The 137,580-nt window shown below is 36.1% G+C and overlaps 8 protein-coding genes and 1 pseudogene across 9 annotated transcripts; 3 read left to right on the top strand and 6 right to left on the bottom strand.

Annotated features, from left to right (window-relative positions):
• Window positions 1–15,128: 15,128 nt before the first annotated feature.
• On the bottom strand, window positions 15,129–18,110 carry LOC132308382 (rho GDP-dissociation inhibitor 1-like). The gene is made up of 5 exons (XM_059806444.1): window positions 17,240–18,110; window positions 17,099–17,165; window positions 16,354–16,572; window positions 16,119–16,243; window positions 15,129–15,556 (listed from the first exon to the last, which is right to left on the bottom strand). Exons 1-5 carry the CDS (start codon window positions 17,483–17,485, stop codon window positions 15,482–15,484), a joined length of 732 nt encoding a protein of 243 aa, XP_059662427.1. The 5' UTR covers window positions 17,486–18,110; the 3' UTR covers window positions 15,129–15,481.
• Window positions 18,111–19,330: 1,220 nt separating this feature from the next.
• Window positions 19,331–26,214, bottom strand: LOC132309929 (sodium/hydrogen exchanger 4). The gene is made up of 14 exons (XM_059808180.1): window positions 26,074–26,214; window positions 24,694–24,812; window positions 24,501–24,598; window positions 24,303–24,362; window positions 24,121–24,167; window positions 23,830–24,024; window positions 23,214–23,260; window positions 22,989–23,055; window positions 22,045–22,145; window positions 20,909–21,010; window positions 20,233–20,377; window positions 20,080–20,142; window positions 19,847–19,930; window positions 19,331–19,606 (listed from the first exon to the last, which is right to left on the bottom strand). Exons 1-14 carry the CDS (start codon window positions 26,212–26,214, stop codon window positions 19,331–19,333), a joined length of 1,545 nt encoding a protein of 514 aa, XP_059664163.1.
• A 38,742-nt stretch (window positions 26,215–64,956) lies between these two features.
• Window positions 64,957–78,950, top strand: LOC132308381 (glycerophosphodiester phosphodiesterase GDPDL3-like). Its single transcript, XM_059806443.1, has 9 exons — window positions 64,957–65,239; window positions 67,485–67,781; window positions 69,989–70,104; window positions 70,234–70,732; window positions 73,279–73,317; window positions 73,472–73,756; window positions 76,087–76,229; window positions 77,267–77,750; window positions 78,291–78,950. The coding sequence occupies exons 1-9, from the start codon at window positions 65,134–65,136 to the stop codon at window positions 78,593–78,595; spliced, it is 2,274 nt and encodes a 757-aa protein (XP_059662426.1). The 5' UTR covers window positions 64,957–65,133; the 3' UTR covers window positions 78,596–78,950.
• Window positions 78,951–79,704: 754 nt separating this feature from the next.
• LOC132308380 (small ribosomal subunit protein eS8) lies at window positions 79,705–82,781 on the bottom strand. Its single transcript, XM_059806442.1, has 5 exons — window positions 82,657–82,781; window positions 82,495–82,567; window positions 81,425–81,758; window positions 80,290–80,459; window positions 79,705–79,992 (listed from the first exon to the last, which is right to left on the bottom strand). Exons 1-5 carry the CDS (start codon window positions 82,658–82,660, stop codon window positions 79,914–79,916), a joined length of 660 nt encoding a protein of 219 aa, XP_059662425.1. The 5' UTR covers window positions 82,661–82,781; the 3' UTR covers window positions 79,705–79,913.
• A 1,028-nt stretch (window positions 82,782–83,809) lies between these two features.
• On the top strand, window positions 83,810–87,532 carry LOC132308379 (probable cytokinin riboside 5'-monophosphate phosphoribohydrolase LOGL10). Its single transcript, XM_059806441.1, has 4 exons — window positions 83,810–84,212; window positions 86,316–86,444; window positions 86,659–86,843; window positions 86,936–87,532. The coding sequence occupies exons 1-4, from the start codon at window positions 84,012–84,014 to the stop codon at window positions 87,324–87,326; spliced, it is 906 nt and encodes a 301-aa protein (XP_059662424.1). The 5' UTR covers window positions 83,810–84,011; the 3' UTR covers window positions 87,327–87,532.
• Window positions 87,533–88,185: 653 nt separating this feature from the next.
• LOC132308378 (chloroplastic import inner membrane translocase subunit TIM22-2-like) lies at window positions 88,186–91,241 on the bottom strand (annotated as a pseudogene).
• Window positions 91,242–99,636: 8,395 nt separating this feature from the next.
• Window positions 99,637–102,639, top strand: LOC132308377 (uncharacterized). 2 transcript variants are annotated; one of them, XM_059806438.1, is made up of 2 exons: window positions 99,637–99,954; window positions 101,126–102,639. In XM_059806438.1, exon 2 carries the CDS (start codon window positions 101,147–101,149, stop codon window positions 102,416–102,418), a length of 1,272 nt encoding a protein of 423 aa, XP_059662421.1. In that variant the 5' UTR covers window positions 99,637–99,954; window positions 101,126–101,146; the 3' UTR covers window positions 102,419–102,639. The 2 variants fall into 2 exon arrangements, with proteins under 2 accessions (XP_059662421.1, XP_059662422.1); XM_059806439.1 differs by lacking the exon at window positions 99,637–99,954 and adding an exon at window positions 100,241–100,472.
• Window positions 102,640–102,957: 318 nt separating this feature from the next.
• On the bottom strand, window positions 102,958–108,589 carry LOC132308376 (protein TORNADO 1). The gene is made up of 3 exons (XM_059806437.1): window positions 106,788–108,589; window positions 105,379–106,622; window positions 102,958–104,567 (listed from the first exon to the last, which is right to left on the bottom strand). The coding sequence occupies exons 1-3, from the start codon at window positions 108,289–108,291 to the stop codon at window positions 103,182–103,184; spliced, it is 4,134 nt and encodes a 1,377-aa protein (XP_059662420.1). The 5' UTR covers window positions 108,292–108,589; the 3' UTR covers window positions 102,958–103,181.
• A 14,845-nt stretch (window positions 108,590–123,434) lies between these two features.
• LOC132308375 (heterogeneous nuclear ribonucleoprotein 1-like) lies at window positions 123,435–127,460 on the bottom strand. The gene is made up of 5 exons (XM_059806436.1): window positions 127,307–127,460; window positions 127,026–127,147; window positions 126,441–126,667; window positions 124,961–126,134; window positions 123,435–123,809 (listed from the first exon to the last, which is right to left on the bottom strand). The coding sequence occupies exons 3-5, from the start codon at window positions 126,660–126,662 to the stop codon at window positions 123,796–123,798; spliced, it is 1,410 nt and encodes a 469-aa protein (XP_059662419.1). The 5' UTR covers window positions 126,663–126,667; window positions 127,026–127,147; window positions 127,307–127,460; the 3' UTR covers window positions 123,435–123,795.
• Window positions 127,461–137,580: the final 10,120 nt, after the last annotated feature.

Below are 137,580 nucleotides of genomic sequence, written 5' to 3'. Positions count from 1 at the left end.
GGTTCATCGATCTTCTCTTTTCTTCCTTGCAGGAACACGGTGTCGTATCAGACTGAATTTCACCCTCAAAAGTTGGCGCCGTCTGTGGGAACGACGATTCCCTTGAATCAATTAATTATTCTGTTGGGTATATACGTTTGCAGTCCGGTTGGTTACCCAAGGAACACCGTCGTAGGAGTCTGGTCAAAGGGTAGAGTCGGGTGAAAACCTGGACGTCCCAAACGACCAGCCACGGCTTGTAGCGTTAGAATTGCAGGTCCAAACTCTGAGTCAAGGTATGGACCAGTTGATCCAGCAAAATGCAGCACTCTTGCAACATCTTATTCCATCGGTTCAACAAAACTTGCCACGACAAGATCTCTCAAATCCAAACGGAGGGAATGGGAATCTTGAAAAGCAAGATAATCATTCCCCCCAAAATGAAACTGAAGTGGAATAAAGCCAGGTGGGAACCCGACATAGAGAGGTGGTCCACCCATCTCTCCCACAGAGTTCCCGACCTCTTGAAAGCACAACCTTCTGTCTTAAGGAAAAGACAAAGAAAATTACCTATCTCGACCTGAAGATCGAGGATCTCAATGGGAAAATGGAAGATGTAATGCAAGCACTGAAAGGGAAAGGTCATGCCGCCGTAGATGACCTAGTACAAAGGACCAACTTGCCGTTCAGCGCCGCCGTTATGAAATGTCCACTACCTAGCAAGTTCAGGATGCTCTCGTTCGAAAGTTTCGATAGGACCAAAGATCCCCTCAATCACCTGGAAGATTTTCAAGCTCTTATGCATTTACACGTTGTGCCAGACGAAATCATGTGCCGAGTTTTTCCTACTACACTTGAGGGATCAGCAAGAGTTTGGTTCAACAAACTGAAGCCAGGAACCATCAACACCTTTGAAGAACTGAGTAAGCAGTTTGTGAGCCACTTCATTGCAGGTCAGAGGCATAGTAGGCCAGCTACCTACCTGTTTACCATGGAGCAACAAAAGGAAGAATCGATTCAGGAATACATCACCCGATTCAACGCAGAGATGTTACAGGTAGAAGAGGTGGACGACAAGGTAGCTTTGACCGCTTTCATAGGAGTAGGGATGGCAATGGGGGCGGGTTTAGGCGGGTGTACCCTCCCCCGCCCCCACAACAGTTTAAAAATCTTTCCCCCGTCCCCGCCCAAAACCACAAAAATAGGGATACTTTCCACCCTATCCCCCGTAACAATTTAATATTTTTACCCCCGCGGGTACCTGCCCCGCCCCGTTTAAGACTATAATTTATTTATTGTTGAAATAGATTTGCTCTTTTTTTTTCCCCCTCGTCTTCAATTATTCACCATTGCAAATTTCTTTTCAGTCAAATTTATTTTTTTACTTTAATTTGTTATATAGGGTACTAAATATATAGTGGGAAATATATATACTAATGAAATATGGGTACTTAAGTAATTTTCCTATCTCAACGGGGCGAGGCAGTGCGGGGCAACCTCCCTACGCCCCCGCACCAAACCCGTGCGGGTTTTTATTACATCAAACTATCTCCGCCCAAATAAGTAAAACAGTCCCCCAAAACCATCAAAAACGATGTGGGGTGGGGCGGGTAACCACGGGGGTAGGTCAAATTGCCATCCCTACATAGGAGGACTCCAAACCTCTAGATTCTTGTTCTCCTTATCAAAAGAACCTCCTACCAGCATGATAGAATTGCTGATCAGAGCGCAAAAACACATCAACACTGAAGACACCATGAGTACACGGAAGGAAGGAGAGGACAAGAAGAGGCCAGCCCTTCTCGCTTGGGATGAAATTAATACCAAATATAAGAAATCGTTCTTCAGCGATAGCACATATCATAAGAAGGACTCAGATGAGTATACCGACTAGAAATTGTCTCACAGCTGGAATTAGCCTTATCAAGTAATTCACAATAAAGACTTGGGGCATCTTAGTTAATCATTTTAAATGGAGGGTAGCTCCCTCACTTGTTATCTTGTTTGTAATAAGCCTTGAGGCAATGATGGTCTTTAATAAAATTCTTTTCAGTTGCCTTGACTCTTGGTCAATTATCTTTATACGTACAGTATCCCTGTACTATAAGGGATAGTAAATGAGTGTCCTGTATTACAAGGATCCGGGCTGAGTGAATCCCGTAATCCGTATTCCCGTACTATAAGGGATAATAAATGAGTGTCCTGTATTACAAGGACCCGGGTTGAGTGAATCCAGTAATCCGTATCCCCGTACTATAAGGGATAGTAAATGAGTGTCCTGTATTATAAGGATCCGGGCTGAGTGAATCCCGTAATCCGTATCCCCGTACTGTAAGGGATAGTAAATGAGTGTCCAGTATTACAAGGGACCCTGGCTGAATGAATCCCGTAATCCATCTCCCCGTAACATAAGGGATAATAAATGAGTGTCCTATACTACAAGGACCCGGTTGAATGAATCCCGTAATTGATATCCCCTTATAATAAGGGATAGTAAATAAAAATCTTTTACTAAAGAGGTGAGCTGAGTAAAGCTCGTAAAATTCAATTCCCTTATTAAAAGAGTGACGATCTGAGTAAAACTAGTACCCAGGGGCAGAGTACCCAAGAGTACTAAAAATAGTACCCAGGGGCAGAGCACCTCGATTACCCAAGGGTACTAAGAATAGTACACAGGGCAGAGTATCCAACGGTACCAAAAATAGAACCCAAGGGAACAGTACCCAAGGGAAGCGTACCAAAAAAAAAAAAAAAGAGTGTTACTATTCATATGAATAGTGTAATACCCCTAATTTTAAAATGCTAGTCCTGGTATTTTAGTTAATTATTTAATTGCATTTTTAATTTATTTAATTGTATAATTACTTGTTTATTTGAATTACTTGTTTTTAGTAAAATGAATTACTTGTTACTTGTTTAATTGTGTATTTAATTTACATTACTTGTTTAATTGTTTTATTAAATGGAATTATTTGATTTGTTTGCGTTAATTACATTATTGGATTTAAATTGTGTGATTGTATGTCCTTAGGTGGTTTATTATAATAATTATAGTTGTTTAATTAGGTAATTAAGTTAAATGAATTTTTAAAATACGTTCAATACTTAGGGTTCTTTGTGAAGTCACGTATATTGGGCGACATAGATTTTAAATAGGTTTTCTATGGGCCGACTAGGATTTAGTGTAAGGTTTGAATCGAACCTAGGTCTTGTGTAAACCTATGAATATAGGTATTAGGTTCTGCCTAGGGTTTTAGAACCCTATTCACGACAGTGGAGGCAGAGAAGGAACAGAGGAGGATTACCGTAGTTCCCCGGAGAAACTTAGGAAGACGACGCTGAGGTTTTGAACTGAAAACTCATAGGCAAGTTCTAATCCTAACTCTATTCCTTAGGCTTGTGTTATTTTCATTTCTAACACAATTCCAAGAATCTATAAAGATTAAAAGTGGATTTGTTTCCATGTCTCTGTTGTTTTCTTTTAACTGAACGTAGCATGGGTTGCACTGCTTGTTTATAATCTTTTAAATGTAACTCGTAAATTAATCCACATAACTAGATGTTTAATTCATGTAAACTAATATATCAAGAGTGAAATTAGTTTTTAACACTCAGAAAGTATTAACATTACACCGGTTCACATGGTTGAGTTTTTCAGAACTGTGTGTGTTCTTGAAGGGAAAACTGCTCGTTCTAACTTCTTGTTGCATAAATCTTGTTCTGATTGTTGTCAAGGAGTTACTAAGGCCTTAAACTGTTTCTGGATCACACTGAGATATAATTGTAACCAGTAGTAGCCTTAAAATTTAAGATGGATGCACCAAACGTTGCCGAAGAGGTCACAATTGGAGAAGATGAGCAGTTTAGGAGCAAAGGGCCAAAGAGACGTCTCCACGCAAGGGGGAGCCGGCTCCATCATGGTGGAAGTGGCTCCACTCAAAGGGGAGGCGGCTTCCCTTGTGGGGAGATGTCTCTTTCTTCCTCTGTTGGGTTTTTGACCTTCTGGGTTGATTCCGGATTGATTTCTGATGCTACGGGTGTGTTTAGGAGCTGTAATTGGGAGTTTTGGTTGGGATCTAGGATCAAATAAAGTATTCAGAGGGCTTGATAATGCATGATAAATCAAGTAAGGTTTGCTGTCAGAACAGTATATAATTTTTAAGTAAAAATTAACAGACTATTTCTGGACTAAGGATTTAAATTGCACAACCTTATGGGTAGCAGTTCATCTGTGAGGGAGTTATGGTTTGTTCATGTGTCTGTAGTAAATTATAAACATGTTAGATTACAGGATGATTGTATGCTTATAATGGATAAAGGGTGAAAATATACATTAAGTGTGTCATCAGTTCCTGAACAATTGTGTAGTATTATAAGGTGAGCATGTAAATCTGTATATTCTGATATGTTATCTGTAATAACCCTAATTTCAAAAGGATAATAATGGTATTTACTTTATTGTTTAAATTGCATTTTTAATTGCTGAAGTGCTTATGTGTTAATTTAATTGATTTAATTGTTATTTTAATTGACTTTTGTTTTGCTTAATTGATTATTTGATTAATTGTTTTCTTAGTTGCTTTAATTATGGATTTAATTATATTCATTAATTGATTGTTTTAATTATTGGTTTAATTATATTAGGTACAAACTTGTTTAAGTGAATTTAGTTATATTAAATTTAATTAGTGTCTAATTTAAATTAGTTTCTATCTTAACGTAACTGTAAGGAAGCTTGCACACAGATGGTTATACATTAGGGTTATAGTTCACAGCCGACATTGAATTTAACCTAGTTTTCTCTATGGGCCGAGTAAATCCAATTTGGGTTTAAGAGAGCCTAGGATTAGTGTGGCCTATAAAAACTCACCTAAGTTGTCTACCTAGGGTTTTAGAATAAACTTACGACATTGTAAGGTTGAGAGAAGTTTTGGAGACGGCTGGGAAAGAACAAAGAGCAAACAGAGGATTCGCCGGAAATTTGAGACAAACGTCGGTGTAAGGCAAGTTCTATCATTACTCTCTCCCTTAGGCTTCGTATTCTTTGCATTCCTAAATAATTCTAGGATTGATTTAATCAATAAAAACGTTATCTGTTTATGCTAAAATTTGGACTATCACATATGTGTGCTTGCTTGCAAAACCTGTTAAAACGTGTTATTTGTTTGTTTAATTCTCTGTGTAAACCTATGCATGGAATGTATTAAAGACTTAAACATGGACTGGGAAGCTACTGGGATGGAGTTACAACTTCTGGAAACCATAGCGTAGGGCAGAGAGGTTGCAGAAGGCGTCTGAAGAAGAGGGAAGATGAAGAGACGGGGCAGAGAGGGAGAGAGCCGGCGCCCATTGATGTAGAGGCTGCTCCCAAGTGTGGGAGCCGGCTCTAAGGCCTAAAAGAGGCGGCTCCACTTTCGGGAGACGTCTCCTTGCTGAGTTTTTAATTTTTTCTTCGTTTTCGGCCAGTTTTGGTTGCAGTGGTTGGTTCTCTGGGGTTTCAGTTGAGTTTAGTGCTATATGTGAGGTGTATGGATGATGCTTAGAGACAATTCTAAGACTTCAGGAGGCATGTTAATAATCTAATTATGGTTGTCACTTGAATAGTATACGTTGTAAACAAAATAACACTGTGGTTGGAGTCAGAAGAATTAATTTGCTCTCTGTGATTTGTAATCTTCTGAGACAGATAATATAATTAAAACATGTTTTATCATATATCATGATCATGTGTCTGAATTATATATGTTTTGGATGAATTGGTGTTAAGTGACTTTAAGATTTAAACAAACGTAGCACTATATTGGATTTTGTGAAAACACTACAGATCAAGCATGTCTATGTGTATACTGTAATTCTGTGTTGATGTTTTCATTATCACTGCTAGTATCAATTATCGGAGGCATGGATTTTGTTGATGTTTACCTTAACTGTCTATAATATCAACTGCTGGAGGTTGAATGCTATTAAGATTTAAACTTGGCACGATACCGTATTTTATGGAACAACCTAAACTGAGTAGGTTTATGTATATACTGTGACTATGTTAATTGATGCTTGCACTATAATTGTTAGTATCGGTGATGGATATAAAGCTGAACATATTTATGTATAAGGTAAACTGTATTTATTGATGCTTACAATATGACTGTTAGTATCAAAAATGGAGATATGGATTTAGTTGATATTTATTATAGTCGTCTATATTATCAACTGCTGGATGATTGGATAGTATACACCGGTATGGGACGGTGGTATACTAGGGACGGTTTGGTTTCAAAATACCAAAACCTACCTACTCTGGTTTAAGAATTGGATTAACTAAAAGTTAAGTCCTATTGATTGAATTGTCATGGCAACGATCAGTTGAGCGGCACTACTAGGATACAGGATGGATTTTAAATATATTGTTATGGTACCTCGATATGAGCTTGAATCTCAGGATCGACGGTTATGGAGCGTATATGCATTGGGATGCATAGCTAGATACGATGGTTGAATGTGTACCCTATTTAGGTTTAGGTGCACATGCCCACTTCGTGTGCGTTTTAGCATGTTACCTCTATTCAGGTTGAGACCGGCCTATAGTCCAGTGAGAGTCCTTTAGTGTGACTATATATATATATATATATATATATATATATTTACGGACTATTAGCTATTGTTGAATTGTTTAGGGTGTACATGCGTATGGGGCCTCTGTTTGGATTGTAATAGTATAGAACTTGGGCGTGGGCCTGACCCACTTCTATTTTTCAGGTACATGACAGTTCCAGATTTAGACGTGTTCGTGCTAAGCAGAGGTTTCTACTCACTCTACCGACGATGTAGGATTTCTCTCCATAGCTTATATCAGGATGTTCTTTTAGTTGTTTTAATTCAGTTTGGATTTTTATTAGGGGTCCACTAGAGATGGATTCCCGAGTTGTTTAATCTATTGGAGGTTTTGGATTATTGGGATTTGAGTATTTATCTTTAAATGATTTATTTTAGTTTCTTTCAGCTTTTAATATTTATTCTTATTTCATTTTGTTGTCTATGTTCATTAAAGTATTAATTGTTTGATATTCTCTCGGGTTCGGGTCTGGGCCTGATCAACCCGTGTCTTGGATTCGAGGGGTGTCACACTATCTGGGAATTAAAATTGATGTTTATATGTATGACATGTATTATCAATTATTGGATCTTGGGAAAGTACTATGTCCACTAGAACCATTGATGTTTGTATATGATGTTTTATTATAAATTGTTAGATATGTGAAATAGTTGATAACTACAGTTATTACTTGTTTTATCAACTGCTGGATGATGGATTACATGCACCGATATGGGACGGTGACATGTCTAGGTTTGGATTAGTTTCAAAATACTATATCCTACCTACACAGAATAAGGGAATGGATTTCAAAATAAATCCTACTTATGCTTAAATTAAAGAAGCTACACAAGCTGAATGACTAACTGGATTATTTGTTATATATGTTAAGTCAAAAAGCTGCACAAGCTGAATGACTAACTGGATTACTTATTATATATGTTAAGTCAAAGAAGCTACACAAGCTGAATGACTAACTGGATTCTTGATGGATAATCAGGATCGGATTTTAAATATATTTTTATGGTACTGCGATATGAACTTGAGTCTCAGAGTCGTCGGTTAGGAAGCGTATATGTAGTAGGATGTGTAGCTGGATATGAGAGGTTGAGGTGTACCCTGTTAGATCTAGGTACTCATGCCCACCTATGGGTGCGTTTTCGCATGTTGCCTTCTATTCAGGTTGAGACCCTCTCCATAGTCCAGTGAGAGTCCTGTAGTGTGAATATACATATGTACGGACTATTAGCTATTGTTGAGTTGGTTAAAATGTATATGCGTATCAAGTCTTTGCTTGGATAGTAATAGGATAAAATTTGTTTGTGGGTCTAACCCACTTCTATTTTTCAGGTGTTCGACCGTTCCAATCGTAGGCTTGATCATGCTGAGCAGAGATCATCACTCACTCTTCCGACAGCGTAGGACTTCTCTCCATGGTTTACTATGGATGTTCTTTTAGTAGTTTTCTTTTCAGTTTGGATTATTATTAGGGGTCCACTAGAGATGAATTCCCGAGTTGTATTCATGGAGGTTTTGAAAGTTGGATTTTATTAAGTTTTATCAGTTGAGGATTTTATATTAGTATTATTTTCAGTTTTTAATATTTATTCTTATTTCATTTTGTCATCTATGTTCGTTTTAAAATATTAATTGTTAGGTATTCGTTCGGGCTTGGGCCTGATCAACCCGTGTCTCGGATCCAAGCGGTATCACAAATAGTACCCGCGGGTACTGTTCCCAGGACAGGGAAAATTTTTTATTATTATTCTACTGTTCATATACCCGCGGGTATTGTTCCCAGGGCAAGGGAAAAAAAAAAAATTTATTATTCTACTGTTCAATGAACAGTACCCGCGGGCACTGTTCCCTCAGGAACAGTGCTGGGGGCAAAAAAAAAAAATATATATCTTACATTCCCAAAGCTAGACGAGCAAGTTTGGGAATGGGGGGCAACTGATAGAGAAAAATAAACCTATCTTGACCTAACGATAGAGACAACCAAGTGTTGACTAGCCGCCAGATCTTTTTGGTGATCAACGATAATATTTTATTATTAGAGGTAACGATTTCTATGAATAAGAATGATGACAAATCTTATGCAGGATAAAATTTTCATGGGGATGATAATAAATCTTATCAAGGATAAGATTTCCATGGGATAAGACCCATGGGATGAGGATGATGAAATTTCCTTATCAAGAATAAGGGAAGCGATGATAAATAGGACGACGACTCGGGAATAAGGTACGACGAAATAACTATTATTAAATTTGTGCCTTCTTTTTAGACCTTCGGTGACTAACTTGACTATCAGAGAGCTCTTGACAGGTACCACATCGGTGCCGTCAAGGTTCATCGATCTTCTCTTCTCTTCCTTATAGGAAATGATGTCGTATCGGACTGCGTGAATTTCACCCTCAACACTTATATTTATTGAAACAAATAGAAAAAATGTTGAGTGAGAGTTGGCATAATGAAAACATTTATCATCTTAAATGAGATTATTTAGAAAATATGAAGAAAAAAATTTTAAAATTAAAATAAAACTATGAACTCTGCTCCCAAGAACAAACAGGCACCCAAATTATATATATATATTTACAGACCCAGTACCTCCCTATCTCTCTATAACGGAGAACCCAAAATTGAAACAATCAGACCCCAAGGGCCACAAATCCTAACCCTCTACAGCAGTGGAAGAAGAAACAATTATATATTCAATCTAGGATAATTCCAAAAAAATGGTGTTGCGGACGGCAAAGGCCAAAAAAAAAAAAAAATGGAGTTAATCTTAAATTTTTCAAATTAATGGAATTTTGTTAAATGTTGACCTAAACAATTATCTCTTGATTTTCAAATTGCCCCTCATATGTTGTTGCGAAATGACCTAACTACCCATTCAACTTCTTCTTTCTTTCTTTTTTTCTTTTTTTTTTTTTTTTTTTTTTTTTCGGAATCTGCAACTCCATTGGATTTGTGAAGTCTAGAAAAGTTAAGAGAGAAGCATCTTTTTCCAGTAAGTGGCCTCATTTGTTCTCTCCTTGTGCTCTTTTATTTTCTCTCTCTAGAACGCATGAAACAAACTTGTATCTGATCTTTCTGGGTTTTGTTTGAGGGCAGTGTTGTGCTTATGGAGAGAAAATAAGGTTTTTTTCAGCGCTGAAAGGAGGAAGTGGTTAGAGGTTTATCGCCGAGGAGATCCGGGGGTCAGGAGTGGGTCTCCGAGTTTGGGTTTGCTGCAGAGGAAGGGGCAGTAGAGCCACGTGGCGCAACTGGAGGTATTGATTTTGAGATTGGGGAGGTTGAATGTTTGAACCCGGTGGCGGCTTTGTCGCCTTGATGGAAGTTAATCAGTCTAACACAATTATAATAAATTACAGATTAATTAATCAAATATACTTATATAATGTATAGTCTGCTTGTGTATTAAAAAGAAACACTACCAAACTAAGCAGTTATAGTCTGTATGATTCAGACTGTGTTTCAGAGAGAGAAAGCTAGCCCAAAGCAATAAACGAGCCTAAAGCCACAACCACAAAATCTTCAGATCCAGCATCAGAGCACACAGAACTAGCCTTCGTTGATGCTTCCTTGCCACCAACTTCCCTCATGCTCGAAACCGGTTGGGTCTTGATGCGCCGGTTATGGGTCTCCGTCGCTTTTAGATTTCGGTCTCAGTTGAAGCTATTGGGTAGTTGGCGGAGGATGAAGCCGGTGGCGATTTTTTGTCGCTGTTGATGGAAGCACCCGATCAATTAAATAGGATAGTTGAATCATTTTGCAACAAGGGCGGTTTGGGAATCAAAATATAATCTACAATAAATTTCTATGCCTAAGTCAACATTTGACAAAACTTCAGAAAACTTAATTTTGACTCCATCATTTCCTCAATCATCCCCGTCATTGCGCAGTCACTAATCCCATACACACATATATTCCATATATATACGTCAACAATAGCGTTATTGCCATTGCCATTGTTGTGAAAAACAAAACATACAATAGTGATCGACGTCAAACAGAGTATCCTTGTCGTTGAGATGAGGTGAATCGAAGCTCTGCTTTTTTCAATTCAATTGCGCACACACATATATATAACCACACACCAGCGCACACATAAAAAATTGAAGCTTTGTTTTTCAATTTAATTGTATATGAGCACACACACAGTAAAAATGAAAGCACTGTTTTTTCAATTTAATTGCATATGCTGGTGTGTGGTTATATATATTTGTGTGCAATTGAATTGAAAAAATATATATATATATATATATATATATATGTATATGTATATATAACCGCACACACAGACACACTTGCGCGTAATAGTATACACTGACACACACATGGAAGGAGCAGAGACGAGCATAAGGCGAGGAAAATGTACAGTTTTACTTCATCAGCCTAGACATCAGGATCATTGCCGTCAATTTGATCGTCGCCGACGGACGGTGGTGGTCGTTTGTCTATCATAAGTGAAATTTGCAAGGGTTTGACATTTTCCAAGCGCTAGATGGAGAGATTTTTGGCTGGTGAAAATAGGGTTAGGGTTATGGTTCGTTTCGATTGAGTGATTTGAAAAAAAAAAAAAAAAAGTGAGAAGAAGCAGAAGATAGTATTATATTGTGTTTTGATTGTTTAAAATGAGAGAATACAGACGATAGGCAGAGATATTCCTCCTTATTCATATCCTATCTTTCAAAAAAAATGAGAAGATAAGGATATAAATAATTGCAACGCCCTTTGCCCTGTCCAAGTATAATATTATTGCTTTTGTCTCCTCGGATCAAATACTTCACATAGGGTCACACTGGGGTTTTGGTTGGTTCACGATCATCACGACTTTAAAATGTCCAAATGATGTAAGATTCTGCACATGTAGCTGGTCCAGTATGGTAGTCTACTGGTGTCTCCTACACACGCCACACACACCCGCCCACAAGGTCGCCACAATCACCCCCTTTGGGGCCACCTGCACATGCACATGTTCACACACACCCGCCCACAAAGTTGCCACAATCACTCCCTTTTGGGTCCCAACTAGGGCTATAAGTTGGGCGGGCTAGCCCAACCCTGCCCAAACCCAACCCAAAATTTTTGAAATTTGGACACACAATTCACAAATCGGGTTTATGTTCGGGTTGAGTTTAATCAAAACCTAGATAATTCGGGTTGGGCTCGGGCTCAACCCGAACCCAACCCAAAACCCAAAATTATTATTATTAATTTTTTTTGCTCTTTTCTCTCTCCTCTCTCTCTTTTTTTCTCTTTTCTCTCTCCTCCCCGAATTTTTTTTTCTCTCTCCTCTCTCTTCTTTCTCTTTCTGCCCGAATTTTTTTTTTTTTTTTTTTTTCTCTTTTCTGTTCTTTCTCTTTCTCTGCCGCCGTCCCTCAGCCGATCCACCGCCGTTGCCGTCACTTCCAAAAATTAAAACAAAACCCATACATATAAGTTAGCAGTTGCAGAGAGAGAGGGGAGCAAGCTTGAGAGTTAAGAGACAGCGGCTGAAGCTTGCGAAAGGCGAACCCGAATTGGAACAGCCGGCGATGGAAACTGAAACATATGGGTTTTGATTTTTCGAACAATTTGAAATAATTTGAAATATATGGGTTTTGAACTTTTGATTCTTGTAGATTTTGTAGTTTGAAGTTGCAGAGAGAGAGAGAGTTGAGAATGAGACTGGACGATTGGGGAGGCTGAAATGATTTGCCCTAAATTTTTTTTGTTTTTAATAATATATATATCTATATAATATATATATTTTCGAAAAAATATATATATAAATAAATTTTAAAAACTCAACCCGTCAACCCGACCCGACCGGCTCGAAAATATTCGGGTTGGGTTTTGACTATAACCCATGTTAGGTACAATTCAGGTTCGCCCAACCTAACCCGATTCGGGTTGAGGTTGGGTTGGGAATGGGCTGGGTTGGGTTAGCCCAACTTGCAGCCCTAGTCCCAACGTCCTCATTGGCCACACTTTCAATTAGGTTAGGCTCTGATACCATTTGTAACGACTCTCACCTTATCCAGACACAATATTATCTACTTTTGACTCCCTTAGACCAAAAACTTCCCAAGGGGTCACTCATCCTGAACTACTACAGGTTAAACACACTTAACTGTGGAGTTCTGGTAGGTTCACAACAATCACGACTTTAAAACACTTTGTGTCATAGAATGGTGTTGAATCTGCATATAATATTTGCCCTATCTACACCCAGGCAATATGGGATTGTACACATGTAACTCGCCTAGTGTGGTAACCTACTGGTGCCACTTGCACACGGTCACACACACCTGCCCATAAGGTCGCCACAATGATAGTGTCTAAATGGCAGTTTCATAAGTTCAAAATTGCTCTTAACAATTAAAATGAGGAAATTATTATTCAACTCATATCCCATCTATTTAAAAGTGTATGATAGTAATTTGGTTATTATCATTTCTTTTCTTTTCTCCCCTCTATCATATCAAAACAAGAATACTATCATTTTTTTTTTTTTTTCTCTTATATATATCCAAACATGACCTTTCTCTGCTTTTATCACATAACTAATACTATCATCTCCTTTTCTTCTTTTTTTTTTCTTTTTTTATATATATCTTGTGTATCCAAACGGAGCCTTAAAGAAGAGAGAATTTGAGATTTGTAAGGATTTTGTATAGAGAGATGTGAATGAATAAAAAAGAAAATTGAGATTTACAAGGACCAACAGGCTAGTGGCCTAACGGTATCGGGCTTCTACTTTCTAAAGAGAGGTTAAGGGTTCGAACCTTGATGGGAGACATGTGTGTGTGAGTACCAATTAAGAAATATATATATATATATATATATAGACAAAAGGGCAATTCAGTCATTTAAGTGTTATGATATTTTATATTAAAAAAAATTGATAAAATAATAAAGGGCAAACTAGACTTTTGACACATTTTTAGACTCTATTTGAGTCACATATCTGACAAGGGGTAACACTGTTCAAAAATAGGCTGACTTATATATGGCCGTCAATATGACAAACAAAGGTTGTGTCATTGTAAATTACCCTATTTTTAATGTTTGTACGCTGTCCTTTTTTTTTTTTTTTTTTAAATCGTGGGTGTTCGAGCCGCTTACATGCACCTCGACTAATCCCACAAGACCCTGAAGTTAACGACCGGGTAAGCCTCCAGTGGCCCTGTGTAGACTCGAACAAGTGATCATTAGAGAGCAAACCCAAGGCTGGCCTTGCGAAGACTCGAACTAGTGACCATTAAGGAGCAAACCTAAGGCCTGATTAGCTGAGCTACCCCGCAGGGTTTTGTACACGGTCTTCTTAATTGAACTGAAATTAAAATAAATTTTTTTTCTGGTAGTTATAATTTAAATTAAATTTCGAAGCATATGTTTTCTTCATTATTACACTTAACTTAAAATAAATAAATGTTAAACAAAAAATATTAATGTCATTTTTTAAAAAAAAAAATTAGAGTTTGATTGAAAGTTGTAGGGCTTGCATGCTACTCCTAGCATTTAAAAATAAATAATAGAAAAACAAGATTGGTCCACGATTATATATATATATACATATAACCTTGTCAAGATGGAAGAAAAAAGGAGGAAAAGTCAAGTCTAACAGATATAGGTCTTGCATTTAAAATATAAGAAAATAAAATAAAAAAACCTGTCCACGATAATTAAAGGTCTGACTCGTATGATTGACTAATGGGAATACAATTGTTCAACAAACTTCTTATCTAAACATTGTGATTACATTGCACAGTCTTACAAAGTCATACAATCAAACAATTGGTTTTGCAAATAAGTAGATCATATATTAGACTTGAAGCATGTTTGTCTGTTTAATCACTCTTTTTTTGGACCACCGTGTGAATGTTAATCATTAGCAAAATTCACTCACTCTCTTTTTGGACCACCGTATGAACGTTAATCATAACAAAATTCCTTATTTAAATCCAATCAATTCATAGGTGCGCAAGGATAATCTGTATTTTTTTCTTCCAATAATAATAGTCAAATAATTAATGCGATCTCATACTTTATACCGAAAAGGAGGTTATTAAGAAGAGCTAACCATCCATTGGTTTCAAGACTTTTATGTTACTAATATATTATTTGATGTATCTTTATCCTTAATTTCTAACTTCAATCTTTAATTATTTTTTTCTTTGGGTATCCTTAGGGACCTGAAACACTTGAAAATTTTGGGTTATTGACTTCTTTGTTGAACAATCAAAACTGCTTTGTTGAACAATCAAAACCGAAGATGTGGCTAATAAGAAAAAAATGGTTTTATTTTATAATTAATTAATCGTATTGAAACATGTGTGAAGAACCTAATTAAATTCATAACATACTCAGGATTTTCAGATCTAATTTAAAATTTTAGGATCCATTCGGTTTCAAAATACTCCCAAACTGAACCGTGTGCACCCCTAATTAATGTCTAGTAAGCAACAATCTTAGTTAGCACTGTTTCAAGAAAGCCAATAATAAAAACACATCAAAGTTCAATTGCCAGAGGTCTGTCATATTTCAGTAGAACAATCTTAAATTTATTAACTATAAACAGCAAGATTGTTTTGTAAAGATCTCTACAATCACTGAACGAAACCATAATATAAACAAAACCACAATACCGAGGACGACTGTCTTCAACTGCTGGCAGCTGCCTATACAAATGGCTAACTAGCTAATTAAGGCAAAGGAGCCCCTGGTTTAAATGTCAAGACAGACAGAAGAGAGCAGAAAAAACCAAAACAAATATCACAAACAAGCCAAGCTCTATTACTAGTAACTGGTAGTCTCCAAGAAACTATCTATCTGATTTCTCTCTGCTTCGTTCCACTTGTTCACAATGCAGCTTCCAAAGAGGTAACTGAGAGAGCTATCCGAAAATTCGCGGTTTTACTTTGGCCATTGTTTCTGGATGTCAAAGGTGTAGTTGATTTCCAGGTAGCACTTGTCGTCGTCATCAATAAACTGGAATCAGGTGATCAATAAATGAGACATGTAAAAAAAACCAAATTCAGGCTACCAAAAGGGCTGATGGTTTCGGTGTTTATCTCGTCTACCTTCCAAAAAGGTCGAGGTTCAGTTGAGAGGGCCGGGTTTTCAGCGTGTAATGGGATCCCTCTACCCTTTCCAAGGACGGGCAGGCCAGCATATGCTTTTTTTATTGCTGCTCTGCCAAGCCAGCAACTTCGTGAAGCTCCAGGCTCACGAAGAATTAACGAGTGCCGCACTCACCACACCTTACTACGAGTAATAAAGGCTGACAAGCTCCTCGCACCTGCTCCCTATAAATCCAATGGAATCACTGGGGAGGGTGAGCATGGCATAGAAACCCCCTCCCAAGACACGCTGGCCAGGCCATACAGCTTTCCGTCGCCTTAATGCCCCCACTTGGGTCACAAGCCCGCGTAACAAGGCCCGGCACAAGCCGTTTCGAGCCCATGTGAATATAAAGACAAGAATTATTTTAAAATATTCCGATGTGGGAACACAAAGGCTACCATAGAAAAGAACTTGTTGATTCTTTTACCTTTGATCTTGCCGAATATGACCCTCTTGCAAAAAAACCAGATGGAGCAGTCTCTTCTGGCATCTCATGTATGTATGGCTCTGACTGAGGACTAAATGTTCCGAGCATATGCTTTGAGCTATCAACTGAAATGCACACATTAAAAGCTTTCATTAACACCGGAGTGTAATTTTGCATTAATTGAACCTTAACCCTCACTCACACACACACACACAGAAAGAGAGAGAGAGAGTACCCTTGATACCAGTTTTCCACACAGTGTTGGTGTATCTGAGGCCACAAACAATGTTATTGCTGACCTGAATGGAGAATCTGAGACTGTAGGGGATACCTTCTTTCAAAGTAAACCACAAGCCCTTGGGGTTACCAGCCTCGGGAACTGGAAGAACAAGATCAGGTCTACCAGGGGAGAGAATGGTGAGGCTCAAAATCTTCACATCTGGTTCTAGAATTTCTATCATAAACCAATTATAAAAAAGCCTTGTTATTCCATTTGTAAATTAAAACTTAAAACAAAATTAAGCACAAAAAGATTTTTACAATTTATAAACCACAATCCCTCATAAATTTTATTCTATCTGTTCCATATGTAGAAGGAATAGGATATTGAGGACTGACAAAAACTTATATTTATTGAAACAAATAGAAAAAATGTTGAGTGAGAGTTGGCATAATGAAAACATTTATCATCTTAAATGCGGTTATTTAGAAAAATATGAAGAAAAAAATTTATAAAAATTAAAATAAAAACTATGAACTCTGTTGCAGAATTTTCACCAACATTAAACAAGGCAGACCACATCGTTTTTTTACCGAAGAATTGTATAACTTGTCCCTCTCAAGAAATAAATTCTCCCAACCAATGAACAATTCAAGCAGTATAGAAACAACCAAAATTTGAATTTGTGCTTTTTTTAAAAAAAAATTAAATTGATTATTGGGTCAACATACACTATACCAACATAAACTAAGAGCAGTACCTCCAACTGAATTGACATCAACACTGCCAAGAAGCTGTTCTTTCCACCTCCTCAAGCTCTCATCATCCTGAACCAAAAACACATATATGATAAAAAATTCAAGAACAACTAAATTAAGAATCTCTTGTAAGAGAAACCAACCTTGTCTTTCTCAAGATGTTCTTTGATACTGCACTTGGGGCCCACTTGTATCCGAGTTTCTTCGTCTTCTTCCTCTCCCTCTGTCGCGTAACAAGAAGCTCCACTTGGCTGTCTACTAAGTGCCTCCCCGGAGTCGATTACATTTTCTTGGTCTGTAGATGCTTCGCTTGGTTGGGTTGAATTTTCAGTTCCTTTCTTATCATCAACAACCATTGTCACAGAACTTGAAATTTCTCCAATGGTCATAGACCCCTCTCAAGTATTCATTTGATTATAATGAAATAAGCATTGAAAATACAACTACACAACCAAAAAAAGGATAACAATGAGTGAAACAGAGACCTAACAAATGATTAGAAAGAAAAAAGAGACCTTCTGGGTGAGAGAATCCCAAGAAGGTAATGATCAAATGTTTCAAGAGAACTCAACTAAGCACTTGGAATAAACAAACATCATGAGTGAACACTGGTAAAAGGTCAAACCAATAAAAGGAAATGATTTTTTTTTTTTCTTTTGTTCGGTGAAAATGTGTGTTTGTTAGAGAGATGATTTTGTGGTCCTCCGAATATGAATGATGATGAAGGGACTTTTGGGGTTTTCATTCAAGTATGGTAATTCTAGGCCCCTGAAACTACAATTCATAGCGCAAATTTGGGCTACAAAAACGGTTTCTTGACCCTTTCTTTATAATTGTATTAAACTCTGCAATCGGATTGTTAACTCCAAAGTCCATACTCTCCAAACTGCTGGGGAATATGCATATACGTGCTACTAATAGTAAAAGTGATAAATTTTGTTTTAAAGTTACCTTAAAATTCAATAAAAGATAATAATAATAATTCAAATTTTAAAAAAAAAATTAATTAAGAAAATAATTTTTAAAAAAATTCACTCTCATATTTTCCTTACGATTACAGTATTTTTTAGATTTAATTACTATTTATCTTTTCTTGAAGTTAGTAATTTTTATCAATTTAGATTACAAAAATATATTTTTTCATTTTTTTCTTAGAATAATATTTTCTCCCTGGAAAGTTCAAGTCTTTATAGTGAACAAATGTAGGTGTGCGGTATTTGAATTATATATATATATATATATATATATATAATTGCACATATACATATTTCTACTTTTTTGTTTAAACAATTAAACTAAAAGATTATAAACTTTTAGACCCTTCTCTGATAATTCTTTTTCTATCTATTTTTTTCATTTAAAAAAGGGGGTGATTTTGAAACTTCACAAAAATTCCTTTATTCTGATTGATTTTTTAACAAAGGAAGTAACACAATTTCACTCAGAAATGGAAGTTTAAAATAAAATTTTGCGACAATTGTATTATAATATCTGATGAAAGAAATAGACTACAACAGTATTTTTTGAATGTGAATATTAATTTTTATAAATGACCTCACGTAACTATGGAATCTAATAGTTTCATTTTGGTCTTAGTCATTAATTAGAAGTGGATTAATCCCCACCCCGGTGGAGATACCTCTTGTGAAAAAAAAAATCAACTGATAGTGCCTCCAGATATCATGTATGAGATATTAATAAACATTCATACTTTGTACAAAACTAATTCAATAAAAATATATTTTTTCGATGCTTTAAATGCTATACTAATATGTTTTAGTAAATTATTCAAATAAAAAAGAGGATGAATAAACCAAAATTCAAATCAGCACTCTTAACTGCAAATAAATATATAATGATCCATTGGATCATTTTGTTTTAGCACTCTTTCTTTCTCTCAACTGTTGTAGTGTCATGAGGAGTTACATAACAAAAAACGACTTACAGCAAAACGTAAAAAATAAATAAATAAAATTGTAGAAATTAGAACCTCCCCAGAATAAAAATGTACACAGCTCATTTGACCTCACTCACCTTCTGAATCCCAGAAACCCCAACCCCCTGATAAAAAGAAAAATGTACACAGCTCTTTTCAACTTATTGAGACTATCTGCAACCTAATTAGCTATCCAAACACTGTCTGCATCAGATTACATGGTCTGCTAGGGATGCCAATCTTGAGTTCAGTACCACCATGTAGTTGGCTTGGGATTGTGTACATATCATAGAAAGGCTCATGAAGGCTCATCGCTTTGTGGGCCACCAAATACAGGTCTCATGTAGGCATCATCAAACCTTCTCCAGTAGGAATGAATAGTGAATACCGGCCTTTCTATTAGCATTGACAGACTATTCTTTGCACGGAGCATGTTTGTGGCAGCAGATTCTTCGAAGGAAAGCAAGGGAAGAGTCAGGTCCTCCTTAGGGGTCGTAGGTTCTCGATGAATTCGATTGTTTCCATTGTAAGGGAGCAAATAACTTATAAGTGGCTTTGTCAGAAAACCAAACACCTGCAACAGAAAATCATACACGGAGTGAGAATCCGGAAACAAGTTTCGTCATAATCTTGCAAATATGTGTGTAATTTTTAGGGACTGGAACTACAACCTTGCTTGAAGAATGGATGAAGGCAAGGATATAGTTGAAAAGAGAGAGAAGTTTGAATTTTACAAGAAGTAGGAAAGAGAACACAACTTGTATTTTATTAACTTACAATGGTACTGTTTTAACCAAAAAAAAAAAAAACTTACAATGGTACTGAAGAGAACAACAATAACAGTAATGGTGACCATTGCAGCATTAATAGGATCAGATGTAACCCCAGAGAATGTGAACTGCGTCAGCCAAAAGAGAAAATTAACACACTATGACACTACTGATGTTACTATCAAATGCAATTTACTGTATTAGCGCTCCTATCAAGCAATCTCAAACCTTCCATCACGATAATAATAATAATAAATAAAATAAAAAACTGTCGCACCTGTTTGAATGCCAAAGCAATAGAGACAGCCCCCCTCATTAGCCCAGCCCACCAAATGACAATCTAGACAACATAGCAAACCATCAAAGAGTGCAATTTCATTTATTTTTATATGCAGAAATGGTGGTTATGACAAACATGAGAAATACTCACCTGGTGTTTGAACGTGATCAACGATGAACCCTCAGCATTTCGGTTCATGTAATTGGAAAAGGCAGAGAGGGGAAACACAAAAGCAGCGCGTCCAAGTAATATCAGCAAGAGCACGGTACTGTATATACCTACCGAAGTACCAAAACTGTAACCAAGAAACAGTAGGAAGAAGTGGATGGCAAATTTATTTCAGCTATGGAAAATCATCTAATAAATTTAGTTGCAAAAAAAGAGATGGCTTTATTGCGTATGCTAGTGTTCATACCCACACATCTCTACCACTAAAAAGGATAAAATAAATTATCAATCTCTACCATTACACCTTTATTTGTGATAATGAGAAAAAAAATGCAACCCAAATACATTCTTTTTCATATTCTCAATCTGTAGATCAGAAGTCTAAAATTGGACAAAATCAATGTAGTGTTTTCATGGGAACAAGGTTAGACTTTACGTTGATAATAAATAGATGTCATGTATTTGGTTGTTGGGCTCTACGATAATCATGGTTAAATCTGAAAAGTTGTTGACTAGCATGAGAGTACAGGTAAAGTACTCTCCACTTAGTATATATTATTAAAAGAACAGCACCCCCATTCGGTTATCTGAACCATTTATTTTCTTACAAAAAAATTAATCAAATTTAAATGATAGATCATCATATGAGCATTTTTACCTTAGTTTGCTCATTTTCCACTTCTCAATGTCCAGAGCATCCATTCCCACATAAAGAAATATAAATGTTTCTGCAATAAAAGACATTCCTGCAAATACATGCCTGCAGATGAGAAAGTGTAGAGGAGTGGTTAATAATGTTTAAACTATTTTCTCTCTTGCAATGACTAGTAGCAAAACGCTCCAATTATTAATAACCATTACCCAAAAATAAAAAATGAAAATGAAAATAATAAATCGTTGGAGACACTAAATTTATTATCTAATAGAATTGGAAAATAAAAAAAAGCCATTACCCATTAGTAGTCCAACCTAGAAGGGGAATGATATAATTACGAAATATTAGTTTTTTCAGCTAGTCAAACTTTTACACGGGTGATTCCTTAATACAGTAGTAAAATGCTCTTCCTGTCAAGCTTGAGATCATGAGATTGAATCTTAAGAACAGTCACTCTGTGCATATAATGCAAAAGGTTAATATGTATTCAGTGACCCCTCCCAGCACCCTCGATTTACAAGGACCTAACTGGATAATGATCCTAAGTACATAATTAAGAATTTTCTAAAAGTCTTATGAGCAATATTTACCTTATGTCAATAAACTTTTCTAAGGTACAAGGAAAAGAGATTCTAATATTCTTTAGAATAATATTTGTGGGATGAGCAAATTACCATGTATTTGATTTGTCGAGAACTTTGTTGTCACACCATGATCTATTTGACATTTTCTCTCTCTCTCTACACACGTATACATTCTAATAACTAATAAACTTATATTTTTTTAAAAAAACATTATTTAGTAGTAGAATTGTTAGTTATCGTAGGATCAAATGTTGCTTGCTTTCAAGATCATCAACTATTAGGACTATTTAATAAATAAGCTTGGATTGACAAAAGTGAGTACACTGGCCTAGAATAAGAGCAGCCACATTTTATGCAAATATAAGGCCAACAATTGGGTATGTCTCCTTTCTATCTCCTCCCAACATGAACAGTATGAGAGACTAGAACTAGGTAATTTCCCTTTTATAAGTTACTATCAATTATTAAAGAGCCATCATAGGGTTGAGTTTTTTTTATTAATGTGCAACAAATGTTACTGGTATTACTACAGATACACAATTTATTAATACGTGCCTGGTTGTTATCCTTGAACTTTCAGTCACGTTGTGCCATGCATAGTGAGACATAAGAACCCCACAGAAGAAGACAGTTAGAATCCCACTTAAGCTTAACAGCTGCACAAAGGAAAGGTTAAAGACAAATGGTAGAAACATCATGGATTTCACAACAGCTGGAGACATGCACATATATTTGAAGAAGAAATTGCAAGAATTGCAAAAAGAACATGGTGTATGGAAACTATTTTAACATAAAAAATCTTTATACACGTTGCATATTACAACTGGTAAAATGTCCCACAACTCATCTAACAAGATATGAATCATCAAAATCTGGCAAGATAGGGACAACTGGACATTTGAATAGAAGAAGTGTAACGCCAAAAAAGCCACAACAGTCCCTTTTCTTCCCAAAAACTAAACAAGAAAAGAAATGAAGTCCAATATTAAAGGACATTGCCCACTAGAACACACTCTGTGTTTCGAGAATTACAAGTCATTAAACTTGCTTACACGTGCTTAATGAATAAAATCTACTAGACTTGGGACCTTCAAAATTTAAGGAATCTAACAATGCTATGGGGGTCATTGTTGGTATGAAGGTACAAGATTGAAATAGCAAGCATGGGAACCCCAATCGAAGTATAAGAGCAGCCACTTTGTGCAAAAAATAGTGTCTCTCCCAGCACCCTGCTAGACAGAATGGCACTGGGTATCAAACAACCTTTTTTATAAACTAAATCAATAGTCTTGTGAATTTGTGTATGGTAGACAGAAAATGACATAACCAGGCCTGTGACCTAGTGGAATCTCATCTCCTTTCAAAGCAAAAGGTAAAGGGTTCAACTCTCCTCCAACAACATTGTGGGAGTTTTTTCCCTAAAAAAAAAAAAGTGGCATGTACATTAGAATAATACACGTTGATAAGATAAATTGAATGAGATCAGACCACGTCATTACCTCAGCCAACATGTAGGACAAATATGCCATTAAAACCATTAAAGAGATTTCACGAACACTTGAATGTCTGCAGAAAAATATAAATACAGAGTTCTATAGATGTCACACAATAAAATGTAATTTATTTGACTCAATCATTTATAAAATAATATTACAAAACTCCTATACTCCCACGTCCATGAAATACAGAACCTTCCCTTAAGTAATTTGCAACATAAGTATTACCTCCCAAAGCACAGTGCTTTAAGCGCATACGCCGTCAAAAGTCCAGCCTGCCCAAAAACAAAAACTAAAAATAAAAAATCAAGCCTACTTGTACAATTGTAGAGGAATTGTGCAAGGTATTTCAGTTGGTTTATGTTCATTAATGAATGCAAAGAAAACAATCTATCAAGATTGGCTACTCATCATTAAATCTGTGCTGATCAATGTCGGATCAATTTAGGATGTGGAACTAAGCAAGTTATCCAAGCCAGGAATATTTATATATCGCTTCATTTAAGACTTCAATGCTGAACAACGAGCTCAAAAAATAAACAGAATGCATCAAACCCTTAGAATGGTCCGTTGAAGCTCTTTTAAATTGATAACCATAACGGGCCAGTTCTTCCATTACTGATTTTATATATATCCTGCCCCTCTCCACTCTTTTCGACATGAGGTTCTATTCTGATCAATTTAAATCAATCTACATAGCTCACAACGCACTCCAATATAACGAGCATAAACATAATTTGAATGCATATACTGTGTACCATGTTAAACGGTCAGTTAAAAAGTCACTTTAAGCTTTATACACATAACAATCTGCATTGTGGATATTATGAGAATCTAAACTTACACCGACTCCAAGAGCAGTGCTTGTGGAAAATAGGTATATGAAATCTCCAAGGATATGAACAGCTGACCAGCCATTAAATGTACTGACATCAAGCTTTTGAACTGCATTGAAGAGAACAACTGATGTTGCGTCATTCACTACTCCTTCCCCAAAAACCAGGCTGTACAGCAAAGGAGTCTCATCTTGCTGTAGAACCTACAGGTAGATTTCATATCTAGGAACAACCATGATAGCAGCTTCCATAATTAATGAAACTGAATATCTGAACTCATATAATCAACTCTAACTAACCTGCAGAGTACACACTGTATCCGTTGATGAAAAGATTGTCCCTACAGCTGGACCAAGAGTAATAACATATAAGATTTCACCCCATATAATAGAATCTACTAGTAAGAAATACTAGTGCATGATGATGATGGAATATGCTAACTGTAACATAGCACAAAAGATAACATGGATGAGAATCACACCAAGATAGTCACGCGCAGACAATCCAACGAAGCTGAACAAAGGAAACAGCCACCAGCTGCCTAAGTAAGAGTAGCATTGAAAAAATTAGAGTGCATCTCGGCGAAAGTAGCATAGCAAAACCTCACAATCAGGCTGTCAAGTTGGCAAATAGACAAGTAATTGAATGGAAAATGAGTGCCGGACAGGGAATATATTACCAGCCGTAATAATGGCAGATGATATGAAAACACCAATAATTCCAAACAACATGATGGTAAAGAAGTTATGGAAGAACTGTTTCTTCTTGACCTGAAATCTGTCAAAAGTAAGCTAGAGAAGTTAACCCCGTGAAACATTAAGCAAACTACACTAAAGAGTTAAAAAGTGTAAACCATAACAATGTGTCCTTACCCAGCATTAAATATAATAGGCGGAAGGAGATATATAAAGAACAGTTGTTCATCAAATCTTAGGATATGAGAACTTGTGCCCTTGCTTATAAACAAGATTATTGTTCCACTAATGCATCCCTGTAGGGCAAAAGAAATCACAAAATTTTTAAGTGAAGTAAAAGCTAGCAATATTCAGAACACAATTTCAGGTTTCAACAGAACAGAACATAACAGATTTGTCATCAAGGTCTCATGGTTGGGAGTCTTTAACCGGTGTTTATCGGCCCTTCATCTCCGTCTCTGGTGTGTCCGAGTGTCTCGCCACTAACCCAGACTTGGAAATGTACTTCCGAAGCCAACAAATTACAAGGATGGTTTGTGTAACCCCAATCATGCTACTTTGCAACTCCCTCTTTTGCTATTAATCCAACTAAATTTAGTTTGCCATGTAAACATTAGCTTGGCATGTAATGCTGCTAAGAATCAACTATTCTAAGAAGTTTAACTCACAGAAGAGCGTACTATACATATCATCAAGAAGTCTCTCATGTGGCCAATTAAGAATGTGATGTCTAATTTCTTAGGAAGTGTAATGATTCGAGCACAAAACCTGCTGTTGTGATACCATATAGACAACTTATCACTCTCAAATATTGAGCTAAATTTAGTGAATAGAGATGGCATATCTTTAAATATTTATATCATAAAAAAAAATGCTGCAATTAAGTGACTGCTTATCCACATAGCTTAACAAGAGATGTATGCATATGGATTTCTTGCCATTCATTCGTGCCAATCGACTTTCAATCTCGATCACCAACATTACGAAAACTTAAATTTCGTGTCTATCAACTTTCAATCTCGAAGACCAACATTAAGTAAACTTAAATTTGGTTTATATCTAGACCTATGTGAAGGTGCTAGTTGGTAAAGAATCTTGCAATATAATATATATTCATCTCGACTTACAGGGTTCAATGAAGAAAGAAATCAAAGAACGATCCATTGTGTCAGAACAAGATAACACTAATATTTATAAATATATATACCCCAAACCACGTACACAAGTTATATACAGTTAGTTATTGTAGGTGTCATTTATCACCAGCCACGTAGACTTGGCACACGAACTGTGACTCAGTAATTTTTCCTCCGTCTAAATCAATATATCCGAAAATTGTATAGTAAATTTTCAAAAATCATTATAACAGATATATCAACATCCAAAACATTATTATAAATCAAACATACAAAACAACAATGTAATATTTTTTTTAACCTGCCACATATAATCATACAAATATATCATTAAAAGAGAAATTTATATATTTAATCAACATAATCGTAGAAAATGGATTATTAATAACAAAAAAAAAAAAAAAAAAAAACAGAGTCTTACTATGATAATAGCAGTGATAGATTCGTTGACCCATCGATTTTTTTCAAGCAAGTGTCCGATGACTATACAGAGACATAGCACAGCGACGAACACTGTTACAGAAACCACCTGATCATCATCATCTACCTTCAATGCTGCCATTAATTTAGAAAACGCCATATTAATTAATGCTTATAAAAACTTTTCTCGGAGAAAGGAACAAATCTGGAAATGATGTGAATCTCTTCTTGAGAGCTCAACAGCCAAGAGACAGAGTTTTTCCCGGGAAACGTAGTACTGAAACGTGGCACTATATATTCATGACGTGGATGACACGTTGCGACTTCTGCCGACTTTTTTTTTCTTCGTTTTCTTTTTTACTTTTGTTAGTTGTGAACCTTTAGGCATATGGACTCTCCAAGTTTATAACATTAATATTTTCTTTATAGCCACGTCAATATTTTTTATAGTCACACTAATATTTTAAAATATCTAAATTTTAATTATTGGATGTACTTCAATGGTGTATTTTCGCTCTTTAAAAATATTAATATTTTTAAATTTTTAAATAAAATAATATTTTTTAACTTTTTTCTAATGACTATATTTATAACAGTATATATGTGAGTAGGAATATTTTAAAAAGTAAATTTTTTTATAAAAAAAAAAATACTTTTATCTATCTTTTTTTTAACTTTTTTTGCCCAAAAAAGCCTTTGAGGCACTGTTTGTGTCAGACAAACAGTGCCTTAATGGCTCTTTGATTCAATTATTTTTAGAAAAAAAAAAAAAAAAAAAAAATGAGACCAAAATCAGTAAAAAAATTGATTTTTTTTTTTTTTTTCAGCCAACCATGCCTTACCAAACAGTATTCTGGGCTAAAACACTGTTTAGGCCAGAATAAACATAAAAAATAAAAATAAAAATAACTAATGTGGGCCCGCATGTCAGGAAATCGCCAACCCAATCTTAATTTTTGGCGACCTGAATCAAGAGCCTCTTTATGGGACCAACTTTTTCCATATGAATTTCAATAGTTACAGCATGCCCCTGTGGTATCAAGTAGTACAGCATGCCCCTTTATGGTAATGAGCGGATGACCATTGCTTTTATTTATGCCCCTTTGTAGAAATGGAGGGATACAAAAAAAATTTTAACAAAATTTTGAAAAAAAGAAAAAGCAAAGAAATGGAAGAAATTGGGCGGATATATTAAAGTTTCATGAGTTAATTTTATTATTCTCTCAAAAATAAGAAAAAAGACCAACATTTTTAATGAAATTTTTTTAATATCAAATTTGCCATTTGTTTATAAATGACAAAATTTATGGAAAGGGACGCTGGGAGATAGAAAAATGAGGTGGCCCGTGGGATGGCTCAGTTGTCAAAGACATGTTGTTTTGGATTAAATTCCGTTAGATGTCCTAAAATTTGCTAATGTTGATTAATTCTTCTAATCCGTGTAATCTTCTATTCCCAAAACGCCAAAAAAAAAAAAAAAAAAAGTAAAAACATTAAAGCAAACCTAATTTTTGAGCTAAATAATTATTCAGTCTTAACTTTGCTATAAAAATTGACAAATGTACTCGTCAGTAATTTGAATTTACAGCCTGTGGGGTGCACCTCTTCAGCCTCATAGTTGGACCCACCTCCCCAAAACTTTAATAAGTTCAACCCTAATTCATGACTTGACTTGGCAAAGAGGTTATAAAAATTCTCAAAATCCCATCACAAAAGAGAATCGAGGGCCAAGCCTTCAATGGTAAACCCCACCCTGTTATCTCAACCATAATTCCTTTGGAACTAAGTAGACGTGGCATTCTAAGATACATAAAACGAGAACAGGCGTCAGAGGGGCAAATTCAAAATTGTTAATAGAGAGGCTAATATTAAACAAGGAAAAATTAAGAATCGAAAGATTAAAGAGTTAGAAAATTCTAGAGGAAATAAGGTTAAACTTTAGAGGGAGAGAAGAAGTATGCTCTCTGATTTGTGCAAGATTAGGAATTCAGGAGTTCTTTATGCTTTGGCTTAGTGATTGTTTAGGGTTTGTTTGGCTTGGGCCTATTTAGTTGGATCTTTGTTTTAAAATTGTGACTTAGATATTGGGCTTGTTTGGATGGGTTAAAATGGGGGGGCTAACTACTACTAATTTTTTCTTTTTTAAAACATTAGGCTAAATATAACTATACTAAAAAATAATAATAATAGTAATAAAATAAAAAAAATTTAGGGGGGGCTTAAGCCCACCCAAGCCTCCCATTGGATCCGCCACTGCGTGAGAGTAAATTCGAGAACATGAATGTGAGAGCGACAAAATTAAATCATAAATAGTGAAAATTTGAGTCAGAGCGCGTGCGTAGCGTGAAGGCACCCCGAGCGACACCCATTAAAGAAGGATTGTATGATTTTGTTAGCATCTATATACCACTTTTTTTTATGGGTTAAAATCATAATAGAGGTGTACAAAAACGACATATAATCCACTCAATCAAGATACAGTCAATTTCAGTCAAATTGCCCAATGACCATTGCTTTTATTTAGGCCCACTTTGGTTGCAAAGAAATGGTGGGATACAATTTTTTTTTTTCTTTTACAAAATTTTTAAAAAAATAAGAAAAGAAATGGAAGAAATTGGACGGATACATTAAAGTTTCATGAGTTAATTTTATTATCCTCTCAAAAATAAAAAGAAAGGCCAATATTTCTAATGAAATTTTTTTAATATCAAATTCCCCATTTGTTTATAAATGACAAAATTTGTGGAAAGGGGCGTGGTAACCTTTCAACAAAATAAAAAAATAATAATTAAAATAGTTTCATTTTGTTTTATTTTTTTCAAACATGATTATTATTTCTTTTCACTCATTAATCAACGTACATAAGCTAACACTATTTTCCTATACCAAATATAGGCTTAAGAAAGCTTTTTATTTTTTTCTTGGCCTTTTTTTAACAAAATGTCTGCACAGTCTCCTTAGTTATTAGAGGGGAGGTGGAGGGTGCAAGGCTCAAATACGGACTACCGAAAACTTATGCTATGTTTGGTAGGAAAGAAAAAAATTGAATGAAAGGAAGAGAAGAGGGATGGATAAGAAAATATTGGATATAATGGTAAAAATAATTAAAACTTTCTATGTTCGTTAAGGGGAAGGAAATATAAAGTTTTAATTATTTTTACCATTATATCCAATAATATTTATAATATTGTAATTTATAGAGAATGATACTGTAATTTAAAACTTATATAATTTAGGATAATATTTAATTAAAAACTTCTATAATAGTCCACTTATTATCCCTCCTTTCTTCCCTCATTTTTTGGTGGTTGAAAATTTGTAAAGAAAATTTGTAAAAGAGGGATGAGATTCATCATTCCTATTCTCTTTTCTTTCCTTGTGTCATTCCTACTGAACAAAGGAATTTAAGTTCGTTCCTTCCTTCCTATTTTCTCTCTATACCTCTTTTTTCCTTCTTACCCAACACAACATTACAGTATTCCAATCACTCAAATAACCCGACACTTACGCCTTACACCTTTAAAATACATCATAAACAAAATGAACTATTCATCATTCTTGATGATTGGCCTTTCACCATCCAAATGGGTTACCAAGTTAATTAAGGCAGTTTTCTATTTTCAATTTTTTACTCATACCACCCTGTCTTGAATATTAATAAAAACAATTGTTGATTGAGCGGTGCTACACCACCCGACCATTTTGCACCCGACACTTACCGACTATCATGCGTGGTTGTCCAACGTGGCAATTTTTTTTGTTTTTGTTTTTGTTGAACCGATGCCCCTTCTCTCTCCCTACTCTCTTCTCTCTCTAACAATCGGCAATGAATCCATCTTTCCGGCGAACATCCACGACCACCATCTTCTTCGTCAAACATGCCGCCGCCACCTCCCCTATGATGTGTGTTTTTATTTATCAATAATAAAATACCACTCGCAATAGAACGAATCCTTGTAGGATAAAGCTATGTTAAGGGGTGTCGAACCTCAAGGACTGTGGTGGTTCATCGAGTCTTAAAATAATTACTATTTTAATTTAGAAGGAAGATTTAATTTGTTGTGTTGTGAAGCAATTCAATAACAGAGAAGAAAATAAACGGAATAAAAGGAATGAGACAAAGAAAAAAAATACTTAGGGATTCACTTCACCATAAACCTCATACCATGGTCAACTGTTCAACCTTGGGATTTCAACAATTATATATAATATGGAATTAAACTCAATAACAGTCGTTTAATTCAGATTTAAAGAAAGATGTTTCATTGAACTTAGCTAACTATAACCTATATTCGGTTGGCACGAATTATCTACCTATCTACTTCTAACTAATGTTGCAGTATAACTCGTCTTCCGTAAGCATAAACTATGAAAGAGTTGATTCTGAAAAACGTTTAAATACCATTGCATGATCTCCATTCTTATGTCCGACAAGGCTCCGCCAAATATCGTCCAATAAGAGTAGGCTGAATATAATTTAAGAATAATTAAATTTAAGACAAGGTATTAATCATTCAAAAACTATTTAATAATTAAAACACCAATTGAATTAAACAATTGCCCAAAATCATGTAATCAAAATACATAATATACTAAATTCCCAAAGTATAGAACAATCAAACTATAGTATTCGGATTCGGGCTACATCAATGCCCTAAGAGAGGAATTAGCTACTCATGACGACACAAGATATCATTTGTGTTGTTGTGGTCTTCATCGCCATGGACCGCCAAAACTCCTTGAGGATCTTCTTTTTTAAAACCCTAAAAGCCGCCATGAGAGAGAGATATGAGATAATGGATGATTTTCTATGGCCTTATCCTCTTCTTTTATAGTGGAGAACAAATTACAATCCCTTTTGGATTGGTTTTACGACTTTTAGTAACCATTAGGCCCATAAGGAAATAACGAAATATGATTTTTGGTAATTCTCGCATGTATTTACGACTTCCAGGACGTGTAATACCCCGTAATTTATTAAAAAGTTTAGTTATTTAAATTCAATTATGTGTGGATTCCTTTACCTATTATTGTGCATACTGCATTGTTATATTAAGTTCATTTAATGGTGCATGTAAATTAATTGTGTATGTTAAAATAGTAAATTTATTCATTTAATTGTGCATGTATTATTATAATTAATTTTATTTGTTGATTATGTTTAATTAAGCAATATTAGTTAATTAAAGTATTATATTTGTGTTATAAAGTATTATGATGATATAATGTATTCTTATGTAAAATTATAATAATAATAATAATAGTTTAATAATATAATAATAATAATATAATAATAATAATAATTATAAAAGTTTTATTAATAATAATATTAGTAATAATAATATTAGTATTAAATCAATGTAATGATGAAAAATTAAATCTTAGGATAGGATTTACCTTAGGACATCTTGCTTGACTTGGCTTGCTTGGCTTAAATGTTATAGGTAGGGATATGAGAAATGGGTGAGAAGTTAATATAAATTAGATATTTGTATTATATATATTATATAAGTTTGTATATATATATTAGTAGCCAACTTACTCTTAAGGCAACTTACTTAAGTTAGAAAGCTTAAAAATTACAGAGAGCTATTTTATAGGAGTGAAAGGAAAAGAGAGAGAGAAAGAAGCTTGGACCGGTGTAGGCGATTTTACCCGACTACGCGCAACCGACGGATTTATTTTAAATCCATAAGGCAAGTTATTATCTACTTTTCCCCTTTGAATCCATAAATTATTCATTTAATTTATTTCGGGTTTTTTTAGAGACTAGAAACCATGCTAGGAGTTTCAATAAATTATTTTTAGTTTATTAAAATAATGTGTTTTAATTATTAAAGAGGTTAGTTATTTATTTATTAGCCTATGTAATTAAAATATAGCTGAAAATAATTAAATAAGGCTTTAGGGATTTTTCTAGAATTTTCTAGATTTTTCCGGGGCTTTTCTGCAATTTCCGGCGAGCCTCCGGCGAGGATTCCGGTCACCGACAGTGGGGAAGACAACCGGAGTAATCCGGTGTGAGGCAGCGCACAAGGGTTCCCATGCGCTTACATCAGCAGCCGTTGGATTAGCTTTTGACCACTAGATTGATTCTATGTAGCATAGTGTACAATAATAGCATACGCGCACTTCAGGGACCATTGGATTAAAGGATGATCATTAAAATCAATCCAGTGTAGCGCGCCCACATAGAAACGGTACAACCGACCAACCAGAACACGCCACGTCAGCAGGAACCATTAATGCGCGCGTGGCAGCGCGTGCGCGCGCGTGGCTGATGCCAGACGCGCGTGGAGGCGCGTATGCGCGCGTGAGAGGGTGGAAAACATAGGGCTGCGCGTGGGGAAGCTTAGGGCGGCGCGTGGGGGCGCGTGAGGGGCCCTGTCAGCTGCTGGAAATTACCAGAATACCCCTAGGCCTGTTTTGTAATTTCCAGAACCTTAAACTTGCACTTTTGGGCCTATGGTTGGTACTTACGGGTTTAACGGGACATTAAATTATTATTTTATTAACCGTTAGTTATTATTATGTCCGATTAATATTTTTAAATATTAATTGTATCGTTTTCAATACAGATCACCATTAAACGGATGTAGTTAATTTAATGACATTGTTAATCATTAATTGTGTTATTATTTTATTAAACAGTATTAAATCATTAATGTTAAAATTAAATGATTACATGGTTTTAATTCAAATAAATTGTCCGTTATACATTGCAGGATTATTTATATTGTTAATGATATACAAACCATGATTATTATGCTGTGTGCATTTCAGGAAATAAATGGACTGTTTAAATTATGTCGCATTTATATTATATGGATGTGTTGCCATATAGAATCATGTGAGCTGGCTAATAAGTGTAGACTCATTTATACCTTATGCATTCGTTGCGATAGACAGATGTGTGGCTGTCGGGGTATGTGGTTTAATATTATTGGCATGTGTTGCCTAATTGACATACTCGGTATATTTATTAATATTGTTGGCATGTGTTGCCTAATTGATATGCTCAGTATATTCATCAGTACTTTGAGAGGTGTTATCACTGTGTAGTTCGTTATAGTCTGTGTTGTCAGTACCGTGCACCGTGTATAATAGCTGATTTCCCGGGTAGGGAAAGGCGACACTTGACCACCTAGTGTGAGCCTAAGTGATCACCGTCTATTCTGGTTGAGGTCATGTTATACATCGGATAGTTCCCATAGGATGTATACAGATATAGTACTCATCCGATTCATAATGATTAATTTATTTGATTCTCTGATTTGGGTCATAGTAGAGAGGACTTGCTCGTGGGGTTGACCCACCATTGTTGTTATTTCAGGATACGGTCAGTATCCGTTTCAAGGTTGAGGTTAGCAGTGTGGGACCACCATCCGAACTCATCTACTCTTACGATCCAGTCCAGGGTAGAAGTTTTACGTATTACTTCAGTTTCAGTTTTTATTTACTTTTGACGTCGAACTCTCAGGTTTATATTTAGGGATCCTTGACATAGGATTTCTAAGTTGTAATGGAGGACTGTATTTAAATAAAGGATGGATGGATGTTGTATTATTTAATGTTTCTTTCCTGTCTAAATTCTTTTATTTCCATCATTTTGTATTCCATGCTTGTATATTGCCAATTGTTTTTGATATCCCTCGTTTTTCGTGTATAAGCCTGATCAACTTATGCGTGGAAAATGTGGGGGTGTTACAGGACGTCTAGGCTTGAGCCTTAGAGTCCCAGGCTCGAGCTTTTGAGTTCAGGCTCGAGCATTACCTACCAATAAATTGTTCTGACTTTGTAACGCGATTTTAACCCATTTAGAGTACGAATTTGGAGATGGCTATTAAAGATAAAAACATCAGGCTTCGAGCCGTCTTTCCAGAGCCACTAAGTTTACTCAATTTTAAGTTCTGAGTCGAAAGTTATGGCCAAAATATTGAAACAGGTTCAGAGTTTTCAGCCATACTCGAGCTCGAAGTGATGGTGCTCGAGCTTTTTGATTCGTCAGGCTCGAGCCTTAAAGCTCAGGCTCGAGCTCTGGGAGCAAAAATTGTCCGAAACCTCTTTTTATTGATGGTGCTCGATCCCAAAGTATTAGGCTCGAGCTTTGGGGTTGTAGGCTCGAGGTTTAGTTGTTAGTGCTTGATCCCTAAGGTCTGGCACGAGGTCTGTGTGATACCCCTCGGATCCGAGACACGGATTGATCAGGCCCAGGCCCAAACCCAAGGGATATCAAACAATTAATATGTAATTGAACACAGAATATATGATAAAATAAGAAATAAAAAATAATAAGCTGGAAGAGTGCTAACTGAAAATCCTTAAGATATAAATATTGAAATCCAAAAATCCAAAATTCCATAAGTTTACAACTCGGGAATCCATCCATTGGACCCCCTATTAAAATTCTCCAAAAGATACTGAAATAATAAAAATAAAATCCAAAGCTAACATAGAGAAGATTCCTACATAATCGGAGGAATGAATAGCTGTATCTGCTCTGCACGTCCAAACTCTAACCCTGAAACTGATGAGCACCTAAAAAATAAAGAAGTGGGTCAGGCCCACATGCAAGTCCTGATCTACTACAATCCAAGCAGTAATCCGATACGCAGATACATCCTAGGAAGACTCAACAATATCTAGAGTAGTCCATATATGTATATAGTACACACTATAGGACGCTCGCTAGTCTAGTAGGTTTGTCTCAGCCTGAATAGAAGGCAACATGTAAATACGCACCCTAGGGTGGGCATGAGTACCTAGACCTACCAGGGAACAACACCTATGTCCAGTTATCCATCCTAGGCGATATACGCGCCCTAACCATGGTCATAAGACTCAAGCTCATACCACGGCATATAATATATATATATAGTCCGTACTCCTCCTAATACATAATACCATCCATCTGTGTAGTGGTCTGATATATGTATAACAAATCCATCCTGAAACCATAGTGGATCATTCAATTCACAATTGATATGACATATGTTGGTGATGAACTTAATCTTTATGATTAATCCATACCTTAATCCAAATTTAGGTAGGGCTTAGTATCTGAACTAATCCGTACCTAGTATGACAGCGTCCCATACCGGCGCATACCATCCTCCAGTTTCCGTAGTTAATAACACAGTATAATTACTTATTAACCAACATCCCAGAATAAACATAAATATAGTTTAGCATGTACACAACCAATATATGCATCCAATATAACATTTAGATATCCCATTACAGTTCTTGATATAAATGAAAAGACTGCACATTTAGCTCCTCCAGATAACACAGTTGATGAAAACAGTATTAGATACTAATCAACCATACTCCAAAATTTGCATAATTACAGTTTAACAAGTGTATAACTAAATTATGCATCCAATAACAACTTTAGAATCCCAGTTCCAGTCATTTAAATACATGAAATAAAACTGCACATTTAATTCCTCCAAACAGAACCATAATTAATGCAATCAACGGAAAAGATAATCATCAATTAATTCCAGCTAAATAGATTTATGTTTCCGGATAAATAACTATATACTTGTACACAGTTAAGACATGTTTAATGTCTTTAATTTAGACAAAGAACCCCAATTGTTTCAGAAAATAGTAAGAACGATATACTAATTTCAATCCTTTCATCCACTGTTTCCCAAACAGGTTTAGTGTTGAACCTTATCTTTGTGCATGCTTCAACATAAAAACATTAACATGCTTCCCAACAGTTTATACTTCCCTGGAATAATTATATAGATCATCCACATTCCCTGAACCAACCCAGAAACCTTCATACAGGCCAAATTGGACCCAGAACCACGCAAAACCTCAATAAAAGGGGTTGGAGCCGTCTCCAGAAAGTTGGAGCCGGCTCCCCCCTTAGTGGAGCCGTCTCCACTTCATGTGGAGCCGACTCTACCCCATGTAGAGCCGGCTCTACAAGTCCTAGAGCCGGCTCTACCCTTTTTGGTGAGCCGGCTCTCCTCTTTTGAGAGCCGCATCCCCTAACCTGTTCGTCTTCTTCGCCTCCGGCGAAGTCTAAAGTCTCTATAGTATTTTAAGCTCCTGTTCTGGTGTTCATTTAATGTCCCAGATTTATTTGAAAGCCCCCAACATGCAACAATAATCCCAATTAAACCAAGCTTAAACTCAAGAACGGCATGCAACAAAACACAGAAACTTTAAGAACTTGCACCAGTTTGGTTCACGAGATTTATTACAGTTTAAAAATGCATTCAAAATAAATTTTAACATTTATTTAATCCGTTTTAATGTTGGTTTAATCCCTGGAGTCTTTCTAAGCATGTACAGAACACAGATTAAAGAGATAGAGTAGAACAGAGACTTGCCTTTGAATTTCAGATTTGAAATTCTAATTCACCGTCTCTGTGTGATATGTTTGTGTCCTACATTGTAGTTCCCCACTACCACGCTCCTTCCTCCTTAAGTTGCTTTGCTAATCACCCAAGTTCACTCTGTGTTTCCCTTAAATCTTTCTCTCTGTATTCCCCCTATCTCACTGTATAAGTGAATATGGTGAATAGGGTTTTATTTGTAACCCTAAACCAACGTATAATAACATATATATGAACACTACAGAAACCCTAAGTCCATAAAGATATAACTCGGCCCATAGAAAAACCTAGGTTATAATCAACGTCGACTACCCCTGTAAATTTAAACCTAACTTATAAACCTAACTTACGATAAGCAAGTAAATTCAAAAATGAAAACAATTAATTAATAACAAGTCTATCAGGTAATTAAATCAAATAATACAATTTAAAGAAAATTAAAGCCAAATAAATAATTAAAACAATTAACTCAAATAATCACAATTAATGTAAATAATTCATATAATTAATTAAATCAAAGAAAACAAGTAAACCAAATAATTAATTCAAATAATACAAATAAGTCAATTAAAATATAAATTAAATACCAGGACTATCCTTTTGAAATTAGGGGTATTACAGTCTGGGAGCTTGGAAATCAATTCCTTCAAATTCTAATGCCTTGTGCTCGAGCTTAAAGGTCAAGGCTTGAGCACCCTATGGTCAGGCTCGAGCACCTTTTATTCAGGCTCAAGCCTGAAGGTACAAGGCTCGAGCTTTCTTGCCTTGGTGGAATTTCTTGTTTTGTGCTTGAGCCATAAAACTGAGGCTCAAGCTTCTAAACTTAAACTCTTCCAAAATTCACCATTTTGATCTCGACTTGCTTCGGATGACCGGTAACGACGCAGTAAACTTCATTATTATTCTTTTCATCATAGAAGCCCGGTTTTAACCGTTTCTTTGGGAAATCATCTAAAAACACGAAATAAACATAAATCAATATAAAACATGATAGATATATCACTTTAGGTCTTAATATATGCGTATTTAGGGGTTCGAATATGCAATATTTAGCGCTCATCACCCTACCACCGTGAACACTACTCATCCACTGCCCAGTTCCTGTTGGGATTTATATGCCCTGGCATAGCAAATTCCTGTTTGGATTAAAGTGAAATATGTTCCTGACGTTTCTGAAATATTTATGTTTTATACAATTAGTGAATTCAATGTATTATATTTCGATTCATTATAGAATTGATAGTGTCCATTTGATTACAAGAGATATTTATATATATGTATGTGATAGCAATCAATGCATGATATATAAATAGTAATCATAAATGGTTCATAGTCAGTAATTAAGGATGGACTCATAATTAATTAAGATTTGAACTAGATCCGCGTTAGGTTGAGATATATTGCGAGAGCCGTCGTATGCAATTGCTTCCTATCACCGTCATGGCATTTGACTCTTAAGCATGAGAAAATTATAGACTCTTTGATTAATTAATAATTGCTTCCTATCACTTTGGGTAGTTATGTAATTAATAGTTAGAGGGTTATATTTTCAATATTTGCATCATTGTTACTTGTATTTATTTTGTATTAATTATGGTTGATCACAAAGTAAATTCGAAGGCCTTCGTGTGTTTTTAAACAAAATGATTTATTATATATTTATTTATTTAAATTATTATTTTTGTCAAACAAATGTTTTATCGTGATCGAGCCAGAAATAATTAATGGTACCAAAACAAATATATTAATTAAGTAGTCGGATTGATGGCTTTATTTATCCGATAACTAATTATGCATAGAGGGGTCAAAGTGTAATACCCCTAATTTAAAAGGATAGTCTCGGCATTTATTTATTATTTTTGTTGAATTTTTGCATGATTATTTGGTTTAATTATTTTATTTAATTGTTTACCTGTGTGACGTGTATTAACTTGGTATCTATTTTTTTGTTTGAATTTGCATTTTATTGCATTTTATTTTATTTTATTGTTTATTAAAGGTTTTAATTTAGGAAGTATTTTAATTAACTATTTTATTTTCATAATTGAGGGTTTAGTTTCTTTAGCCAACACAGGATTTAATTAAGTTCTATGGGCCGGTTAGGATTTAGTTAGGGCTCTAATTAATGTAGGGTTTTGGTATAACTCTATAAATATATGGGTATACGTCTGCCGAGGGTTTTCTAAAACCCTATTCACCATATTCCCGTATACAGTAAAGAGAGAAGTTGAGAGAACAGAGCGTCGTAACGGTCTGTCAAGGAGACTAACAGAGAGGACCAAGGGAGGTGTTTGGTGGATTAGATCAGAACCAGAGGAGGCTAGAAGGTAGTCAGTGGTTGCCGGAAAGCTTAGAACAACGGCGTCAAGGTTCTGTTTATAAAACTGTACAGGCAAGTTCTTCTCTTTCTCCTTCCCTTTGGCTTGTGTTCTGTGCACCTAGACAGTCTCTAGGAGATTAATTGGCCTTAAACTGAACCGTGCATGTTTGATATATAATTTGCTTGATCGTTTTATCTGTGCAAAATTTATTTACAAAATAATTATAGCGCGTATGTTTTCTTGACTCTGTTTTGGCATAACGTCCCACTGTTCTAATTTATATTTTGAATCTTACTGAAATCAACCAAGGTCTGACTGGATACTAGACGTAAGTTAAGACTTCAAATTTAAATTGGAGAAAGAACAAAGGGGTTGGGATAAAACTGATCTTGCAATTTAGTTTCAGTGCCGTTCTTCAACAACGCTAGTTTAAATGGCCTGATTAAACTCTGTAATTGCTTTCAAAACTATTGTAAACAATCTTGGGGAATGCTTCTAGACTAAATTACGAGTCCTAAGTTTGGTTTTAAAAACTAACAGAGGGTTAGGAATAAGCCGGAGAAGGAGCACAAGAGCTGAAACACGCACCGGGGACGAAGGCTCACACAGGAGGTGAGAGCCGGCTCCATGGAAGTGGGAGCCGGCTCCCACAACAAAGTGGAGCCGGCTCTAGGGAGTCCTAGAGCCGGCTCTAGGCTGGAAAAGAGCCTGCTCCAAATTCTGGAGCAGGCTCCCTTGTTATTTTGATTTATTTTACAGTTTTTTTTTTAATTTTCTACATACTATGTTCACTGTTGGAGCATGGAGACTGTTTGAATGAATCTGGAACGTTACAGAGGGATCAAGGAATGAATTTTGAGTGTTATTAAGACCCTAAATTGAGTAAAGTTTAATTCTAAGTTGTCGGGACAAACAGTGTAAAAAATTAAGGCACTTAACAAATGGAATTGAATTAATTGTTGAATTAAAATTCAGCAATTTGATGGAACATAATGTGTTTATAAAACTTGTTTTAGAATGCAGTCAAGTGCATGATAAGGTCATTTAATTATTAATTTTGATCTATGCATGCTTAGGAGGCTAGTTGCTGAAGTATTAAATTGTTTACTGCAACTATATGGTTAATGCTTGGATTTAAACTGCTGAAATATTTAAACAATCTTCTGAATTGTTTTAGCAATTTATTGGTTAATAATAGGATTATTTAACCTATTCACATGCATGATGGAGTCCCTGACATATTAAATTTGGTCTATGCATGCTCTGGATGTTAGTTGTTGATTTGTTAAAATCGTCTCCTGCAACTATATGGTTAAATGCTTGGATTTAAATTACTGAAGCTTTAAATAGTTTTCTGCAATTGTTTGGATGGTAGTTTTTGGTCTGTAAATTATTGAACTGTTATATATGTTGTAATTTACATGGATATGGAGGATGGTATGTACCGGTATGGGACGGTGACATACTAGGGACGGTTTAGCTCAAAACGCATAAACCTAACCTAATGGATTAATGGAATGGATTGAAAGATATCGAATCCTAATTGTGACTAAGTCAGATCAGCTGTAAACAAGTTGGATGACTTCCTGGATTAACGGATGGTAGTTAAGTCATATCAACTGAATAAGTTGAATGACTAACTAGTTGGTTTATTGTATGACAGTTTAATAAATAGTTGAACTGCATACCCTGGATTTGGACGGACTTTATATATATGTTTATGGTACCACGAGTTGAGCTTGAGTCTCAGACTCGTTGGTTAGGGTGCGTATATGCAGTGGATGCGTAGCTGGTTATAATAGGTTGAGGTGTACCATGTTAGGTCTAGGTACTCATGCCCACCTTTGGGTGCGTATTCGCATGTTGCCTTCTATTCAGGTTGAGACCCCTATTATAGACTAGTAAATGTCCCTTAGTGTGGATATATTTATATGTATGGACTAGATAGATATTGTGAGGTGTCTACGGTGTATCTGCGTATCGGGTCACTGTATGGATTGCAGCTAGATTAGAACTTGCTCGTGGGTCTGACCCACTCCTTTATTATTCTTTTCAGGTACAGGACGGTTCCAGCCTTAGAGCTTGATCGTGCTTGTCGAGGACAGTCTCACCTTCATCTGATTACGTAGGACTTCTCTCGATATTTCTAGCATTATCTATTTTCAGTTTTCAGTTTCAGTTGAACTTTTGGTTAGGGGTCCATCAGTGGATTCCCAAGTTGTAACCTTGAAGTTTTGGAGGATTGGATTTTAAATTTTCAGTTATACATGGAGGATTTTATAATTAATGTTACTTTCAGTTTTATTCCATCACTTTTGTTTCATTTTGTCATCTGTGTTCGCTTTAAAATACTTTAATTGTTTGATATTCCCTCGGGTTTGGGCCTGGGCCTGATCAACCCGTGTCTCGGATCTGAGGGGTATCACACAAAGTGTAATATTGACTTCGAGGTTATTTATTATTTAATTAGAGTTCAATTAATTTCTTTTAATGTAGTAAAAATTAATTTATGAATTAATTGAATTGGGTCCATGGACCGGGCCAATTATTAATTCATTGTAGCCAATAAAATAATAGGCATAATGGATTTTTACTCATAACCCAACTTGATATTGGAATCATATTAGATTTGAGACATGTGAATTAGAGATTGAGGATGATTTGTTGTTTCCTTTTCTTTATCTTTATGTTACCTATAAATATACATGGTCTATGTATATTTGAGGGGGGTTTTTGGCAGAAGGAAAAAGGAACCTATTTTCTCTCTCTAGAAAATTAGGGTTTATGTTCTCATCTAATGGAGGCTCCACAAGTCTAGTTTTCAAGGTCATTCATGGAGGCATATGAATGATTCCTAAAGGCAAAACAATTACCAAGAAGATGGAGATCCTAGGAGAAGGCATCTTGCTAAGGAATCTACAATAAGTGAGAACATTCACTTTAGAGGAAAAATTTAAAGGTTTACTCAGACCTTTGATGTAAGTATTCAATCTGTTAATTGAATGATACATCATATTTTATTTTTACATAAAACTTTTCTCTATGTGATGAATCAAGATCTATGAATCAAAATCCCTTGAAATTTTTTAAAACTTACACGTTTCCCAACAGTGGTATCAGAGTATGGTTTGATTCATTACTAGAGATCATGTTTTTATCAAAATTCATCATTCATGGATCCAATTTTGATATGCATATATTGATATATAATAATGTATGTATAATTGTGAATGGATAATAATGTGTGTTTGAGCCATGGATGAAGCTTATAGGTTTATTGAATGTAATTTTATCTTTGGATGAATGTAATTAATGCTTTGATTTAGCCGTTTGAAAGTTCAATGATGTAATTTAATTTTTTTCATTGTATTTCAAATTGTAAATTTATTTAAAGCCATGTAATATTCATCAAAGGATGCTATGAAACTTCAAGAAGGTCTGAAAGGGTTTAATTATGTTTCAGTAATTTTCTGGAATTTTTCTGAATTTTTTCAGAATTTTTTGAGGCTTAATCTAATATTCTGGGAATTTTTCTAATTTTTTTGGAATTTTTCGGCGTTTTTCCGGTGGCCGAAGCTTCGCCGGCGACGAGAAGGGGCGTCGGAGGAGGCACGAATCATATGTGGTGCAGGGAGTGTAGGCCTGAAGCGTGAGGAACACGCGCCAGGAAGTGGCAAAGTGAAGGCATGCTGGCACGTAGATCTTACGCGCCAGCCAAGGCTAGTTTCACCTCCACGCGCGTGCAGGCGTGTCCCACGCGCCCCAGGCGCGTGCCAGCGCGTGAGGGCGCATGCCTTCACCTGCTGCATACCCCAGGCGCGTATGAGCGCGTGTGGGGCCCTCCAGGTGCGTTCCAAGCTGTGTTTTGCTTCTCCAGACGCATACCAGCCTCCTGCGGGTGTTTACTAGGCGATGAAAAACACTCATGCAATACATAGAGCAATTAAATGTTAAAAGCTGATTCAATTGGCCATTTTTATTTGCTTGATCTGTCATTAATTAATGTATGTGATGCATGGAATAGATAATTATTTATTAATTATTGTTCATGCATTGGATCCATGATATTTAATTAATGACTTGATTTATATTAATTAAATTATGAAGATAAATTGGATTTGATTGCTAATTAATTTGAGGGCATTTATTGGGAAACGAAAAAATTATTTTTTGTAAATTATTTTTAAAGTGTGCCTCTAATTAAATATTAGTAAATCATTTAAAGTCCAAATATTTTTTAAATTTAATTGGATTAAAATTAAGACGTTTTGCATGCATCATATCATGTAGATGAACAAATTAAAACCCTAATTATAAATGATTAAAAAATTGAGTGGGAGCGGGGATTTTTATACATTGCCCCATGGCCTTCGTTATTAACACCATTGTAATTAGATCTTCAAAAATAAGGCCCCACGCATGATTTGAAGAATCTTAATATTACATTAATGGTTGTCTAATGAAAATAAAAATATTAAATGTTCATTATAATTAGATCTTTAAAAATAAGGCCCTACGCATGATTTAAATAGTCTAGATTATAATGACAAGATATTTAATGTTTTATTTTTCATTAGAGCTTTAATAACGTTATACACTCAATCTAAAATTAATAGTGTTAGCTCCCCAACGACGTGGTCTATACTACTTGATTTTAGAAAGGCTAAACATACTCAGGAATCATTTCATATAGATAGACAAGGCATTGTCTTAAAAGATATGGAGATGATGGGATTTGCCCGCCAATAGAAATAATGAACTTCGCCTACCGAATAAGTTATTGGTTTATTGGTTATCCGATTTCTCATGCAGTGGTTAAGGGACCCACATAATATTATTTTAATGGAAGTGCTCACCTAATAGCAAATGAATCTCTACAATAGTAATAATGAACTCCTCCAATAGGATAAGTTATTGACATATTGATTGATTGATTTATTATGCTACAGAGTTAAAGGACCCGCATTAATTAAAAGGGATTGTTCACCAATAATGATAATGATCTCTTATTCAATTGCGATTTATTATATTATGTGGCTAACAAACTCATTTTAATTTTAAATATGCATGATAGTATTAATAATTCACCTTGCATATTGTATGAATACATTTATATTCAGATTAATTATGTCTAATCCAGTTTATCTGCTTGCTTACATATTCAATGTGACTGGACCTCATTTATATTGACTGGAAAATAAACTTAGATATTTTATTCACAACGTAAGGGTACAAAATATATTTAATACTCCTATACCTAATTCCTTTACTTTAAGATACTTAAAGAGATGTTTTAGTGAGATTAGATAGGGCATATGCCTACGTACTATGTTAGACTTGAACATCATCAAGATAGCCTAAGGAACTTCAGTATAAAATTGTATTTTGAAAATGATTGTTTATTATTTAAAAATTAGCTGGAGATCAAAAGGGTTGACTTGGATGGTAAGTTTCAAGTTGACATGATTATTGCCTTGTTACTAAACTGGTTCAATTTTTTCAGAGTAAACTAAATAAGGAATCAGTTTGAGTTCACACTTACTGATATTCTTATAGAATTGGTAACAGATGAAGGGATAATCAAAAGTATAGGCGTTCCTATCAATCTAACCTAGTTTATACCATCTTCTTCTAGGCCCAAGTGGAAGGGCAAAGCAAAGAAGAAGGATGATAATAGGACTAGGCTAGCACAAAACATAGGTATCCAAGAGGTTAAAGGGAATAAGGCAGTGTATGTTGAGGGCGAAGAAAATTGTTTCTTTTGCCGCTAACTAAGACACTCAAGGACGGACTGTCTAAGCAATGACGTGGCATAGGAAAATATATATTTAATCATTAAGTCATGTTATGCGGTTGTATCTATTAATTCCTGATGGATAGATTCTGGAGCTACTAAACATGTTTGCAATTCGTTACAAGGATTTCAGGAATCCAGAAGCCTCGATGATATGGAATATATTTGTATTTCACCTGATGTCAAGGTTGTAGCTAAGACAGTGGGATTATTACATCTGAAATTAGAGAGTATGAGGATATTTGTATTAGAGAATTATCTTTATGCACAGAAATTAGACGCAATCTAATTCTTGTTTCACTTGTGGTTTATAAAAACTGTATTGTTATTTTGTAAAACTGGTTTTGTAAAATTAAATAGATATGCGATTGCTTCTGGTACATTGAAAAATGGTTAATATACTATAATCACAAACTCTTAAGATTTACAGGATGTAGAAACTAATGTTGCATCTTCTAGATTGAATGTTAAGAGAAAAAAAGTTATTCCTGACTCATTGTATTTTTAGTGTCTATTTTTGTGTTATAATCAGTCAAAATGAGATTCAAAGATTGGTCAAAGAAGGTTTATTACCTAGTGAGGCAGAGGAGCCTAAACCAAACTTGTGAATCCTGTTTTGAAGGATAGATAACTCTAAGGGCTTAATCAGCCAAATGAAATAGACATAAAAGACAATTGGAGTCGGTACACACAGACACGTGTGGTCTTATGAACATTCAAGCAAGATTACTTACGTTTTGGATAAATTTATCTGATGCGACACAAGTCTTAAATTTTTGGTATATTCCGAAAGTGTCAAGACTGATGTGGAGCACAGATTAGGTAAACTTATCAAAACACTTCGATCTGATCGTGGATATGAGTATTTCTTAGGATAGTGCAAAGACTATATAGTCAATGAGGGTATTGTGTACCAGTTTTTCGCAATTGACGCTCAATGAATTGAGGTGTCAAATAGGAATAACAGAATTTCTGCTAAACATGGTTAGATCTATGAACAGTTATGCTACATTATCTCTTTTATTTAAGAGTTTAGCGTTAATGATATCGATGTGTATTATGAACTGCATTCCATCTTAGTCTGTCTCAAGGATACCGTTTGAGCTGTGTTTTTGACTAAATATTAATTTGAATCACATGCACATATGGAGTAGTCTTGCACATGTGCGCTTGATATGGACAAGTAAGTTGGAAGCAGATCATAGGCATGCTAAATTTGATAGCTACTCTAAAGTCACTAGGATGGATTATTTTATGATCTCAAAGATAAAAGTTGATTGTTTACACTCACTGTTTATCTATAGGAGAATCATATTATAAATCAAATACCTAGTAGTATAATGTTAGAGAATATGGTATGAGTACCAGATGTACCACATGGGAACACACTTATTATAGAGATTGAGAATAATATATGAATTCCCTATTGATGCGTCAGCATCATCTAGTACACATATTCCTTAGTCGGTACATTGATGTAGTAAGAGGATTATCATCCAATCCGACAAAATCATGTTTTTAGGTGAGACCGTTATGGACATCCCTGTTAAACATGAGTTGGACCCAGTAAGCTACATGGAAGCGTGAACCGATATGGATACAGATCGTTTTGGCGAGTTACTATGAAATCAGAGTTGGAATCCATGTATTCTAATAAACTCTGGAATCTTGTAGAACTTTCTAGTAGAATGATACCTATGAAAGGTAAGTTAATTTACAAAAAGATACCAGAAGATTTCTTAGTGAATAATTCATGAGTGTACAAGGGAATGTCATTTTTTTTTTCTGATTCTATATATATTGATGACATCCTACTCATTTAGAATGATGTGGAAGTTTTGTCATCAATAAAGAGGTAGTTGTTCAATTACTTTTAAATGAAGGATTTTCAAGATTTAAGCTATATTCTTAGGATCAAGCTTTTGCAAGATCAGGTTAAAAGGAAAATAGGCTTATCTTAAAAATCCTATATTGATAAAGTTTTGACCAGGTTTGGTATGCAAAACTCAAAGAATGAGTTCTTACTTTATTGATATGGATTGCTCTCTCTAGTAAGTAGTTTTCCAAGACTAGCAGAGGAGATTGAGCAAATGAGACTGGAACTATATGCTTTGGCATATGGAAGTCTCATATATGTCATGGTCTATACCAAACAGGACATCCGCTACATTGTAGGGATAGTCAGAATATATCAGTCCAATCCTGGACTTGATAAATGGTCTGTTGTGAAAAATATCATAAAGTACCTAAGGAAAACCGATGATCCCATACTCATTTATGGATGTGATGATATGGTCCTAGTCAGGTATGTTAGTTCTGATTTTCAATCAGAAGTAGATAGTATGAGGTTCATGACTTAGTGTATGTTCACTTAATGGAAGGGAAATTAGTTGGTAGATTGTTAAGCAGATTTCAACTGCTGACTCAAACCTGCAGGTGGAATATATTGCAATCTTAGAGGCGGCAAAGGAAGCCTATTGGTTTGATCTCGCTGATTTATAGGTTATGGAGTATACTAGCCTGCCTATTGAGCTATGTTGCGACAATAGTACAGAAGTAATCAAAACCAATGACTCAAGGTTCCATAGAGGAACAAGATACACTGAGAGGAAGTATCATGTTCTACGTGATATTGTCTGGCAAGAAAATGTACTTGTAGCTAGAACATTGCATTGGAACACAACTTTGTTGATCCATTATCAAAGGTGTCATTGATCAATAGTTTTGATCATCATCTGGATAACATTGGAGTTAGGTGCAATTTGAATTGGCTATGAGGGCAAGTGGGAGCTGTTGGGATTTATATGCCCTGGCATAGCAAATTCCTGTTTGGACTAAAGTGACATATGTTCCTGACGTTTCTGAAATATTTATGTTTTATATAATTGGTGAATTCAATGTATTATATTTCGATTCATTATAGAATTGATAGTACCCATTTGATTACCAAAGATATTTATATATATGTATGCGATAGCAATCAATGCATGATATATAAATAGTGATCATAAATGGTTCATAGTCGGTAATTATGGATGGACTCATAATTAATTAAGATTTGAACTAGATCCGCGTTAGGTTGAGATATATTGCAAGAGTCGTCGTATGCAACTGTTCCCTATCACCGTCATGTCATTTAACTCTAAGCATGAGAAAGTTATAAACTCTTTTATTAATTAATAATTATTTTGATTTGTTCGGCGGATTCTTCGGAATTCTTAGACCGACACTTTGGTTAGTTATGTAATTGATAGTTAGAGGGTTATATTTTCAATATTTGCATCATTGTTACTTGTAATTATTTTGTATTGATTATGGTTGATCACAAAGTAAATTCGAAGGCCTTCGTGTGTTTTTAGACAAAATAATTTATTATATATTTATTTATTTAAATTATTATTTTTGTCAAACAAATGTTTTATTGTGATCGAGTCAAAAATAATCAATGGTATTAATTAAGTAGTCGGATTGATGGCTTTATTTATCCGATAACTAATTATGCATAGAGGGGTCAAAGTGTAATATTGACTTAGAGGTTATTTATTATTTAATTGGAGTTCAATTAATTTCTTTTAGTGGAGTAGAAATTAATTTATGAATTAATTGAATTAGGTCCATGGACCGGGCCAATTATTAATTCATTGTAACCAATAAAATAATAGGCCCAATGAATTCTCACTCATAGCCCAACTTGATATTGGAATCATATTAGATTTGAGACATGTGAATTAGAGATTGAGAATGATTTGCTATTTCCTTTTCTTTATCTTTATGTTGCCTGTACATGGTCTATGTATATTTGAGGGGTGATTTTTGGTAGAAGGAAAAAGGAACCTATTTTCTCTCTCTAGAAAATTAGGGTTTATGTTCTCATCTAATGGAGGCTCCCACAAGCCTAGTTTTCCAAGGTCATTCATGGAGGCATATGAATGATTCCTAAAGGCAAAACAATTACCAAGAAGATGAAAATCCTAGGAGAAGGCATCTTGCTAAGGGATTTACAATAAGTGAGAACATTCACTTTAGAGGAAAGATTTAAAGGTTTACTCAAACCTTTAATGTAAGTATTCAATCTGTTAATTGAATGATACATCATATTTTATTTTTGCATAAAACTTGTCTCTATGTGATGAATCAAGATCTATGAATCAAAATCCCTCGAAATTTTTTTAAAACTTGCACGTTTCTTAACAGTTCCATCACCCACCACCCCCCGCCCAGCTCTACCCCAGTTCATAACCAAATCGCTCTCAAACCTTCGTCGAATAAAAAAGAAAAGAAAGAGATCCACACCTCTAGTACCTTGATGAATCAACTTTGAATTTTCACAGTCAATTCACGCTTAAATTCCTTCCCCATGATTCATGAAGGTGAAATTGAAAATGAAAGAGAAGAATCAACATAGAATTAACTGTGAAGGAATTTAAGGAGATAAGGAAGAACAGTGAAGAATCAACTTAGAATTTTTACAGTCAATGCTCTGAAACATTCAAGTACAGAAAATTTGGGAAACCTGGAAACTAAACAGTTAACAAAAGCAATTGAAACCTTCAACAGAAGGAATTAATTTCAAAGATTTAACAAAAAAAAATATGGCTTTCAAGATTGAGTGTATAAACTACCTAAAACAAAAACAAACTAGATTGAAACAAACCCAGTTCATAAAAGCGATAAAAGTTTAAAAATTACATGAAATTGGTCGCAAACAACTATAATTCCGATGAATTCGTTGAAATTTGGGTAGAAGCAATAAGAGACCCAAAAATGAATTTATAGAAATCAGACGTTGTCAGCTGATTGTCGTATCAGCCACAGCCACCGGCCGAGCTCGTTGTCGCTCTCATCGCCGGTCACAGATCATCCACACTGGCGCAGCAAGGAAGGATTCTCGGCTTTGATGATGTCTACTGCGATGATGAGGACGGTGTCTTTGCGGCGCGGCACCAGTGAGCAAAGCTTCACAGCTTCGGCCAGATGAGGACGGTGGTGACCAAAGCTTCACAGCCGCCGACCCCTGTTACCTACTCCTAATGAGGATGGTTGTGGCCTAATCCTCGCCGGCGCATGGTTCTTCTACAGAGCTTCAACGAGTCCAAAGCAGAGAGCTCCGCCGACGGTCGTGGCCCGCTCCTCGCCGGTATGTTCAGTCCATGTTCTCTGTGAAGCCATCGCTGTCGCCGAAGTCTTGTTGTGTTGTCCTTGCCATCTGTTCAGTCCACATCTCGCCGGGCAGTATTTCACAGCCGTCATTTCTCCCCCGCGACACACCACCACCACAACAGTCCACGACCGACCACCAACCACCAACCATCAACGAACTGGGGTGGAGCTGGGCGGTGGGTGGCGGGTGATGGAGCTAAGAGATGAGAGGATTGCAAGAGATAAATGAGAGAGTAAAACTGAGACGAAGAAAGGGGAACCACCTGTGCGCCATTTGGACCAATCCAGTATTGACACGAAAGGTCAGTTTTTGTCAGGTGAAAAGTAGTCGGGTCATTTAGCATTTCTCTTGTTGATTATGTTTATTGGTTAAAAAGTTGACCAAAACAAGGAAAAAAAAAATTGGGGATCTTATCACTAACTACTTAACCTAGTGGTAGGTTCAAGTAAAAGATTGATGGTTGGAGTCAACCATCTAATTAAACAATTGAATGTGAACATATTTCGGGAAAAAAAAAAAAAAATGTGTGGATGTGATTTACTTATAAAAAAAAAAAGGAAAATATGAATTACCCGATATGTTTTCATATTTTTATTTTTAAAAATCTTGTAACAAATATAATGTACCAAATTAAGACAAAAGCACGAAGCATTACCAAACAAGCCCTAAGCAACAAAGGTCTATTGTAGTCTCATAGACAGGCTCTTTTATAACATTTTTATTTGTGTGTGTCTACAATATACATGAACTGGAAATATAGAGATGATTTCACATGAGAAATTTGAAGGGGTTGGTTCAAGTGAATAAGTGAATTGAGTCGTCACCAATGGACTTAGGAATTATATGAGAAGGGTCGATCTTGAACAACTATAATATATAATGAGTATAATTAGAAACTGATTGGAGACATTTTTAAGATTTTTAAAAGAATTAAAAGTAATTTTATAAATAAAAATTTTCAATGGAGGCGACAGTCCCTGTTGTGCCTTTGACTAGTTTCTCTTCGAATTCGTAATCCTACCGTTATAGCAACACTTGGCTGCTAATACCCAACGGTGTATATGCACATTTACTTCTCATTGCACTTGGCCTATTGGCTCGGGGAGTGTGACAACAAAAAAATAATAATAATAATAAATAAATTAACATCAGAACATTTCATGGCAGAAGATGTTCTGTGTTCTATTTAAAAATGTTGTTAATCAATATATTTGGTACGCATGTTTGGACTTTGTGGAAAGTTACATCCGCACACAAACATCCCAATGTCCGGCTCTTTTGAATTTTTCTAGATGACACTTCCAAACGCGTCTTTCTGTGCGCTACAGCTCAGATCACCCATGATTCCCAAACACTTTAATTGCTCCAACTTTGTGGACCCTACATTTAACACTACATCATGCAAACGTGGGAAATTATGTGCCTTGCGATGACTTTCCTGCCAATAATTCACACAAGCGCAACCTTAATCAACTACAATCCGAGACAACACTTATGAAAGTTATGAAACTAACGGTTGTGATGTAAAAAAATTTGAGTTTAGGTTAAGTGGAATTGCAGATGACAAGGCCCAACATTGATTGAGATCTGATTGAACATTGTATGGCCAAGCACAATCCTAGCAAATAAATATCAAATAAAAATGACATCCCGTGACAAAGAAAGTTGCACATAAGAAAAAAACATAGGATAGAGAAGAATTAAACAAAATTTAGATTAACATATGTATAAAATTTTAACATATGTTAGATTACATATGTATAAAATTTAGATTAACATTATCAAAAAAAAAAAAAAAAAATTCTTATAATTTTCTCCACTTTTAAGTACTGAATTAAAAAAATTTTTAAACTTTTACAAATTTTTAAAAAAATTAATTAAATGTGGAATATTCATGACTAACTCTTATCACAAGAGCTTTTGTTAATATCATTAGTCTAAAACTTTTGAACTACTTCATTTTTCAAATATCTTTTCTGTTATGTTTGGTTTTTCACAATTTGTCAATAAAAATTAATTTCCGAGGAAAAAAGAAATTGGCAATACAGATTTTAACCAAAACAATTTGCATGTATAAATACACAAATATATATACAAAAACGATACTTACTTATCATTCTAGGAAAATTGTAGGCTTAAGTATCAACTATCATCTTCCTTAGATGTTATAGAAAGGAATTTACGTGGATACGCCTAATTATCCCAATTGAAAGAGGGTGAATCTTCACTTTCTGTTTAATTTAACGAAAAGTTTTTTTTTTTTTTTTTTTTGTCTCCCTGTGTCTTGGTCTTGGTCCATGGGCACAGCTATTTGCATTTCAAAAAGTGAGTCACTTTCTGTTTAATTTAAAGAAAAGGTGTTTCTTTTTTTCATGTGTCTTAGTCTTGGTCCCCCCTCACAGCCACTTGCATTTCAAAAAGTTAGTGCATACCTCGTGAGGCTCGTCTCATTTTCATACGTGAAATAGTCGTGATTTAAGAGCATTTATAGTAGTTTATTAAAATAATTTTTTTTTGTACAATATGTGTTATCATGTATGATATGTAAATTTTTTTTATCTACAATAATTTGTTAAGATACACGATCAATTTATCAATATATAAAATTGTTGTGTATAATCTTTTTACACAGTCACATCAGCATAATTTATACAACCTTTTTACACAGTCACATCAACATATTTTCTTTCTTTTCTCTCTTCCTCATTCCATTAACAAATCCACCTTATATTAAGTAAGTTTATAAAAATTATGTGGGGTGCAGGCACGATTAGTTGTTATTGACCGATATATTTTTACATATAAAAGGGTCATGTGCAGAAAACACCCTGTAGTATACTTACAATGCATATTACACACCACGTGCAAAAAAACACCCTTAAACTATAATATTTGTGCAAATAGGTCATACTCACACATTTATGTAATACCCCTAATTTTAAAAAGGATATTCCTGGTATTTAATGGTATTTAATTTTTTATTTAAGTGCATTTTATTTGATTATGTGTCATTATTATTTTTTATTAGGTGCTTAATTATTTTCTTTTGTGGTGATTTAATTTATTTAAATGATATTTATTTTTAGTTATTTGATTGGAATTACTTGTTAGTATTTTAATTATTTAATTGGCATTAATGGTTTAAGTGTAATTGGTTTAGTTATTTGATTGGAATTACTTGTTAGTGTTTTAATTATTTAATTGGCATTAATGGTTTAAGTGTAATTGGTTTAATTATTCTATGCGTGTCTTATTTTATGTGTGTCTTATTTGGTTTAATTGGGTTTACTAATTATTATTTTGTTCAATTAGATTATTTGTTAAGTATTTAATGGTGAATAGGGTAATTAGGTAAATACATCTAACTAGAGTTTTAATTACAGTATAAATTAGGGCTTTATATTATAGCCGTCGTAGGTTTCTACGTTAATTGGATGGGCCGGTTAGGATTGTGAGTTGGACTTAAATGAACCTAGGGTTTAGGAAAACTCTATAAGTATAAGGTAGACGTCTGTGTAGGGTTTTTTTAAACAAAGCACACGTTTTGTGGAAGTGGATAAGGAAAAACACAGGTTTTTTTCATTCTGTCCAGATTTCATCAAATATCCGATCCCGCTTCGTCCGTGGTCCGATCGCGCTGAATTTTGGAGGAAAGGTTCACGACTCAGTGACGCACAATTTGAACGGTGGAGATCAGAGTTTGACCTCGGGAACAGTGATTCGTACTCGTGAACAGTAACTGGGCCGCACAGGTTTTTTTCCATTCTGCCCAGATTTCATCAAATATCTGATCCCGCTTCGTCCGTGGTCCGATCGAGCTGAATTTTGGAGGAGAGGTTCACGACTCAGTGACGCACAATCTGAACGGTGGAGATCAGAGTTTGACCTCGGGAACAGTGATTCGTACTAGTGAACAGTAACTGGGTCGCACAGGGTTTTTTTCCATTCTGCCCAGATTTCATCAAACATCCGATCCTGCTTTCTCCGTGGTCCGATCGAGCTGAAATTTGGAGGATAGGTTCATGACTCAGTGTCGCACAATCTGAACGGTGGAGATCAGATTTTGAGTTCGGGAATAGTGTTTCGTACCCGTGAACAGTAACCGGGTTTTGGAACTCACCGGGATTTTTTAAGAAGACGACGTTGAAACTTTGAACAAAAGTTTCTGAGGTAAGATTCTATCCTTACTCTTTCCCTTAGACTTCATACTCTTTGCATTCTTAAATGATTCCAGGATTAATGAAGATTAAACCAAACTAAAATGATATCTGTTTTGCTATGAAACTGGTAGTTACAGTAGTGTTGTATGCTTGTTCAACCTAGACTAAGCATGTTTGTGGATGCATTGTGGTTCTGTGGTTCACGTTATTCCTTACCACTGCTAGTATAAATTATTGGAAGGATGGGTCTAGATGATAGCTATCTTAACTTCTGTAATGGCAACTGTTGGAACTTAAATACTAGAAGGATTTGAGTTTAACACTAGATCGGTTTTGTGGAACACTATAATTTGAGCATGTCTACATACATACTGTGAATATTGTTTTGATGCTTACATTATCACAGTTAGTATCAATTGTGGAGGTTAGGATTTTGTGATACATACCCTATATGTCTGTATGTCATTTGTAAGGTGTTAGATGGAAGTTTTAATTAATTCTGTCTTTATATCAGACTAAAGGGAACAACTTAAATTGGGCATGTATATGTTGTTGTTGTGACCCTGTTTATCAATGCTTATTTTATCACTACTAACATTGAATGTTGGATGTTGGAATTTAGTTGATATATACTTGATTTATTGGTATTATTGACTACTGAATGATTGGAAAGTAGGCACCGGTATGGGACGGTGGTATACTAAGGATGGATTTGGTTTTTAAAACAATACCATTACCCACCTACTTGGAATAAGGATGGGATTAACTAAAAGTTAAGTCCCGTGGATTTGTATTGTCATGGCAACTACTTGTTGAGCGGCAATACCAGGGATTTTGGATGGATTTTATATATGTACTGTTATGGTGCCTCGGTATGAGCTTGAGCCTCAGGATCGATGGCGAGGGAGCGTATATGCATCGGGATGTGTAGCTGGCTACGATGGTTGGAGGTGTACCCTGTTTAGGTATAGGTACATATGCCCACTTCGTGTGCGTTTTAGCATGTTACCTCTATTCAGGTTGAGACCGGCCTGTAGTCCAGTGAGAGTCCTTTAGTGTGACTATATATATATTTACGGACTATTAGCTATTGTTGAATTGTTTATGATGTACATGCGTATCGGGCCTCTGTTTGGATTGTAGTAGTATAGAACTTGCGTGTGGGCCTGACCCACTTCTATTTTTCAAGTACACGACAGTTCCAGACTTAGACGTGTTCGTGCTGAGCAGAGGTCTCTATTCACTCTTCCGACGATGTAGGGCTCTCTCTATAGTTTTATTTCTGGACGTTTATTACAATTGTTCTATCTTCCGTTTAGATGTTTAATAGGGGTCCACTAGAGATGGATTCCCAAGTTGTAAACTGATGGAGTTTTGGAGTTTGGGTTTGATGGATTTTAATAATTATAATATTTTGCGGATTCTATTTTTAGTTCCTTCCAGCTTTAATTTCATTTCTTAATTTATTTTGTATTCCGTGTTCATTATAAAATATTAATTGTTTGATATTCCCTCGGGTTTGGGCCTGGGCCTGATCAACCCGTGTCTCGGATCCGAGGGGTATCTCAATTTATGACTAAAATGCCCTTAGCTACACATTTAAGAATAGGGTGAAGTGCAAAAAATACCCCTCAAGTATGTTTATAGTGCATATCACACCCCTCACATGCAAAAAACACCCCTCAAATTTCAATTTGGTGCAATCAAGTCCCTCTTGGAAATTTAAAACCAAACTTGACTAAAATACCCTTAGTTAACAATTTTATAAAATATATAAAACACAAAAATTTGTAAAAAGACTAAAAAAGACTATGCGAAACCCAGTTTGGTTTCTTGAGCTTCAGTTTCACGATCAACATAAAACTCCGGGGACTTCACAGATTACAGTTTGGACACTGTTTTGTTGGAACAAGACTCTTCAAATAGACCTAGGCTAGACATGGCTTTAAATTAGTTCAATTCAATGAATAAAGAACAAAATCAAATGGCTCTGATTAATCTAGCTTTTAAGTTTTAACATAGACACACACTTCACCCAATTTGGTATTTGAAGTGGCGATGAGATAGAATGCGAATATGGCGAGAAAATCGGGTGAAGTGATAACTGGCGGCGAACTGCGTGGTTGTTTATCATTCGGCGGGATGTCGCGGTCACCGGAGGTTTTTTTCAAGCCAAACCGTTCTCATCCTTGTCGACTACATCATTTCCACCATCGTCCCTCCTATTTCCACCATCTGACCGCTGCCTCTGTAAATGCAAAAATCCGTTTGAAACGATGACTCCGCATTGTTCGGAGATGACACCACAACTACGGTGGTGTTAGGTTCACGTTGAAGCCCCTCGCCCCCATGTGTTCCCGATGAGCCCACATCTGAACTCCTTATCGCAAACCCACAAAAAATTAATTTAAACCCAGAAACGTGAATGTGGTTCCGGAATTACTAAGTGTCCCCATCGACTAAGTGTTCTCAGATCTTCCGGCGAAGGTGGTGCCAGCCGGAAGCTACACTTTGCAAATATCGAGGGAAATTTGGCAGCGGCTCCCGCCGTTGCCGTCGACAACCACCTTTTAAAGGTCGACCATCACTTCTCCATCTCACTAACTGCCCCTACACTGTTTGCCCTACTATCCAACCCAATAGCGGCCACCCCGTCCTCAAGCACGACGGATTTCCCCTCCAGAAACATCTATCGCATGCGCTCTTGCCCATTTCAGCCTCCACCACCACTCCTCATTTGAGATTCACCCACAAACAAACAAATATTGGCCGCAGAACTATCGTCGTCGTTGCCACACTGACATCTCTATGTTTCTCTCCCCTCTTATTAACGACTTTCATCTCCGCCGATGACGACAACCTCGATGCCACTGCAATTTTTGTGTTAAGAGGGGAAAGAGAGATGACGTGGAGATGGGTCAAAGTTGATTTGGAATTCTAGGCTGACTCGTCTGAGTTGGACTAGGGGTGAAGCTAAATTGAAAAATGACACAGCTTAATAGGCATTTTTGGAAAAGTAAAAGGGTAAAATGGGTATTACAACAATAATTTATATCAGATTCTTGATAGAAGGGCAATTTTACACAATTTCAAAAGATTAAGGGTGTTTATTGCACACTTTTTCAAATAGGGGGTAAAAGTGCTTCCCAAAGTATACTTGATGGGTGTTTTCTGCACTTACCCCTTTAATAATATATATATATAATCAAAACAATGTGAAATGACTAAAAAGGATAGCCTAATTTTTTTTTAAAAAAACCCCAAAATCTATACACCACGCCAACTGGGCCGAAGGAAGAAAAAAAGACACCCGTTAGTTTGCCGGAGGAAGAGAAAAAGACACCCAGAAAATTGATTAACCAAACAACAACCAACCACCAATTTGCAACCCCAAAAGTCTACAACACAACTGTCACACAAACCCACAGAAAGCACAACCACCCAAGGAGAACGGTACAACAAACTACTAGAAGACCACTACCCGCAAGATCTAACAAACCATAGACGAATCCCAGTCAGAATCAGACTCATCATCTGAAACTGCAGTTCACAGCCTATCGCCGAAATCGCGACTTCACTAATCGTTGTTCGCTGCCATCGCCATCACCCGCAGAGTCTCCCTCTTGCTCGTTGGCTGCTGATCCAAGCTCACTGCCATCGCGAACCGCCATCAGTTCCGTCCGAGTTTTCCTTGATCGTCGGCCGTCTTCATCATCGCCGGTCCATCACCGCCTTGCCCACCGCAAGACCACTGCCGTTCCATCCCGCCGAATCCTCCCTTTTGTTCGCCAGCCGCAGTTCACCGGCCGACCTCTCCACAGTCAACCCCTCCATCGCCGGTCAGACCATCACATCCGGGCCCTCCACCGACCGAGCTCACCGCTACACCAGCCTGTCTCCACTGACCAAGCTCGCCGTCTCCGTCTCTCCACTATCCGAGCATTGCCAAAGTTTATCCACAACCCATTTTGCCCACTGTGATGCCACAGGTTATGATGATGGCGCCAGATCGAATGCAATATTTTTATTGTGGTTATGGGTTGCCGAAGACAAATAAGGAGGACGAACAAGGCCTATTGTGATCTGGATTTGGCAGGGACATTTTTGGAAGAGTAAAATGATAAAATGGGCATTATATTAATTGAGGGATGTTTTCGCATAAATTGAAAAGAATCGGAGTGTTTTTTGCACACCTTTTTAAATATGGGGTAAAAGTACTATTAAGGTATTTTTCAGGGTTGTTTTTTACACTTATCCCATAAAATAATCTAAAATTTGTGTAAATTTATTACGATACATGAGATTTACCAAAAAAAAAAAAACCGACAACAGTTAGAGATGCTTTAATCAGTAAAATATTTTAATTTTTCAAGCAAGCATATTAAATTTGGATGGTTACCAAATAGCAATCAAATAATGGTAATTTATTAAAAAAAAAAACGCTTATTTAATGGCATGGTAAAAAATAATAATAATAATTTAAATCAACCCTAGCCCACCAGGCCACCACCGGTCCACCACCACCACATCAACTCCTTTCCAGCCAGAGCCACGTCAACTCCTTTCCAGCCAAAGATTCGAAATTTTGCGTTTATGTGATATGGAGAGTGAAGTCAATTTAAATTAAGGGTAAATTACACTCAGACCCCTGAGGTTAGGTCATTTTATATCTACATGAAGATTTTGGTTTTAATTTTTACTTATATTTGAAAGAGTGATTTAGTGTTTCACTTACACCCCAAATATCAATTTAAAGTGATGCCAGAGTTACTTTTAGGTATAAAATGACTATAAAACTCTTTTGATTTTGTATTGATTTTATTTCATATATAAAATGACTTAACTACCCCAACAGACCCATTTGAAATGACCAAAATGTCCCCAAAACACAAAATGAATCCTATGGGCAGAGTTTATTGGTGGAATGAGCTGCTCGGCGGGAAGCCTGAAATGTCGGCACTGATGATGTTGAAATTTAAGGAACAGCAGCCAAGGAATGAACCAGTAAGAGGTGGGTCTGTTCCGTAGAGGCGAGCGGTGATGGGTGGCTGTTGGCAATCGCCGAATTAGGGTGGGTTTGCTCCGGCGTCAGTGATGATGGATGACGTGATTGCAAGGCGATATGGAACGGCGAGAACATGAGGCTATGACCATGAGTGGACGATTAACGTGTCCAGCAAACTTACCGGCAGAACTGTCTTCACAGGTGAGCATGGAGTGCACGTCGGCGAAGTGGGTCTATAGTGATGATGGACAGCAGTTTGAAGCAACCGAGATGGCTGGAGGTTGATGGGCCGGCGATGGTGAAGATGATGGCATGGTTTTGACGGCGACGGATTGAGCATCTCAACGTGGATGACGATACGGAATGGCAGTGTGAACACTCCGTCCAAACTCTCTCCATCGTCATAACCATCTTGCAGCCGAAAAAACTTACCAGTGGGCTGCGAAAATGTCTTCACCGGTGGGCATGGAGTGCACAGCAGCGAAATGGGTCTAGCGATGATGGAAGACAGTTTCAAAGCGAAGTGGGTCTGTGGTGATAATGGGTCGGTAATGGTGAAGATGATGATATGGTTTTGAAGGCAACGGATTAAGCAGCTCAATGTGGACGACTGTGCAGAATGGCAGTGTGCTTGAATGGGAATGCTTGGTTAATGGGTCGGTGATGGCGATGATGGACGGCAGTTCGATGCCATCTTTGGTAGTATCGTGTGTTTGTATGGTCGTCGAGGAAGGCATGGGTCCCTGTACCATGTTTCAGAACACATTATTTATCAGTGTAAACTAAACTTTATTTAATGTAAACTGAACTTTGTGAATACAATATCATCTCATTAATTACTGTAACTTACCTTTATTATCATAACCAATTATTTATCAGTGTAAACTAAAGTTTTATCACACTGCACACAAAACTGTAATTCGTCAATAGGTATACAAAAACTCTGAAACACTACACCCAGATTCCATTTGTTGTAAATCTAATTTCATGAAGTAAGAATAGTCGGAAAGAGAACATTTAATTCAAAATCTGAATCAGCTCAACGTGGACGACTGTGCAGAATGGCAGTGAGCTGATGATGAAGACGGCAATACAGACAAGAGCGGCACCGGCAGTGATGAAGGGGCGGCAGTAGCCGAAGCGGGAGGTGCAGCGGTCGCTGTAGTAGCCCAGGACAGGATATATATTTATATAGGGGCTTTTTTGTCATTTAATATTACAAATATTTTGTATTAAACAATTGAGGGTAAAATGGTCAATTCATATGTATCAAAGGTGTAAAAGTAAGTTAAGGTATAAGTGAAAGTTAAAACCAAAATTTTCATTTAGCTTAAATATAACCCAACCTCGTAGGTGTATCAGCTAGTCTGCCATATTTTTTCTTGACAGAAAGATAAGGAGATGGCTCCACGTGCTCTGATTCATTATTTTGATTATGATCCAGGAGCACTACCAAAGTGTTTCAAAAAAGGGTTATCTTGACGTAGGTCTGCCTCTGGCCTAGATCAATCTAAGTTAAATGAAGTCTCTATCGCTCTGCTTAAAAATAAAATATGAAACTTCATACGGTGTAATTTACCTTTAAATCAACCTTAGCCCAACCAGGCCGCCACCACCACATCAACTCCTTTCATGCCAGAGACACGTCAACTCCTTTCCAGCCAAAGATTCGAAATTTTGCGTTTAACAATCAACCCTAGCCCCACCAGGCCACCACCACCACCACATCAACTCCTTTCATGCCAGAGACACGTCAACTCCTTTCCAGCCAAAGATTCGAAATTTTGCGTTTAACTTTGTTATAACAACCACCTAAAGCCATGCAGCGAAATAAACGCACCAAAACTAACTAACATAAATGAGAGTCTGATTTTAGATTGAACTTTGTTAAAGGTGACAAATACGTTATTGATATAACCGAATTATTTTATTTATATTTTGATGAGTCCTGTTATTTAGCAGGATAAATAAAAAAAATTACTATTTTATGGAATCTATGTGACTATTCGTATTAAAATATAAGCTAATTAACTATTTACTTTTTTTATATTCATCTTCATCTAATATCTTTGTTAGGCAATTAAAGTGTCAATATACATCAATTACTTTGATAGACATTTGTTATCAAAACTAATCTATCTAATTCCCAGAAACAAAAATAAGGAGAGATATTTTTAAAAAATTTGCAAAGTATTTAAAAGAGCTATGAAAAAATGAAAAATAAGAAAAGAAAAAGAGACGTATTTTATGGGGAAAAAAAAAAAAATAGTAACGAATGTTTATTTAAATTGAAATTTTATAATAACTACGTCATATTTTATCTCTGTCGATTTTAGGTCGGGTATTAAAATAGTTAAAAATATCATTTTCCTATTTTGATATAAGAAGGAGAAAACAATTTGCTGACTTTTAAATATAGGAGAGATCTTAAATAAGTTGTCAATTATATATTATCTATATTAAAATGTCTCCTACATTAAATTTTTTTCACCTTTCCTATGTTAAGATCTCTCCTATATTAGTCAAAATTATATGCACAAAATAAAGTTACTATGTACATGACTCCATTATACGAAGTGGGCGGTCTTTAGCCAGCTACTATGACAAGTTACAACGTGGATTGTTGGAGTAAGATGAGTTTATGGGAAACATTTGTTTAGAACTTTGTATAGTCCTATATCAGTCCGAGTATATGTCACTGTCTGAATATACACCCGTTTGGGGGGCTCTATTGTCACCGGTCAGAAGTCCACGGACTCCATTTTAAAAGTACAGTGAAAACAAATATCTGGGTCCCGCCTGAACGTGACCCGATTTGCGCGTTCGGGTGAGCCCACGTTTATACATCTAGTTGTGGCCCGCCACGTTGGCAGTTGACGGAGGATTACCGAGTCTACGGACGCATGTTTCTGGGTAGCTATCTAGCTGTATCCAGTCAGTGGTTCGGTAAAGCTCACAGCTTGGCTAGGTCTGGAGCTCCAGCCATCAACCGTTGACCCGACCGTTGATTCCGACATCTTTTGCTATCACACTACACTATTACATTTAATAATTTGCAATATATTTAATTTCTCCAACCCAAAAACAAAAAATGAAAATTTTTTTCCCGGAAATTTTATTTGCACCATTATGCACTCTCATACTTCTAATTATTATTATTTTTATGACAAGGAATAAATTTTTTCCTAGTGTAATAACCAAAGGAATAAATTAACATACAATAATAATCAATGTCTCTAATAAGTAGGGATCGCAATGGGACGAAATAGAGTGGGGATCTCATTTCTCATTCCCATGCTTTGTGATTTTTTTTCATCCCCATACCCCCCCCCATTCCCGTTTAAAATTTCTCTCCCACCCGCATTCCAGTCCAACCCTGCTCCCGTAATCAATTAAGACACGTTATAATTTTTTTTAGCACATAATTATTCTTATTCTCAAATTTCAAGATTCAACACAATCAAGTTATAGTTTTTCTTAAATGTGTTTCAGAAGTGTGTTTAATATTTACTTAATCAAATTTATTAATATATCATAATATATAAGGGTATTTTAGTAAATGTATACCCTAAAGGGGGTGGGGCTACTCCGTTGGGTTTTCAAAAATTACCCCATTCCCATCCCCATTTACGCAAAGGGGTCTCTAAACTAGCTTTATACGAGGTGGGGCAAGACCTGTTGGGTTTGGAGATTTTGCCATCTCTGTTATTAAGGATATTAATTATGAAAAATGCTATACTTTACAACTTTTAATTTGTGATTTCATCTTGAATTGGGTGGCTGCTTATTTGTTAAGTTATTTGGTTGCTTTGTGTGTTTTAAAATTAAAATTTTAATATAGGAGATATCTTAATATAAGAAGGAGAAAAAAAAATAGTAAAACTTATAATTATGGAATCCAAACCTTAATATAACTTGAATTCAATCTTGTATATATTGGTTTGGAAGACTTTTTTTAATGGAATATTTACCATGAATTAGTGATTTCTTTTCGGTGAATAAACCTTAATTTATATAATTCACTTAATTTTTTTTTTTATAATTGTATTTTGATTTGATATTTTCTAATTACGATTAAATTTTAAAGACATGCTCAACAAAGATATAGAGTTGTTGAAAAATATAAAGTGCATAAAATAATATATATATATATATATATATATATATATATATATATGTATGTATGTATATATATACAATTGTATATATATTGAAAAATATTATAGCATCTCCAGTTGTCTGTTAAAATATTATTTTGTGTAAAATATACACTGTCACGTATAATATGTAATTTTTATTTTATGTCCAGTAGTCTGTTAGGAAACACTGTCACGTTACTAATGTGTAAAATTATTGTTTATTTTACACAACCTTTTTACACATTCACGTCACTATATTTCCTTTCTCCTTTTTCTTTCTCATTCCATTAACAAATCAACCCTATATTAAATAGGTTTGTAAAAATTATGCGGGGTCCAAACATAATAATGGTGGGTTGTTATTTAGGCAATAAAATATACACAACGATTGGAGATGTTCTTAGTAGAGGAAAACAAATTAACAATAGAAAGATAAAATTTAGTGTAATTATTTCTTATTTCCTTTTTATTCATTAGTTCAGTTTGCTAAACTAGGAAACACAAATGCACAATGGACTATAACTTTAATATGTATTAAATTAGAGGACATTAATGAATCTTTAACTATATGTGTAGTTCATTAATTATTACTGAGAATTCGTTTGGTTACGTGGAATCAACTAGAAAATAAATGAAGGAGAATTTATTTTATTTATTTTTTGTTTGCATAGATGAAAAAAGAAACATAATAGAAAAGTTAGTTTTCCATATTAACCTATTTTCTACCAAAACTTTTCTTGCACAAAATACATGGAAATAATATTTTTTCATGAAAGGAGTGCCTTTTTATTTGACATTCCTATTTTACCCACTAACTTAATTATACAAAACAACTTATTTATTTATTTATTTTTATTAGGTTTCAAAGATACAAGTTATCTAAAAAATAAATCTTTCTTTATTTTTCTACAAGTTCACACACACACACACACACATATATATTTATATAAATTGACAACAATAACACACAATCAAATCTCTCTCAAAAATTAGTATTGCCATAAAAGTTTATTCGTCTCATTATTTATTTATTTTTTAAAAGTTTTGTTTCTCTTAAACTAATAATTAATTATACTTCTACCTAAAAAAATATTATAAAGTCTTACTTTAAAATATAAATAAAACATAAGTAATTATATTATTAAATTTAATAATCCATCATTTAAATTTTTTTTTTTTACTAAAAATAGACATCATCAAATACAAATTCACTTATATTTTAGTATTTGAAATCATAAAGGGTAATTTTGGTATGTTCAATTACTTTCTTTTCACTTTCATGCTATCAAAAATAATAAAATAATATTTTTCTATATTTTTCTTGAATAAAATTTTACACTAACTAAATGTATGCTAGAAAATAATTTTTCTTTTCATTCACTTCACTATTATTTTATTTTTCATTTCTTTTATTTTCTTGCTTATTTCCATCAAATTAAATGGAGCCTAAAGTTGTAATTTAGTGATTAAATTTTTTTGACATAAGATATTGTATAGTTTAGGTAAATATTTTTTCTTAGACAATTCTATCATTTTTTTAGTTTAATAAAGACAATTTTATCCCTTTTTATAAAATTATTGTCAAATATAGAAACACTACATTTTCGTAAAATTAGTAAAAGAATACAGAAACACTACATTTTCGTAAAATTAGTAAAAGAATAACTTTAATAATATTATTACCAAACAAATTTTAAAATATTTTATCCATTACTAAAAAAACATAAGCTTTTACTAACAACAAATTTACTACACAATGGTAATATCCATAACACAAGTAAGTTGGATTTATTACACGATACAGCCAAGATCACCGGCTTGCTCATGCCGCCAACTAAAGCAGCTCAAGTAATAAATACGTGGGAACACGTAATAATATTTTAGCCGGCTTGCTTGATTACCATTTTTTTCATTTCTTTATATTTATTAAAAGCGCATAAAAGACCAACTCGAAAGGCCACAATCTCACTATCTCTCTTTTTCTATCTGTATTGTAGCTCAGCTGGAAAGGAAAGTGAATTCCCCAAACCAAATTGCACATTTTCCAAGAAAGTCCGAGACATCAGTCGGAGGTCGCCGGAAGTTTCAGAGCTGTTAAATATTTCCAGCGAACTTCGCCGGCAATGTGTGAATTCCGGTCACTCGTTTGCTTCTTGCTTCTTTGCTCGGTGGCGTTGGCTGCTGCTCAGGGATCTACCAATAAAACCAGTTTATGGCAGACATTAGATGGTAATTCGATCTGCTCACTCAAAACTTTCTTCTACCTACTTCCTTTTAGTTTCAGATTTTGCTACTCTGTTTGGTTGTCGAGAAACCCGAGCAAAAGAAAGCAAAAGAAAATGAGATGCGAATAAACAAAAGACATCTTAAATCACTTTTTTTTTTTAATTTTTTTGGCTGTCTTTGCATGTTAAAAAATAGATGCAGTTGATCAAATTTCAGAGATTCAGTTAGTTCAATACTTTTCAGTTCCCCCCGCCCCCCCCCCCCCCCCCCCCCTCCCCCCCTCTCTATCTATCCTTGTCTCGATCTCTATTTATTTATCACAAAGACTTCGTATCTATCCTTGTCTCGATCTTTACTTGCTAAGCTACTAGTATTAAAGTATTTCTTATGAGAAATATTTATTATCTCATATTGAGTATACATGAAGAAAATTAGTGTTAAGTTACAAAACACTTGCTTTGATTCGCTTCCAATTTTTAGTATGAATAAGTGTCATTTAGTTGCTTTATTTATTGCAATTCAGCTTTCCCCATATCATGGTAATTATTGCAATTCAGTTTGCGTCGTTCCCCAATATGATCTGCTGATCTTGAGTTTTTCTGTTTATTTGTTCTTGTTCTTATTATTTTTATTATTATATACGTTCATACATTCATACATACATATTGGGTTTCCCAAAAATATGAATTTATGTTGGAATGATGAAATGTATGCTCTTGAAGCTATTGTATGAGTTTGTTTTCTTCATTAAAATTCAATAGACTTTTATAGTGCAATAGCCAATCGGCCCCTCCCAAGACCCTGTTAACAACCATCTACTCTAAAAGCTTAAAGCGGTTAGAAACGCTGTAACTTTAATAGTTAGATACCTCATAGGACCTTGCTTGATATGATACATTGTTAACAACCATCTACTCTAAAAGCTTAAACTATTAGAAAGGCTGTAACTTCAATAATTGAATCATTCAGACACCACAGCCTCCATCAACAGGGACCACACTAGGATTTTTATTTTTATTTTTTAATAGAACATCTACAGACCCTTATATCAGTGGGCATTATACACCAGCAGCTGTGTAAACATGAAGCCTGAAGCATAACTGAATGTAAGATTTGTGTTGAACAGCAAGCAGGAAGAATGGTCTTGGGATACAACACTTGTGCTTTCTAGGTTCTCCCCTTTGGAGGAGAATGATTTCTGGGAAAGTTGTACATTTATGTTTGTTAAATATGGAATGTTCTTGCTATTAGATGTGTAACACGAGATATTGAGACTTAAGAGTCAAAGTATCTTGTTTGGAGGTCCTGATAAAGAAAACCGAAAGGATAAAAGAAGCGGAAGTCATTTTGCTTTGTTTTGGCCTAACAAAAGAAATTTTACGTCATTTTCAAGAATCTATAGTTTGTTGTTGACAAAGGTACTCTTGTAAGAGAGTTGTAGTGATTATTTTCTATCATTTTCTGGATCTATTTACGTGTGGGCTACCTAATGCTGGTTACTTATCTTGTATCAAGCGGAACAGTTGATTAGAAGAACTGTTGAAATAGCATCATAGTAATGGAGTATTTTACAGCAAACATGCATATGGTTTCCTGTTAGGAATATCGTTGTAGGACTTTCTAAAGTTGGGGATAGTGTTCAGTTTCTTGTAAGAGTTAAGAAAACCACGAATTCATTATGTGTCATTCGGGGGAACAGTTTGTGGTGATTTTTTTAAAGGCTTCAAGTAACCTAAAAGTAGTGCAAGATAGAAATTGATTCTACAATGTTAACAAAATTTATATGTGTGGCAATGGGCTAGTGTCAGCCGTTTGAGGCAACTGGGATTGCTTTGACCGAAAACTTCTTTTTACAACAACAACAATCAAGCCTTTTTCCCAACTACTTGGGGTTAGCTACATCAAATCTTTTCTTTCTCCTTCATCTTCTTTTTCCTATTCTTTTTTCTTTTTGTTGATTTAGTTTTGTCAACAAGTGTGCCACAACAAGCTGTCAGGTGTTTGTATGCTTATGAAGATCAAGAAGATGGATGATCTTAACTTAAAGAATCATTGAGGCATGCCGCAGTTGATCATGCCATCTTGAGAGTATCAAAGTGTTTCCAGTTTCTGGAGCGAAATAAAATGTTTTCAGATGGAGAAGGATTATAAATTTTTGACACTTTTGGCATACTTTTCTATGTCAATATTATCACTGATGTTCTTGGCTGGACGTCTCACAAGCTCATTTTTTGGTGTCCTTTTGCAGGAGATGCACCTTTAGTCATAGCACGTGGTGGGTTTTCAGGGCTATTTCCTGATTCTAGTTATTCTGCCTACAGCTTGGCATTATTGACCAGTCTTCCTAAAGTGATCTCATGGTGTGATGTACAACTAACAAAAGATGGAGCTGGCATCTGCTTCCCAGATCTCAGGCTTGAGAATGCTTCTGATATTGCAGATGGTGATTTCAAAGACAAGTCTAAAACCTACTCTGTCAATGGGGCACCTATGCAAGGATTTTTTTCTGTGGATTTTACCCTTAAGGACCTATCAATGGTCTCTTGTAAGTTTAATTATGTTTAATAGTTTTCTATTAGATTTTTCTTTGCCATTTTACAAATGATTTGAACTTAATATGTTGCTTTGATACATAATTCTATTGAATCATATTGTCATTTTCTTTAGGAGTTTGTGAAGACACCAGATTTACTTTATAGCCATCTTTGTGCCACTCCTTCTCTGTTAATAGCAAATGATACTAGTTATTGTTAGTTTTAACGTCCACTAGTTCATCAGAAATTAGCTGGTAGGTTGCTTGCATACTTGCCTTTCTCAAGCAGTTCGACTGTTGAACCCATATGGTTATCAGTACTTTTGTGGTTTAGCTATACTTTCTTGTGACTGAACAAACCTAGTTAAGTGTCCATATCCTTGGTTGGGGCTCTTATTCTATTATCAAGGTTGTCTTATATTAGCCTCAAAATATAGAGTTTGAAAATTTTATTATACCCCCAAAAAATAGTTAATATACAAATAATGCCCCCCAACTTTTTTCAAAGCACTTGTATATTAGCCTCAAAATATAGAGTTTGAAAATTAATTTAACTTGCATCCCTTTGACTTTGACCATTTTACTCGTAGTCTTAAAAACTCAAATCTTGTGAAACATACCTTCCAAAAAAAAAAAAAATCGTGTGAAACGTAAATTTTTGTTATTATGATTGTAGTACACTCATCATTAGTTCATTTACATATACACATGTATATTAATTTAAAAGAGAAAAATACATTGATGTCCCCTCATTTTTATTAAAAATGCATTCACTTTTTTTATTTATTTTTGTCACACATTTTAGTCTTACGGTTTTTACAATTAAAATATCTAAAATTATATACTAATCGCCATTTGCAAGTTTTGGATTCATTAGAAAGGAGGAGAAACCAAAATGTTGTGAGACCTAAATGGCAAAACGCCAACAACAACAATGATATCTTATATATTAATAGTTCTAATTGTCACTTGCTAAATGACAAATTGTATGGCAATTAATTTTTTGTATAAGTTAGTATAAGTTATAGAACTTGTGTAATTTTATTTAGTTAAAATTATTATTTTTCTGAATCTTTCATGAAGATAATAATGATAATTTTTTTCAAAAGTAAAATCCAAATTGACTTTATGAATAATTAAACAATTGTTGAAGAAAATTTGATTCTTTAACAATGCTCTCTCTTTATCTCTTCATTTTTTACTTAAAAAGTATCGCTTGCTCCTCTATATATTTCTTTCTCATATCAAAATTATTATTATTTTTTTTCTGTTTATTAAGGTTGCATTTTTTTTTTTTTATTTTTATTCTTGAGGTATATATATTATGAATATATACTATATGCAAAATTATATTACAATTTATTTTTAAAATAAAATTTAATACAAATTCAGCCCCCCCAAACTAAAATTCCTGGCTCCGCCCCTGGATGTGTTGTCTTGAAACGGGCAATTGGTGGATAGCCTGCATAGGTTGAGTTTGTTGAGCTTACTTCTTGATGATGGTGAACTTATCCATGTATCAATCTTTTTTTAATTGATGTCATTACTGTTAATCTTAACTTGCTTTGGTTCATTAGACAATAGCTTCCAGATTCATCAAAAGCTAGGAAGCGCAGACACGTCTTCTAGGGGTGCCGTCGGCGAGGTGGTTTTGTAATTATTTTTTTTTGAAGATTGGGATTCAATGAAATTTAAAAACAAAAACAACAAACATCTAGCTCTAAGCTCTAAATTAGTGATTTCATTCATCATTATGAATAAAATGAGCAAAAGTTATTATTTATTATATTATTATTTTTTGACGTATCCCTGCCATATCTGTGTCCTACTTTTGAGGTTTACCATATTGCCGTATCTGTATTGTGTTGTATCCATGTCTAGTGTCTGAATGCGTGCCTCCTAGATTGAAAGCTGCCTAGTTAAGGAGTTAGTGTCAAATCCAATGTGCCATCAGGTATTTTGTGGTCAAGATATCCTCACAAAGCCAAGCCACAGTTGAAACGATATGGTAAAGGTTCCATGTCCTCAGTTGAGTGACCCTGTAGTTTTTCTGGGTCATCTTATTCTGCTATGTTGAGACTATTGAGAGTAATAATTGGTGCTTTTGATGTGTTTGTAGAGCCTACTGCTCAGTGCTTGTGAACTTATTTCACATCTTGTTGCTTTAAGGCATGACTTCTTTTTATCTATACTGAATATTTTTTTGTTGCTCTGGACAGTAATTCAGGGGATTTATGCTCGAACTGATAAGTTTGATGGCAACATATTTCCAATTCTTACTGTTCAAGACTTGGTTACGCAAATCAAGCCACCAGGATTATGGTTAAATATTCAGGTAAAAATTGACTTCTAAATTCCCAAAATTAGTTGATTTTTTTGATGTGCTATCTTACTTAAAATATGTACATTTGGTGTCTCAGCCAATATTTGAAATGACCTTTCCTTTGTCCTAATACTTTCGCAGCATGATGCATTCTTCAGCCAACACAATTTGAGTATGAGAAGCTTTGTAATATCTGTAACTAGAAGTACTATTGTTGATTACATCTCCTCAACAGAGGTGAATTTCCTGAGGAGTATATTGGCACGCAAACCAAGCATGACGAAACTTGTCTTCCGGTTTCTAGGACGGGATGAAATTGAGCCATCAACCAACCAAACTTATGGCTTTCTCTTAAAGAATCTTACATTTGTCAAAACATTTGCCTCTGGAATTCTTGTTCCCAAGTCTTACATATGGCCCGTAGATAAAAGACTATATTTACAGTCTTATACCTCAGTTGTCCTGGATGCTCATAAAGAAGGCTTAAAAGTTTTCGCATCAGACTTTTCAAATGATGCTGTGTTTGCCTATGATTACGGTTATGATCCTGTAGCTGAGTATATCTCTTTCATTGACAATGGCATCTTTTCTGTAGACGGTGTGCTTTCTGACTTCCCAATAACTCCATCAGCGGCTATAGGTATGTTAATGACTCGTTTTGGTTGATAACTTTAAAACACAGATTGCTAGTCAGTAGGGATTCTTAGTAACCACTTCTATATTGGTTTCTAAATGTGTTAGATCATTCTCATTGGTGATTTGTTGTTGAACTAGATACTAGATCTATTGCCATGTTGTCCATCACATTCAGAATCAGGATTTATGTTTAACATTTAGCGGAAACTGGATTTGAAAAACACATGTACTCAAGCTAGTGGTATTCTAGACAAATTCAAATAATAGCATCATAATCTTCACATTGGTCCATGCCCTTTCCTTCCATCTTGACCTGTCCTTGAACTATTGCTGAACAATATTCTGATAATTTGCATACTTTCACTAGTTGGCAAAACTACCGTCGGCTTTAACTGGATTTCAAATGCACCTACTAAGATAAGGGCTAGTGGTGTATTAGGACGATGCCCATAATAACATCATCAGATGGTTTGCAATTACAACTTTTTTTTGGGGGTTATCATTAAGATTATCTATGCCTCTGCATCCTGTAGGTCCTTTTTGCATTTGCTGGGTTATATTCTAATGATTGCAAACTGTTCACTGAGTCAAATATTTGATTATCTATGTAACAAGAACACTATGGATGTTTGGTATCTAAAACTGCAAAGTGGAATCAAACTGGATAGTGAGACACGTGTCTTGTCTCCAATAAACTGAATAAAGTCGTTTGACCGTGCATTTCATATTGGTGTAGCCAACAGGCAAAAACCAATGAACCAAGTTTACGTTAGCTCATGGTCTGTTTTTTGTTGATAAGTACTGGTATCCACTACTGATGATTTATTCAGCATAAAGATATGTATTCGTGTGACTTGCTCCATACAACTAATTTATCCAGCACCAAAGGGGTGTTTGTGCAAGTGTTTTCCGTTGCCTGAGCCTGTGTCTGTACATGGCTTGGCAAAAAAGAAAAAAGCACTAGAGAGACAGAAGGCGGAAATGTGGGGGACTACTAGTAGCTGATGGATCTAAAAGACATAATTGTACAGGTGGAGACAAGTGGTTATTCATTATAAACATATTTTAACAACATTTGATGCTATACATGTCTTATTGTTCTTTAGCTATCATAACAATTGTCTTTCTGTGATTCCCATGCCCTTGCATTCTGGCATAACAATTGATGCTATACATATCTTATTGTACAGGCGGAGACAAGTGGTTATTCATTATAAACATATTTTAACAACATTTGATGCTATACATATCTTATTGTTCTTTAGCAATCTTAACAATTTTCTTTCTGTGATTCCCATGCCCTTGCTTTTTGGCATTGCTTAATTATTTCTCAGTATTGCTATCTATTTACCAAGCATAGCATTCATATTACTAAATAGGTTAGTATGAATAACGGTGTTAAAGCAAAATGGAGTCTAAAGAGATTGCACTTGGCCTAAGTTTCCGTTCATAACAGTTTTCTAACATGCATGCATATGTTTATTAATTGCGGAAAAAAAATAGAAGATAAACTCAAGACTCTATTTTTAGTGGTCGCCATCCTCTTTCAGTTTTGAGCTGGATAAGGTTGTCTAAATTGGGACACTGCCACCCTCAGAGTAGGAACTACAATAGCATAACAAGTTGCAATAGACGAGCTATATTATAATTCCATTCTCACATTTCTCTTATATTTCTATAACAGTGCCACTGTTTTCACACTGGCTTCAGGGAATGGAGCTGTGGCTGAGAACTGTGGGTAACTATTTCCAAGTCCAGATCAGTTTCCAGTGATACAGATCATTTAATCTTTTCTCCTTCCACCTGGCATTTACATTGAGAATACTTGACAGTTGTGGTATTACTGCATTAAAGTTTTACAGATTTGGAATTAGTTCCAGTTTAGCAGATCAGTCGGTCGAAATTGAACTCAATACCCTTTGAAATTTATATCCAAAATTTTAATGTTAAATCAACTAGGATCAGTATTATATTAAAAAAGAGAAAAATAGATTCAATTTCCCGATAAAAGAGTTGAGAGAATTGTTTTGAACCTCTTGTATCTTCCTTTTGAACTTTCCAGTTTTGTTCTTTTGATGAGATGTGCTACCATAGGATATTGAAGGGTCAAAGAAAAAATCCAAAACCTTAATGCATTTAAAGAATTAGAATTACATCCAACACTATTCACCCTAATTCTAGGGCTTGGCATTTCCCCTTGCACGTGTGAAACTTGTTATCCGTCCTACGACGAATACTGTCGTGGCACGCGTCTGAAGAGCCAGCAGTCTGGGAGGCAAGGTGGTCGCATCGTGGGAATATGATAATCTATGATTCATAATGTTAATTCTCTTAGCTGGACGAAGAACTCATTTCTTGATTGGTTGCTATATTTTCTTTGTCAGAATTGATGTGCTAAACTTTGGTCAGAATTTCATATTATGATAGTCCACGTGACACTTCTTACATATTCATGTAGTCTTATTCATAATTATAATAAAAAAAAAACGATTTTTTTATATTTCAATGGTTTTTTCTTCCAGATGCTAATTTTTATTTTCAACACCACAGATTGCTTTTCTCACATAGGCAAAAATGTTACTGGAGAAGGTATGCAACGATTACAATGCTTCTACATTATTTGGTTCTTTCTTCTTTGTGTGTTGCTAGTATCAAAGAGTCTGTTTAGTTTTTTTGTATTAATTTGATGCCAAATTATTGGACATCAAGGTTGACTAATTTTGTTGGACTGTACTTCCTTCAGCCAAGCCTTTGGTTATCTCACACAAAGGAGCAAGTGGATTCTACCCTGGTTGTACTGATTTGGCATATAAAAAGGCTATTTCAGATGGTGTAGATTTTCTTGACTGTCCTGTTCAAATGACAAAGGATGGAATTCCAATTTGCTTAGGCTCTATAAATCTTATAGATAGCACAACAGTTGCTCAATCAGCCTTCAGCAACTTGACGATCAGTATTCCAGAACTTATGGTAGTCAATGGAATATTTACCTTCAACCTCACATGGAGCCAGATTCAAAGCTTAACCCGTAAGTTTGAACCGGTCCATACTTTCTCGTTATTAGTTGTAGATTCTCCTTAATCTTTGCTTCTTCACTTCAACTTTTATCTTTTTAATACGAAGAAATCAGTCACGCGTGAAAAAAATTGGCTTGCAGAATGGTTGAACATCAAAAGTTACAAAGATGAATGAGTTATTGTCCCCTTGTGAGAATTTTGTGGTTTAATTAATGTAAGGCCAGCAAAAGAGAAGGCTAATCTGCTACACAACCTGCCCCTACTAAGACAGGGTGGGATGCATAAGATTGAAGTATGGCGGGATCAGGGTTATTTCAAACTGTTGATTTCAAGGCTGGTTAAACTTTTATATCATTAATTATATGCAGTTCCTGTATTTTTAAAAATTCCCACTTCGAGGGGGTTTTGGGGAATAGTTATAAAAAGGCATAAGGTGCACCAAGAACCAAGGTCTCTTGGAACCTAAGCTAAAGGCGCAACATAAGGCGTGTGTGTGATAAAAATGAAAATGAAATATAGCGCATAAGAAAAAAAAAAAAAAAAAAAAATATATATATATATATATATATATATACAACAAAACTAGTCAAGATAAAAAAATTAATGATACCTTTAACATATCAATTGAATGGATTCGCTAAAACATTATACATATAGCTTTAAAGTTTTCATATGAATTCAATTTAAGTTAGCGTACATATGAAACAATTCAACATATGTAATAACTAAATAACAGCTTTTTAAAAATGGAAAAATTGACATATGGACTCAGAGGATCAAGTAAATTAATGCATGTAAATCCTTTTAGTATGTATATGCATTAACTAAATTAAATATTATTAATATTTGCAATAATAAAAAACATTAATAATCCAAAATTTGACATTATCAATATAAGCTCATGAATTTCGTCAAATATGCATTAGTTTTTTAACAATATGATCCATCGAATATGACCATAATGTGATGTAAAGTGTGAAGTCGTGGTTATTAAAAAATAAATGAAAAAGAAAACAATATGAATGAATGACTTAAAAATAAGAAACGCACTTTTTTTTTTTTTTGAGTTTGGAGCCTGATAAAAAGGTGTGAATCTGACTGATGTGGCCTGACGTGAGTAGGTTGAGGCGATTCAGTAAGCCTTGACGAGCTTGGGTTTTTTTGAAGCCATGACATGCCTTTAACAACTATGGTTGGGGGTGACACCTTTTAAGTTACTACTAATTCATCTTATTTTTCTCATTGATATTAAATTTGAGTATAATTTCTTGTCTATAAGCATCTTCTTATCCTAATATTAGAACTATTCCTAGTAAATAAAAGCTCAATAACTTTAATCCTAAGCTAGACTCTTCAGGCTAACCGTGAATTGGAGATTATTGAATCTAATCCTTAGCAATAAAAATAAAACTCAAACAAGGCATCCATCTAAGCATTCTTGATGGTCATACAATTGTTCTTACATGAACTGTGCACGTATTAGAAAATGTTCAATCCATTGCCTTTGTGATGGAGTTATGGCTTTTATTGATGGTTGGTTCTGGATCAGAGATGGTCCTAAAGGCATTGGTTACAGAAAATTGTGTAATAGGCTACTATCAACTAAGGTAAAAATCATTTTCCTTCAGATTTACATCTATTTTAATAATAGAATTTCTTAGGTGATATTGAAAACAAAATTTTGTTACTTTGTTTATGTATCATTTTTTTCCCTTCATTCTCCCGTTTGTCTAAAAATTTATAAATATCCTGATTCTCATCTTCAGAGTAGTAGTTTGGTATATAAAAGTTTTCAATGGAACAAAGGACAAATGCTATGCGAACATGGTTTGCTTGTGAGTAATGCAACACCTAGAACAACACACACATATATTCAAGTGAGCTACCAAAGCTTGTCACATCTGCTTCATTAAACTCCAACAGAACTTGTATCCAAACTACTTCCAGTCAGTTGCATGGTGATGGTTGAAAACCACGAGTTTTTGGGGAAAGGTCATACAGTCAAAAGAGAAGTGTCACGTTAGGTTGATTTTAATTATTTTATATAATCAGATACGTGTGCTTCAATGATATTCATTGTTTCAGTTGAGGGAAATAATACACAAATAGAATGCTGGTTGGGGGGAGACACAACCCTTATGTGCTGTAGGAGTTCTTTACAGATTTATGCTCACCTTAACCTCCTATTTTTAGATGACTTTAACTCTTCACACATTTAAGTTACTATCTCTGACGTTTCCTGTTCTAGTATCCCTAATAGAAACGACTGACCGTGTTCCTTTATTTTAAAAATAGTTATTTAATATCCTTATATTTTTCTGTATTTTTATTTTTGTTGCAGCTGCAATATCGAATCCGTACAAAAAGTACCAGCTCTACCGGAATCCAAATTCCACATTTGCTGGACAATTCATGACATTATCTGAGTTTTTGGCACTCACAAGAAACACTAGTTCTGTTTCCGGCGTTTTGATCAGTATAGAGGTGGGTTTATGCTGCCCTACTTGTTCTGGATCCTTATCGAAATCATTAAAATTATTGCTTTAGCAAATGTTTAAATTTGTTACATGCTGAATGCATGTAATCTCTTTGCCGTTTACTTCCATTGAATGACCACATGATTTTTATTTTTATTTTTCTAATAACCACATGATTTGATTAGTGGTGTTTTAGAAAGTAGTTATACAATTATACTGAATAATTTAACTCTGGTGCATTTAATTTTAGACAGAAAACATGGATTTGGGAAATATCATTCTGTGGTGATGCTGATTGAATTCGATTATTTTCTGTACCTTGTATTCTATGGTTCTTTAGAAAGCCTTTTTTGTTGGGGTCAGGGATGTACCCTTGGCAGAGGTTTGGAGGTGCCTTGACCTTGTTATTTCCAGGCGACTGGACTGGTTATATTTTTGGGTCAGATGTAAGAGTCAGGATCATCTGTTGTGCACAACACCTTGTTGTAGTACATTCAACAACTTATTGTAAGAGTCAATACATTATTTCGAGACTAGATTTAATGTGTTGACTCTCAAATAAGTTATTGACATCCACACATTATTTGAAATAATGATGTTGAATTCTTGAAATAATGTATTGAAATCTTAAAATAAGTTATTGGCGTCTCTATTTTAATGTGTTTATTCAAATACTGGATTTAATTTTGGGTTGTAATATAGAAATCCTCTTGTAACCGGACCTTGTTTTATATATATATATTTATTTAATTGTATATGTAACTGGACCCGGGATTTTCTCATAAATGGGCAAAATGTAGTAAATCACCATGTTATATACATTGTGATTGGGTTGATTAATCTTTCAAGTTGTCAATGGGTATCACTTTGCATCTATTAATTACGTTCTGATTTATTTGATTTGAACAAACTATTACATCAAGGTCAATGTAACGAATTTCTGTATTTCATAATTTTAATAAATAGTTGATACATACGTGTACTTTGTGATCCTTACTTGAATCTTTCTCACAAAAATAGAATTTATTCACTCTTTTCTTATAGAATGCGCCATACCTAGCAGAGAAGCAAGGGCTAAGCATAACCAATGCAGTTCTTGATGCCTTACGTGTAGCTGGTTATAATAATCAGACGGTCAAAAAAGTTATGATTCAGTCAGCCAACAGCTCGGTTCTAATCAAATTAAAGGAGAAAAGCAATTATGAGCTCGCGTACCAGGTCGATGAGGCCATACGTGATGCCCTAAACTCCTCCATTTTGGACATCAAGAAGTTTGCCCATTCTGTTGTCATCAAGAAGGAGACTGTCTATCCTGAGAATGCAGCATTTCTCACTGGTTCAACAAAAGTTGTATCAAAACTACAGGCATTTAAACTTCCTGTTTATGTACAGCTCTTCAGCAATGAGTTTGTATCTCAAGCGTGGGACTTCTTCTCAGACGCATATGTGGAGATCAATTCATTTGTCATGGGGGCCGGTATTGATGGCATCATCACAGACTTCCCAGGGACAGCCGTTAATTACAGAAGTGAGTGTGTACTGAAGTTTTTTGTGCATATATAATTTGAGTGCTCTTGTTACTCTGCAAATAATTGTTTCTGACTTTATCCATGCTTTTAATTCACAAGTTTTAGACAAACTTTTGCCCCACTTGAGACCCTTTCACAAGTTTTAGACAAACTTTGACCTCACTTGAGAACCAAACATTTCTTAAATATCAAGTTAACAATCACATTTCACCCACCTGTACAGTAACTTGTTATTCTTGTAGTTAAAACGATTTGCTCGATATCCTTTATCTAGCACTTGTATGCTTGTTGGAATCTGCTGAAAAATATTAGCAGGAATACCATATGAAGTTCAAATCTGTCATTTGCTAGGGTGATCTTATTGAATTGGGTAGTACGGACATGATACTACTGCTTACAGCACACTAATTCCAGTTTGTCTTTATTTATTTATTATTTTTGTTATTTATAATTACAAGATATTTTAGACTATTAAGTTGTCTATTGAACAATTCTTATTTGCTCTAAAGTAACAACATTTGGTGTTTTTGCGGATGTAGGGAACAAATGTTTAGGGTTGGGTGATAAAACACCACCTTACATGACCCCTGTTCTCCCTGGTAGTCTTATGCCATTAATTACTGCACAATACTTGCCACCAGCTGAGGCTCCAAACCCACTCCTGACAGAATCTGATGTGGTTGAGCCACCTCTTCCCAGTGGTGAGGTGAAAGGCCCAACTTCTGACACCGGTGGTGGGTCTAATGCAGCAGCTCCAACCCCACCAAATGGGCAGCCTAAAGTTGATGCATTCATCCTCCTGTCTAATCTGGCTATCCTGCTTGTGACTCTCATGATATCCTGAAACCATGACGCCGTCCTTGGTGACCATTTTGCAGCATTGCGTATATCTACATTATTGAGCTTTGTGTGACCGCACAGCTGATTTCTCACAAATCTGCAGTGATTACTTAATTTTTCCATTAGCATCGTAGGTATGTTCATACAGCCCCATGTAGAACACACTCTGGCTGCCATTATTAATTCTTATACTGAACATTTGCCCCATTTTCCTTGTAAATCTTTTCATGTTGTGAACTTATGCGCATAACAGCATTCTTATGTTTATCCTCCATCAGTGATCTTCATAAAATGATTTTTTATAATGTAAAACACTTAAGTGTGATCATAATCTATGATTAACATTTTCGTCTCCATAATTTGTATTTTATTCCATATCCAGTGGGCAAAAGAGCAACTGATAAACCTGATTTTGGATCAACTCTGTTTCAAAATGAATTGTATTTTCTTTTCAGCCTAATTTATTGGGACTCCTGGGAGCTCAAAATTTCAATAATTTGGATCAATCCTGGAAGCTCAAAATTTCAATAATTTGGATGAATCAGCCTACCCTTTATTGCTGTAAAGTTAAAGGAAGTAACGCCATGGCAACCCTTAGAAATTTTAAATTATAGGTTGTCATGGAAAGTGTAAAGAAAATAAAAATGGAGATATAACGTCCTCATGGATCATTTGGTGTTCAATCTCGACTTCTGCAGATCAAACTAGTAGTGGTTCATTTCTTCAAACCAGGATTACTATTGACCATGCCACTAAATGCAGCTCAGGGGAACCTATAGTAACATCGGAATTCTTTTCTGGGCAGCCATGAAAAAAAGGCTTGTATTCTTTAGATATGATTAGATATTGTAGTCTTCTAACATCAGTGTTCAATTTTCCAATTTGATTACACAAAAAATCACTTTATCTCATCACGATAAAAAAAACATGATTAAAATTCTCTCCAGGAATTCATCACACAGTGAAACGGTTAAAAATTAAATAGGGTCTGATCTCACCAACTCAAATGAAAGGGAGTGGTTTAAAGCCTGTAACATCTATGCTTAAACATATATTTTTGGGGGAAAAAAACCCTAATTTGCAACACATGCATGGGGCATACAAATGAGGTCATCACATCAAACATCAAGACCATTGATACGAATAAAAACTAACCTCGATGTTTTACTTGACACAGAAATAAAATACGACAACAAAACAAAAGAGTTCAAGCTAACTACCTTAGCTTAACAAACTTTCAGTCCCATGCCTTCAGAATACAAAAAGAAATAGGAAATAGGGGAAATTCTGAATATTAAAGATAAAGTTTAGATAACAAAATTTTAAGCAGCAGCACCCTTCCCCTTCTTCCTCTGGAGTTTCTTCATGTAAAACTCGAGCTCTTTGCCTTCTAATATGTATCTGTCAGTAGCAATTTCCACAACAGATTAGAAGAGAAGAAGTAGAAAAGAAACAGAACATAAGCCACACTCATCTATGTTCCAACCTAATTATCAACAAGGTTGTCAAGGTTATGAAGTGTTATTGCCATATACAAAGTACACAGGGAATAGCCATATCCAGTTTCTCACTCTAGTCATCACAGACAGAAATGTATTTAGGTGTTTTAATCTTCTGAGCAATTTAATGAACCTACTAAAGACAGCATATGAAACCGGATGATATGGGCATGGAAGTGAGCACAGTAAAATTGCATACCCATCAGCACGACCACACTGGCCAGGTCGTGACGAGATTGCAGCTAACAAACGGCCACCACCAAATTGCTCTTCAACATGTGGGTCAAGCTTGCGATCCTCTTGGCGCTTCTGCAGCTTTCTCGTGACATGGTTGCTCTTTTTTGTCTCTTCAGTAGCAGCATCTCCCTCCTGAAAACCAATCAAAGAGCACACTGTGAGAGAAGAACAAAATAGCATTCATTGAAGTAATTTTCTAATAACACTAGTAGTTCTAAATTCTTTCCAGTTTCAGACAACAGAAAAATAATGATAAATCACATAAATTGCAATCATAGTGGATCATGAAGGGGAATTGAATAAACAATATTCCAACATAAAGTGAGTAAGAAAAAATAGCAATCAGAAACTGCTACTGCTCCTAATCATAGCTACAAAGATGAAAACGACTAAAAACAAAAATCAGAAGTACAACAAATACTCATTTTACCTAATCTGTAGACCATGATGCACAAACAATTTAAGCAAGCATATATACGAGTCCAGAAGAAGCTGACAGAATAAAGAGTGAAGTGTAAAATGGATTTTGCTCCTCCATAGTACTTTGTCCAAACACTTCCAGTTAGGACACATTCTTCTAAAAGCATAAAAAATCATACAGCCGTTTTTCATATAGGTCACCCCATAATCATTAAAAAAAAATTGTGAAGTGAAGCATGTAAGCTTTGGTTCCCTAATCTCAAATCACAAGCGAACTAACAATGCAAAAAGCACAACATTCCTGTCCAATGAAATGTAAAAGGAAAAGGGGGAAGAAAAGAAGACACAATACAAAATTATTGAATGATAACTTACTAATTTACTGTCCAAAACCACTTCATGATTCCTTTATAGTTAACATATTAAAAAAAAAAAATCAACCATACGACGATGCATGTCAGACTTCAATTGCAACATAATAGCCCAAACTGAACAGAAATTGCCAGTATCTTAAAACATAGCACAAATTACATGATTCATTTCTATTACCAAAAACAAATTAACTGCAGAATATTCACAAGCAAGCAAACAAACAAAAACGAAACCCCAGGTCCCCAACTTAAACATAAATAATGAGATAGAAACATTAGTAAAAGAATAGATAAATTCTCTGATACCTCTCCTTCTTTTTTGGCAGAAGTAGAGGTCTTCTTCTTGCGACCAATGTCAACTCCATAGTGCTGAAGGTACCATTGCTTAAATGGTGCTGCATCAACCTGAACAATTGCTCCCTTCACCAATGTCTGGGTCCGAACCAACTCATTGTTTGAAGCATTATAAACCACATCCAAGATACGAGTCTTCCTTGTCACAGCCTCACTGCCCCATGAGTAGTTTCCTGTATCCAACCTTAGTGCACGCCATTTTACATTTCCACCTCGAACCCTAACCCTCCGAACTGTCTTGTTGCTCGACAGCTTTGTGTTGGCAGGTTGTCTTCCGAGCTCATACCTTTAAAATAGAAGAATAACCCACATAAGCAGACTTGTGTCAAATGAACTGAAACTGAACTAAATAGGGCTTCAAAAACATACATTGCATCATAATTGATATGAATTTCATAAACCATATAAGCTAAAGTTATACAGTAAATGAAATTTTGGTAACCCAATAACCAAAAACATCAAACAGATCTAAACTGATCAGCATTTTGATTTTATCACGATCCCAATGGCCATCCACTAAATGAATATAAACTAAACGGAAGTTTTCAAAAAACAAAATGAAATAATAAATTAAAAAATATATGAATCTAAACTAATTATGGCTTAAAATATTGCGGCAAAACCACAAATCATATATGATAAAAGGAATATCACCGATTCTGGTTTCACTAATTAAAATGAATCCACTAATTAAAGAATGAACATAAACTAATTAAGGCTTTGAAATCCCAACAAGCCCATTAATCAAATATACCAGTCGAATCTAAACTGATTCAAGCTATAGAATCAGGATAAACCACTGTTGGTTGCAACCCAACCAGGGTATTTAAAATCACAACAGACACAATTATCAGAGACATAGAAAGAATAGTTAGTGTTTTTAAAATCATGACAAACCCATTAGCCAAAAGCATAAATGTTAATATATTGGATTATCGTGATTATGGCACCCATTACTTAAAAGATACACGAAATTAAATAAATATATCAGGAATTTGAACAATGAGTTTAAAGGTAGTTACTTTCGCTTCTTCCTCCAAGCCTTTTTCTTGCCTCCAGTGGCACGCCTCTTATGCATGGAATCACGAGAAATACCTGTAAGAAAACAGTGTTTTTCAACATTGACATTGTAAAGATGGGATTGAAGAAGAGATTGACAGAATTTGATGTGAATAGATAGATACCCATGGTGAATTCTAGGGTTTATTGCCCCACGAGCTCCGAAGCTTGCACAGAAACGGAGGATCCAAAGAGGAGGAAGGCTGACACAGTGTCGTTCATGGTTTTATTGAAAACCCTAATTAGTTTATTTACTATTATGTCCTCGGTCTTTTATTAAAAAGACGTATATTTATATATATATATATGTATATATATATTTTTAATAACATATACACCCCTTTTAGTTAACCCGTTACACTGTGGCTCCGTCCTGTCTCGCCCCTATTGGATTCCGCTCCTTTTAGGACGAGTTTGAAACACTTCAAATTATGTTTAAAGATCTCAACCGGCATTGATTAATAATTAATATACAAATAAATATTATTTTATTAGGTATAATTTTTCTTTATTTCTTATGATACTTTTTAAATTTAATACTACAATAGTACAATGTTTGATTATACTAAAAAAAAAATTGCAAAATTTATCTTAAATTTATTCAAATTTAAATTATTTTTTTTTAAAAAAAATATGTATATCGGGTTCAAAATCGTCCCAACTCAATATGAGATGGGACGAATTTAGGAAAATATTTTTATTTGAGAGACAGATTTGAAAAAGGGACGTCCCATCTCGAACTCGTCTGTTAACATTCCTACATTCATTACTTAGTTTGAACATCGATTTACAAATTACATGCATCATTTAAACTCAAACTTCAAATTTGATAAGATTTGAACGAGACCTAAACATAATATTTCAAACATGTATACAAATTAAAGAAATGTATATAACATTTTTTTTTAAAAAAGTTGAAAAGTATATAACATGCACTGTCTATTTGTTGGTGAAACATGGAGTATGATGTCTTTTAAATAAAATAAAACAAGTTAGAACAATAAATTTGTATTTTTGTAAAATGTCTTTTTTTTTAATAATAAAAAAAAATATTGAAGTTCGACATCTGCTCCAAACAGGCCAGGTCCAAGTTGACCAAGCACATCTAAGCCCAACTCAAAGAGAGGCACCGAGGTCCATCAATCACAACCCTTTCACAATGAATCCAATGCCCTTTAACATCCCCGAGACAAAACACTAAAGCGCCTTTAAATGACCAAAATACCCCAAATTTGTTTTAGAAATTGCTATGTGCCCTTCTTATTGGTAAAATCGAAGCGGCATATGATTTTGTTCAGCAATGGCAAAAAGCAGATTGGAACCCTATTCTTCATCTGTTCAAAACCTTCCACTGAATACTACAACTTGCATATTTGTGAATTGAATATTAAATTTCCAAGAATTACAAATACCAACCTCTTAGAATCGATTAATTCATGCAAAAAAAAAAAAAAAACCAGTCTCTGTGGAGGTATATTGAATGGGGTTTCCAGTAGCTGGAACATTGCGTTCTCATGTTTTTCTCAGTTCTCACCACAGGTCTGTGAAGTTTCTATCTTTTGATGCGAGAGAGAGACGAACCATTGATTTCAAGTTCCAAAAGCTTAATCCTCACCCAAGAAGGATTTCAGTCTGCAAGCAAGAAATGATTGATTTTGAAGAGAGAACAAGCCCAAATGAGGTATGTCCATGTTGCATTATCTCAGAAGTTTCGATCTATTTCCACTTTTAAGGTCTTGCTATTTTTGTGGCATTTGATATTATGACTAATCAGAGCTTAGTGTTATTTTTGTAGCCCAGAAATTTAATTAAACTCTAAGCTTCAGTTTTCATATGTTGTTTTGTAGATTCCTATGATATATATTTATATTTTTTCCACTTGTTATTTCACAAGCATAAATTTATGATGAAGATATCGTATAAAAGAAAATTGAAATTGAATAAGGAATAAGCCCAAATGAGGTATAGCCATTTTGTAATTCACTTCAACTTACAATGTTGTTAATGTTGGATATTTTTGAGCCATTTGTTAGATTTAAGGAACAAAATTCTTGGTGGATAGATGAGTCTTGCTAATAGCTAATAGCAACTATTGGATGTGAATGTGAAAATGTGATGCTGTTCCAAAACTTGAATAATCACAGGAGGTAATCGGCAATTGATAGGCATTCCTCAACTGCCTTATCCCTGCATTACTGCTGTCTTGTCTTCTATTTGATTCTTAAGTAATACAAGAAATCTAAAAGAAACAAGGAGCCAAAAATGTGCTCACTAAAGTTGAATGGACATATGAAGCAGTGATAGTGTCAGACCCTTCTACCGCTGGTAAAACGGGAAGGAATACACCAATCTCCTTTCAGCCTTGCACGTGGTTTGCATTATTAAAGTTGAGAAAACACAAATGTGCCCAACCTACTCATGGTTTATGGTTTTATTGGCAATGCTAATCTGGAGGACTGTTCAGCAATATATGCTTCAGCATGCGAGTCTTACTAGTTATTGGCCTTTAAACTTTTCTTGAAAGAAAATTTGAGAAATTGTTACCGAATCGCAAAAGCTGCAAGGATCCCCGGATACAGCTTGATCCTTGACGTGAAAAACTAAACATTGAATGTTATACATACGCTCTCTTCTCCAGTAATTAGGCTCTCTTTTGGTCTTCAGGACAAGTATATCTTAGAAATTGCATGTTAGATCTCCCACTAATTGTCCTTTTTGCGGCACAACAGTGACCATGTTTTTCGTCAACACTTATACACAGGTGTGAAACTTGGACTAACAAGCTTAATTTGAGTCCTTATAGGCTTTATTATTATTATTGTTTTGATAAGTACTTATAGGCTTTATTTTTGGAAATCGACATTTTAAAAGAAAGGTAAAAAATCTGAAATGTAACCCCTATCCCTAATCTTTTTCTTATAGTTTCACATTTTGTAAAAAACAATTTCTTCAATAATGCTAAAAAATAATGTAACAATCTCAAAGATGCTTGGATTCATTCATCCGAATGAATGTATTTCTTCTCCCAATTTTTTTCGGCACCAAAACAAATGGAGCTCAGTGCCTAACATTTACTGGTAGTTGCTAGGTATTTTATAGTTGGCTTGGAGAAGATCTGGAAAAATCATTAGATTTATATGCCAGCAAAGCTATGATTGACCATCAACTCTAGATAGATACTCTTAAGATTTTTGTAAATGATAAGTTCTTCAAATTGTCTTTTTGTTTCTTCAGTTTAGGGACAAGAGTTTTGAAGGTACTAGCAGACACCTGTGTTTGGCTACTTCAGATATGTTTGAAGAGTTATTTCTAGCCACAAGTAGGTCTGCTACTTGCTTACTGGACTTTAGTTGTGAAGTGTTTTGGAAATCTATGTTGAATAACTGCAAATATGCATACCTTAGCCCAGCCATTATGTTCTATTTGCATACAGATTATCTTACAAATTTTCACTTCTAATAGACTCTTTTTTTTTGGTTTTTATAGCCAGTTACTAGGTTCTTCTCATGTCTGGACCAGCCTTTTATTGATCGAAATTGCTACCTTTTTTAGGACACCATTCTTTGATTAAGAAGTACTCTCAAAATCCCCCCTCCCCCACTCAAGAAGAAAAATACAATGAAGTACAATAAAATTGCTTTATCTGTTACATATGCTATGTTTTGCTACTTTCTCTGCATTATTAGCCAAGTGGCCAATTATTGTTTATACATATGGTATACCATTTCAACAGACTTTTAGAAATAATTATTATATTTAGTAACGTGGATTTATTCTATAAAAGGTCAAAAAAGAGATAGAACGATGCTATGAACTCATACACAGGCTTGGGAGGGGTGTTGTGTACTTGGGTTCTTCAAGGATGGGATCTAATCATCCGCATTACATGCAAGCACTGGAGTTGGGGAGAGAGGCAAGTCACTCAAATTATATCTTCCTGTTTTACTTCCTGAAGCACACGTATGTATATAATAATCATGTTATGAATATGAAGTCGTTTCCCCATGCAAGAATACAAGTAAACGCACTACCATGCAAACACGAATCACATCATAAGATATAGTTTTTCTGGTTCCTGGATTTCTCTCTTGCTTCATACGAGCATCTCCAATTATTTCCTTGTGCAGATTGCAAATCTCTTGGACTGTGCTTCATGGACAGGGGTTGGTCCAGGGCTCATGGATGCTGCCACTAAAGGTGCTCTAGAAGCAGGAAAGCCAGTTGGTGGATTTAAGATAGGTAAAGAAGCTGGAGAATGGACGGCCACGAATTTTCATCCATACCTACCTTCGCAAACTTATCTAACATGCAGGTAAGTACTACAAATTGCTGTCAGCTAGAATTTATACCAATGCGCTTGTGTATGGCTGCCTAGATTTCTGAACTGCTTTGAACAAAATGCAGGTTTTTTTCCGCAAGGAAGCACGGATTGGTGGATGCCGCGGTTAGGAGTAGCATTTCTGAAAGGACTGCTGTAGTTGCTCTTCCTGGTGGTATCGGCACTCTTGATGAGATTTTTGAAATTCTAGCACTGGTTCAACTAGAAAGGATTGGGTCAGAGCTTCCAGTTCCTTTTCTCTTAATGAATTATGACGCTTTCTATTCAAAACTGTTGGACTTTCTTGATGATTGTGAGGACTGGGGTACTGTCTCCAAGGGAGAGGTTGCATCACTGTGGAAGGTCTGTGACAATAACTCAGAGGCTTTGGCCTATTTGACTGAATTTTATAATCTTCCTCTTAGTGAAACAGTTAGGACTGAAACTGGATTAAGGGCGCAAGGAACAGTTTCTTGATAACTTTGTGGTGTAGGCGAAGAATTCATAATAGAATGGTCAACAACTCTTTTTATTGCATTCGGGACAGGTTCCATCGCAATTTATTGTATTTAGTTTCATAAATTGAGAGTTCAATGTTATTAGTTCAACTCCAGAGTGATAAATAGGATGTGGCAATGTGATTCAATATATACCTCAGTGGTTTAATAAAATAATTTTCTGTATCCTGTGAAAACTTATAACTGTTTCTTGATTGTTCCAAGATTCAGACATGGATATTCATGGCCGAACTTAAAATAATGCATTGCTGTAGCAATTTAGTTCATTACATACCTCAATATATATATATATATATGTATTCTGAATATACCTCAGTATTTTGATGAAGGCATTTGGCAATCCCTTTTTCTCCATTACATAGGTAGCAATAAGATAAATTCACACAACCATTTTGTACCATTCGAGACCTCAACCCTAAAATAATCAATATCCTCTTTGGAATGTGGAGGTTGTATCACCACAGGTAATATGTAAATTTATGGACGTAGACATAAAGCTTCCACCGTGCCGGTCTTCTGGCTCTAGTTCAATCCTTAACACTTGACCATGTTAGCTTGAAATAGGTGGTAAGAGTTGGCTGAGCAGGCAGGCTTGTCTTGGACGAGCATAGTTAAATGGCTCGTCATAATGGATACTCTCCGCGTTGTTGTGGGTTGACTATAAACCTGATGTTTAAAGCTCTAAAGAGATGCTAGACGCCATTAAGAACTCAGAGAGAGAATTTGGCCATTGTTTAGTTATCTTTCTAGCCAGCATTTTCAGCCTAAGGTAATCATGACAAGTTGAACTACAATCTGATACATTATATGACCTAGTATGCAAAGTAATTCAATCGGAGATGCCTCCATGCATATCATATACCAACAAACCAAAGACATCATTCTGAGGACAACATAGCACTAGAAGAAGCCAATTCATGCTTCAGCTTGCATCAAATCATTAAAAAGCAGAAAAAGAGAAATGTTTCAGAATCTTTCTACGTAAATGTACCTTGTGGGAACACCAACATTCTACGGAAGATACCAACATAAAAAGGTAAAAAAGGAAAAAAGGAAAAATTCTACATAAGTTAAACAGGAACAATTGATGCACCCCTGCATTTATCCGCAAGTGGCACGAAGATTGCCCTTTTCACTTTGCCTTGTGGATTCACTGAAGATTGTAAAGTACTCTCTAAATTCATTTGGAAGAGGAAGTGTCAATGGAGGAACTAAGCTGTAGTGCCTACTCTCGGTTCTGGCGGATGATGGATGTGCCAGTGCTGGCTGTTGCTTATTAAGCCGTTCAATGATAAAGGAAAATGCCCCAAAGGTGAGACAGCTCTGGAGAAGGGCCTGGGGAGCACCTGCAAAACATAAATAGCACAAAAAACTTACAATGCTCTCCAATTTTCAGCAGAATATCATAACAATTGAAGTTAATATTATTTACATATCTAATCTCATCCTCCCCCCAACTCCCAAAATTTAAAACCTTAAAAATCAATTGAGAAGCCCTCCAAGTACCAAGCTAAGGTTTCAGTTGATTGTTTTGTGCAAGTCATATTCATGGTTTTAGAACCAACCATTCAAAGTGAATTTAAAAACATCCGGCAGCAGGAATAAATGAATCTACAAGGAAACCGAATTAAAATTTTGGGAAACCTGGTGAGTACAGAAACCAACAGAATGATAAAAGCAATTGCAAACATATGAAGAGAAGTATCAAATACCTGGAAAACTTAATGCAAGACCAGTGCAACATCCAGCCACTCCTGCATTAAACACTGAATGGAAAAGAATTGGAAAAGAATGCAATATAAATTAATATGGAAGAATCATGTTAAGTGCCAGTGCTACAATTGAGATGCCATACCATCATCCTTCCCTCAGAGCCTCTTCAAGAAGCATACAACCAAACTGTGAACTCCAGACAAAACTGCAAATGTCTGGCAAGGGGAAAGGTAAGATAAAGAGCCTCAGTTTCGTAATTTGATGCCAATAAATAGAACCTACAAAATTGGATGTTAAAAAAACAGGAAACTCCACCGATATCACACAGCTAGGAAAATTATAGAATTTCTCATACCTTGGCAGTAGATCCTGCTTCTGCAAAGGATCCTTTAAAGCTTTTCTTCTTAATCAATCCCGAACCTAATACATATGCCCATCGGCCCATAGAAGGAATTCTTCAGCACAAACACATCTCCAAATAGAGAAGGAAAAACAATCAAGTTTCATGTGTTTGCTAGATCACACAGAAGATGTGCTTCATGCTCATGGCAAAATGGTCTCAGTTTCACAGTTGACTTTCTTCTCCTTCTTTCTTCTCTCTTTATGGTTACCAAGTATGATTCAAGGCAAGTAACTTGGAACCCATTCATAAAGAGTACAATCCTCCAACCAAATATTTGATGGGTACTAATGGATGACAATACAATAACCATTTCATTCCAATGAAAGTGTACCTAAAATTAATAAACCCTACTCAATACCTGAACCTTTTTATCTCAACCAGAACAGAACAAAAGGTGATACATCATGTCATTACTACATGAACACAAATCTTATTTTCACCTCCGTAAAAGCAACTCATGGACATATATTACAAAAAAGAAAAAGAAAAAAAAAATCATTACTTTAAGGTGTGACTTTAAATCACTAAAATTTAATGGCTTCCCTCTCTCCACAACAATCTGCATAATGAATCTTTTCATTTTTATGGGCCTGTTTGGCAACCGTTTCGGTTTTATGTTTCTGTTTTCATCCAAAACAGAAACAACATTTTTGTTGTAGAGTGTGTTCAATAGATTGGAAGTATGTTCTGTAACGTAAAACTTGTTGCAAGATTTTTGGAAGCAAAAACATGAAAACATTATTTGGTAAAAAAGTGCTGCAAGTTTTAAAAATAAAATGGCTAGTTAAAAAGGATATTTAGAGTTTTTTTTTTTTCGGATACTGTTTGTAGCTACAGTGATGTTGCTACCGTGCAAAAACATTAGGAAACACAAATTTGGTGTTTCGAGTTGGCCTCTTTTTCCGAAACAAATACGGTACTATTCAAATCGCAACAAAAGATAGAAACGCATTTCCATGTTTTGCTACAGTATACCATCCAAATGCGGTCGCCAAACATGCCCTATGAAAGTATACATGGCATTGACATTACACACTTCAATAGGTAATGAGCTGAATTGAAGTCACAAGGCATTGTGAAACTATCATCTATAAAAATCAAACTAACCTTAAGAATATGCATTATAATATTAACTCTAATCCCACCAAAAATCAGAAATTTTCTAAGTAAAAAACCCATGTAAAATGTATTTTCTTATCTCATTACTACAAATTCTGCAACAACAATCACAATCTATAATGATACAAAACCAATAAGACCAAGCAGAACACTAATTACAATTTCCTCTATAAAATGTAAACAATTTAATCATAAAGAAGATATTCTTGATGGAATTTCAAAAACCGTGGATTGGATTAAATCTCCAGTAAGAAAATACAATGGGAGAGAATCAAATAAATAAAAGAAACACTAAACACATTGATGAACCAGGTAAGATAAAGGGTAGTGAGAGGGAGAGAGAACCGTAGCCAAAAATGGAGCCCATGAGAGCTCCGGCGGCAGAGTCGCTGGCGAACCTGAGGAGGCAAACTAAAGGAGGACTCGACAGATTACTGGGGCTCAATGTGCCTGAAGAAAAATTAGGGTTAGGGTTAGTGCTTGGATTGTTTTCGATTTCGGCATCGGAATCGGAACTTGAAGAGTCTGCCATAGTCGCCATCTCTATCAATCTGATCTTCCACTTAATCCAAACTGGACACTACTGGTTTCTAGCATTGACATATTCATCAAACGACGGCGTAGGCATTCTTCGCTTAATTCAAACATCTCCTTTTATAGATGTTTATTGGAGAGAGGCCGTGTTTGGTAAAATTAAAATGTTTGGGCCTAATAGGGCTTTTGTTTATAACTGACTGTTCCTTTTGGGCCCTATATAACTGACTGTTCCTTTTGGGCCCTTTATACCTGACTGTTCCTTTTGGGCCAATGCCCAATAGGCCAAGGGGACAAATATGTATTCTCGTTCAGATGATGGACTATTTTTCTTTCCCCTACGGGCATGATTGATATAGTTCTTATTTTCCACTTGCAGAATTGGTGTCTCTAGTCACGGGTTCAAAATAAAAAAACAATGAAAATAAAACTGCGACCGTTCCCAAACTTTACAATGATAGAAGACTCATCCGCAATGATAGAAGACCCGTGCACTAGGTTACCCTTTTACTTTATTATTATTTTTAAAATTGGTGCCAGTTTAATTCATTTTGACTAGTAGTGTTCGCTTCTATTTACAGGGAATACTACTTCAGCCGTCCCTTACCAAGAAGATTGCATATTTCAAGCCACACTTATATAATTATTGACTTTCATATTACAAGACAAACAAATTGAATAGGCTACTCTTCTCAAAGCTTCAGACCACTTCTCGAAGCCATTTCTGGATTATTTTTCATCTTCCTCAGTTATTAATTATTATAACGGGCTGTACACGCTATGAAAACATTATTCTAAAAACCTATATATATATATATTTTATAAGCTTGTTATGGGGGAATTTGGGTTGGGGTTAGTGTTTGATAAGACGTTTGTGTTCAATTGTCAAAGACACTCCTTAAACAACTAGTGCGAGTGGTTTATAAAAAACCAAGGGGTTGCTACATTTGTCAAATGTGCATGTTTTATTAAGTTATCCATTATTGATTTTCAGAGGAGTCAAGATTTGCTGACTGTTCTTTATAGATACCACGGTTGAGGTAAATGCATAAAAGTATATACAGTACAAATACATCTCTCTTTGTTTAGACTTTTCATTTCAGACTCACTACCAAAATCACATCAAAACACTATTTGTCCGGACTTATTCGGCAATTTGTTTTGCTTGTGCGGTGATTTATTTTAAAATAAAAACATGTTTAACATTTGTTAACTATTGTTGTACAATGTTTCAGAACAAAAAATATCATGAGAAAGATGTTTAGATTAAGGATGCAACTTGAGTTGGCACCCCGAGTTCAACTCGAGCCTAGGTTGATTTTTTTGTGGGTTTTAAGAATTATTTTTAGAGTAATGATAGGGAAATCGAAAAAAATTATTGAATTAGTATCGAATTTGACGTGATTGGTCATTCTTATCACGTGTTAAACAATTATTTTTAAAAACTGTTTAAGTAGATGAGGTGGACAAAAACACGTCAGATTCGATTCTTATTCGAGATTAATTCATCGGTCTCCCTATCATTATTCTTATTTTTATAATTGAGATTGAATTTGGGTTAAAAAATTTCAACCCAAATTTAATTAGGTTTGGGTTGAGGTGCTCGAAACTGAGCCAACTCAAACCCGAATTGTAATACTATTTTCATATATATATTTGATTTTAAATACATTATATATAATATTTAAACTATAATTACATTTTTTTCTTTTCAACTTGCTTGGTTAAATCTTAATTTATTGTATGTTAGCATTTGGGAGAATTAATTTTTTAAAAATTTGTTTGTAATTTATTAAAAATTTACAAAAAGTCTTTTAAACTTTTTGTTTAAGAGTGATTTCATCTAAAACTAATTCAAGATCGTATTAAATTTTTAGTGTGAAGAACTAAAGATTAGCCATGTAAGTAATCTGAATTTTTAACTTGGAATCTAACCCCGAGTTGTAAGTCTGAATTTAAAAGTAATATGATAGATTGAACTCGAATTGAGTAGTTAGGGTTGAATTTGGGTTTAACATTTTATATAGTGGGTTGGGTTCAAGTTATATTCTAAATTCACTCAACCTATTCGAGTTGCATACATAGTTTAGATGATTATAATTATATATATATTTATATTATATTAATTTTTCTTAAAAACAAGTGAAAATATCCTTTGTAACCAGTGTTATTAAATATGCTTTTGTAATTTGTATTTATTTATCACCCATTTAATAACAAAAACACTATAAAAATGATTGTAAAATTGGCCCTTAAATAATATGACACGTGTGCCTTTTGTCCTCATCACCATAAAAATGGTGTTAGAAATTGCAATGCTGTGCAGTATGTTGAATTGCATAGCAAAAGATATTATTATTCACGTACACCTCATCTCAAACAGTAGTTTTCCATTATTCAACCGACAAAGTTTGTGTTCACAACTTTTCACACCATAGATCAAACATTAGAGTAAAATGCAAAATTTAAAAAAAAAAAAAAAAAGAGTTATAATAATAAAGTGGGCACTCATTTTAAAATGTTAAATATTAAAAAAAAATTACTTAAAATTTTAAAACTTAAATTTCAAGTCTTAAAATTTTCCAGTACTTATTTTTTCACTCTGTCGAACAATACCTAAACTAACTTTCTCGAGTTTTTATTATTTATAACAGGCAATAACGGCTAAATTGATGTTATTCGTTTATTTAAATATAAAATGAAACAACTGTGCAGTTTTTCTATGAATTGTGTTTAATAATAATTTTATGAAGTCATTGCAATTGTTTCTTTAATACCAATATTAGCGCAAATGGCTCTGTATGATGTCCAAGGGAAATGAATCTTCAAATGCTTTTAAAAAGTAGTTGCAGATTTTCTAGTAATTCTATCCAGAAGCACCATCAAAAGGTCTATCCTCCTCATTTTAAATTTCCACAAACTGCTTTTTTCGCTTTGTAGACAATACAACTTGTTTTGTGGTGGGATTAGTTGAGCAGAATAAATATTGTATATTTTGTCACTTATACTCAGTGATCAATCAATCAAACCACATGCCCTAAATAGGGTTTTGAATTGTCACATAATTCGGTGGATAGTAATATATTTTGTCTTTAAAGGTCTGTTTGATATGGCGTTTTATTTTAAACTTTTTGTTTTTGATTAGAATAAAAATAGTATTTTTGTTGTAAGAGTGTTTTGAAAAAAAATTGAAAGTACGTTTAGAAACGATATTTTGGTGTAAAAATATTGGTTTTGGGCCATGAACAATTGTCTACTGTTATGATTTTGGGCCATGAACAACCGGCATAACAAGAAAAAATAATTTTTTTAGTATTTTAGTTTTGGGCCACGGTTCACGAAGTATTTTAATATTGTGTAAAATAAAACAAGATCGCACTAAATATATATTTGCTACCAAAATCAATACCATAACAGTAAAAAAATAAATAAAAACAATTGATACAAAATACATACCTAACTATACCTAAATATAAGAAGTGAAAGATTCAGACCTCCATATAAACAAATGAGTGTGCAAATTTATATATATATAAGTTTTATCAGCATCATGAGTGAGAGAGAGGGAGATAGGGTGTTTGTAAGAGGGTCCACTAGGCCGTCAAGGTCTTAAAAGTCTAATTTGGAGGATTGCAGAATTTCAAAGGGATAGTTAAGGAACATTAAAGGGTGACCCCTCAAGAGTCATTTGAATTAAAGAAAAAGTGAACAACTCACCATTATGATTATTAGGTTTTGATTTCCACAGTTTTTGGCCTTTTTAGAACAAAGACTTTTAGCTTGAATAGGACAGGTGATAGTCATTGGGTGAAGCATGTTATATATATATGGTCCAAATAAAAATAGTGGCACTATTTTCTCTAACTTAGTGGGGGGAATCTCCCACTAAAGCAGTAATTCTTCTACCTATTATCTTTTAGGTCTTTACTTTTAGGTAAATTAATTAATCCAGCTTTTCCAATTTTGCAGACTTTTCTTTTCTTTTTATCATCTAATCAAAAAGTTGAGAATAACTACTTTTTGACGGTCTGGTTACACCTTTTAAAAAAAATTATGAAAAATTTATTTTAGGTTTGGTTTTTTTATATATCTTCTTTTTCTTTTTTATTTATTTATTTTTATATGAAAAGTCATTATTGGAATACTACAAGAATATCCATGCATACTCAAGATATCCATCAAATATATATTTTTTGGAACATCATAATATAAGCCTTCGTTATATTGGGCTGAACTTTTAGCTTACGTGCATTCCTTTTTATTTTTATTTTTTATTATTATATAGTTTTCAATTCATTAAAAAAAAAAAAATCAATATGATATTAATATTATTGAATCACACCACTCGCGGTTTGAGTCCCCAAAAGACAAAGGGGAATTTAAGGGCGCGTTTTCTTGTCAAGGAAAAAAAAAAAAAAATTCTAACTATTGCAGTGATAGCTCAAATAATAATAATTCTAATTTTACCTTCATTTTCTCTACTAATATGAATTTAGTGATAAAAACCAACATCGTCATTATTAAAATAAATGTTTCGCATGAGAGAGAGTTTATTAAAATAAATAATTTTTGTTGGACTTTATTCATTGGAATGGTAACAAAAATTGACAGATTTTTTTTATTATTACTAATAATAATGAGCACAACAGCTATTAAAATAAATATTTAATATGAGAGAGTTTATTCTTGTATTTTGATACAGAATCTTTGTTGGACTTTATTTTTAACTCTAGACTACATTACTCTTGTTCTTGTAATATATTTTTTTTTTGTTCTTACGGTAAGCTAGAAATCACTTTCCCTCTAAATTAATTTAAACTACCAGTTTTTTCTTTTGGACTAAGAAACATAAATATGGATACGGAATTCAAACACGATATGGTATGAATATATTGACACGTCGAATTCTAGAAAATTAAGACATGAATACAGCGGGAACACAATTAATATAAATATAAGTTTTTATTTATATATCAATTGAGATAATTATATAACTTTAATTAATTTATAAATAATATAATAATGTTACATAAAACTTTAATCAATTTATAAATTTTGTAACATACACAAATATGAATTTGTATTTACATGTTTTATTTTATTATTATTATTATTATTTTTTTAACAGAAGCAACCATACAAACAAAACTACAAAACAAAAGAGGCATATGCAAACAGAGCCTTTGAGACAGAAATGGGGATTGAATCCCAGCACACCAACTTATCCCATGAGAATGGGGCCATTTTGCACGCTACATGTGCTGACCTATTACCCGACCTTGGGGTCCAGTTTAGAGAGATGTTGTTACCTCTATCTAGTAAAAACTTACAATCGTCAACAATCACATTCATATCTTCCTCCGTCGGATTGAGCTCAATAACTGATTTACAGTCACATTCCACAACTGTGTTTGACAAATTCCAATCCAAGCATGCTTGAAGGGCAACATGCAACACCAAACCTTTTGCAACTGTGGCTAATGGTGAATAGGGGATGGGCAGTCAGTTAACATTTGGACTGACCCGTGGCTTCCAGGAAAATCAAATTGCAGGGTCTCATCAAAGAGGAATGGGGGAAGTCTTCGACTGGTGGCTGATCTTATTGACGACTATAATCATTGTTGGAAGGTAGATATTATTAATGCAAATTTTAGCAGTAGGGACAGATGGAAGATTTTGCAACTACCAGTGAGTATTGTGAAGGGGAAAGACATGAAGGTCTGGAGTTGGTCAAAGAATGGAAAGTTCTCAATAAAGAGTGCCTACTTCTTAGCCTTCTCTTATCTTAAAGGTTTTTTTCAATCCCAGTCATTTGGCCCTCCGCAAGACTTACAATGCAGTTACCTTCAACAACTTAGAAATAGATGGAAAGATGTTTGGATGGTCCATTCTTCTAGGAAGGTGCAGTTCTTCTTGTGGCAAAGTTTGCATGAAAAGATCCCTGCTAATGTTAATTTCAAGTTGAAGCGTATCATTGATTGCTCTGTGTGCAAAAGATGTGGCCTAGCCAAAGAGAGTTAACCACATGTTATGTATGTGTCCTGAATCCCAAGCAGTGTGGAAGATGTGTCCCTTAAGGCTGGATTTTGTTGTTTCACTCCCAATGCATTGGCCTAGACGTTGGGCTTCTCTCGCTGATGATTGGAAGGAGATGCATTGTTATCCTTGTTGTGCGGGTTTGGCTTCCTATATTTGTTGGCATATATGGAAGAATCGAAACAATAGGGAGTTTAATTAGAAAAAGATGGAACCTAAAGCTGTAGCGGACAGTGCGATTCGGGATTTTTTTGAGGGCCAAGAGATTCGTCGTCAATACCAGTTAATGCGGTCACAGCCTTCTCCCGGTCTCAACCATACGTCTTTATGGTCCCCTCTCCAACTGGGTTTTGTAAGCTGAATGTCGATGCTTCTTTTAATGGAAGATCACTCGAATGCAGGGGGGCGTTTGTTCTCCGTAATCATGAAGGTATTTTGTTGAGAATTGCCTCTATTTCTTTCTCCTACATGTTTTATTAATGATCAAAATATCATAAATTATTTTTTATTTTTAGTATAATAGATTATATCATGTTATATATAATTTATGCAATGTTATATATTATTTATAAAATTATATTATTGTATTATGGTTGATAAAGGGCATTATAGTCAATCAAAACTATAATGTAAAGCACTTGGCACATACACATGAAATAACCGTTTATTTTAATCGAGAACTAACGAAAATGGGGTGATTCGATTATTTTTATAATAGGGGGTAAAAGGTATTAAAAAAATTAAAAATTTATAGTACAAGAAGGGTTTGTGAATATCACTTTATTTATTTTTATGTAATAAATATGATAATAAAATGGTGAACATGTATGTAGGAGTGAGGGTGGACACGATGCACTTCGGTACGATTCCTAGCTAAATCGAAAACCAAATCGATTTTAATACTAGAATCGAAGTCATTGAGACTTGGAATACAACCGCCTTTCATGGTCACCACCGCCACTGTCTTTTACTATTTTAACCGTCATCGACTTTCACAACCCTACCTTAGAATAATAATTATCATTTAATTCCTATATTATTTCATATTTATATCAAACATTAAAATTTGAATGATGATTTTCATTCCATTCTCAACTTACCAAATTAAATGTAAAACAACATCATTTAGAGTATCTCCAATCCAATGCTAAAAGTGCTGCCAAATTTTAACTTTGTCAAAACTTTTGCTAATTGTAGCACAAGAAATAGATACTGCTATTTCAGAGAGAGAGAGAAAGACGGTACCTGTGTTGAGATTTGACATATATATATATATTGTATATATATATATATTTAAAAAAGATCATAAAAAATTTCACCAAATAGGATTTAGTTTGCAAAACAAGAATTATAGACCTAGATTAAACCAGAACGGTAGTTGCGTCATACCAGAACACGGCCTTTGATGTCAAGAAGGAAGAGAGCAGAGGCCACCCCTGCCATGGATTAGTTGATTTAGAAAAAAAATTACAGAGAATTACAGAACTTGATTAGTTGATTTAGAAAAAAAATTAAATCAAAACCCATACATACAAGTTAGCAGTTGCAGAGAGAGAAGGGGGCAAGCTTGGGAGTTGAACTTCTGATTCTTGTTGATTTTGTAGTTTGTAGTTGCACAGAGAGAGAGAAAGAGGGGGGCATTTTAGAGTTGATTGTACTAGTATGATGTCAATTCTTTATATCCTTTCATTATGAAAACCTATGACATGCACTCAAGCTAAGAGGCATGGGGCAACCGGGGAGAGTTAGCCAAGATGAGCTGTACGATTACCACGACGAAGATTAAAAAGCAAAAGGAAAGTGAAGAACGAGAATAGAGATGGATGCGATTGGGGAGGCTGAAATGATTTGCCCTAAATATATATATATATATATATATATAATAAAAAGATATGGGTTTTGATTTTTTTATTTTATTTTATATCATTTTTTTTTTACCAGATATTTTAGATTTTTGCTTCTTTTTCATTAGGTTTAATTTTAGTTTCATTCTACCGTCTACAACTTGATTTGGAATGTGCCTAATATTAATATTACTGATACAAATATGAATGGTGGGAATGATAATTGAAAAAGAATGGTGGTTGTGTAAAAAAATAGTATTTTGCATGAAATGTATCATTGGAGCAAAATTACTAAAATGTAATATTTTGACACTGTAATAATTGTCAAAATATAAATTTGACGTGCAAAAATGACTTTTAGCATCCGAAAAACTCCCGTGGCTTGGAAGGAGCAATGCTTTTATAAATACCCACTTGTGAGATAAAAAATTGAAAAAATAAAGAAATTCGTAAATGGAGGAATAAACGCTTAATATAGAAACCAACCAATCCACCACGCTCTTATATGCACGCGCCTGACCATTACTTGCCAAAACGCGGGTCCCACCTGCAAAACCGCACTTAAACATCCTCTGATTGGATTGGTGTTTGGTTGTGGTCATCGCGTGGGTCGGTGTTAACATGTCTGAATTCTAAAATGTCAGACAAGTCACAAGTGCGAACAACATAACTGTTCAATACTATCCGTATATAATGATAATCGCTGTATGTTAATCCACTACAATACAAACACACACACTACACAAAATACAGACATTCTCGCGAAGTTTCAGTAGATTTCATTCTTCATTTTCTTCCACTTCACTACTGAGTTCCTTGAAAGCACTTCGATTCACGAACTGGGTCCTCCACGGATCTTGGATTGAAGCCACAGATTATACTGAAATTGGGTGGACTTTGGATTTGATAGCAAGAAAGAAAGAAAATAACACACCCAGGTGAGTGTTTTTATTGCTTTTCTCACTTACCCAAAAGAAAAGAAAAAGAAAAAGTTTCTCTACATCTTTTGTGCTTTCAATTATCTGTTAATTTTCATATGCTTTTTGTTTGATTCAAGTGGAATTTAGTTCGTTTTGTATTATATCTGTGAGATCTGAATTACTGTATTGCTTTCGGCTTTCTCTTTTCCTGTTTTATTTCCTTGGATTCCGGCAGTGGTAGTGCTTCTTTGAGGTAAAAGTTGGTAGCTTTATTGGAATCTGTTCATATCTTCACATAATTGTTCTTAGATTTTGCCTATTTCTAGGGTTTGGGTTATGGGACTAGAAATTGCCCATTTGCAAAGTTCTATTATTGGTGTTTTTGGCTCTTCAATTTTGGGAATTTTATATAGCTCATCTAGGCTCGAGATAATGGGTTTTCCTTGTTAAAGTTTGGGGTCTGGTTTTTGGAGTAACTCTTGCCATGAAGTCTCTTTTGAAGGGTTTTTGAGAATTATATTTACACTTCAGCTCAGGTTAGGTTTTTGTATTTGTGAGTTTTGTTCTTAATCTTTGGTTTTAAGTTCTGAAAATCATAAAACTCATGATTTTTTTTTTTTCTTCTTACTGCATTTGGGTTTTTGGATCCGGACTCCCAAGTAGCGCATCTAAAGGGCCTCATTGTTGTAGGTGGTCTTTTGGCTTCTGGGTTTTTGAAAAGTTTCCTTTATTCCAGCTAATTTTAGGGTCTGAAGCTGTGGATTTGTTTTTGGTGTTGAGTTTTGATTTCTGACAACCAAGCGGTCATCAATTTTCTGGATTTTGGCTTCTCGGTATTTTTGACAAATATAGCAGTCTAGGGTTTTTATTTAGGGCTAGGTTTTTGGTGTTGGGTTTTGATATCCAAGTATTTTAATAGTATATAACATAGGTTTTAGTTTGTGAATTGGGTCTTAGGGCAGACGGTTGGGGTTGTTTATCATTATGGTTTTGATTTGATACTGGTTATTGTTGTCAAGTTTGAAGTTTTAAAAGTGTAACATTTCAGTATTTTTTCCCTAATTTTTAACATTTTAGTATTATTCCAGCATTTTAGGGTTTTGATAGAAGACTGATATTTTAATTTCTGAATTGGGGCTTTAATAGGAGTTACTTGGTTTTTAAATCCTTTGTGCTTTGCTTTCTTCAGGTTCAATTTGTGGTTGTTATCATGGATTCTCCTCAGTCAGTTGTGTCGCCATTCAAAAGCTCTGTTTTTACCGAGCATGAGAAGCAGAATGCTGATTGCTTGTCCAGGGGAATTGAATTCCAAAGAAAGGAAGACGGGGTATATAGCTCAGAGGGCTTTATTGGTGTTCTTGAAGTTTTCATACATCAGGCTCGGGACATCCATAACATCTGCATATACCACAAGCAAGATGTTTATGCTAAGCTTTGCCTTACCAGTGATCCTGAAAATACAGTCTCCACCCAGATCATTAATGGTGGTGGGAAGAATCCCGTCTTCAATGAGAACCTCCGGCTCAATGTCCGGACCATAGATTCCTCCCTCAAATGTGAGATATGGATGCTGAGCAGGGTGAGGAATTATCTTGAAGACCAGTTGCTGGGGTTCGCTTTGGTGCCTCTCTCTGAAGTCCTCATCAAGAACGGGAAGTTCGAAAAAGAGTTCTCTCTTTCCTCAACTGATTTGTTCCACTCCCCAGCAGGGTTTGTTCAGTTATCTCTCTCTTATAGTGGAGCTTCACCACAAGTGATGGTCATTCCTTCACTGCCCACATCTGCGGCTAGAGATGCAGTAGTGCAGGATTCAGAAATACCTGAAGATTGTGAGTTTGACAAGATTGAGTTCCCAGACCCGAAGGTTGTGAACGAGAATCAGATGATGGTTACAGAATACTTTGGCATCCCGTGTTCCAATATGGACACCCAGAGCCCTGAGAGCTTGGTCTCTTCCGATATTGAGAATCAGACTAGTCCCGAAATTGAGGTTCATGTTGTGGAGAGCATCTCAACCAAAACAATAAATTCCATCCAAATTCCAAAGCGTCATTCTCCCCCTAGCAGTGTTTCAACTAATGACTCTCCATCTGCTTCCCTTCCTGCAAGTTCTCAGTCCTGTGATACTCCAGGAACTTCAAAATCTCCAAATCAAGAATTTGTTTCACCTGCCAATGAAAATCTGAAAGAGAAAAGAGAAGATGTTGGAGCTGCTGAAAGTGATGCCTCAGGTGAGATGTCTGGTGATTCATTTGCAAAGCCTGTTGTCACCCTACCAGAGCAGAAGGTGGTGCAACAGGAGATAGTGGACATGTACATGAAAAGTATGCAGCAATTTACTGAGTCGTTGGCGAAGATGAAGCTTCCTGTGGACATTAAGAGTGGTACATCCAGTTCTGAAAATTCTAGTTCTGATCAGAAATTACAGGCGTCAAAGAACACTGGTGCTCGAGTGTTTTATGGGAGTAGGGCCTTCTTCTGAGCTTTTTGTTTCAATAATTTAGAAGAGGACATACAGGTGACATTTGACATTAGAATCAAGACTAATGCTTGTAGTAATGTTATAATTGAGTATGTAATGTGGTGTTGCCCTTTGTATGTTGGGATGTTTTAGATGATGGAAAAATCATGACTTGTATGCGGTCCAAACTTTGTACTATTGCACTTGCTCTTAGTATATGTGAGATTATTATGTTTTGTTTATCTCCTTCTTTTGCTACTAGCCTTTAATGATTTGAAAATTTAGCAGTACATATTACTTTCTTTTTTCTGATTGCAATCATTGTGTAATCAAGTCCCCTTACGGTGCCAAGCTACTGTGCAACGAGAAAATATGGATGGACATGGATGAAGGATGATTTCTGGGTCCCGCGCACAGTGGCGATTTGGGGCAAGAAGTCCAGTTAGGTAGAAGTATCCTTTGTTTTTATTTTTGCTATTTCATTAGGCTCAAACCTACAGGTTTTGTGCGTCTACTTCCTAGAGTTCCATACATTTGCATCTTGATAATTTCTGGACCTATTTTGCTAAATGTTAAAATGTTCATGATGATTTATAAGATCTGGTCTTGTTGCAGCAAAAGAAACGCAGACTAAAAACCACAATCCTTAAATACACCAGGGCATTAGTAATATTTGAAATGATGTGGATGTGTGCTCCTCTTCTACTCTATCCGCAAGTAGAGAGAAAACACACGCGCACACACGCACACTTTTTTCACAACCCTCTATGCCTTTGGCAAGATTTCAAATTGGTACTTCGACTATTTCGTTGGCTCTTGCGTAGATATGCCTCCTACAAATCCAGGCAATCTGGCCGTTATCCCTGTATCGCACTCTCCATAATCCAAACTTCTCTGCAATTTCTCTTCCAGTTGAGCACCTGTGATCCCTTAAAAAGTCCATGACCCATTGCTGTGCTGTTCTTTGATCTTGCTGAATGTCCCTCTGTCTCCTGTTTCCCTCTAAAAGCCCAGCAGCCGCGCCTCCCACAGCCCCAGCAGCAACTGCACCTGCTGCCCCATAAAGTAGAGAAGAGTCAGCCAGATGTGCAACTTCCCTGCTCAAGTCTGGTATCATTTCTCCCATCCCGACTGCTAGATGAGCTCCTATCTTAAGAGCAAATGTTAGAAGTTTCATGAATTTTTTCATGTATGGAGCCAGAGATTTCATCGCCATGTTATCAACTTGCATCAGTTCGCAACCCAGCTGGTCTTCAACCACATGCATTTCTTGCCGGAATTCACATAACATGTGCAACCGTACTGCATTCATGCCAGAAATCATGTTGGTGACCAATCTCCTCGAGTAGTTTTCTGTTTTAACAAAATAGAACATGTTGGGCACTTTTCTTTCTTCAAGTTGGACATTATAGTTGACAAGATAGTTCACTTTGCGATGCAGCTCAATTAGGAGTCTGTGTTCATAGTATCTCAGCCCTTGAATCTCCTGCTTTAAATCTCTGATTTCCTGTTCTATGATCTTCAGTCTCTGCAGAACTGCTTCAACCCCCTTGGCAATGCCTCCAAAGGTCGGATCAACTTTGCCGTCAGCTTCTTCACCAGTAGTTTGTGGATTATCTAGTCCATCGGGGTTGTTTTCTGGCGGAACTTGTAGTTCCACAGCGAGATTGTACAGGTCATGATATCTTCGGTGCAGCACTTCCCGGAAATCATCATCTGATAGGAGGTCACGGGCAAGATCAAAGCCGGCTCTTAACACAGATTTGCCATAGTCTAACACTGAACCCCAAGTGTGCTGATAATCATACAGGCTGTCTGCAGGAACTGAGAGTAGAGCCTGTTTTAATTGTTGCAGAGGCACAAATTGGGTCTTTCTGAATCTTGGGGGTGTTAGATATCTGACACATTCTGGCCGAAGAATATTTTCAGTCAATGTGATGCCTTGGCAGAGACTCTGGATTGCAGGGATTATGAGCTGCTGGAATAATCTAAGGGTTTCTGTCAAATTCTTGGTGGAGCATGCAAGGACGTCAATGTAGTAACCCAACTGCCCTCCGAGCTCTACTCTGACATTGATACCATGGATGTTTATTGATATGAGGTATTTTTCCAGACTGTAAGTTGCTCCATGTTGATTTCCTAATCCGATGATTTTGTTGTGGAGATGTACCTGTATTGCAAATAAATGAAATTTACTCACAACTCAAGGATGATCATAGAGGTGTTTACCATCCAAAATTGTAACTTCAGGAGTCCTAGCCTGTATTGTTCATTGATTTAACATTGATGACAGTTACCATTGAAGTATAAAACATCTATTAACAAAATATATGTGGAAAGATTTTATAACCAGTTAAGTATCACCGATTAGGATTTCCCAATAATAATAATAATAATAATAACAATAATAGCAAAAAAGTAGATGCAAACACGTTTCATATCTTTTTTGAAGCATTTAGTTTCATTTGAATAGCATTAGTTAAGTATGTCAGAGAAATCCTATCGAGGTTCCAAGGACAGATAGATCAAGCAATGGGACAAAGCTTTTATAATTCAAGTTTAATACATACATCATCCAATCAAATTCACGTTCGGGGTACTAATGAATTTTGAATTCTTATAATACATAGAATAAAAAATGTAAGGACAGAGTTTTCTTTCTATAGCAAAGCATCAAAATACATAACTTTCATAAATGTGTTAGTATCTTACTACCATTTTTTTTTTCTAGTTTGATTTTTAAATATCTTCCTAATAAACTCTCAGTTTCTTAATCTACCATACCCCAGGTAAAAAATAAATAAAAAATCTACCATGCCCCCTAGTAAATGTTCTTCCGGTAAGTTCTTCATGTTTTATATCTTAGTAGTCTTTATATTCTTCATGTTCATAATCAGTAGCTCAACCTTTGAGAAATAAAAACCATAGGGAAAGTACAAATAACAAAGGAAAAACTGAAAGATCAAAAGGGAAACTCTTGCCTGTAGGCGAGGGAAGAAGCCTGCTGTTAGAAACATGTGGCTTGAATCATCGCACTCAAGATGTCGCCCTGCATAGACACAGTCAGGTGTGCTTAACTGCCATCTCTGTGGCCTCCCCCTACCTTCCTCAAGAATGGAGGGGATCAGTAGCAGTGAATTTGGATCTGACGGGTCTTGTTCATAACACAGTTCCAATTTCAGCATCATTCTGACAAGATCTCCGGGCTCCAAGTTCTCAAACACCTTTGAACCCATCCCAGGAATCTGCTTATGTAAACTTCCTCGAAGAACCTTCTCTAATTCTTTTCTGCTTATGAATCCATTATTTTCTGTTAAGCTTTCCTTTCTAACATCTAATTTTAATAGTTGACCAATCACCTCACAACAAAACCACTCACAATCTAAGATTAAAAACCCCAGTTCGTCAAAATAAATCACCTCACCTATATGATGAAGACAATTAGCTGTAGCCCGCCTCCTCATTTCCACCTTCTCCCTATTGTCATGTCTTGATAGAATTCTTAAAGATGGTACCTTAGTCTGGCATAGGTCCCCAAACTCTTTCCACTTTATGGCAGGCTTGTTATCGTTTTCCAATCTCCAGTCTGATAGAATTTGTATGAGATCATTGCAAAGCTCATAAACTCTAGGCACTCTTTGGAGCACTGTCTTGCTTGTCTTTCTGAGGTGGTGGGTGAGTTTATTCACTGATGCTGATGATCTTCCATCAACTGTGAATACAGTTGGATAGAATTCGACGAAACCTTGAAATCTATCTCTCAATCTCTGAATTGAAGTCACAGTAGCCTGCAAGTTTTGTGATGGTTGATTGATTTTGTCATAGTGTGTGAGCACTACAGTCACATTTGGTAGCATGCACTGTTGGACTGCCCTTCTTGAATTGGAGACTATGAACCTAAGCCAATATTGGAGGTCTTCTTCTATCTCAGCTGGGGTTTTGGGTTCTCTGTTGTTGGGTTTCCTGAACAAACTGGATGTGATCAGGAAAAATGATGCACTTCCATGCCCCGGAAACATGAGATCGTGGAGGGCATGAAACTCATGCTGACCAGCAAGGTTCCATATTGAAATCTTTGTGTCTTCATCTTTGAAAGTCCTTATTTTCATTCCTACTGTTCTAACAGCTTGCTCAACTGGACTCACTAGAGTTCTTACTTGGTCCAGGTAAGGTAGCTTTAAAGAAGAGAAGTTCTGGGATATTGAATTGCACAGTGCAGTTTTACCTGCCCATGATAACAAAACACCAATGAGTTTCAATATGCTTTTTGTTTTCTAAAAGACAATAGATAAAAATCAGTTTCACTACTATTCAGAATCTCTCTCTATTACTTGTTTTTGGGTAAATTCTACTAATTCAGATTCTCAAACTCATAAATAATTATACTTACCGGCGTAATCTTGTCCGCAGAAGAAAACTCTACAGCTCTTGGGTACCACCATTGTCATGTCCTTGAGCAAATCGGTTTCTGGTTCGGTCTTGCCATTCTGACCCAATTTCTGATATATTCCTTGTGTCTTCCCTGAATTCTGTAGCGGTGTTCTGTCAAGATCAATTTCCTCAAGCCAAGGATTTATCTGTAGTGTCTCCATTATTGTCTGCAGAACCAAATCACCATTAACCCCTTTGCAACCTTGTAAAGACAAGGACCTTAAAGTGGCATTCCTTTCCAAGCTCCTGAAGATTTTGATAATATCTTCTGGCCTTAAACTCTCATCATCATGTATACCTAACCGAGTCACACTTTGGTTGGTCGTCAGCATCTGTGAGATGGCTGCAAGACCATCCCTTCCAATCTTAGTTCTTCCTCCTCCAAATGTTATTGACTTGAGAGTTACGTTTGCTTGGCTTTGCAGAGCAGAGAATCTGCTTAAAGGACAGAGCAAATGTTCTACGCCAATTCCGCCAAACCAGTTTCCATCAATGTGTAAGCTTTCCAAGCTCTGATTCTTGAAGAGTCCAGCTGCAACATACACAACTCCTTTGTCTTTCAGGCAAGTTTTTGAAATATTCACCTCTTTCAGTCTCTGATTCTGTTCCAAAACCCATCGAAACTCCTTAGCCCACCGAGATTTCAGCCGTACTCCAGTCATGTCAAGTGACTTGACCGTCGAATTCCACCCAAGAGCACAAGCAACCCTGCAAGAGCCTGACACATCAAGCCGGTAAACTCGGAGTGTACTGTTCTCAGGTACAAATTCAACTACCTTGGAGCTCTTTTCTCCATGTTCTCCACTCCAAACATTAACTTCCATCGTTCTGTTCCTTGCTAAGGCAGCAGAAATTAGTGGGGTTGCTGTGATCGAACGTGAGTCAAAAATTGTCAGCAGTTTCAGTGTCGAGTTGACTTCAATCATCTTCGAAAGCTCCTCTGCACCTTTCGACCCAATTGAGTCCTCCCATATTTGCAACTCCTCCAAGCTATTGTTCTCCTTGAGAGCTGAAGCAAGGAGGCTTGCTCCAACAGACCTAATGCTTGATTTGATGAACATGATTTCTTTAACCACTCCGTTTCTCTTCAACATTTCTGACAGTTCTGATAAGCATTCTCTGTTGAACCTGTTCTGTTGAAACACAATTCGCTTCATGTTCGAGTTATTCTCAATCAACACCAGGAAATTTTGTAGTTGCTGTAGTTCCCATTCAACCTGGTGAAACTCCAAGATTTGCAGAGATGACTGGGTGTTTTTGGCTGTTCCTAAAACCGAAAGGATGTGAGAGAAGTACGAAAGGCCGTCTTTGGAAATGTTAATATTCAGAGAGTTTTCTGTTTCTTGGTAAGAACTTGAGGTTGGATGAGAAAGGCAGAAGGAAATGCTGTGCAGGTTGAGACTTTCTGATTTGATTGCCTGCAGAACCCACTGAAGATCTTTTAGGTTCTGGTTTGATGCCATTGTTGCGGTGAGAAAATCTTACCAGGTTATGGAACACTAGTATGCTTAGCAGATCACAATTGCAGACCATTATCTCATGGTGATTGAGGACAGTTTGGAAAATGGGATCAAAATATGGTATAGAAATGTACTAATGGATGGGCATATCACATTGTCTCTTTTCTTGGTGAATAATAAAAATTGTGCCTTTATGGTTGAGATTGGCTGTATTATGAGTCTACTATAATTTTTGTGTATGACATATAAAAGTTTATCGAGTACCTTTCACATTGATTTTCTTTATGCTGTATTCTCATCTTCTTTTTTAAGTTTGGTATTTCTTTTGAGCCATGTTGCTTCAAAAGTTTGGATTCCATTATACCCTGTAAAAATATGTTTATGGTCATATTTGCATTGTAAATGTGAAAACATACCTTCACCTTTTTTTGACTTTCAAGGCGTTAGAAACTTTTTTTCTCACTTTTTTCTTCTTTTCCCGTTGGAAGAAGAGAATCCAATAAAGCAAAAGAAAAGGCAATTGATTGTTGGACAAATTTACCTTATTTGATGGGCTCTAATCATACAATCAATGCTATTTAGAGAATAGTTATTCGGTGTGCCAAGTATACTGTACACTAATCAGAGTAGTTTATAATGTGCATATATCTATAAGTGTTATGCACAAAGACGAATTATTAATGGGTGGACTAATATTTATTTAGGTGGGTTAATAATAATAATGAATTTATTACTATTATTATTATTTTTTTGACAGGACTAAAATTAGGTATAATATATATTTTTTTACTATCAAAACCACCCCTAAATCCGCCAATAATTGTGCACACGATTCTGATTAGTGCACCTAATACCTACTGGCTATTTAAGTTTAAAATAAGAAAGAGCAGGATTCCCAATTAGATATGAAATGATCCCCATCTGTTTCCCACACAATTTTGAAAAGCAATAGTTCATTTAACTGGCATTGAACAGTTGCTAATATTAATTAAAGTCAAAAGCTGTTCAAAGTCTATTTGATTGACCTTGATTGGATAGTTGGGTCCCGTGCAGAGCTATATAATTTAATTAAAGTCATAATAAATATATTAGGGGCATATTTTAGATGATTCTGTGCATCAAAGAGACAAAGATTAAAGAATCATCTTTCGGTGCAAACTAAGCATTTTCCAATTTAGGATTGGGATATAAATTATAATACACTTGGTTTAATACAGGACGTGTTTGGATGTTGCCTAAAAATTGAGTTGCTCCATTACTATGCTTTTTTTGCTCTCAGCTAATGTTTTTTTTAGCACTTTGGAAATTCAAATAAATAGAAGAAGGCACAGCCAGTTTTTGCTCCATTACTATGCTTTTTTTGCTCTCAGCTAATGTTTTTTTTAGCACTTTGGAAATTCAAATAAATAGAAGAAGGCACAGCCAGTTTTTGGGCCAAAAACAAGTAGAATAAAAAAAAAATCATCCACAACTGTTGGTAAATTTTTTGAAGGCCTCAATAGTATATAGAATGCAAAAGTAGATTTCATACTCAATTTAGAAATAGATTTCATACCGTGTTATATAAGAGGAAACGACTATGATCACTCACACATCTGTTGTATAACATGGTGCTGTTACAACAAAAGATTCGTATTCCTTATGAGTTGTAACGACCCTAGCTGATACCAAAATTTAAAAAAAATTCGGCATAACCTCCCCTAAAAATGGGCTTTCAACAATGTGATACCCCCGAATTTCCAGATGCGGGTTGGCCAGGTCCACGCCCGATTACCCGAGGATATCAAACCAATTAGCAATAAATGAACACAGAATATAATTAAAAACAGGAATAAATAAATTGCTGAAAAGAAACTAGAATGATAAACCAAAACTGGAAACCTCAGAATAAAATTTTATAAATAAATAATCAGTCTGATACACCCAACTTCTCCAATTCTAATACAACTCGGGAATCCATCTCTAATGGACCCCTAATAATAATCCAAACTGAAATGGAAGCTACTTAAAGAACATCCAGAGTAAACCATGGAGGAAAGTCCTACGTCGTCGGAAGAGTGAGTAGTAATCTCCGCTCAGCGCGATCAAGTCTAAGTCTGGAACTGACAAGTACCTGAAAAATAAAGGTGGGTCAGGCCCACGAACAAGTTCTAACCTATTACAATCCAAGTAGAGACTCGATACGCATATACATTCTAACCAACTCAATAATAACTAAATAGTCCGTAGATATGTATATTCACACTACAGGACTCTCACTGGACTATGGAGAGGGCCTCAACCTGAATAGAAGGCACCATGCGAAAACGCACCCATAGGTGGGCATGAGTACCTAGACCTAACAGGGTACACCTCAACCTCTCATATCCAGCTACGCATCCTACTGCATATACGCACCCTAACCAACGAGCCTGAGACTCAAGCTCATCTCATGGTACCATAAAAATATATTTAAAATCCATACATATCCATCCACAGGAAATCCAATAAATCGTTCAGCTTATTCAGCTGCACAGACTTATACAAGAGATCCAATAAGTCGTTCAGTTTATTCAATCGCACAGACTTAAATATAAGGAGAATTATGTTTTTATAATTCGCACCCTTATTCCAAAATAGGTAGGACTGAGTATTTTGAATCAGTTGGTCCCTAGTATGCCACCGTCCCATACCAGTGCATACAATCCACAAAATCCATATAATTGATAGAACAGGTAAAACTGTTCAGCAATTAAAATCCATAAGGTAGGAATTAGCGTTTTGAGCTAAACCATACCTAGTATGTCACCGTCCCATACCGGTGCATACAATCCTCCATATCCGTGTAAATTACAATATATAAATAATAAGCAAGTAATTTACAGTCCTAAACCAAATATTCATACCATTGCAGAAAAGTAATTAAAATTTCAGCAATTTAAATCCAAGATCTAAACCATGTATTTGCAAGAAACGGTGTAATAGTTCAAAAACCAGCATCCAGAGCATGCATAGATCAGTTTTAATAAATCAACAACTCTATCATGCATTTAAACCAGTTTTATAATCATGTTATAATCCAAAAAATTGCTAAATTAATTTAAGCAATTTAGTTCTTTCCATCCGGTAACAGCGTACTAAGTGCTATACTCGTATTCTGTTTTATCCTTTAACACGGAGCCATACCCTATGCCCCAAGTCCAATTTACTAATTAAAAGACTCCACCGTGCATCTAAAACCTAATTTAGAATCATGTTATAGCATCTTAAAGTGTCAAATTAAACTAGACAATTAATTGCCTTCCAGTCGTTAACTGTACGCATAGTTGTTAAATAGCGTACTATTAATTCCATTAACACAAAAGGAGTATTTTATGCAATTAAAGACCTTGATTATAGGTTAAACTAATTAATGAAAACCCCATTAAAATTCTAAAATTGTTCAAGAACCCCAAGTTCCCAAAGAGTAGCTAAAAACATTACAGTACTCGTCAAATTCCATCAAATTGGAAAGAGCCTGCTCTTGGCAAAGTAGAGCAGGCTCCAAAATAGCCTAGAGCCGGCTCCATACAACCTTGGAGCCGGCTATAATCAGGTGGGAGCCGGCTCTTGGCATTCCAAAGCCGGCTCTCCTTCCCCCTGTGAGCCTTCTCTCTGTTCTGCTCTGTATCAGCTTCTCTGCTCCTTTACCGGATCATTCCTATCACTCTATTGGTTTTTAAAACTAATCATAGGAGTCTAATTTACACCCAATAACATCCCATCAGATTGTTATAACAATAGGAATTTAATACGACATCAAAACAACAATCGACTTAACATGTCTTTATGCTCAAAACTGAAACGAGTTAAGTTCTATATAACAGTTAATCCATAGCTAGCAGTAATTAAAGCTTAGGCATACTTGTTCCTACCACAATTCCATGTTTAACATGGTGTAACCATCCTTAGTAATCTGCTAGATTAGATTAAAGGCAATTAAACCTCTACATCTCCAAAAACAATAACCAGATTTGCCTCTAACAATTTATGCATTGTTTTACTACAAACACCAGTGTTTTAATCTAGTTAACCAACCCTTAGAAACTTTAATATGGCCTTAGAACATACTAAAAACCCCAATTATACCTTTTAACAGGATCTGAAATTTCCAAAATCCAACCCTCGTAGCCCAAACGGTCGTCGAAACATCAAAAACTGGAAAAACCTTGAAAGAGCCTGCTCTTCTAAAAGAAGAGTCTGCTCTTTTTTGCTAGGAGCCGGCTCTCCTAGTCTTGGAGCTGGCTCCAAGTCCCCTAAGAGCCGGCTCTTTAATTTTAAGAGCCTGCTCTTTGTTTCCAAAGAGCCTGCTCTTTGTTTCCAAAGAGCCTGCTCTTTAATCTTTGAGCCGTCTCTCTTCCTGTGTGTTCATCGTCTCCACGTCCGGTGAATTTCTGAGGAACTGTCTTCCAATCCTAAGGTTCTTAGATGTTTAAACTAAGTTTCCACATGTTCCAGAATCTATTGAATTCTCTGTTCAATACCAAACTCAATTTAATACATGGCTTTTGCAAAAAGAATTTAATACGAGCAGTTTAAGCATTCTTGAGCATCGACTGTTGCAGCAAATCAAACTTGCAACCTAAATTAATTCTAATGCTTCCCAACATGTTATAGAACTAATTAGAATCCTTGCTCATCAGATTACACGAATTAAACAGAAGTTACACAAGGAAGACAATTAAAACAACCAGTACACATATTACAACTACAATCAGTTTTAAAACAATAGAGGTACAAGAAATCCAGTTTAATTTTAATCCTTAACAGTTCCCTGGAGTTGTGTTAGACATGCAAAGAACACGAATCAATGGGATAGAGTTAGGATTAGAACTTGCCTTACACCGACGTCGTCCTAAAGTCTCCGGCCAACCCTCTGTTTCTTCCCTCTCTGTTGCTTCCCAGACTTCTCCCAAATTACTTCTGCCTTTTCTATATCGTGGATACAACCCTCAACCCTAGGCAGAACATCACTGGTATATTTATAGACCACCAATTCTAGGTTCCATTAAACCCTAAATGATTTATTCGGCCCATAGACCAACCTATATTATACCAACGTCGGCTGCATAATTGAAGGTGATAATAACACTAAAACCCTAACCTAATCCTACCATAGTGGAAATTAAATAGAACAAATACAAATTCACAATTTAATTAATTATAACAATAATTCACATAAAACAATTAAATCCATTTAATTCAAATCGCAAATAATAAATGCAAATCAATAATCAATTATTGTAATTAAACTAATCAACACCTAGCCACGTAAGCACCTCAAACATAATTAAAATAAAAACTGAAAACAATAAAATAAATAATAAAATTTCAATTATATTCTTTTTAAGTTTTAGGGGTATTACAAACAACCTGTCCCAAAACACAAAACACATAATATCATCCAGCATCCCATTCATCCATTCATTATACCTCAACATAGTTCCTCTCATGGTGGAACATCCACACACCAATTAATCTAAATTAACATAATTACAGTCCCAAAATATATGGTTAAGATCTAAAGTCCATGTCTTACAACGTTACATGATACAATTACATGGAAATATATACCATGATTCTATTAGTTTCATTTACATTAAACAAAAGATAAGTTCGTTCTTAAATTACAAGGCCATGAATACTAACTTAGTTACATTTCCACAACTATGAATATACATAGAATGGTCAAAATACAAAATAGCAAACAACCTTCTAACAACTTTCAAGTTCGCGGAGGATTGTCATCCGCCGTTTCTTTGCCATGACCTGAAAAAAATAATAAGTATGTAGGGTGAGCTATATGCTCAGTAGATGACACTTAAGACACGCATCTTGTGTCCCCGTGAATCCAAACATAGAATAGGTCAATGGGAATGGGGATCATACAATATCGGGATAATACAACATTCCAATCAAACTCAAGTACAAACAATGCAATGCCATGAAATGCGAATGCATGCCGATGTCGCTCCCCGTTTTCACATTTAAAATCCATCTCTTTCAAACTGTTAATATAACCCGCCCTTTGGTGACCCCGCGGCGACACGAGAGGAGGATTGGCTAGTGTCCCTGACCCTTTGGTAACCCCGCGGCGTCATTATGGGGCCCAGCTAGCTCAACCATGCTAGGGCAACTCCCTAGTCCCCTCTAGGCTATATTAACACTCCGGCCCTTTGGTACCCCCGCGGCTACCGGGTTTTTATAAAACCATTTCGTAAAAACTCTTTTCCCAAAATTTCCCTTTTTGTTTCAAGCAAATTCTCCCATTTCATGCAAACCCAATGGTATGTACATGTATATATATCCCATGCTTTCAATATTATGGCATTTAGAATTTTACACCATATAATTAAGCATACATCATATTTAACATCTCTAAATGAATTATCAACACATTAAACACAACAAGACAACACAAAATTTTACACCACAAAATTAAGCATACATCATGTTCAACATCTTCAAATGAATTATCAAAACATTAAACACAACAAGACAACCTCTAAGCATGCTTTTCTACTCGTATTCATAATCATGAATTTTCCTAAACATCATTTATATAATCATTGAAACAATTAACTTCCAAATTAAACATGCTTGTCACAACAAGAGAGATATAATTCACAATGGAGCAAGAAAAACATGGATTAAGAGCCCCTACCTCTAAATTAAACAAAACCCTTGAAATTGGGTCATAAAATTCGAGCTCCCAAAGAGGACCAAAAGCTGGAATTTTCGGTACTAGCACGTAGAGCTCGTCGTGCTCGTCGTTTTGCCTCAAACGGCACCTAAATCCGCCAAGAATTAAGAGAGAAATCAAAGATTGAAGTTGAAAAAGAAAAAAAGCAGAAGCAGCGAGAGAGAGAGAGATATGAGCTGCCGAGAGAGAAAACAAATTGGAATTAAATGGGTCTGCAATGACCCTTATATCTCAGGTGGGCCCCACAGTTGAAAAGTCATTATACTAATTATATATATAGATAAGTCAAAAACTTTACATTCTCCCAAACTTTAAAAAAGATTTCGTCCCCGAAATCAAGACATACCTGGAGAAGAAAACAACTCTGGATACTTGGAGCGAACCTCCTGTTTGAGCTCCCAAGTAGCCTCCTCGACTCCGTGGTGTCTCCAAAGAATTTTCACCATGGGTATTGTCTTGTTCCTCAATACCTTTTGTTGTGTGTCAAGAATTTGAACTGGTCCTTCCTCGTAGGAAACATCCTCATCAATGTCTACATCAACACAACTCAAAATGTGAGATGGATCTGGCTTGTACTTCCGTAACATCGATACATGGAAAACATTGTGGACCCTATCCAACTGTGGTGGCAAAACAAGTCTGTAGGCAACCTCTCCTACACGGTCCAAAATCTCAAATGGTCCAATGAATCATGGAGACAACTTGCCACTTTTCCCAAATCTCATCAATCCCTTCCGTGGAGAAACCCGAAGAAAAACGTGGTCTCCCACCTTAAAGGATAATGACCGTCTCCGCTTATCCGCATAACTCTTCTGTCGGCTCTGAGCTGTAAGTAACCTCTGTCTTATCAACTTAATCTTCTCAGTAGTCTCCAATACAATGTAAGGTCCTAAGGCGGCTGTCTCGCCTACCTCAGTCCAACAAACAGGAGACCTACAAGGTCTACCATACAACGCCTCAAATGGAGCCATCTGAATGCTCGCTTGATAACTGTTGTTGTAGGCAATTTCAATAAGTGGAAGGTGATCCTCCCAACTATCACCCAAGTCAAGCACACATGCCCGAAGCATATCCTCCAAAATCTGGATAGTACGCTCCGATTGACCGTCAGTCTATGGATAGAATGTCGTACTCGGGTGCAACGCTGAGCCAAACGCTGCTTGAAGTCCTTCCCAAAACTTCGAAGTGAACTTAGCATCCCTATCTGAAACAATGGTTACTGGAACTCCATGCAACCTTACAATCTCCTTCACAAAAAGAACACCAAGCTTCTCTGCATCATCTGTTGCCTTAATAGGAAAAAAGTGAGCCGTCTTGGTCAATCTGTCAATGATGACCCATACGGACTCATTGCCCCTTTGTGACCTTGGAAGACCTGTCACAAAATCCATAGCAATATGCTCCCATTTCCATTGCGCTACAGGTAATGGTTGCAACAAACCGGCTGGTCTCTGATGCTCGGCCTTCACCTGCTGACAGGTAAGGCATCTAGCCACAAACTGTGCAACATCTTTTTTCATCCCGTTCCTCCAATACTGACGTCTCAAATTTTGATACATCTTGGTACCACCTGGATAAACTGCAAAGCGGGAAGTGTGAAACTCCCGTAAGACGTCCTCACGACAAACAGTAGGAACCACTAACAAACGCCTGAACCGTAGACCCCCATCTGTATACAAAGCCCAATCTTTCACTGTCTCACCACTGGAGATCAAAGCGTGAATAGCATCTAAATCCGGGTCCTGTCTCTGTGACTCAATCACTCGTACAACAAGAGTAGGCTGAGCCATAAGACTAAACAAGAATGCCGGCTCGCTGTCAACATCATCATCAAAACAATACAATCCCATCTCTGCCAAATCCTTAAGCATCTTCCACTTCCGAATAACCAGACAGGCCAAAGTTCCACGAGATTTTCGGCTTAAGGCATCTGCTACCACATTTGCCTTGCCCGAATGATACTGTAAGTTAAAATTATATTCTTCCAAGAATTTAACCCATCTTCTCTGTCTATTGTTCAAGTCCTTTTGGGAGAAAAGGTACTTGAGACTTTTATGATTCGAGTACACCTCGAATCTTTCACCATACAAGTAGTGTCTCCAACACTTCAAAACAAATACAACTGCCGCCAACTCCAAATCATGAGTAGGGTAGTTGTACTCGTGAGTCTTCAACTGTCGAGACCCATAAACCACTACTCTACCATCCTGCATCAACACACACCCTAAACCATCACGTGAAGCATCACAATAGATCACATAACCCAAGCCACGCTCAGGTATCACCAACACTGGAGCCGTAGTCAATCTTGTCTTCAATTCCTGGAAAGATGACTCACAAGCTTCATTCCATACAAACTTAATCCCTTTCCGGGTTAAACGGGTCATAGACGCTGCCAAACGGGAGAAACCTTTCACAAATCTCCGGTAGTAACCCGCTAGACCAAGAAAACTACGGATCTCAAACACATTCTTGGGTTGCTCCCAATTCAAAACAGCTTCAATCTTTGATGGATCAACTGACACTCCACCTTCTGAAACAACATGTCCCAAAAACTTCACGTCTTGTAGCCAAAACTCACATTTCTCATATTTGGCATACAACCGGTGCTCCCGCAAAATCTGTAAAACAATACTTAAATGGATCTCGTGTTCCTCCCGAGATCGTGAATACACAAGAATGTCATCCACGAAAACTACCACAAACTGGTCCAAGTAATCGTGAAAGACGCGGTTCATTAAGTCTATGAATGCCGCTGGAGCATTAGTCAAGCCAAAAGGCATAACAAGGAACTCATAGTGTCCATACCGTGTACGGAATGCTGTCTTCGGGATATCCTCATCCCTAACCCGCAACTGATAATAGCCAGACCTCAAGTCAATCTTGGAGAAACAACTGGCTCCCCTCAACTGATCAAATAAATCATCTATCCTTGGCAAAGGATACTTGTTCTTGATGGTGGCGCGATTCAACTTCCGATAATCGATGCACAACCTCAAAGAACCATCTTTCTTCTTAGCAAACAAGACCGGTGCGCCCCATGGTGACACACTCGGTCGGATGAAACCTTTCATCCTCAAATCATCAAGTTGTCTTTTTAATTCCTCCAATTCAACTGGTGCCATGCGATACGGTGCCAAAGAAATCGGTGCGGTACCTGGCATTAACTCAATAGAGAACTCTACTTCTCGGTGTGGAGGCAACTCTGTCAAATCCTCCGAAAACACATCCAGAAAATCACCAACAACTGCAGGATAATATTCTTCCACAACAACATCCTCTTCGGCTATAAGGGTAGCCAAAAAGTAATCACCACGACTCCGTCCACGAATTCCATAAAACGATGAAATGTGGGAATCACTTCGATCTCCCACGAAAAAGAAACAGTCTCCCTCAGGAGTACAAACTGTAACCCTTCCTTTGAAACAGTCGATCGTGGCATGAAAAGAAGCTAACCAATCCATCCCGAGAATGACATCAAAGCTAGTCATCTCCAGGAGGATAAGGTCAAACACAAAAGTCCGCCCGGCTATCACAATGGAACAGTCCCTCACGACTCGGCTTAAAGACACTGAAACTTCAACTGGCGTATCAACACATAATGCCCGATCCATAAAACTAACCTCTAACCCCGATGCAAGTGCAAATGATGATGAAATGAAAGAATGAGATGCACCAGAATCAAACAAAACACGGGCCCAAGAACCAAACACTGGAAATATACCTCGGAGAACTTATGATCCAGGAGATGCATCAGTCGGTGCAAGGGCAAAGACACGCCCTTGCGGTGCCTGTGCCTGTGAACTACTAATCTGAACACCAGACTGTTGTGCCGACACAGTAGGAGTATCCCTCCTAGCTGGTCGTGAACCCTGAGAAGACAAGGCAGGCTGTGGTGGTGGCGGCGGTGGTCTGAAACCTGATTGAACCGTAGCCGACTGTAATGGCCTCTGCCGTGACCCTCTACCACTAGTGGTGCCTGCTCCTTGACTCGAACAGTCCCGAATCAAATGGACCTGCTGGCCACACCCATAACAAGCCTTCGGAGCTGAAGAAACTGAAGTCAATCTCATAGGACAACTGGACTTGTAATGCCTAGGCTGCTGACATTGATAACAAACAACTTCACCCTTGTCAGATCCAATTGGCATAGGAGTGGTAGGAACAGATCGTGTAGATTGTTGCCCCTGAAACTGAAATGAACCACCCTTGTTCTTCTTCCAAGAAGATCCTTCTGAGGATGGCCCTGCACCCCTCTTCTACTTCCACTGTTCCCTTCTCGTATCCTTATCTCTGTTATCCGCTTTTAACATTAAAGCCCTTTACACTGCTTCAGAATATACCTTGATGAACTGTGTCGTGATCAACGGCCTCATCCGATCATTAAGACCAGAAACAAACTTCCGAGTCTTGTTAACTTCATCTCTCACCATTTCTAGAGCAAAGCGAGAAAGTGAAGTGAACTTGTTTTCGTATTCTGCCACTGACATGCTCCCTTGGATAAGGTTATGAAACTGGTCTTGTAACTCCCATCTTTTGGAAAGCGGAAAGTACTTTTCATAAAACAATTCCTTGAACTTGTCCCAACTCATCTCTTCTATCTTGTATCGGTTCGTAACCGACTTCCACCATAATTTAGCATCCTTAGCAAACTTATAAGTAGCTAGGATGATCTTCAAATGATCTTCTGTCACATTCATAGAAGTCAATTGAGTTTCAACTTGCTCTATGTAGTCATCTGCTATCATCGGATCCGCACCGCCCTCAAACATAACTGGCATCAGCTGAGAAAACCCCTTAATAATCTTGAGACGCTTCTGAGCTGGCGTCTCCTCAACTTGAACTGTAGGTTGTGGTGCCGACTGCGACTGAGCAGCAATCATTGCCCTCACGACATTTTGCAACAAACGATTCAACTCCAGTGCCACAGAACCTTTACCCACTTCGACGGGTGCTTCAACATTATCCCTCCTTGTGGGGACAACTCTCGGGGGAATTAAGTCCCTAAGAAGTGTGTCCTCATCATTTAGCTCATCCGGATTGGAGCTGGAGCTCTCGCCAACATCACCCCTAGTCGGTCTAGGGCCAACTTCCCTGATTTCCTCACATCGTGACATCGTTCTATAAAACAAAGGAAACAATTCAATAACGATAACACTAAGGTCCAACCGTGAACAACCCAACGCAAAAACATACTGTACAAACATTTAGCATGTAATACTATGCAATGAACACATTAATGCAAGCATATAAACACATAAGCACGTAAGCAAGTAAGTAGTTAAGCATGCTTTTTCACATAGCAAAACACTTTTCCAAACAAGGAAATAACAATGCAAATGACTTCCCAGACAACCCTAGGCAAGCCTCTACCCGTCGTCCTAATGGTATTCGAACCATTGCTCTGATACCAAATTTGTAACGACCCTAACTGATGCCAAAATTTAAAAAAAATTCGGCATAACCTCCCCTAAAAATGGGCCTTTAATAACCTATCTCAAAACACAAAACACATAACACATAATATCATCCAGCATCCCATTCATCCATTCATTATACCTCAACATAGTTCCTCTCATGGTGGAACATCCAATGTAAAGTTTTTGACTTATCTATATATATAATTAGTATAATGACTTTTCAACTGTGGGGCCCACCTGAGATATAAGGGTCATTGCAAACCCATTTAATTCCAATTTGTTTTCTCTCTCGGCAGCTTATATCTCTCTCTCTCGCTGCTTCTGTTTTTTTTTTCTTTTCTTTTTTCTTTTTCAACTTCAATCCTTGATTTCTCTCTCAATTCTTGGTGGATTTAGGTGCCGTTTGAGGCAAAACGACGAGCACGACGAGCTCTACGTGCTAGTACCAGAAATTCCAGCTTTTGATCCTCTTTGGGAGATCGAATTTTAGGACCCAATTTCAAGGGTTTTGTTCAATTTAGAGGTAGGGGCTCTTAATCCATGTTTTTCTTGCTCCATTGTGAATTATATCTCTCTTGTTGTGACAAGCATGTTTAATTTGGAAGTTAATTGTTTCAATGATTATATAAATGATGTTTAGGAAAATTCATGATTATGAATATGAGTAGAAAAGCATGCTTAGAGGTTGTCTTGTTGTGTTTAATGTTTTGATAATTCATTTGGAGATGTTGAACATGATGTATGCTTAATTTTGTGGTGTAAAATTTTGTGTTGTCTAATTGTGTTTAATGTGTTGATAATTCATTTAGAGATGTTAAATATGATGTATGCTTAATTATGTGGTGTAAAATTCTAAATGTCATAATATTGAAAGTATGGGATATATATACATGTACATACCATTGGATTTGCGTGAAATGGGAGAATTTGCTTGAAACAAAAAGGGAAATTTTGGGAAAAGAGTTTTTACGAAATGGTTTTATAAAAACCCGGTTGCGGCGGGAGTACCAAAGGGCCGGAGTGTTAATATAGCCTAGAGGGGACTAGAGAGTTGTCCTAGTGTGGTTGAGCTAGCTGGGCCCCATAATGACGCCGCGGGGTTACCAAAGGGTCAGGGACACTAGCCAATCCTCCTCTCGTGTCGCTGCGGGGTCACCAAAGGGTGGGTTATATTAACAGTTTGAAAGAGATGGATTTTAAATGTGAAAATGGGGAGCGACATCGGCATGCATTCGCATTTCATGGCATTGCATTGTTTGTACTTGAGTTTGATTGGAATGTTGTATTATCCCGATATTGTATGATCCCCATTCCCATTGACCTATTCTATGTTTGGATACACGGGGACACAAGATGCGTGTCTTAAGTGTCATTTACTGAGCATATAGCTCACCCTACATACTTATTATTTTTTTCAGGTCATGGCAAAGAAACGGCGGATGACAATCCTCCGCGAACTTGAAAGTTGTTAGAAGGTTGTTTGCTATTTTGTATTTTGACCATTCTATGTATATTCATAGTTGTGGAAATGTAACTAAGTTAGTATTCATGGCCTTGTAATTTAAGAACGAACTTATCTTTTGTTTAATGTAAATGAAACTAGTGGAATGATGGTATATATTTGCATGTAATTGTATCATGTAACGTTGTAAGACATGGACTTTAGATCTTAATCACATATTTTGGGACTGTAATTATGTTAATTTAGATTAATTGGTGTGTGGATGTTCCACCATGAGAGGAACTATGTTGAGGTATAATGAATGGATGAATGGGATGCTGGATGATATTATGTGTTTTATGTTTTGGGACAGGTTGTTGAAGGCCCATTTTTAGGGGAGATTATGCCAAATTTTTTTTTAAATTTTGGCATCAGCTAGGGTCGTTACATGAGCTATGCAGCTAGTTTGAAAATTGCAGTTTGGTCAAGTTGCAGCACAAAGCTCCGACTCTTGTTTTTTGAAAAATTAAATTGTGATTTACTCAACATTTTCTATATTAATTTTCGGGGAAAAAAAACATTTTCTATATTCTATAAGTAAAATTAAATTGTTTGGTGTACTAAGAGCTCCATTGGTCAAGTACGAAAATCTAGATTCCAGCCTAAAAGTAAACATTTTGTGCAAATATTATATTAGGTCCAAATCCAGTCTCCCTCAAAAATCTCTGTAAGTAAAATTAAATTGTTTGGAGTACTAAGTAAGAGCTCCATTGGTCAAGTACGAAAATCTAGATTCCAGCCTAAAAGTAGACATTTTGTGCAAATATTATATTAGGTCCGAATCCAGTCTCCCTCAAAAATCTCTGTAAGTAATAGTCTCCTTGAGTAAAATTCAAATAAAAAAAAATTCAAAAAATGGATCATCATAAGGAAAAAGAAAAGGTAAATAACACTCACAAACCCAAAAATTGAATAATATCTGGTAAACCATAAAGCACCCTATGTAAAATGGGCCATTTGAAGCTGCTTGGCCCAGAACTTTGTATAAGAAAGTTATGTGTCGTGCAGGATCTTAAAATTGGCTAGGAATGATAACACAACATATCCAACTAGTTTTAACCAAAAAAAAAATCACATATCCCCCTGGTGTGCGCGCGCGTGTGAGAGAGACAGAGACAGAGACAGAGAGAGAGAGGAATTATACTTGTTGAGGCATGTAAAAATACAGAAGGAAAAAAAAAAAAAAAAAAAAAAAATCAAACAAATAGGAACTAGGGCTTACCCGGACTTTCTGTGTTATTTTACTCTGGATAAGAGAGGGCAAAAGCATTATTAAAAAAAGAAATTTGATGAGGAGGGCAAGCAAATATATGAATAGACAATCTCCAGTAACTTATTAGATGAGGATTTAAGGTGGGTATCACTCTCTTGTTTCACACTACTAAATCAAGCAGAACCATACAAGCTGAGAGCAAAACAAATCCCAAAAGAGAAGAAAATAAAAGCTACACAAACAAGAGCAGCAAATTTGTTAGAGATTACAGTGGATGAAAAGGAAATAAATAAATAAATAAATATATATATATAGATATATATAATCAATATGATTTTTTTAATTACGGCCAGTGGCACCATCTTGCTGGAGAGATGAATACCGCGGTTAATTGGAGTGGATATTTCCATGTACATCCCGAAATCTGACTTACATCTCAATCAATTGCCAAGAAAGGGAAGCAGGTTATACAAAAATCAGTACCTCAAACCTTCAAAAAGAATTCTTTTCATTCATGTCTGAAATTCCTTATAAGCTGATACATATTTATATATAAGTTGATGAGGGATATGTCTGGAATTCATTCCTTCAACCTGTTTCATTATAATCACTTCACCTAAAATCACCTTCTGAGATGCCAATAAGAAATCTTCTATGCCACAATTCCTGAAGCAAGTGATGACCAAAAAAGAGTCAGTAGCAAGAGATAGCATTCCAGAAAGAAAGAACTCAAAAATCAGTCCATTCATGTATTAAATGTTAAGGTTTAAACCAAATTCATTTAATACATTTTGTTTATAAATCTGACAGATTTCATTTTGATTATAGAATACTATAACACCAAAAATGAAAAACACAAATACCAAAGCACAGACTCTTGCAGATTAAAAGGGAGAGAAAAGAACTTGAATTTATGATAAGCTCATCATGCAAGGCTGGATTCCAATAAGTAGTGACTAGAAACTTAACAAGAGCTACTCTGTGAACTAATAATTCTAAGTCCTTTAAAATATTCATTCGGACTTTCAATGAAAGAAACTTCAAACTTCAAGCATCAATATTTGAAATGATAATGCCTTATGTTTCTTTAAAGGCAAATATTGAAGGATTAAGATGAACCTAGTCTCCAAATTGTTTATAAGTTGATGCAAAAACAACACAGGATTTGAGCCTCAATTGTGTGATGTAGGCATCTTCCTCGGGGCATAATCCTCTCAATTTCCTAGCTTACCTTCAAGAATTGCTCACTTTAGATGATTGATCGTGTAAAGCATGCAAATGTCCTGTATTGAATTTTCAACTACCAAATTATTCCATGATTGAAATAGAACCATCTTAAATCCAAACAAGTTCTGTGAGCCATTCTATCAAGTAAACAAGAACAAACCCAGTCTGAAGTATGTAAATCTTTCTTGTTGGCTCAAGGAACTGAAGGTTAAGGTTTATATATGATGAAAAGAATATCTTATGGAATATGAGAATGGCTTCACTATTTTTCTTGCATTTCTCTTTTCTTTTTTCTTTTTAAATAAGTAAATAAAAATTGGGAAGAAGGGGGTGGGGGTGGGGTTTGTTGAATCCTAGAGGGGTTACCTTATTTCTAATATTATAGCTTCCTTCAGATCAAATAAATTTGAGTTGGTGGAAGTTAAAACATCTAGTTTCCTATATTCAACCTAAACTAATAAATGGGTTTTGTGCCTCCTCTATCTTGGAAGTTGTCCAACGCCCACGGGATGAGGATACCCTCCATGATAACTTGGTGAAGAAAATGATAATACAAAACACTAACTGAAGTATAACAGCGTTACTGTTACCTCTATTTGATTGTCTAACTGCAGTACTATAATCTCCAATATAACCCTCAGAACCTTTGGCTGTGACATCTGCTGCATTGCTGAGCCCATAACCAAATGAAGCAGAACCATCTAGCTCAGAAGATGTAGATGGCCAAGTTGGATCACTAAATGCCGAACCACTGGAATACAAGTCCCCATAGGACCCCTCATAAGCACCGTTTGAGGCAGCAAATGATGATGTTCGAGATACACTTGTGCCACTGTTTTTTCCAAATACACCACCTAACTCATAGCTGTTTTCTCCAGCCGCGTATCCAGCAGTTCCATTGGCATGGCCAGAAGTAATCCTGCCACCTTGAGCATTAATAGGAGAAGCCCAACTTGCTCCACTTCTAGAGACTCCAAAACTCCCACTTCCAAAGCCCAAGTAAGCACCAGTGCTAGCAGAATTAGTAACATTGTTAAGGCCAGCATTTCCCCACATATTCCGAGCTGATGAGCTTAAAAGGTAACCATTACGGCCATTGCCAGCACCATAACCAATAGGAGTGTTATATCTGTTTGAATTGCCATTATAACAAGGACTCAAAAGCTGCCCATATCCAAGATTGTTATTAAAGTTGGAGTTCCCTCCAAAGCTCGGGCTCAACACTGGGTCCAAATTCACGCCCACTCCGTAACTAGGAGAGCCAAAAGGAGAGAACCCATTACGACCACTAACCGGATTAAATCTACCATCCATCCTGACTCCGTAGCCTCCGACTGAGCTCATATTAAAACCCTGAGCATAGCTATTAAGGAAGCTGTTAGCCTTAATAAAACCATAGTTATAACCAAGCAAAGGGCTCTTGTTGGGCCCTGGTGATAGTTCTTTGGGAACTGCCCGCTTGACCTCAACCATTTTACCATTCAGTTCATGAAAGGTTTTATACAGCACCCTATCCACTGCTTCCTCTGAATCATAAGTGATGAATCCAAAGCCTCTTGGCCTCTGGGTGTTGTGATCATACATCACTACGACATCAGTAATGGTACCAAACTGGTCAAAGTATATTTTAAAGTCGCTCTCTTTCACAGTAGATGCTAAGCCTCCGACAAAAATCTTTTTTGTTCGCCCAGGACCTGAAGATCCTTGAATGCTGTTATTGTTCAGAATATGCTCAGCCCTTGGAACAGCCTTCTTTGCTTCAACCTGAAAAATTGAAAGCCTATAAAATGAATATCAAAAGGTGAATACTGAATTATCGATTGCCCGTGCATATAAACAAAAACTGATCTTTCATAAGTCTAGAATGTTGAGCTGCAAACAAATTTCTCAATTATATTTTTGCTGCAAACGATTTTAATTTTCACTTCATTATGAATTTGAATTGGATTTGAGTGTCAAATCAGAAAGAAACAACATTACCACAAATTTGAATGTGGACTTTTAGGTTCCTCACTAGTGAAATTATATAATAACACTTGACTATATAATCATCAATAGTAAACTACTTACTGCTCGACCATCAATAATGTGCTTCTCCTTAACCACTCTTTCCGCAACAACAGGATCAGCAAAGACAACAAAACCAAAACCGCGAGCACGACCTGTGATGCGATCTCTCATGATCTCTGCCTCCACCACTTCTCCATGTGAAGTAAAATATTCTTTAAGGCCATTTTCATCCGTGTCCCAGGAAATCCCACCAATGAAGACCTTACCTAGATCTGGTTCCATATTTTCTACAATCCCCACATTGAATCACTACATTAGTCATATTTCCAGTCTCTCAATTGAACAACAAAAAATTAGCAGATGGAAACTAAGTTCAAATTTAACACCAGAAACAAAATTCAATACTTTCTATCATTTATTTTATCATTTACTTCGCCAGAAAAGAAAATACAATACTTTCTACCATTTACTTGGTATGTAACACCTTCTTAGTACCTATAATTTCTGCATTGGACACAATCTGTATTATACAGAATTGAATGTTTTAATTCTTGTAGCACATAAGAAATGAACAACCCATCATCAAAAGCCATTTTAGCAGATCCAAATGTGAATAAGAAGACAATGAAGCACGTAAAATCATACCTTATCCAGAAAATGAGACAGAACCCAGTGAAGACTTCGATCAAATACAACGTGGGTATTGTGGAATTCAATCCAGGGACTTCGGATCCTTCATGCATTAATCAAAACGCAATTTTTTGTTCCTGAAAAACCAGAATTCATGTAGATCAGAAACCCAATTAGAGAAGTTGATAGTGATCAAGAAACAGAGTGAGTGTCGAAGAATTAAAACTCAACATATGAAGAAACTGGATTAGAAAATTGAAAAAAAAAAAAAAAAAGATTTGATGAGAGGCATATACATATAAATAGTACAAATATAGCAGCTGCTCATCCTCTCTCCAAACGTCCCTCCCTTCTCTCCAAAGGTCTCTCCGTTCTTTTCTCTTTCTTGTTTATTCCCCTCCCTTTTCATTAAATTAAAAGGAAAAGATTTTGTAGTTGAGATAGGTGAGAACTGAGAAAAAAAAAAAAATATATATATATATATATAGCGAGAGAGAGTATTTTGGAGGAGCTAAGCTGACAAGGACGATTTTAAGACATGGATTTGATATATATTAATTTATGATTTATTATTTTTTAATGTAGTTATAATATTCTCTGACGGTCTGATCCGTACAAGCTTTTTTTTTTTTAATAAAAAAGAAAAGAAAAATTTTGCACCACATTTTTAATTCAGTCATGTGTTTAAATACTGTTGCACCTTTTGATTTGCCTATTAGCTTCTTTGCATAATTACTCTTATCTCTTTCAGTGCAAAATAAAAACAAAAGAAATATTTTCGGTCAAATTTTGACAAAAGTGGTTTAGATTCGTGAAGGAATAGAAGTTTTCAAGATTTCGGGAAATAAATATTTATGAGATATGGTATATTTTCTCCTATTTTTGAGATTGTATATAAACACTGGATTGATTGATAGTTTGCCATAACAATAATAATAATAATGAAAGAAAAAAAAAATTCTAACTTTGCTAAAGCAGAAGTATGAGAGCGACAAAACGAAGTGTGGTAGGATGGAAGAAATTTGAATGAAAGAGAGAATAAGAGATAAAAGAAACATTTGTAGGGAAGAGATTATATTCTTCCTTCTTTTTATTTAGATGAATAAAAGAAAAGAAAATATGACTATACAAGTGTTAATTATAATACAAATTTTGTAATTTAAAAATATTTATAATAGTATTGTTTTTCTTGAAGTGATAAAAATTTGTGAAGGAGGAAAGGTGATTCATCCATCTTTTTTTCTCTTCTTTCTTTGCCTCCTTTCTACCAAACGAAGAAAATTTATTTCTCCCTTCCGATATTCTGTCCACCCCTTTTCCTTCCTTCCTATCAAACGGAGCATAAATCATACATTGGGATGATGTAAAAAACATGTCAGCCATCTCTGTCCTGTGATGTATTGCAATTGCTTGGGATTTTCATATATGTGATGACATTGTAACCTCCGTGTTGGAAATAGAGCGGGGCCGCCAAAGGTTGACAACTAACTCATCCAGATTAGGGAATGAAATTTCACACTATGTTTTTTTGGGTGTCTTCTTCTGTACTCTCTTCGTCCTTTTTTTATTGTCCACTTCATAAACTGACGGAGGGAGTAATCTATTACTCAGTATATAGAATTCAATTGTAAATTCTTCTTTTGTCAAACCTAGTTGGCTACCAATCTTACCCCATATGCATAGTGATGGATGTATAATTTAAATATCCATAATTAAGGGAAGATTACTAAATTAACGCACTATTGAGATAGGCTCTGCAGATTACGATAAGGATTACAGATTGAGATAGGCTTTACAGATTACGATAAGGATTAAAGATTGTGATAAGGATTAAAGATTACGATGAGGATTAAGTCTACAGATTACAATAAGGTAATTCTACATGACATCTTAACCTAAGCCCTATAAAAAAGGCGGGGGAATCAACGTTTTGAGGTACGCAATAAACCCTAACTCAATTTCTCGATTTCTCCAGGGAGATTATTATTCACACTGACTTGTTCGTCGGAGCCTACTCCACCGGTAACACACCGGTGTTTGTAGGATCACTTTTTCTTCTCTTTATTCAGGAAGTTAGATCAGATCCAGGTTGCGCAGAATCCATCATCAACAGTTTGCGCCGTCTATGGGAACGATTTTAGTTCTCTAAATAAAGTATGGTTCGATTGCGATCTGGTCTGGTTGCTGGCGAATACGAAGCGTTGCAAACTTCTGATCAAGGGGACTCGATGAGGCAACCCCCCGTCGTCCCAAACGATCAGGAACGCGTCACAGCGTTGGAACAACAGGTTTAAACCCTAAATAAGGGAATGAACCAATTAGTCTAGAAAAATTCAATGATTCTACAATGCTTAGCCGCCCTTAATGAGGTGGAGAATAATGAAGTACCCAAGAATGACTCCTGTAGGATTGACAACGACGCTGAGCTTAGTCAAATAGAGGGTCAACAGAGAAGCCATCACCATCGGTCTCTTGAACGGAATAATACCAGGCTCCGTGCAGGTACCTCTGGTTGTGTTAGTGACAAGACTGAAGACGTCACTTATTTCAATCTGTAGATGCAAGATCTGAGAACTAGGGTCAAAGACGTCATGCAAGCAATGAAAGGGAAGGGCCAGGCCACAGTGAACGATCTGGTACAGAAGGCCAACCTAGCATTTAGCCTCGCTGTTATGTTATGAGTTGTCCTCTACCTAGCAAATTTAATATGCCAACTCTTGAGAGCTTCGATGGGACGCGGGACCCTCTCGATCATTTGGAGACCTATAGCCAACTCTTGAGAGCTTCGATGGGACGCGGGACCCTCTCAATCATTTGGAGACCTACAAAGCTCTTATGTATTTACAAGTCGTACCGGATGAGATTATGTGCAGGGCTTTCCCTACCACACTAAAGGGTTGGGCTCATCCTTGGTTCAATAAATTAAAGCCAGGCTCCATTGAAATCTTTAATGAGTTGAGCAAACAATTCATTGGACACTTCATCGCTGGGCAGAGGCATAGGAGACAGCAACACACTTATTGAATGTGAAACAGTAGAAGGGAAAGCCTCTCCGTGGTTACATAAGTCGTTTTAACGCTGATATGCTGCAGGTAGAAGAGGTGGACGACAAGGTTGCCCTTACAGCCTTTATGGGAGGACTACAGACTTCTAAGTTCCTATTTTCCTTATCAAAAGAAGCCCCTACAAGCATGACAGAGTTGATGGTTAGAGCATGGAAGTACATGAATGCTGAGGATGCTATGAATGCACGAAAAAATAAAAATGGTGAAGATAAGAGGTCGGAGAAGAAGAGGCCAGCACCTAACACTAGGGAGGAAAAGGAATCGAAGTACAAGAAATTCTCAAATAACCAGGCTGACAGATCGTCTCGCCGCCGAGTGAGCCCAGGCAGGTATAACAACTATACCCCCTAAATACATCTGTAGATCAAGTCTTTCTGTAGATTCAAGATGACGCATCATTGAAATGGCCGCCAAAGCTAAAAGCTGATCCAACAAAGAGGTCTCTAGGTAAATACTGTAGGTTTCACCGGGACCATGGACATAACACAAAAGATTGTTTCGACCTCAAAAACCAGATCGAGAACCTTGTTCGTAAAGGATATTTACGCAAATTCATAACTGGAAATGGAAAAGGAGGCTCCAACCCAGCCCGGGAGGGCCGAGATGATCGCCCTCCTCAACACCAACCAATGGGTGAGATCAAAGTTATATCGGGTGGCTTCGCTGGTGGTGGTGAGACGAGTTCGGCTCGGAGGGCTCATGCTAGGAGTATTCGGAGTTTTTCAGAGGTGAATGAAGTTGGAATGACAAGTCCTCTAACAAAATTACCTCGAGTTGAGGAGCCGGTCATAACCTTTTCTGAAGAAAATGACAAGGGACTTCACCAGCCCCATGATGACCCCCTGGGCATATGAGAAATTGAAAATTGGCCGAGAAAAGCTCCGACCCATGAAATCACCACTGGTGGGATTTTCAGGCGATAAAGTACATCCACTGGGGGCAGTTACCCTTCCAGTTACTGCAGGAGCCAATCCAAAGCAGGTCACTGTAATGGTGGACTTTGTAGTGGTGGACTGCCCATCATCATACAATATTATCCTGGGGAGGACAACATTGAATGCCATGAAAGCAATCACGTCCACTTACCATCTCCTGATGCGCTTCCCAATTGAATATGGTATAGGAGAGCTAAGAGGGGACCAAACAATGGCTTGCGAATGTTATGTTGCCTCTCTTAGAAAAACAAAATCGTAAGAGGCATTTACGATTGAAGGGCTGGAAGGGAAAGATAGACCAGACTTTCATAGAGCGGAACCTACAGAGGAGCTAGAAGAGGTCATCCTTGGTGACGGTGAGCCCGAGAAAAAATTGAGTATAGGGTCTTTACTCCCCCCAGGTATCAAAGATAAACTTACTCAATTCCTCAGGAAGAATCGAGACGTATTTACATGGGTCCATGAAGACATGCTGGGTATAGACCCCACTATCATGGAGCACCGCTTAAATGTAAATCCTGACTTTAAACCTGTCAGACAAAAGAGGAGGACTTTCGTTCCAGAAAGGAATCAGGCTATATCAGAAGAGGTGGAAAAACTCTTAAAAGTCGACTTTATTCAAGAGGTGTACTACCCCGACTGGCTGAAAAATGTGGTCTTAGTGAAGAAGGCAAATGGAAAGTGGAGGCTATGTGTGGATTTCACCGACCTTAACAAAGCTTGCCCGAATGACAGCTTTCCTCTCCCAAGAATCGATATGCTCGTTGAGGGAACGGCTGGACACGAACTATTAAGTTTCATGGATGCATATTCTGGATACAACCAGATATCTATGTACACCTCAGATAGAGAAAAACTGGCCTTCATCACTGATAGAGGTTTGTACTGTTACAAAGTAATGCCGTTTGGGCTCAAGAACGCTGGTGCAACATACCAAAGGCTAGTGAATGCAATGTTTAAGCATCAAATTGGTATAAACATGGAGGTATATGTTGATGACATGTTGGTGAAAAGCTTAAAAGCTGAAGACCATTTGACTGACCTGCAGGAGACTTTCGAGGTACTTAGGAGGCATAAGATGAAACTCAACCCCAGCAAGTGTGCCTTTGGGGTTTCCTCAGGAAAGTTCTTGGGATATATGGTAAGCAGAAGAGGAATTGAGGCCAATCCAAAGAAGATCCGAGCAGTCATTGACATGAGATCGACAAGATCAACCAAGGATCTACAATGACTAACAGGGAAGATTGCTGCCTTGAGTAGGCTAATCTCTCGGTCAACTGACAGGTGTCTACCTTTCTTTCGTGTGCTAAGGAATGCGTTTGAATGGACCCCAGAGTGTGAGCAGGCGTTCAAAGAACTAAAGCAATACCTTAGTTCTCCCCCACTACTGTCTCGAACCATACCAGGAGAGGAACTATACATATACCTTGCAGTTTCTACGACAGCTGTCAGTTCAGCTCTGATACGAGAAGAAGAAGGGGTCCAAAGGCCAGTATACTTCGTGAGCAGAGCACTTAGGGGTGCGGAGGAAAGATATCCAAGGATGGAACAGTTGGCCTTTGCTTTAATTGTGTCCGCCAGGAAACTGAGACCATACTTTCAAGCGCATACGATAGTGGTCCTAACAGATCAACCCCTTCGACAGGTCCTACACAAGCCAGAAAGCTCTGGTCGACTGATGAAGTGGTCAGTAGAGTTAGAAGAGTTTGACATTCAGTATAAGCCAAGAACAGCAGTAAAGGCTCAGGTGTTGGCTGATTTCTTAGCTGAGTTTACCCCTCCAGAAGAGAAGAAACAACCCCAATTTTTGACAGAACCAGGTTTAAATGAACAGATGGGCCCAAAAATAGTCTGGGACTTGTTCGTGGATGGGTCATCTAATGTTCAGGTTAGCGAAGCCGGGCTTGTTCTTGTCTCCCCAGAGGGAGAAAGTATACAGTACGCACTTCAGTTTGGTTTCAACGCAACCAACAACAAAGCAGAGTATGAAGCCTTGATAGCAGGATTAAAAGTGGCAAATGCCCTAGGGGTTGAGCAATTACACCGACTCCGAGCTGGTCGCTGGACAAGTTCAACCGGAATATGAGGCACGAGACAAGAAGATGAAGAGTTACCTACAAAAGGTGAAGGAATTAAAGAATCACTTCCAAAGATTCTCAATTCATCAAATACCACGAGAAGAGAATGGGAAAGCAGACGTTTTAGCCCGGCTAGCTACTGCATTGAACCTGAGATCAATAAGAATATACTACTGAAATATTTGGACGAACCATCTATATCTCAGGAGAGACAAATTGAAGTGCAACAAGCGATATTGAGTGTGGAATGGGCAGATCTTATCATCAGATATATCAAGGATAGGGTGCTACCAACAGACCGAGCAGAAGCTCGAAAGGTCAAGATGCGGGCAGCTAGGTATACGCTTATCAAAGGGGTGCTCAACAAGAGAAGCTTCTCCATGCCGTATTTACGATGCGTTTCTAGCGAGGAAGCTGACTACATTTTAAGGGAGATCCACCTAGGAGTTTGTGGAAACCATACTGGGGGTAGGTCACTTGCTAACAAGACCATCCGACTAGGATACTATTGGCCCACCATGCAGAAAGATGCACTTGACTTCATTCAAAAGTGCGACAAGTGTCAACGATTTGCCAACATCCCGAGACAACCGTCAGAGAAGATGACTCCCATGTCAAGACCATACCTCTTTCCCCCTTAAAAGAATGAAGGGTCAGCTTCATCTTCTTCCCTCGATAAAAAGATGAGGGGTTAACTACTTCCCTTGTTAAAGGGTGAGCTGAGTGAAGCTCATATTAATCTACTTCCCCTGTTAAAGGGTGACCTGGGTGAAGCTCGTATTAATCTACTTCCCTTATTAAAGGGTAAGATAAGTAAAGCTCATAGTAATCTACTTCCCTCGTAAAAAGATGAGGGGTTAACTACTTCTCTTGTTAAAGGGTGAGCTGAGTGAAGCTCATAGTAATCTACTTCCCTCGTAAAAAGATGAGGGGTTAATTACTTCCCTTGTTAAAGGGTGAGCTGAGTGAAGCTCATAGTAATCTACTTCCCTCGTAAAAAGATGAGGGGTTAACTACTTCCCTTGTTAAAGGGTGAGCTGAGTGAAGCTCATAGTAATCTACTTCCCTCGTAAAAAGATGAGGGGTTAACTACTTCCCTTGTTAAAGGGTGAGCTGAGTGAAGCTCATAGTAATCTACTTCCCTTGTTAAAGGGTGACCTGGGTGAAGCTCGTATTAATCTACTTCCCCTGTTAAAGGGTGACCTGGGTGAAGCTCGTATTAATCTACTTCCCTTGTTAAAGGGTGAGATGAGTGAAGCTCATAGTAATCTACTTTCCTCGTTAAAAGGTGAGCTGGGTGAAGCTCATAGTAATCTACTTCCCCTGTTAAAGGGTGAGCTGAGTGAAACTCGTATTCAGTACTTACCTTATTACGAGTTACGTGAAACTCGTCTTAATCTACTTTCCTTATTAAAGGGACGAGCCGACTAAAGATGTCAATAAAATCAAGTATAAAATAACGGTAGCATGCCAGCATGGCAGCTTGCCAAATAATGGGAGCATGCCAGCGGGGCAGCTTGCCAAATAAAGGCAGCATGCCAGCAGAGCAGTTTACCAAATAAAAGCAGTATGCCAGCAGGGCAGCTTGCCAAATAAAGGCAGCATGCCAGCAGGGCAGCTTGCCAAATAACGGCAGCATGCCAGCAGGGCAGCTTGCCAAATAACGGCAGCATGCTAGCATAACAGCTTGCCAAATAAAGGCAGCATGCCAGCAGGGCAGCTTGCCAAATAAAAGCAACATGCCTGCCAGGGCAACTTGACAAATAACGGCAGCATGCCAGCAGGACAGCTTGCTACGGCAGCATGGCATGGCAGCTTGCCACATAACGGTAGACTACCAGCATAGCAGCTTGCCACATATACGAGCTGCCAATGTGGCACTACGACAAATATACAAGCTTGCCAATATACGACAAATATACGAGCTGTGATACCCCTCGGATCCGAGACACGGGTTGATCAAGTCCGACCCGATTCCGAGGGATATCAAACAATTAAAGTATTTTAAATCGAACACGGAATACAAAGTGATTAAAGAAATAATATAATGAGCGGAAAGAAACTAAAATAAATCCTCAAATATAAATATTTAAATCTTGACAATCCAAACTCCATAAGTTTACAACTCGGGAATCCATCTCTAGTGGACCCTTAATAAAACCCCAAAATGCATGGAAGTAAAACTGAAGATAAAATCCAAATCTAATATCTGGAAAGAAGTCCTACATTGTCGGTAGAATAGAAGTCTGTATCTGCTCTGCACGAACAAGCTCTAACCCTGGAACTGACGAGTACCTGAAAAATATAAGGGTAGGTCAGGCTCACATGCAAGTCCTGATCTACTACAATCCAAACAGGAATCCGATACGCAGATACATACTAGAAAGACTCAACAATATCTAGAGTAGTCCATATATGTATAAGTACACACTATAGGACGCTCACTAGTCCAAAAAGGTCTGTCTCAGCCTGAATAGAGATACCATGCAAATCGCACATACTGTGGTCATGTGTATCTGGACCTACCAGGGAACAACACCTCTGTCCAGCTATCAATCCTAGGCAATATACGCACCCTAACAATGGTCCTGAGACTCAAGCTCATACCATGGCCCATATATTAAATATATAAAGTCCGTACTCCTAATACAAAATATCATCCATCTGTATAGTGGTCTGATATATGTATAACAAATCCATCCTGAAACCATGGTAGGTCATTCAATTTATTTGATTGACATGAGATAAGTAGGTGATGGACTTAACCTTTATGATTAATCCATACCTTAATCCAATTTGGGTAGGACTTAATATTTTGAGCTAATCCATTCCTAATATGACACCGTCCCATACCGGTTCATATATATCCATTTAAGTAGGACTTAACCTTTGTATGGTTAATCCAACTTCTTCCAAATTAGGTAGGACTTAGTGTTTGTACTAATCCATACCTAGTATGCCACCGTCCCATACCGGTGCATACAATCCTCCAGTTCTATAGTTAATAACACAGCATAAACATGTATCAACTAATTTCCAAAAGAAACATAAATATAGTTTAACATATTTACAACCAATTTATGCATCCAATATACCATTTAAATATCACATTACAGTGCTTTATATATATATGAAAAGACTGTACATGTAGTTCCTCCAGTTAATATAGTTGACGGAACAGTAATAAATACCAATCCACCATACTTCAAGATTTGCATATAAACAGTTTAACATGTGTACAACACATTAATCATCCTACATAAGGTTTAGAAATCCCTTTCCAGTCCCATTTTATTAAGTAAGACTGAAACCTACCGCTCCTCCTGCACAACCATATCTGATGCAATAGTTGATAAATTTAAAACATCCATTAATTCCATTTAAGCATACTTAATCTTCTAGATAGATACATATGCTTATAACATAGTTGAACATGCTTGATAAATTTAAACATGCAAAAGAACCTAAAACTTTGCTCAAAGCAGTAAACAGTTTACAAAGATTTCAAAGACAACTTCACATATGCAGTTTCTTCGTTTAACCTTAGGTTACTTCAAGGTTCAACACAATACCATTAACAATACCTCCAACCATTTTTACATCTCTGGAACTATTATACAACCCAATTTTACCCACTGAAACAACCCAGTCATCTTCCCATAGGTCTAGAAACAACCCAAAATCACGCAGAAGCAAGAAAAGAAGCTGGAGCCGCCTCCAGAATATTAGAGCCGCCTCCCTTCTTGGTGGAACTGGCTCCTCCCTCATTGGAGCCGGCTCTACCCTTGTGGAGCCGGCTCCAATCCCTTGTGGAGCCGGCTCTCACACCCCTAGAGCCGGCTCCCTTCTTTGGTGAGCCGGCTTTCCTCCTTTGAGAGCCGTAATTCCTTCTCTGGTTGTCTTTCTCGCCTCCGGCTAAGTTCAAAACCTATTTAGTATTTTAAAACCTTGTTCTAGTGTTTATACACTATCCTAAATTATATGAGAAACCCCCCAACATGCATCAATAATCCCAATTAACCAAGCTTGAACCCAAGACACAGCATGCATTAGTTCACAGTTCTTTAAAAAATTTGCACAGTTTGATTCACGAGATTTATTTCCGTTTGAACATGCATACAAGATAAATTTAATCATTAATTTGTTTTTAATCTTGGTTTGATCCTTAGAGTCTTTCTAAGCCTGTACAGAACATAGATTAAAGAGATAGAGTGGAAACAGAACTTGCCTTCAGTTTCAGACTGTGGAACTGCAGACCTCTGTCAACTCCGGCAACGATGGTTGTCTTAACTCCCTCTGCTGCTCCTAATTCAATCCCCAACCTTCTCCTTGAATTCTTACTTCAATCCCCAAAGGTTCTCTCTGAAACTCTCTACAACTCTCTGTTTTTCCCTCTCTGAAAACCTGATACGTGAATGCAGGTTGTGTGATGTTTGTTTGCTAAACCCTAAACCCACATGAAGAAATATATTTATAGGCTTAATTCTCCAAC

This window comes from Cornus florida, unplaced genomic scaffold, assembly GCF_030987335.1.
Source record: "Cornus florida cultivar Cherokee Brave unplaced genomic scaffold, ASM3098733v1 CherokeeBrave_3.0.0_Hap2_Chr05, whole genome shotgun sequence".
Classification (NCBI taxonomy): domain Eukaryota; kingdom Viridiplantae; phylum Streptophyta; class Magnoliopsida; order Cornales; family Cornaceae; genus Cornus; species Cornus florida.
The sequence above is the reverse complement of the archived record's forward strand: the minus strand, read 5'-3'. Positions and strand labels throughout refer to the sequence as shown.

Excerpts from the sequence above, each read along its gene's own strand:
- LOC132308382 (XM_059806444.1), bottom strand. The coding sequence starts at position 17,485 with ATGACCATTGGAGAAATTTCAAGTTCTGTGACAATGGTTGTTGATGAT. Across the intron at positions 16,244-16,353 it reads GTGGAAAACTGGTATCAAGG|TTGATAGCTCAAAGCATATG; the intron begins GTACTCTCTCTC and ends TGTGCATTTCAG. Across the intron at positions 15,557-16,118 it reads CATATTCGGCAAGATCAAAG|TTTATTGATGACGACGACAA; the intron begins GTAAAAGAATCA and ends ACCTGATTCCAG.
- LOC132309929 (XM_059808180.1), bottom strand. The coding sequence starts at position 26,214 with ATGGCAGCATTGAAGGTAGATGATGATGATCAGGTGGTTTCTGTAACA. Across the intron at positions 24,599-24,693 it reads CCTATTATATTTAATGCTGG|ATTTCAGGTCAAGAAGAAAC; the intron begins GTAAGGACACAT and ends TACTTTTGACAG. Across the intron at positions 19,931-20,079 it reads TTGCTTTGGCATTCAAACAG|TTCACATTCTCTGGGGTTAC; the intron begins GTGCGACAGTTT and ends TGGCTGACGCAG.
- LOC132308381 (XM_059806443.1), top strand. The coding sequence starts at position 65,134 with ATGTGTGAATTCCGGTCACTCGTTTGCTTCTTGCTTCTTTGCTCGGTG. Across the intron at positions 65,240-67,484 it reads TTTATGGCAGACATTAGATG|GAGATGCACCTTTAGTCATA; the intron begins GTAATTCGATCT and ends GTCCTTTTGCAG. Across the intron at positions 76,230-77,266 it reads GCGTTTTGATCAGTATAGAG|AATGCGCCATACCTAGCAGA; the intron begins GTGGGTTTATGC and ends CTTTTCTTATAG.
- LOC132308380 (XM_059806442.1), bottom strand. Across the intron at positions 80,460-81,424 it reads CTGCCAAAAAAGAAGGAGAG|GAGGGAGATGCTGCTACTGA; the intron begins GTATCAGAGAAT and ends ATTGGTTTTCAG. Across the intron at positions 79,993-80,289 it reads CAGTGTGGTCGTGCTGATGG|ATACATATTAGAAGGCAAAG; the intron begins GTATGCAATTTT and ends TGCTACTGACAG.
- LOC132308379 (XM_059806441.1), top strand. The coding sequence starts at position 84,012 with ATGGGGTTTCCAGTAGCTGGAACATTGCGTTCTCATGTTTTTCTCAGT. Across the intron at positions 84,213-86,315 it reads AGAGAACAAGCCCAAATGAG|GTCAAAAAAGAGATAGAACG; the intron begins GTATGTCCATGT and ends ATTCTATAAAAG. Across the intron at positions 86,844-86,935 it reads CAAACTTATCTAACATGCAG|GTTTTTTTCCGCAAGGAAGC; the intron begins GTAAGTACTACA and ends AACAAAATGCAG.
- LOC132308377 (XM_059806438.1), top strand. The coding sequence starts at position 101,147 with ATGGATTCTCCTCAGTCAGTTGTGTCGCCATTCAAAAGCTCTGTTTTT.
- LOC132308376 (XM_059806437.1), bottom strand. The coding sequence starts at position 108,291 with ATGGCATCAAACCAGAACCTAAAAGATCTTCAGTGGGTTCTGCAGGCA. Across the intron at positions 106,623-106,787 it reads CTGCGGACAAGATTACGCCG|GTAAAACTGCACTGTGCAAT; the intron begins GTAAGTATAATT and ends TATCATGGGCAG. Across the intron at positions 104,568-105,378 it reads GCTTCTTCCCTCGCCTACAG|GTACATCTCCACAACAAAAT; the intron begins GCAAGAGTTTCC and ends TTTGCAATACAG.
- LOC132308375 (XM_059806436.1), bottom strand. The coding sequence starts at position 126,662 with ATGGAACCAGATCTAGGTAAGGTCTTCATTGGTGGGATTTCCTGGGAC. Across the intron at positions 126,135-126,440 it reads ACATTATTGATGGTCGAGCA|GTTGAAGCAAAGAAGGCTGT; the intron begins GTAAGTAGTTTA and ends TCAATTTTTCAG.